This window comes from Aplidium turbinatum, chromosome 7, assembly GCF_918807975.1.
Source record: "Aplidium turbinatum chromosome 7, kaAplTurb1.1, whole genome shotgun sequence".
Taxonomy (NCBI): Eukaryota; Metazoa; Chordata; class Ascidiacea; order Aplousobranchia; family Polyclinidae; genus Aplidium; species Aplidium turbinatum.
Window position 1 is genome coordinate 13,642,144 of NC_137478.1, and position 144,179 is coordinate 13,786,322.

Here is a 144,179-nt window from a genome sequence, read left to right on the forward strand (position 1 = left end):
TTTTTACGTACTAAAAGTGAAAATTATTGAAAAAAAATTGTCTTTTCAAAAAAACTTTTCTAAGACATTTCATACAGTGAAAAATAATTTTTTTTTGCGAAACTGTCTAATTCTGTTTGTTTGAAACTAACGTCATTAAAAATTGTCTAAGATAGTTTTTTTACGTACTAAAAGTGAAAATTATTGAAAAAAAATTGTCTTTTCAAAACAATTTTCTAAGACATTTCATACAGTGAAAAATAATTTTTTTTTTGCAAAACTGTCTAATTCTTTTTGTTTGAAACTAACGTCATTAAAAATTGTCTAAGAAAGTATTTCTACGTACTAAAAGTGAAAATTATTGAAAAAAAAATGTCTTTTTAAAAAAACTTTTCTAAGACATTTCATACAGTGAAAAATAATTTTTTTTTGCGAAACTGTCTAATTCTTTTTGTTTGAAACTAACGTCATTAAAAATTGTCTAAGAAAGTTTATTTACGTACTAAAAGTGAAAATTATTGAAAAAAAATTGTCTTTTCAAAAAAACTTTTCTAAGACCGTTCATACAGTGAAAAATAATTTTTTTTTTGCGAAACTGTCTAATTCTTTTTGTTTGAAACTAACGTCATTAAAAATTGTCTAAGAAAGTTTTTTTACGTACTAAAAGTGAAAATTATTGAAAAAAACTTTCTTTTGAAAAAAAATTTCCAAAAATTTTTCTAAGACATTTCATACAGTGAAAAATAATTTTTTTTTGCGAAACTGTCTAATTCTTTTTGTTTGAAACTAACGTCATTAAAAATTGTCTAAGAAAGTTTTTTTACGTACTAAAAGTGAAAATTATTGAAAAAAATTTTCTTTTCAAAAAAAATTTTTAAAAATTTTTCTAAGACATTTCATACAGTGAAAAATAATTTTTTTTTGCGAAACTGTCTAGTTGTTTTTGTTTGAAACTAACGTCATTAAAAATTGTCTAAGAAAGTTTTTTTACGTACTAAAAGTGAAAATTATTGAAAAAAACTTTCTTTTCAAAAAAAATTTTCAAAAATTTTTCTAAGACATTTCATACGCATATGAAGTCGAGCAACGTGATCAAGTTTAGCATCTTCAAGTTTATTACATTTACATAAGCATAAAATTACGCAACAAATTAAGTATCGAACGTTTTCGACATCACAAGATGTCCTCTTCAGGAATAACATACATACAAATTAACTACATCTGAAAAAAATACAATGGTTAACTAAATCTATTAACAGAAAAAGACATTTCATACAGTGAAAAATAATTTTTTTTTGCGAAACTATCCAATTCTTTTTGTTTGAAACTAACGTCATTAAAAATTGTCTAAGAAAGTTTTTTTACGTACTAAAAGTGAAAATTATTGAAAAAAAGTTGTCTTTTCAAAAAAACTTTTCTAAGACATTTCATACAGTGAAAAATAATTTTTTTTTGCGAAACTGTCTAATTCTTTTTGTTTGAAACTAACGTCATTAAAAATTGTCTAAGAAAGTTTTTTTACGTACTAAAAGTGAAAATTATTGAAAAAAAGTTGTCTTTTCAAAAAAACTTTTCTAAGACATTTCATACAGTGAAAAATAATTTTTTTTTGCGAAACTGTCTAATTCTTTTTGTTTGAAACCAACCTCATTAAAAATTGTCTAAGAAAGTTTTTTTACGTCTTTGCGAAACTGTCTAATTCATTTTGTTTGAAACTAACGTGATTAAAAATTGTCTAAGAAAGTTTTTTTACGTACTAAAAGTGAAAATTATTGAAAAAAAATTGTCTTTTCAAAAAAACTTTTCTAAGACATTTCATACAGTGAAAAATAATTTTTTTTTGCGAAACTGTCTAATTCTTTTTGTTTGAAACTAACGTCATTAAAAATTGTCTAAGAAAATTTTTTTACGTACTAAAAGTGAAAATTATTGAAAAAAAATTGTCTTTTCAAAAAAACTTTTCTAAGACATTTCATACAGTAAAAAATAATTTTTTTTTGCGAAACTGTCTAATTCTTTTTGTTTGAAACTAACGTCATTAAAAATTGTCTAAGAAAGTTTTTTTACGTACTAAAAGTGAAAATTATTGAAAAAAAATTGTCTTTTCAAAAAAACTTTTCTAAGACATTTCATACAGTGAAAAATAATTTTTTTTTTGCGAAACTGTCTAATTCTTTTTGTTTGAAACTAACGTCATTAAAAATTGTCTAAGAAAGTTTTTTTACGTACTAAAAGTGAAAATTATTGAAAAAAATTTTCTTTTCAAAGAATTTATCCAAGACATTTCATACAGTGAAAAATAATTTTTTTTTGCGAAACTGTCTAATTCTTTTTGTTTGAAACTAACGTCATTAAAAATTGTCTAAGAAAGTTTTTTTACGTACTAAAAGTGAAAATTATTGAAAGAAAATTGTCTTTTCAAAAAAATTTTTCTAAGACATTTCATACAGTGAAAAATAATTTTTTTTTGCGAAACTGTCTAATTCTTTTTGTTTGAAACTAACGTCATTAAAAATTGTCTAAGAAAGTTTTTTTACGTACTAAAAGTGAACATTATTGAAAAAAAATTGTCTTTTCAAAAAAATTTTTCTAAGACATTTCATACAGTGAAAAATAATTTTTTTTTGCGAAACTGTCTAATTCTTTTTGTTTGAAACTAACGTCATTAAAAATTGTCTAAGAAAGTTTTTTTACGTACTAAAAGTGGAAATTATTGAAAAAAAATTGTCTTTTCAAAAAAATTTTCTAAGACATTTCATACAGTGAAAAATAATTTTTTTTTTGCGAAACTGTCTAATTCTTTTTGTTTGAAACTAACGTCATTAAAAATTGTCTAAGAAAGTATTTTTACGTACTAAAAGTGAAAATTATTGAAAAAAAATTGTCTTTTCAAAAAAATTTTTCTAAGACATTTCATACAGTGAAAAATAATTTTTTTTTGCGAAACTGTCTAATTCTTTTTGTTTAAAACTAACGTCATTAAAAATTGTCTAAGAAAGTTTTTTTACGTACTAAAAGTGAAAATTATTGAAAAAAAATTGTCTTTTCAAAAATATTTTTCTAAGACATTTCATACAGTGAAAAATAATTTTTTTTTGCGAAACTGTCTAATTCTTTTTGTTTGAAACTAACGTCATTAAAAATTGTCTAAGAAAGTTTTTTTACGTACTAAAAGTGAAAATTATTGAAAAAAAATTGTCTTTTCAAAAAAATTTTTCTAAGACATTTCATACAGTGAAAAATAATTTTTTTTTGCGAAACTGTCTAATTCTTTTTGTTTGAAACTAACGTCATTAAAAATTGTCTAAGAAAGTTTTTTTACGTACTAAAAGTGAAAATTATTGAAAAAAATTTTCTTTTCATTTTCTAAGACATTTCATACAGTGAAAAATAATTTTTTTTTGCGAAACTGTCTAATTCTTTTTGTTTGAAACTAACGTCATTAAAAATTGTCTAAGAAAGTTTTTTTACGTACTAAAAGTGAAAATTATTGAAAAAAAATTGTCTTTTCAAAAGAATTTTTCTAAGACATTTCATACAGTGAAAAATAATTTTTTTTTGCGAAACTGTCTAATTCTTTTTGTTTGAAACTAACGTCATTAAAAATTGTCTAAGAAAGTTTTTTTACGTACTAAAAGTGAAAATTATTGAAAAAAATTTTCTTTTCAAAAAAAATTTTTAAAAATTTTTCTAAGACATTTCATACAGTGAAAAATAATTTTTTTTTGCGAAACTGTCTAGTTCTTTTTGTTTGAAACTAACGTCATTAAACATTGTCTAAGAAAGTTTTTTTACGTACTAAAAGTGAAAATTATTGAAAAAAACTTTCTTTTCAAAAAAAATTTTCAAAAATTTTTCTAAGACATTTCATACAGTGAAAAATAATTTTTTTTTGCGAAACTATCCAATTCTTTTTGTTTGAAACTAACGTCATTAAAAATTGTCTAAGAAAGTTTTTTTACGTACTAAAAGTGAAGATTATTGAAAAAAAATTTTCTTTTTAAAAATATTTTTCTAAGACATTTCATACAGTGAAAAATAATTTTTTTTTGCGAAACTGTCTAGTTCTTTTTGTTTGAAACTAACGTCATTAAAAATTGTCTAAGAAAGTTTTTTTACGTACTAAAAGTGAAAATTATTGAAAAAAAATTGTCTTTTCAAAAATATTTTTCTAAGACATTTCATACAGTGAAAAATAATTTTTTTTTGCGAAACTATCCAATTCTTTTTGTTTGAAACTAACGTCATTAAAAATTGTCTAAGAAAGTTTTTTTACGTACTAAAAGTGAAAATTATTGAAAAAAACTTTCTTTTCAAAAAAAATTTTCAAAAATTTTTCTAAGACATTTCATACAGTGAAAAATAATTTTTTTTGCGAAACTATCCAATTCTTTTTGTTTGAAACTAACGTCATTAAAAATTGTCTAAGAAAGTTTTTTTACGTACTAAAAGTGAAAATTATTGAAAAAAATTTTTCTTTTCAAAAAAAATTTTTAAAAATTTTTCTAAGACATTTCATACAGTGAAAAATAATTTTTTTTTGCGAAATTATCCAATTCTTTTTGTTTGAAACTAACGTCATTAAAAATTGTCTAAGAAAGTTTTTTTACGTACTAAAAGTGAAAATTATTGAAAAAAATATTTCATACAGTGAAAAATAATTTTTTTTTGCGAAACTGTCTAATTCTTTTTGTTTGAAACTAACGTCATTAAAAATTGTCTAAGAAAGTTTTTTTACGTACTAAAAGTGAAAATTATTGAAAGAAAATTGTCTTTTCAAAAACATTTTTCTAAGACATTTCATACAGTGAAAAATAATTTTTTTTTGCGAAACTGTCTAATTCTTTTTGTTTGAAACTAACGTCATTAAAAATTGTCTAAGAAAGTTTTTTTACGTACTAAAAGTGAAAATTATTGAAAAAAAATTGTCTTTTCAAAAATATTTTTCTAAGACATTTCATACAGTGAAAAATAATTTTTTTTTGCGAAACTCATTAAAAATTGTCTAAGAAAGTATTTTTACGTACTAAAAGTGAAAATTATTGAAAAAAAATTGTCTTTTCAAAAAAATTTTTCTAAGACATTTCATACAGTGAAAAATAATTTTTTTTTGCGAAACTGTCTAATTCTTTTTGTTTGAAACTAACGTCATTAAAAATTGTCTAAGAAAGTTTTTTTACGTACTAAAATAGAAAATTATTGAAAAAAAATTGTCTTTTCAAAAATATTTTTCTAAGACATTTCATACAGTGAAAAATAATTTTTTTTTGCGAAACTGTCTAATTCTTTTTGTTTGAAACTAACGTCATTAAAAATTGTCTAAGAAAGTTTTTTTACGTACTAAAAGTGAAAATTATTGAAAAAAAATTGTCTTTTCAAAAAAATTTTTCTAAGACATTTCATACAGTGAAAAATAATTTTTTTTTGCGAAACTGTCTAATTCTTTTTGTTTGAAACTAACGTCATTAAAAATTGTCTAAGAAAGTTTTTTTACGTACTAAAAGTGAAAATTATTGAAAAAAAATTTCTTTTCATTTTCTAAGACATTTCATACAGTGAAAAATAATTTTTTTTTGCGAAACTGTCTAATTCTTTTTGTTTGAAACTAACGTCATTAAAAATTGTCTAAGAAAGTTTTTTTACGTACTAAAAGTGAAAATTATTGAAAAAAAATTGTCTTTTCAAAAGAATTTTTCTAAGACATTTCATACAGTGAAAAATAATTTTTTTTTGCGAAACTGTCTAATTCTTTTTGTTTGAAACTAACGTCATTAAAAATTGTCTAAGAAAGTTTTTTTACGTACTAAAAGTGAAAATTATTGAAAAAAATTTTCTTTTCAAAAAAAATTTTTAAAAATTTTTCTAAGACATTTCATACAGTGAAAAATAATTTTTTTTTGCGAAACTGTCTAGTTCTTTTTGTTTGAAATTAACGTCATTAAACATTGTCTAAGAAAGTTTTTTTACGTACTAAAAGTGAAAATTATTGAAAAAAACTTTCTTTTCAAAAAAAATTTTCAAAAATTTTTCTAAGACATTTCATACAGTGAAAAATAATTTTTTTTTGCGAAACTATCCAATTCTTTTTGTTTGAAACTAACGTCATTAAAAATTGTCTAAGAAAGTTTTTTTACGTACTAAAAGTGAAGATTATTGAAAAAAAATTTTCTTTTTAAAAATATTTTTCTAAGACATTTCATACAGTAAAAAATAATTTTTTTTTGCGAAACTGTCTAGTTCTTTTTGTTTGAAACTAACGTCATTAAAAATTGTCTAAGAAAGTTTTTTTACGTACTAAAAGTGAAAATTATTGAAAAAAAATTGTCTTTTCAAAAATATTTTTCTAAGACATTTCATACAGTGAAAAATAATTTTTTTTTGCGAAACTATCCAATTCTTTTTGTTTGAAACTAACGTCATTAAAAATTGTCTAAGAAAGTTTTTTTACGTACTAAAAGTGAAAATTATTGAAAAAAACTTTCTTTTCAAAAAAAATTTTCAAAAATTTTTCTAAGACATTTCATACAGTGAAAAATAATTGTTTTTTGCGAAACTATCCAATTCTTTTTGTTTGAAACTAACGTCATTAAAAATTGTCTAAGAAAGTTTTTTTACGTACTAAAAGTGAAAATTATTGAAAAAAATTTTCTTTTCAAAAAAAATTTTTAAAATATTTTCTAAGACATTTCATACAGCGAAAAATAATTTTTTTTTGCGAAATTATCCAATTCTTTTTGTTTGAAACTAACGTCATTAAAAATTGTCTAAGAAAGTTTTTTTACGTACTAAAAGTGAAAATTATTGAAAAAAATATTTCATACAGTGAAAAATAATTTTTTTTTGCGAAACTGTCTAATTCTTTTTGTTTGAAACTAACGTCATTAAAAATTGTCTAAGAAAGTTTTTTTACGTACTAAAAGTGAAAATTATTGAAAGAAAATTGTCTTTTCAAAAAAATTTTTCTAAGACATTTCATACAGTGAAAAATAATTTTTTTTTGCGAAACTGTCTAATTCTTTTTGTTTGAAACTAACGTCATTAAAAATTGTCTAAGAAAGTTTTTTTACGTACTAAAAGTGAAAATTATTGAAAAAAATTTTCTTTTAAAAAAAAATTTTCAAAAATTTTTCTAAGACATTTCATACAGTGAAAAATAATTTTTTTTTGCGAAACTGTCTAATTCTTTTTGTTTGAAACTAACGTCATTAAAAATTGTCTAAGAAAGTTTTTTTACGTACTAAAAGTGAAAATTATTGAAAAAAACTTTCTTTTCAAAAAAAATTTTCAAAAATTTTTCTAAGACATTTCATACAGTGAAAAATAATTTTTTTTTGCGAAACTATCCAATTCTTTTTGTTTGAAACTAACGTCATTAAAAATTGTCTAAGAAAGTTTTTTTACGTACTAAAAGTGAAAATTATTGAAAAAAATTTTCTTTTCAAAAAAAATTTTTAAAATATTTTCTAAGACATTTCATACAGCGAAAAATAATTTTTTTTTGCGAAATTATCCAATTCTTTTTGTTTGAAACTAACGTCATTAAAAATTGTCTAAGAAAGTTTTTTTACGTACTAAAAGTGAAAATTATTGAAAAAAATATTTCATACAGTGAAAAATAATTTTTTTTTGCGAAACTGTCTAATTCTTTTTGTTTGAAACTAACGTCATTAAAAATTGTCTAAGAAAGTTTTTTTACGTACTAAAAGTGAAAATTATTGAAAGAAAATTGTCTTTTCAAAAAAATTTTTCTAAGACATTTCATACAGTGAAAAATAATTTTTTTTTGCGAAACTGTCTAATTCTTTTTGTTTGAAACTAACGTCATTAAAAATTGTCTAAGAAAGTTTTTTTACGTACTAAAAGTGAAAATTATTGAAAAAAATTTTCTTTTAAAAAAAAATTTTCAAAAATTTTTCTAAGACATTTCATACAGTGAAAAATAATTTTTTTTTGCGAAACTGTCTAATTCTTTTTGTTTGAAACTAACGTCATTAAAAATTGTCTAAGAAAGTTTTTTTACGTACTAAAAGTGAAAATTATTGAAAAAAATTTTCTTTTCAAAAAAAATTTTTAAAAATTTTTCTAAGACATTTCATACAGTGAAAAATAATTTTTTTTTTGCGAAACTGTCTAGTTCTTTTTGTTTGAAACTAACGTCATTAAAAATTGTCTAAGAAAGTTTTTTTACGTACTAAAAGTAAAAATTATTGAAAAAAAATTGTCTTTTCAAAAAAACTTTTCTAAGACATTTCATACAGTGAAAAATAATTTTTTTTTGCGAAACTGTCTAATTCTGTTTGTTTGAAACTAACGTCATTAAAAATTGTCTAAGATAGTTTTTTTACGTACTAAAAGTGAAAATTATTGAAAAAAAATTGTCTTTTCAAAAAAATTTTTCTAAGACATTTCATACAGTGAAAAATAATTTTTTTTTTGCGAAACTGTCTAATTCTTTTTGTTTGAAACTAACGTCATTAAAAATTGTCTAAGAAAGTTTTTTTACGTACTAAAAGTGAAAATTATTGAAAAAAAATTGTCTTTTCAAAAAAATTTTCTAAGACATTTCATACCGTGAAAAATAGTTTTTTTTTTGCGAAACTGTCTAATTCTTTTTGTTTGAAACTAACGTCATTAAAAATTGTCTAAGAAAATATTTTTACGTACTAAAAGTGAAAATTATTGAAAAAAAATTGTCTTTTCAAAAAAATTTTTCTAAGACATTTCATACAGTGAAAAATAATTTTTTTTTGCGAAACTGTCTAATTCTTTTTGTTTGAAACTAACGTCATTAAAAATTGTCTAAGAAAGTTTTTTTACGTACTAAAAGTGAAAATTATTGAAAAAAAATTGTCTTTTTAAAAATATTTTTCTAAGACATTTCATACAGTGAAAAATAATTTTTTTTTGCGAAACTGTCTAATTCTTTTTGTTTGAAACTAACGTCATTAAAAATTGTCTAAGAAAACTTTTTTACGTACTAAAAGTGAAAATTATTGAAAAAAAATTGTCTTTTCAAAAAAACTTTTCTAAGACATTTCATACAGTGAAAAATAATTTTTTTTTGCGAAACTGTCTAATTCTTTTTGTTTGAAACTAACGTCATTAAAAATTGTCAAAGAAAGTTTTTTTACGTACTAAAAGTGAAAATTATTGAAAAAAAATTGTCTTCAAAAAAATTTTTCTAAGACATTTCATACAGTGAAAAATAATTTTTTTTTGCGAAACTGTCTAATTCTTTTTGTTTGAAACTAACGTCATTAAAAATTGTCTAAGAAAGTTTTTTTACGTACTAAAAGTGAAAATTATTGAAAAAAATTTTCTTTTCAAAAAAAATTTTCAAAAATTTTTCTAAAACATTTCATACAGTGAAAAATAATTTTTTTTGCGAAACTGTCTAATTCGTTTTGTTTGAAACTAACGTCATTAAAAATTGTCTAAGAAAGTTTTTTTACGTACTAAAAGTGAAAATTATTGAAAAAAAATTGTCTTTTCAAAAAAATTTTTCTAAAACATTTCATACAGTGAAAAATAATTTTTTTTTGCGAAACTATCCAATTCTTTTTGTTTGAAACTAACATCATTAAAAATTGTCTAAGAAAGTTTTTTAACGTACTAAGAGTGAAAATTATTGAAAAAAAATTGTCTTTTCAAAAAAACTTTTCTAAGACATTTCATACAGTGAAAAATAATGTTTTTTTGCGAAACTGTCTAATTCTTTTTGTTTGAAACTAACGTCATTAAAAATTGTCTAAGAAAGTTTTTTTACGTACTAAAAGTGAAAATTATTGAAAAAAAATTGTCTTTTCAAAAACATTTTTCTAAGACATTTCATACAGTGAAAAATAATTTTTTTTTGCGAAACTGTCTAATTCTTTTTGTTTGAAACTAACGTCATTAAAAATTGTCTAAGAAAGTTTTTTTACGTACTAAAAGTGAAAGTTATTGAAAAAAATTTTCTTTTCAAAAAAAATTTTCAAAAATTTTTCTAAAACATTTCATACAGTGAAAAATAATTTTTTTTTGCGAAACTGTCTAATTCTTTTTGTTTGAAACTAACGTCATTAAAAATTGTCAAAGAAAGTTTTTTTACGTACTAAAAGTGAAAATTATTGAAAAAAGTTTTCTTCTAAAAAAAAATTTTCAAAAATTTTTCTAAGACATTTCATACAGTGAAAAATAATTTTTTTTTGCGAAACTGTCTAATTCTTTTTGTTTGAAACTAACGTCATTAAAAATTGTCTAAGAAAGTTTTTTTACGTACTAAAAGTGAAAATTATTGAAAAAAAATTGTCTTTTCAAAAAAACTTTTCTAAGACATTTCATACAGTGAAAAATAATTTTTTTTTGCGAAACTGTCTAATTCTTTTTGTTTGAAACTAACGTCATTAAAAATTGTCTAAGAAAGTTTTTTTACGTACTAAAAGTGAAAATTATTGAAAAAAAATTGTCTTTTCAAAAACATTTTTCTAAGACATTTCATACAGTGAAAAATAATTTTTTTTTGCGAAACTGTCTAATTCTTTTTGTTTGAAACTAACGTCATTAAAAATTGTCTAAGAAAGTTTTTTTTCGTACTAAAAGTGAAAATTATTGAAAAAAAATTGTCTTTTCAAAAAAACTTTTCTAAGACATTTCATACAGTGAAAAATAATTTTTTTTTGCGAAACTGTCTAATTCTTTTTGTTTGAAACTAACGTCATTAAAAATTGTCTAAGAAAGTTTTTTTACGTACTAAAAGTGAAAATTATTGAAAAAAAGTTGTCTTTTCAAAAAAACTTTTCTAAGACATTTCATACAGTGAAAAATAATTTTTTTTTGCGAAACTGTCTAATTCTTTTTGTTTGAAACTAACCTCATTAAAAATTGTCTAAGAAAGTTTTTTTACGTACTAAAAGTGAAAATTATTGAAAAAAAATTGTCTTTTCAAAAAAATTTTTCTAAGACATTTCATATTTTGAAAAGTAATTTTTTTTTGCGAAACTGTCTAATTCTTTTTGTTTGAAACTAACGTCATTAAAAATTGTCTAAGAAAGTTTTTTTACGTACTAAAAGTGAAAATTATTGAAAAAAATTTTCTTCTAAAAAAAAATTTTCAAAAATTTTTCTAAGACATTTCATACAGTGAAAAATAATTTTTTTTTGCGAAACTGTCTAATTCTTTTTGTTTGAAACTAACGTCATTAAAAATTGTCTAAGAAAGTTTTTTTACGTACTAAAAGTGAAAATTATTGAAAAAAAATTGTCTTTTCAAAAACATTTTTCTAAGACATTTCATACAGTGAAAAATAATTTTTTTTTGCGAAACTGTCTAATTCTTTTTGTTTGAAACTAACGTCATTAAAAATTGTCTAAGAAAACTTTTTTACGTACTAAAAGTGAAAATTATTGAAAAAAAATTGTCTTTTCAAAAAAACTTTTCTAAGACATTTCATACAGTGAAAAATAATTTTTTTTTGCGAAATTATCCAATTCTTTTTGTTTGAAACTAACGTCATTAAAAATTGTCTAAGAAAGTTTTTTTACGTACTAAAAGTGAAAATTATTGAAAAAAATATTTCATACAGTGAAAAATAATTTTTTTTTGCGAAACTGTCTAATTCTTTTTGTTTGAAACTAACGTCATTAAAAATTGTCTAAGAAAGTTTTTTTACGTACTAAAAGTGAAAATTATTGAAAGAAAATTGTCTTTTCAAAAAAATTTTTCTAAGACATTTCATACAGTGAAAAATAATTTTTTTTTGCGAAACTGTCTAATTCTTTTTGTTTGAAACTAACGTCATTAAAAATTGTCTAAGAAAGTTTTTTTACGTACTAAAAGTGAAAATTATTGAAAGAAAATTGTCTTTTCAAAAAAATTTTTCTAAGACATTTCATACAGTGAAAAATAATTTTTTTTTGCGAAACTGTCTAATTCTTTTTGTGTGAAACTAACGTCATTAAAAATTGTCTAAGAAAGTTTTTTTACGTACTAAAAGTGAAAATTATTGAAAAAAATTTTCTTTTAAAAAAAAATTTTCAAAAATTTTTCTAAGACATTTCATACAGTGAAAAATAATTTTTTTTTGCGAAACTGTCTAATTCTGTTTGTTTGAAACTAACGTCATTAAAAATTGTCTAAGATAGTTTTTTTACGTACTAAAAGTGAAAATTATTGAAAAAAAATTGTCTTTTCAAAAAAATTTTTCTAAGACATTTCATACAGTGAAAAATAATTTTTTTTTTGCGAAACTGTCTAATTCTTTTTGTTTGAAACTAACGTCATTAAAAATTGTCTAAGAAAGTTTTTTTACGTACTAAAAGTGAAAATTATTGAAAAAAAATTGTCTTTTCAAAAAAATTTTCTAAGACATTTCATACCGTGAAAAATAGTTTTTTTTTTGCGAAACTGTCTAATTCTTTTTGTTTGAAACTAACGTCATTAAAAATTGTCTAAGAAAATATTTTTACGTACTAAAAGTGAAAATTATTGAAAAAAAATTGTCTTTTCAAAAAAATTTTTCTAAGACATTTCATACAGTGAAAAATAATTTTTTTTTGCGAAACTGTCTAATTCTTTTTGTTTGAAACTAACGTCATTAAAAATTGTCTAAGAAAGTTTTTTTACGTACTAAAAGTGAAAATTATTGAAAAAAAATTGTCTTTTCAAAAACATTTTTCTAAGACATTTCATACAGTGAAAAATAATTTTTTTTTGCGAAACTGTCTAATTCTTTTTGTTTGAAACTAACGTCATTAAAAATTGTCTAAGAAAGTTTTTTTACGTACTAAAAGTGAAAGTTATTGAAAAAAATTTTCTTTTCAAAAAAAATTTTCAAAAACTTTTCTAAAACATTTCATACAGTGAAAAATAATTTTTTTTTGCGAAACTGTCTAATTCTTTTTGTTTGAAACTAACGTCATTAAAAATTGTCAAAGAAAGTTTTTTTACGTACTAAAAGTGAAAATTATTGAAAAAAAATTGTCTTTTCAAAAAAACTTTTCTAAGACATTTCATACAGTGAAAAATAATTTTTTTTTGCGAAACTGTCTAATTCTTTTTGTTTGAAACTAACCTCATTAAAAATTGTCTAAGAAAGTTTTTTTACGTACTAAAAGTGAAAATTATTGAAAAAAATTTTCTTTTAAAAAAAAATTTTCAAAAATTTTTCTAAGACATTTCATACAGTGAAAAATAATTTTTTTTGCGAAACTGTCTAATTCTTTTTGTTTGAAACTAACGTCATTAAAAATTGTCTAAGAAAGTTTTTTTACGTACTAAAAGTGAAAATTATTGAAAAAAATTTTCTTTTCAAAAAAAATTTTTAAAAATTTTTCTAAGACATTTCATACAGTGAAAAATAAGTTTTTTTTTGCGAAACTGTCTAGTTTTTTTTGTTTGAAACTAACGTCATTAAAAATTGTCTAAGAAAGTTTTTTTACGTACTAAAAGTAAAAATTATTGAAAAAAAATTGTCTTTTCAAAAAAACTTTTCTAAGACATTTCATACAGTGAAAAATAATTTTTTTTTGCGAAACTGTCTAATTCTGTTTGTTTGAAACTAACGTCATTAAAAATTGTCTAAGATAGTTTTTTTACGTACTAAAAGTGAAAATTATTGAAAAAAAATTGTCTTTTCAAAAAAATTTTTCTAAGACATTTCATACAGTGAAAAATAATTTTTTTTTTGCGAAACTGTCTAATTCTTTTTGTTTGAAACTAACGTCATTAAAAATTGTCTAAGAAAGTTTTTTTACGTACTAAAAGTGAAAATTATTGAAAAAAAATTGTCTTTTCAAAAAAATTTTCTAAGACATTTCATACCGTGAAAAATAGTTTTTTTTTTGCGAAACTGTCTAATTCTTTTTGTTTGAAACTAACGTCATTAAAAATTGTCTAAGAAAATATTTTTACGTACTAAAAGTGAAAATTATTGAAAAAAAATTGTCTTTTCAAAAAAATTTTTCTAAGACATTTCATACAGTGAAAAATAATTTTTTTTTGCGAAACTGTCTAATTCTTTTTGTTTGAAACTAACGTCATTAAAAATTGTCTAAGAAAGTTTTTTTACGTACTAAAAGTGAAAATTATTGAAAAAAAATTGTCTTTTCAAAAACATTCTTCTAAGACATTTCATACAGTGAAAAATAATTTTTTTTTGCGAAACTGTCTAATTCTTTTTGTTTGAAACTAACGTCATTAAAAATTGTCTAAGAAAACTTTTTTACGTACTAAAAGTGAAAATTATTGAAAAAAAATTGTCTTTTCAAAAAAACTTTTCTAAGACATTTCATACAGTGAAAAATAATTTTTTTTTGCGAAACTGTCTAATTCTTTTTGTTTGAAACTAACGTCATTAAAAATTGTCAAAGAAAGTTTTTTTACGTACTAAAAGTGAAAATTATTGAAAAAAAATTGTCTTCAAAAAAATTTTTCTAAGACATTTCATACAGTGAAAAATAATTTTTTTTTGCGAAACAGTCTAATTCTTTTTGTTTGAAACTAACGTCATTAAAAATTGTCTAAGAAAGTTTTTTTACGTACTAAAAGTGAAAATTATTGAAAAAAATTTTCTTTTCAAAAAAAATTTTTAAAAATTTTTCTAAGACATTTCATACAGTGAAAAATAATTTTTTTTTGCGAAACTGTCTAGTTCTTTTTGTTTGAAACTAACGTCATTAAAAATTGTCTAAGAAAGTTTTTTTACGTACTAAAAGTGAAAATTATTGAAAAAAAATTGTCTTTTCAAAAAAACTTTTCTAAGACATTTCATACAGTGAAAAATAATTTTTTTTTGCGAAACTGTCTAATTCTGTTTGTTTGAAACTAACGTCATTAAAAATTGTCTAAGATAGTTTTTTTACGTACTAAAAGTGAAAATTATTGAAAAAAAATTGTCTTTTCAAAAAAATTTTTCTAAGACATTTCATACAGTGAAAAATAATTTTTTTTTTGCGAAACTGTCTAATTCTTTTTGTTTGAAACTAACGTCATTAAAAATTGTCTAAGAAAGTTTTTTTACGTACTAAAAGTGAAAATTATTGAAAAAAAATTGTCTTTTCAAAAAAATTTTCTAAGACATTTCATACAGTGAAAAATAGTTTTTTTTTTGCGAAACTGTCTAATTCTTTTTGTTTGAAACTAACGTCATTAAAAATTGTCTAAGAAAATATTTTTACGTACTAAAAGTGAAAATTATTGAAAAAAAATTGTCTTTTCAAAAAAATTTTTCTAAGACATTTCATACAGTGAAAAATAATTTTTTTTTGCGAAACTGTCTAATTCTTTTTGTTTGAAACTAACGTCATTAAAAATTGTCTAAGAAAGTTTTTTTACGTACTAAAAGTGAAAATTATTGAAAAAAAATTGTCTTTTCAAAAACATTTTTCTAAGACATTTCATACAGTGAAAAATAATTTTTTTTTGCGAAACTGTCTAATTCTTTTTGTTTGAAACTAACGTCATTAAAAATTGTCTAAGAAAGTTTTTTTACGTACTAAAAGTGAAAGTTATTGAAAAAAATTTTCTTTTCAAAAAAAATTTTCAAAAATTTTTCTAAAACATTTCATACAGTGAAAAATAATTTTTTTTTGCGAAACTGTCTAATTCTTTTTGTTTGAAACTAACGTCATTAAAAATTGTCAAAGAAAGTTTTTTTACGTACTAAAAGTGAAAATTATTGAAAAAAAATTGTCTTTTCAAAAAAACTTTTCTAAGACATTTCATACAGTGAAAAATAATTTTTTTTTGCGAAACTGTCTAATTCTTTTTGTTTGAAACTAACCTCATTAAAAATTGTCTAAGAAAGTTTTTTTACGTACTAAAAGTGAAAATTATTGAAAAAAATTTTCTTTTAAAAAAAAATTTTCAAAAATTTTTCTAAGACATTTCATACAGTGAAAAATAATTTTTTTTGCGAAACTGTCTAATTCTTTTTGTTTGAAACTAACGTCATTAAAAATTGTCTAAGAAAGTTTTTTTACGTACTAAAAGTGAAAATTATTGAAAAAAATTTTCTTTTCAAAAAAAATTTTTAAAAATTTTTCTAAGACATTTCATACAGTGAAAAATAATTTTTTTTTTGCGAAACTGTCTAATTCTTTTTGTTTGAAACTAACGTCATTAAAAATTGTCTAAGAAAGTTTTTTTACGTACTAAAAGTGAAAATTATTGAAAAAAAATTGTCTTTTCAAAAAAACTTTTCTAAGACATTTCATACAGTGAAAAATAATTTTTTTTTGCGAAACTGTCTAATTCTGTTTGTTTGAAACTAACGTCATTAAAAATTGTCTAAGATAGTTTTTTTACGTACTAAAAGTGAAAATTATTGAAAAAAAATTGTCTTTTCAAAAACATTTTTCTAAGACATTTCATACAGTGAAAAATAATTTTTTTTTTGCGAAACTGTCTAATTCTTTTTGTTTGAAACTAACGTCATTAAAAATTGTCTAAGAAAGTTTTTTTACGTACTAAAAGTGAAAATTATTGAAAAAAAATTGTCTTTTCAAAAAAATTTTCTAAGACATTTCATACCGTGAAAAATAGTTTTTTTTTTGCGAAACTGTCTAATTCTTTTTGTTTGAAACTAACGTCATTAAAAATTGTCTAAGAAAATATTTTTACGTACTAAAAGTGAAAATTATTGAAAAAAAATTGTCTTTTCAAAAAAATTTTTCTAAGACATTTCATACAGTGAAAAATAATTTTTTTTTGCGAAACTGTCTAATTCTTTTTGTTTGAAACTAACGTCATTAAAAATTGTCTAAGAAAGTTTTTTTACGTACTAAAAGTGAAAATTATTGAAAAAAAATTGTCTTTTCAAAAATATTTTTCTAAGACATTTCATACAGTGAAAAATAATTTTTTTTTGCGAAACTGTCTAATTCTTTTTGTTTGAAACTAACGTCATTAAAAATTGTCTAAGAAAACTTTTTTACGTACTAAAAGTGAAAATTATTGAAAAAAAATTGTCTTTTCAAAAAAACTTTTCTAAGACATTTCATACAGTGAAAAATAATTTTTTTTTGCGAAACTGTCTAATTCTTTTTGTTTGAAACTAACGTCATTAAAAATTGTCAAAGAAAGTTTTTTTACGTACTAAAAGTGAAAATTATTGAAAAAAAATTGTCTTCAAAAAAATTTTTCTAAGACATTTCATACAGTGAAAAATAATTTTTTTTTGCGAAACTGTCTAATTCTTTTTGTTTGAAACTAACGTCATTAAAAATTGTCTAAGAAAGTTTTTTTACGTACTAAAAGTGAAAATTATTGAAAAAAATTTTCTTTTCAAAAAAAATTTTCAAAAATTTTTCTAAAACATTTCATACAGTGAAAAATAATTTTTTTTGCGAAACTGTCTAATTCTTTTTGTTTGAAACTAACGTCTATAAAAATTGTCTAAGAAAGTTTTTTTACGTACTAAAAGTGAAAATTATTGAAAAAAAATTGTCTTTTCAAAAAAATTTTTCTAAAACATTTCATACAGTGAAAAATAATTTTTTTTTGCGAAACTATCCAATTCTTTTTGTTTGAAACTAACATCATTAAAAATTGTCTAAGAAAGTTTTTTAACGTACTAAGAGTGAAAATTATTGAAAAAAAATTGTCTTTTCAAAAAAACTTTTCTAAGACATTTCATACAGTGAAAAATAATGTTTTTTTGCGAAACTGTCTAATTCTTTTTGTTTGAAACTAACGTCATTAAAAATTGTCTAAGAAAGTTTTTTTACGTACTAAAAGTGAAAATTATTGAAAAAAAATTGTCTTTTCAAAAAAATTTTTCTAAGACATTTCATACAGTGAAAAATAATTTTTTTTTGCGAAACTGTCTAATTCTTTTTGTTTGAAACTAACGTCATTAAAAATTGTCTAAGAAAGTTTTTTTACGTACTAAAAGTGAAAATTATTGAAAAAAAATTGTCTTTTCAAAAACATTTTTCTAAGACATTTCATACAGTGAAAAATAATTTTTTTTTGCGAAACTGTCTAATTCTTTTTGTTTGAAACTAACGTCATTAAAAATTGTCTAAGAAAGTTTTTTTACGTACTAAAAGTGAAAATTATTGAAAAAAAATTGTCTTTTCAAAAAAACTTTTCTAAGACATTTCATACAGTGAAAAATAATTTTTTTTTGCGAAACTGTCTAATTCTTTTTGTTTGAAACTAACGTCATTAAAAATTGTCTAAGAAAGTTTTTTTACGTACTAAAAGTGAAAATTATTGAAAAAAAGTTGTCTTTTCAAAAAAACTTTTCTAAGACATTTCATACAGTGAAAAATAATTTTTTTTTGCGAAACTGTCTAATTCTTTTTGTTTGAAACTAACCTCATTAAAAATTGTCTAAGAAAGTTTTTTTACGTACTAAAAGTGAAAATTATTGAAAAAAAATTGTCTTTTCAAAAACATTTTTCTAAGACATTTCATATAGTGAAAAGTAATTTTTTTTTGCGAAACTGTCTAATTCTTTTTGTTTGAAACTAACGTCATTAAAAATTGTCTAAGAAAGTTTTTTTACGTACTAAAAGTGAAAATTATTGAAAAAAATTTTCTTCTAAAAAAAAATTTTCAAAAATTTTTCTAAGACATTTCATACAGTGAAAAATAATTTTTTTTTGCGAAACTGTCTAATTCTTTTTGTTTGAAACTAACGTCATTAAAAATTGTCTAAGAAAGTTTTTTTACGTACTAAAAGTGAAAATTATTGAAAAAAAATTGTCTTTTCAAAAACATTTTTCTAAGACATTTCATACAGTGAAAAATAATTTTTTTTTGCGAAACTGTCTAATTCTTTTTGTTTGAAACTAACGTCATTAAAAATTGTCTAAGAAAACTTTTTTACGTACTAAAAGTGAAAATTATTGAAAAAAAATTGTCTTTTCAAAAAAACTTTTCTAAGACATTTCATACAGTGAAAAATAATTTTTTTTTGCGAAATTATCCAATTCTTTTTGTTTGAAACTAACGTCATTAAAAATTGTCTAAGAAAGTTTTTTTACGTACTAAAAGTGAAAATTATTGAAAAAAATATTTCATACAGTGAAAAATAATTTTTTTTTGCGAAACTGTCTAATTCTTTTTGTTTGAAACTAACGTCATTAAAAATTGTCTAAGAAAGTTTTTTTACGTACTAAAAGTGAAAATTATTGAAAGAAAATTGTCTTTTCAAAAAAATTTTTCTAAGACATTTCATACAGTGAAAAATAATTTTTTTTTGCGAAACTGTCTAATTCTTTTTGTTTGAAACTAACGTCATTAAAAATTGTCTAAGAAAGTTTTTTTACGTACTAAAAGTGAAAATTATTGAAAAAAATTTTCTTTTAAAAAAAAATTTTCAAAAATTTTTCTAAGACATTTCATACAGTGAAAAATAATTTTTTTTTGCGAAACTGTCTAATTCTTTTTGTTTGAAACTAACGTCATTAAAAATTGTCTAAGAAAGTTTTTTTACGTACTAAAAGTGAAAATTATTGAAAAAAATTTTCTTTTCAAAAAAAATTTTTAAAAATTTTTCTAAGACATTTCATACAGTGAAAAATAATTTTTTTTTTGCGAAACTGTCTAGTTCTTTTTGTTTGAAACTAACGTCATTAAAAATTGTCTAAGAAAGTTTTTTTACGTACTAAAAGTGAAAATTATTGAAAAAAAATTGTCTTTTCAAAAAAACTTTTCTAAGACATTTCATACAGTGAAAAATAATTTTTTTTTGCGAAACTGTCTAATTCTGTTTGTTTGAAACTAACGTCATTAAAAATTGTCTAAGATAGTTTTTTTACGTACTAAAAGTGAAAATTATTGAAAAAAAATTGTCTTTTCAAAAAAATTTTTCTAAGACATTTCATACAGTGAAAAATAATTTTTTTTTTGCGAAACTGTCTAATTCTTTTTGTTTGAAACTAACGTCAATAAAAATTGTCTAAGAAAGTTTTTTTACGTACTAAAAGTGAAAATTATTGAAAAAAAATTGTCTTTTCAAAAAAATTTTCTAAGACATTTCATACCGTGAAAAATAGTTTTTTTTTTGCGAAACTGTCTAATTCTTTTTGTTTGAAACTAACGTCATTAAAAATTGTCTAAGAAAATATTTTTACGTACTAAAAGTGAAAATTATTGAAAAAAAATTGTCTTTTCAAAAAAATTTTTCTAAGACATTTCATACAGTGAAAAATAATTTTTTTTTGCGAAACTGTCTAATTCTTTTTGTTTGAAACTAACGTCATTAAAAATTGTCTAAGAAAGTTTTTTTACGTACTAAAAGTGAAAATTATTGAAAAAAAATTGTCTTTTCAAAAACATTTTTCTAAGACATTTCATACAGTGAAAAATAATTTTTTTTTGCCAAACTGTCTAATTCTTTTTGTTTGAAACTAACGTCATTAAAAATTGTCTAAGAAAGTTTTTTTACGTACTAAAAGTGAAAGTTATTGAAAAAAATTTTCTTTTCAAAAAAAATTTTCAAAAATTTTTCTAAAACATTTCATACAGTGAAAAATAATTTTTTTTTGCGAAACTGTCTAATTCTTTTTGTTTGAAACTAACGTCATTAAAAATTGTCAAAGAAAGTTTTTTTACGTACTAAAAGTGAAAATTATTGAAAAAAAATTGTCTTTTCAAAAAAACTTTTCTAAGACATTTCATACAGTGAAAAATAATTTTTTTTTGCGAAACTGTCTAATTCTTTTTGTTTGAAACTAACCTCATTAAAAATTGTCTAAGAAAGTTTTTTTACGTACTAAAAGTGAAAATTATTGAAAAAAAGTTGTCTTTTCAAAAAAACTTTTCTAAGACATTTCATACAGTGAAAAATAATGTTTTTTTTGCGAAACTGTCTAATTCTTTTTGTTTGAAACTAACCTCATTAAAAATTGTCTAAGAAAGTTTTTTTACGTACTAAAAGTGAAAATTATTGAAAAAAAATTGTCTTTTCAAAAACATTTTTCTAAGACATTTCATATAGTGAAAAGTAATTTTTTTTTGCGAAACTGTCTAATTCTTTTTGTTTGAAACTAACGTCATTAAAAATTGTCTAAGAAAGTTTTTTTACGTACTAAAAGTGAAAATTATTGAAAAAAATTTTCTTCTAAAAAAAAATTTTCAAAAATTTTTCTAAGACATTTCATACAGTGAAAAATAATTTTTTTTTGCGAAACTGTCTAATTCTTTTTGTTTGAAACTAACGTCATTAAAAATTGTCTAAGAAAGTTTTTTTACGTACTAAAAGTGAAAATTATTGAAAAAAAATTGTCTTTTCAAAAACATTTTTCTAAGACATTTCATACAGTGAAAAATAATTTTTTTTTGCGAAACTGTCTAATTCTTTTTGTTTGAAACTAACGTCATTAAAAATTGTCTAAGAAAACTTTTTTACGTACTAAAAGTGAAAATTATTGAAAAAAAATTGTCTTTTCAAAAAAACTTTTCTAAGACATTTCATACAGTGAAAAATAATTTTTTTTTGCGAAACTGTCTAATTCTTTTTGTTTGAAACTAACGTCATTAAAAATTGTCTAAGAAAGTTTTTTTACGTACTAAAAGTGAAAATTATTGAAAAAAAATTGTCTTTTCAAAAACATTTTTCTAAGACATTTCATACAGTGAAAAATAATTTTTTTTTGCCAAACTGTCTAATTCTTTTTGTTTGAAACTAACGTCATTAAAAATTGTCTAAGAAAGTTTTTTTACGTACTAAAAGTGAAAGTTATTGAAAAAAATTTTCTTTTCAAAAAAAATTTTCAAAAATTTTTCTAAAACATTTCATACAGTGAAAAATAATTTTTTTTTGCGAAACTGTCTAATTCTTTTTGTTTGAAACTAACGTCATTAAAAATTGTCAAAGAAAGTTTTTTTACGTACTAAAAGTGAAAATTATTGAAAAAAAATTGTCTTTTCAAAAAAACTTTTCTAAGACATTTCATACAGTGAAAAATAATTTTTTTTTGCGAAACTGTCTAATTCTTTTTGTTTGAAACTAACCTCATTAAAAATTGTCTAAGAAAGTTTTTTTACGTACTAAAAGTGAAAATTATTGAAAAAAAGTTGTCTTTTCAAAAAAACTTTTCTAAGACATTTCATACAGTGAAAAATAATGTTTTTTTGCGAAACTGTCTAATTCTTTTTGTTTGAAACTAACGTCATTAAAAATTGTCTAAGAAAGTTTTTTTACGTACTAAAAGTGAAAATTATTGAAAAAAAATTGTCTTTTCAAAAACATTTTTCTAAGACATTTCATATAGTGAAAAGTAATTTTTTTTTGCGAAACTGTCTAATTCTTTTTGTTTGAAACTAACGTCATTAAAAATTGTCTAAGAAAGTTTTTTTACGTACTAAAAGTGAAAATTATTGAAAAAAATTTTCTTCTAAAAAAAAATTTTCAAAAATTTTTCTAAGACATTTCATACAGTGAAAAATAATTTTTTTTTGCGAAACTGTCTAATTCTTTTTGTTTGAAACTAACGTCATTAAAAATTGTCTAAGAAAGTTTTTTTACGTACTAAAAGTGAAAATTATTGAAAAAAAATTGTCTTTTCAAAAACATTTTTCTAAGACATTTCATACAGTGAAAAATAATTTTTTTTTGCGAAACTGTCTAATTCTTTTTGTTTGAAACTAACGTCATTAAAAATTGTCTAAGAAAACTTTTTTACGTACTAAAAGTGAAAATTATTGAAAAAAAATTGTCTTTTCAAAAAAACTTTTCTAAGACATTTCATACAGTGAAAAATAATTTTTTTTTGCGAAACTGTCTAATTCTTTTTGTTTGAAACTAACGTCATTAAAAATTGTCTAAGAAAGTTTTTTTACGTACTAAAAGTGAAAATTATTGAAAAAAAATTGTCTTTTCAAAAAAATTTTTCTAAGACATTTCATACAGTGAAAATAATTTTTTTTTGCGAAACTGTCTAATTCTTTTTGTTTGAAACTAACGTCATTAAAAATTGTCTAAGAAAGTTTTTTTACGTACTAAAAGTGAAAATTATTGAAAAAAATTTTCTTTTCAAAGAATTTTTCTAAGACATTTCATACAGTGAAAAATAATTTTTTTTTCGAAACTGTCTAATTCTTTTTGTTTGAAACAAACGTCATTAAAAATTGTCTAAGAAAGTTTTTTTACGTACTAAAAGTGAAAATTATTGAAAAAAATTGTCTTTTAAAAAAAAATTTTCAAAAATTTTTCTAAGACATTTCATACAGTGAAAAATAATTTTTTTTTGCGAAACTGTGTAATTCTTTTTGTTTGAAACTAACGTCATTAAAAATTGTCTAAGAAAGTTTTTTTACGTACTAAAAGTGAAAATTATTGAAAAAAATTTTCTTTTAAAAAAAAATTTTCAAAAATTTTTCTAAGACATTTCATACAGTGAAAAATAATTTTTTTTGCGAAACTGTCTAATTCTTTTTGTTTGAAACTAACGTCATTAAAAATTGTCTAAGAAAGTTTTTTTACGTACTAAAAGTGAAAATTATTGAAAAAAATTTTCTTTTCAAAAAAAATTTTTAAAAATTTTTCTAAGACATTTCATACAGTGAAAAATAATTTTTTTTTTGCGAAACTGTCTAGTTTTTTTTGTTTGAAACTAACGTCATTAAAAATTGTCTAAGAAAGTTTTTTTACGTACTAAAAGTGAAAATTATTGAAAAAAAATTGTCTTTTCAAAAAAACTTTTCTAAGACATTTCATACAGTGAAAAATAATTTTTTTTTGCGAAACTGTCTAATTCTGTTTGTTTGAAACTAACGTCATTAAAAATTGTCTAAGATAGTTTTTTTACGTACTAAAAGTGAAAATTATTGAAAAAAAATTGTCTTTTCAAAAAAATTTTTCTAAGACATTTCATACAGTGAAAAATAATTTTTTTTTTGCGAAACTGTCTAATTCTTTTTGTTTGAAACTAACGTCATTAAAAATTGTCTAAGAAAGTTTTTTTACGTACTAAAAGTGAAAATTATTGAAAAAAAATTGTCTTTTCAAAAAAATTTTCTAAGACATTTCATACCGTGAAAAATAGTTTTTTTTTTGCGAAACTGTCTAATTCTTTTTGTTTGAAACTAACGTCATTAAAAATTGTCTAAGAAAATATTTTTACGTACTAAAAGTGAAAATTATTGAAAAAAAATTGTCTTTTCAAAAAAATTTTTCTAAGACATTTCATACAGTGAAAAATAATTTTTTTTTGCGAAACTGTCTAATTCTTTTTGTTTGAAACTAACGTCATTAAAAATTGTCTAAGAAAGTTTTTTTACGTACTAAAAGTGAAAATTATTGAAAAAAAATTGTCTTTTCAAAAATATTTTTCTAAGACATTTCATACAGTGAAAAATAATTTTTTTTTGCGAAACTGTCTAATTCTTTTTGTTTGAAACCAACGTCATTAAAAATTGTCTAAGAAAACTTTTTTACGTACTAAAAGTGAAAATTATTGAAAAAAAATTGTCTTTTCAAAAAACTTTTCTAAGACATTTCATACAGTGAAAAATAATTTTTTTTTGCGAAACTGTCTAATTCTTTTTGTTTGAAACTAACGTCATTAAAAATTGTCAAAGAAAGTTTTTTTACGTACTAAAAGTGAAAATTATTGAAAAAAAATTGTCTTCAAAAAAATTTTTCTAAGACATTTCATACAGTGAAAAATAATTTTTTTTTGCGAAACTGTCTAATTCTTTTTGTTTGAAACTAACGTCATTAAAAATTGTCTAAGAAAGTTTTTTTACGTACTAAAAGTGAAAATTATTGAAAAAAATTTTCTTTTCAAAAAAAATTTTCAAAAATTTTTCTAAAACATTTCATACAGTGAAAAATAATTTTTTTTGCGAAACTGTCTAATTCTTTTTGTTTGAAACTAACGTCTATAAAAATTGTCTAAGAAAGTTTTTTTACGTACTAAAAGTGAAAATTATTGAAAAAAAATTGTCTTTTCAAAAAAATTTTTCTAAAACATTTCATACAGTGAAAAATAATTTTTTTTTGCGAAACTATCCAATTCTTTTTGTTTGAAACTAACATCATTAAAAATTGTCTAAGAAAGTTTTTTAACGTACTAAGAGTGAAAATTATTGAAAAAAAATTGTCTTTTCAAAAAAACTTTTCTAAGACATTTCATACAGTGAAAAATAATGTTTTTTTGCGAAACTGTCTAATTCTTTTTGTTTGAAACTAACGTCATTAAAAATTGTCTAAGAAAGTTTTTTTACGTACTAAAAGTGAAAATTATTGAAAAAAAATTGTCTTTTCAAAAACATTTTTCTAAGACATTTCATACAGTGAAAAATAATTTTTTTTTGCGAAACTGTCTAATTCTTTTTGTTTGAAACTAACGTCATTAAAAATTGTCTAAGAAAGTTTTTTTACGTACTAAAAGTGAAAATTATTGAAAAAAAATTGTCTTTTCAAAAACATTTTTCTAAGACATTTCATACAGTGAAAAATAATTTTTTTTTGCGAAACTGTCTAATTCTTTTTGTTTGAAACTAACGTCATTAAAAATTGTCTAAGAAAGTTTTTTTACGTACTAAAAGTGAAAATTATTGAAAAAAAATTGTCTTTTCAAAAAAACTTTTCTAAGACATTTCATACAGTGAAAAATAATTTTTTTTTGCGAAACTGTCTAATTCTTTTTGTTTGAAACTAACGTCATTAAAAATTGTCTAAGAAAGTTTTTTTACGTACTAAAAGTGAAAATTATTGAAAAAAAGTTGTCTTTTCAAAAAAACTTTTCTAAGACATTTCATACAGTGAAAAATATTTTTTTTTTGCGAAACTGTCTAATTCTTTTTGTTTGAAACTAACCTCATTAAAAATTGTCTAAGAAAGTTTTTTTACGTACTAAAAGTGAAAATTATTGAAAAAAAATTGTCTTTTCAAAAACATTTTTCTAAGACATTTCATATAGTGAAAAGTAATTTTTTTTTGCGAAACTGTCTAATTCTTTTTGTTTGAAACTAACGTCATTAAAAATTGTCTAAGAAAGTTTTTTTACGTACTAAAAGTGAAAATTATTGAAAAAAATTTTCTTCTAAAAAAAAATTTTCAAAAATTTTTCTAAGACATTTCATACAGTGAAAAATAATTTTTTTTTGCGAAACTGTCTAATTCTTTTTGTTTGAAACTAACGTCATTAAAAATTGTCTAAGAAAGTTTTTTTACGTACTAAAAGTGAAAATTATTGAAAAAAAATTGTCTTTTCAAAAACATTTTTCTAAGACATTTCATACAGTGAAAAATAATTTTTTTTTGCGAAACTGTCTAATTCTTTTTGTTTGAAACTAACGTCATTAAAAATTGTCTAAGAAAACTTTTTTACGTACTAAAAGTGAAAATTATTGAAAAAAAATTGTCTTTTCAAAAAAACTTTTCTAAGACATTTCATACAGTGAAAAATAATTTTTTTTTGCGAAATTATCCAATTCTTTTTGTTTGAAACTAACGTCATTAAAAATTGTCTAAGAAAGTTTTTTTACGTACTAAAAGTGAAAATTATTGAAAAAAATATTTCATACAGTGAAAAATAATTTTTTTTTGCGAAACTGTCTAATTCTTTTTGTTTGAAACTAACGTCATTAAAAATTGTCTAAGAAAGTTTTTTTACGTACTAAAAGTGAAAATTATTGAAAGAAAATTGTCTTTTCAAAAAAATTTTTCTAAGACATTTCATACAGTGAAAAATAATTTTTTTTTGCGAAACTGTCTAATTCTTTTTGTTTGAAACTAACGTCATTAAAAATTGTCTAAGAAAGTTTTTTTACGTACTAAAAGTGAAAATTATTGAAAAAAATTTTCTTTTAAAAAAAAATTTTCAAAAATTTTTCTAAGACATTTCATACAGTGAAAAATAATTTTTTTTTGCGAAACTGTCTAATTCTTTTTGTTTGAAACTAACGTCATTAAAAATTGTCTAAGAAAGTTTTTTTACGTACTAAAAGTGAAAATTATTGAAAAAAATTTTCTTTTCAAAAAAAATTTTTAAAAATTTTTCTAAGACATTTCATACAGTGAAAAATAATTTTTTTTTTGCGAAACTGTCTAGTTCTTTTTGTTTGAAACTAACGTCATTAAAAATTGTCTAAGAAAGTTTTTTTACGTACTAAAAGTGAAAATTATTGAAAAAAAATTGTCTTTTCAAAAAAACTTTTCTAAGACATTTCATACAGTGAAAAATAATTTTTTTTTGCGAAACTGTCTAATTCTGTTTGTTTGAAACTAACGTCATTAAAAATTGTCTAAGATAGTTTTTTTACGTACTAAAAGTGAAAATTATTGAAAAAAAATTGTCTTTTCAAAAAAATTTTTCTAAGACATTTCATACAGTGAAAAATAATTTTTTTTTTGCGAAACTGTCTAATTCTTTTTGTTTGAAACTAACGTCAATAAAAATTGTCTAAGAAAGTTTTTTTACGTACTAAAAGTGAAAATTATTGAAAAAAAATTGTCTTTTCAAAAAAATTTTCTAAGACATTTCATACCGTGAAAAATAGTTTTTTTTTTGCGAAACTGTCTAATTCTTTTTGTTTGAAACTAACGTCATTAAAAATTGTCTAAGAAAATATTTTTACGTACTAAAAGTGAAAATTATTGAAAAAAAATTGTCTTTTCAAAAAAATTTTTCTAAGACATTTCATACAGTGAAAAATAATTTTTTTTTGCGAAACTGTCTAATTCTTTTTGTTTGAAACTAACGTCATTAAAAATTGTCTAAGAAAGTTTTTTTACGTACTAAAAGTGAAAATTATTGGAAAAAAATTGTCTTTTCAAAAACATTTTTCTAAGACATTTCATACAGTGAAAAATAATTTTTTTTTGCCAAACTGTCTAATTCTTTTTGTTTGAAACTAACGTCATTAAAAATTGTCTAAGAAAGTTTTTTTACGTACTAAAAGTGAAAGTTATTGAAAAAAATTTTCTTTTCAAAAAAAATTTTCAAAAATTTTTCTAAAACATTTCATACAGTGAAAAATAATTTTTTTTTGCGAAACTGTCTAATTCTTTTTGTTTGAAACTAACGTCATTAAAAATTGTCAAAGAAAGTTTTTTTACGTACTAAAAGTGAAAATTATTGAAAAAAAATTGTCTTTTCAAAAAAACTTTTCTAAGACATTTCATACAGTGAAAAATAATTTTTTTTTGCGAAACTGTCTAATTCTTTTTGTTTGAAACTAACCTCATTAAAAATTGTCTAAGAAAGTTTTTTTACGTACTAAAAGTGAAAATTATTGAAAAAAAGTTGTCTTTTCAAAAAAACTTTTCTAAGACATTTCATACAGTGAAAAATAATGTTTTTTTGCGAAACTGTCTAATTCTTTTTGTTTGAAACTAACCTCATTAAAAATTGTCTAAGAAAGTTTTTTTACGTACTAAAAGTGAAAATTATTGAAAAAAAATTGTCTTTTCAAAAACATTTTTCTAAGACATTTCATATAGTGAAAAGTAATTTTTTTTTGCGAAACTGTCTAATTCTTTTTGTTTGAAACTAACGTCATTAAAAATTGTCTAAGAAAGTTTTTTTACGTACTAAAAGTGAAAATTATTGAAAAAAATTTTCTTCTAAAAAAAAATTTTCAAAAATTTTTCTAAGACATTTCATACAGTGAAAAATAATTTTTTTTTGCGAAACTGTCTAATTCTTTTTGTTTGAAACTAACGTCATTAAAAATTGTCTAAGAAAGTTTTTTTACGTACTAAAAGTGAAAATTATTGAAAAAAAATTGTCTTTTCAAAAACATTTTTCTAAGACATTTCATACAGTGAAAAATAATTTTTTTTTGCGAAACTGTCTAATTCTTTTTGTTTGAAACTAACGTCATTAAAAATTGTCTAAGAAAACTTTTTTACGTACTAAAAGTGAAAATTATTGAAAAAAAATTGTCTTTTCAAAAAAACTTTTCTAAGACATTTCATACAGTGAAAAATAATTTTTTTTTGCGAAATTATCCAATTCTTTTTGTTTGAAACTAACGTCATTAAAAATTGTCTAAGAAAGTTTTTTTACGTACTAAAAGTGAAAATTATTGAAAAAAATATTTCATACAGTGAAAAATAATTTTTTTTTGCGAAACTGTCTAATTCTTTTTGTTTGAAACTAACGTCATTAAAAATTGTCTAAGAAAGTTTTTTTACGTACTAAAAGTGAAAATTATTGAAAGAAAATTGTCTTTTCAAAAAAATTTTTCTAAGACATTTCATACAGTGAAAAATAATTTTTTTTTGCGAAACTGTCTAATTCTTTTTGTTTGAAACTAACGTCATTAAAAATTGTCTAAGAAAGTTTTTTTACGTACTAAAAGTGAAAATTATTGAAAGAAAATTGTCTTTTCAAAAAAATTTTTCTAAGACATTTCATACAGTGAAAAATAATTTTTTTTTGCGAAACTGTCTAATTCTTTTTGTTTGAAACTAACGTCATTAAAAATTGTCTAAGAAAGTTTTTTTACGTACTAAAAGTGAAAATTATTGAAAAAAATTTTCTTTTAAAAAAAAATTTTCAAAAATTTTTCTAAGACATTTCATACAGTGAAAAATAATTTTTTTTTGCGAAACTGTCTAATTCTTTTTGTTTGAAACTAACGTCATTAAAAATTGTCTAAGAAAGTTTTTTTACGTACTAAAAGTGAAAATTATTGAAAAAAATTTTCTTTTCAAAAAAAATTTTTAAAAATTTTTCTAAGACATTTCATACAGTGAAAAATAATTTTTTTTTTGCGAAACTGTCTAGTTCTTTTTGTTTGAAACTAACGTCATTAAAAATTGTCTAAGAAAGTTTTTTTACGTACTAAAAGTGAAAATTATTGAAAAAAAATTGTCTTTTCAAAAAAACTTTTCTAAGACATTTCATACAGTGAAAAATAATTTTTTTTTGCGAAACTGTCTAATTCTGTTTGTTTGAAACTAACGTCAATAAAAATTGTCTAAGAAAGTTTTTTTACGTACTAAAAGTGAAAATTATTGAAAAAAAATTGTCTTTTCAAAAAAATTTTCTAAGACATTTCATACCGTGAAAAATAGTTTTTTTTTTGCGAAACTGTCTAATTCTTTTTGTTTGAAACTAACGTCATTAAAAATTGTCTAAGAAAATATTTTTACGTACTAAAAGTGAAAATTATTGAAAAAAAATTGTCTTTTCAAAAAAATTTTTCTAAGACATTTCATACAGTGAAAAATAATTTTTTTTTGCGAAACTGTCTAATTCTTTTTGTTTGAAACTAACGTCATTAAAAATTGTCTAAGAAAGTTTTTTTACGTACTAAAAGTGAAAATTATTGAAAAAAAATTGTCTTTTCAAAAACATTTTTCTAAGACATTTCATACAGTGAAAAATAATTTTTTTTTGCCAAACTGTCTAATTCTTTTTGTTTGAAACTAACGTCATTAAAAATTGTCTAAGAAAGTTTTTTTACGTACTAAAAGTGAAAGTTATTGAAAAAAATTTTCTTTTCAAAAAAAATTTTCAAAAATTTTTCTAAAACATTTCATACAGTGAAAAATAATTTTTTTTTGCGAAACTGTCTAATTCTTTTTGTTTGAAACTAACGTCATTAAAAATTGTCAAAGAAAGTTTTTTTACGTACTAAAAGTGAAAATTATTGAAAAAAAATTGTCTTTTCAAAAAAACTTTTCTAAGACATTTCATACAGTGAAAAATAATTTTTTTTTGCGAAACTGTCTAATTCTTTTTGTTTGAAACTAACCTCATTAAAAATTGTCTAAGAAAGTTTTTTTACGTACTAAAAGTGAAAATTATTGAAAAAAAGTTGTCTTTTCAAAAAAACTTTTCTAAGACATTTCATACAGTGAAAAATAATGTTTTTTTGCGAAACTGTCTAATTCTTTTTGTTTGAAACTAACCTCATTAAAAATTGTCTAAGAAAGTTTTTTTACGTACTAAAAGTGAAAATTATTGAAAAAAAATTGTCTTTTCAAAAACATTTTTCTAAGACATTTCATATAGTGAAAAGTAATTTTTTTTTGCGAAACTGTCTAATTCTTTTTGTTTGAAACTAACGTCATTAAAAATTGTCTAAGAAAGTTTTTTTACGTACTAAAAGTGAAAATTATTGAAAAAAATTTTCTTCTAAAACAAAATTTTCAAAAATTTTTCTAAGACATTTCATACAGTGAAAAATAATTTTTTTTTGCGAAACTGTCTAATTCTTTTTGTTTGAAACTAACGTCATTAAAAATTGTCTAAGAAAGTTTTTTTACGTACTAAAAGTGAAAATTATTGAAAAAAAATTGTCTTTTCAAAAACATTTTTCTAAGACATTTCATACAGTGAAAAATAATTTTTTTTTGCGAAACTGTCTAATTCTTTTTGTTTGAAACTAACGTCATTAAAAATTGTCTAAGAAAACTTTTTTACGTACTAAAAGTGAAAATTATTGAAAAAAAATTGTCTTTTCAAAAAAACTTTTCTAAGACATTTCATACAGTGAAAAATAATTTTTTTTTGCGAAACTGTCTAATTCTTTTTGTTTGAAACTAACGTCATTAAAAATTGTCTAAGAAAGTTTTTTTACGTACTAAAAGTGAAAATTATTGAAAAAAAATTGTCTTTTCAAAAAAATTTTTCTAAGACATTTCATACAGTGAAAATAATTTTTTTTTGCGAAACTGTCTAATTCTTTTTGTTTGAAACTAACGTCATTAAAAATTGTCTAAGAAAGTTTTTTTACGTACTAAAAGTGAAAATTATTGAAAAAAATTTTCTTTTCAAAGAATTTTTCTAAGACATTTCATACAGTGAAAAATAATTTTTTTTTCGAAACTGTCTAATTCTTTTTGTTTGAAACAAACGTCATTAAAAATTGTCTAAGAAAGTTTTTTTACGTACTAAAAGTGAAAATTATTGAAAAAAATTGTCTTTTAAAAAAAAATTTTCAAAAATTTTTCTAAGACATTTCATACAGTGAAAAATAATTTTTTTTTGCGAAACTGTGTAATTCTTTTTGTTTGAAACTAACGTCATTAAAAATTGTCTAAGAAAGTTTTTTTACGTACTAAAAGTGAAAATTATTGAAAAAAAATTGTCTTTTCAATAAAACTTTTCTAAGACATTTCATACAGTAAAAAATAATTTTTTTTTGCGAAACTGTCTAATTCTTTTTGTTTGAAACTAACGTCATTAAAAATTGTCTAAGAAAGTTTTTTTACGTACTAAAAGTGAAAGTTATTGAAAAAAAATTGTCTTTTCAAAAAAATTTTTCTAAGACATTTCATACAGTGAAAATAATTTTTTTTTGCGAAACTGTCTAATTCTTTTTGTTTGAAACTAACGTCATTAAAAATTGTCTAAGAAAGTATTTTTACGTACTAAAAGTGAAAATCATTGAAAAAAACTTTCTTTTCAAAGAATTTTTCTAAGACATTTCATACAGTGAAAAATAATTTTTTTTTGCGAAACTGTCTAATTCTTTTTGTTTGAAACTAACGTCATTAAAAATTGTCTAAGAAAGTTTTTTTACGTACTAAATGTGAAAATTATTGAAAAAAATTGTCTTTTAAAAAAAAATTTTCAAAAATTTTTCTAAGACATTTCATACAGTGAAAAATAATTTTTTTTTGCGAAACTATCTAATTCTTTTTGTTTGAAACTAACGTCATTAAAAATTGTCTAAGAAAGTTTTTTTACGTACTAAAAGTGAAAATTATTGAAAAAAATTGTCTTTTCAAAAAAACTTTTCTAAGACATTTCATACAGTGAAAAATAATTTTTTTTTGCGAAACTGTCTAATTCTTTTTGTTTGAAACTAACGTCATTAAAAATTGTCTAAGAAAGTTTTTTTACGTACTAAAAGTGAAAATTATTGAAAAAAATTTTCTTTTCAAAAAAAATTTTTAAAAATTTTTCTAAGACATTTCATACAGTGAAAAATAATTTTTTTTTGCGAAATTATCCAATTCTTTTTGTTTGAAACTAACGTCATTAAAAATTGTCTAAGAAAGTTTTTTTACGTACTAAAAGTGAAAATTATTGAAAAAAATATTTCATACAGTGAAAAATAATTTTTTTTTGCGAAACTGTCTAATTCTTTTTGTTTGAAACTAACGTCATTAAAATATGTCTAAGAAAGTTTTTTTACGTACTAAAAGTGAAAATTATTGAAAGAAAATTGTCTTTTCAAAAAAATTTTTCTAAGACATTTCATACAGTGAAAAATAATTTTTTTTTGCGAAACTGTCTAATTCTTTTTGTTTGAAACTAACGTCATTAAAAATTGTCTAAGAAAGTTTTTTTACGTACTAAAAGTGAAAATTATTGAAAGAAAATTGTCTTTTCAAAAAAAATTTTCTAAGACATTTCATACAGTGAAAAATAATTTTTTTTTGCGAAACTGTCTAATTCTTTTTGTTTGAAACTAACGTCATTAAAAATTGTTTAAGAAAGTTTTTTTACGTACTAAAAGTGAAAATTATTGAAAAAAATTTTCTTTTAAAAAAAAATTTTCAAAAATTTTTCTAAGACATTTCATACAGTGAAAAATAATTTTTTTTGCGAAACTGTCTAATTCTTTTTGTTTGAAACTAACGTCATTAAAAATTGTCTAAGAAAGTTTTTTTACGTACTAAAAGTGAAAATTATTGAAAAAAATTTTCTTTTCAAAAAAAATTTTTTAAAATTTTTCTAAGACCTTTCATACAGTGAAAAATAATTTTTTTTTTGCGAAACTGTCTAGTTCTTTTTGTTTGAAACTAACGTCATTAAAAATTGTCTAAGAAAGTTTTTTTACGTACTAAAAGTGAAAATTATTGAAAAAAAATTGTCTTTTCAAAAAAACTTTTCTAAGACATTTCATACAGTGAAAAATAATTTTTTTTTGCGAAACTGTCTAATTCTGTTTGTTTGAAACTAACGTCATTAAAAATTGTCTAAGATAGTTTTTTTACGTACTAAAAGTGAAAATTATTGAAAAAAAATTGTCTTTTCAAAAAAATTTTTCTAAGACATTTCATACAGTGAAAAATAATTTTTTTTTTGCGAAACTGTCTAATTCTTTTTGTTTGAAACTAACGTCATTAAAAATTGTCTAAGAAAGTTTTTTTACGTACTAAAAGTGAAAATTATTGAAAAAAAATTGTCTTTTCAAAAAAATTTTCTAAGACATTTCATACCGTGAAAAATAGTTTTTTTTTTGCGAAACTGTCTAATTCTTTTTGTTTGAAACTAACGTCATTAAAAATTGTCTAAGAAAATATTTTTACGTACTAAAAGTGAAAATTATTGAAAAAAAATTGTCTTTTCAAAAAAATTTTTCTAAGACATTTCATACAGTGAAAAATAATTTTTTTTTGCGAAACTGTCTAATTCTTTTTGTTTGAAACTAACGTCATTAAAAATTGTCTAAGAAAGTTTTTTTACGTACTAAAAGTGAAAATTATTGAAAAAAAATTGTCTTTTCAAAAATATTTTTCTAAGACATTTCATACAGTGAAAAATAATTTTTTTTTGCGAAACTGTCTAATTCTTTTTGTTTGAAACTAACGTCATTAAAAATTGTCTAAGAAAACTTTTTTACGTACTAAAAGTGAAAATTATTGAAAAAAAATTGTCTTTTCAAAAAAACTTTTCTAAGACATTTCATACAGTGAAAAATAATTTTTTTTTGCGAAACTGTCTAATTCTTTTTGTTTGAAACTAACGTCATTAAAAATTGTCTAAGAAAGTTTTTTTACGTACTAAAAGTGAAAATTATTGAAAAAAAATTGTCTTCAAAAAAATTTTTCTAAGACATTTCATACAGTGAAAAATAATTTTTTTTTGCGAAACTGTCTAATTCTTTTTGTTTGAAACTAACGTCATTAAAAATTGTCTAAGAAAGTTTTTTTACGTACTAAAAGTGAAAATTATTGAAAAAAATTTTCTTTTCAAAAAAAATTTTCAAAAATTTTTCTAAAACATTTCATACAGTGAAAAATAATTTTTTTTGCGAAACTGTCTAATTCTTTTTGTTTGAAACTAACGTCATTAAAAATTGTCTAAGAAAGTTTTTTTACGTACTAAAAGTGAAAATTATTGAAAAAAATTTTCTTCTAAAAAAAAATTTTCAAAAATTTTTCTAAGACATTTCATACAGTGAAAAATAATTTTTTTTTGCGAAACTGTCTAATTCTTTTTGTTTGAAACTAACGTCATTAAAAATTGTCTAAGAAAGTTTTTTTACGTACTAAAAGTGAAAATTATTGAAAAAAAATTGTCTTTTCAAAAACATTTTTCTAAGACATTTCATACAGTGAAAAATAATTTTTTTTTGCGAAACTGTCTAATTCTTTTTGTTTGAAACTAACGTCATTAAAAATTGTCTAAGAAAACTTTTTTACGTACTAAAAGTGAAAATTATTGAAAAAAAATTGTCTTTTCAAAAAAACTTTTCTAAGACATTTCATACAGTGAAAAATAATTTTTTTTTGCGAAATTATCCAATTCTTTTTGTTTGAAACTAACGTCATTAAAAATTGTCTAAGAAAGTTTTTTTACGTACTAAAAGTGAAAATTATTGAAAAAAATATTTCATACAGTGAAAAATAATTTTTTTTTGCGAAACTGTCTAATTCTTTTTGTTTGAAACTAACGTCATTAAAAATTGTCTAAGAAAGTTTTTTTACGTACTAAAAGTGAAAATTATTGAAAGAAAATTGTCTTTTCAAAAAAATTTTTCTAAGACATTTCATACAGTGAAAAATAATTTTTTTTTGCGAAACTGTCTAATTCTTTTTGTTTGAAACTAACGTCATTAAAAATTGTCTAAGAAAGTTTTTTTACGTACTAAAAGTGAAAATTATTGAAAGAAAATTGTCTTTTCAAAAAAATTTTTCTAAGACATTTCATACAGTGAAAAATAATTTTTTTTTGCGAAACTGTCTAATTCTTTTTGTTTGAAACTAACGTCATTAAAAATTGTCTAAGAAAGTTTTTTTACGTACTAAAAGTGAAAATTATTGAAAAAAATTTTCTTTTAAAAAAAAATTTTCAAAAATTTTTCTAAGACATTTCATACAGTGAAAAATAATTGTTTTTTTGCGAAACTGTCTAATTCTTTTTGTTTGAAACTAACGTCATTAAAAATTGTCTAAGAAAGTTTTTTTACGTACTAAAAGTGAAAATTATTGAAAAAAATTTTCTTTTCAAAAAAAATTTTTAAAAATTTTTCTAAGACATTTCATACAGTGAAAAATAATTTTTTTTTTGCGAAACTGTCTAGTTCTTTTTGTTTGAAACTAACGTCATTAAAAATTGTCTAAGAAAGTTTTTTTACGTACTAAAAGTGAAAATTATTGAAAAAAAATTGTCTTTTCAAAAAAACTTTTCTAAGACATTTCATACAGTGAAAAATAATTTTTTTTTGCGAAACTGTCTAATTCTGTTTGTTTGAAACTAACGTCATTAAAAATTGTCTAAGATAGTTTTTTTACGTACTAAAAGTGAAAATTATTGAAAAAAAATTGTCTTTTCAAAAAAATTTTTCTAAGACATTTCATACAGTGAAAAATAATTTTTTTTTTGCGAAACTGTCTAATTCTTTTTGTTTGAAACTAACGTCATTAAAAATTGTCTAAGAAAGTTTTTTTACGTACTAAAAGTGAAAATTATTGAAAAAAAATTGTCTTTTCAAAAAAATTTTCTAAGACATTTCATACCGTGAAAAACAGTTTTTTTTTTGCGAAACTGTCTAATTCTTTTTGTTTGAAACTAACGTCATTAAAAATTGTCTAAGAAAGTTTTTTTACGTACTAAAAGTGAAAATTATTGAAAAAAAATTGTCTTTTCAAAAAAATTTTTCTAAGACATTTCATACAGTGAAAAATAATTTTTTTTTGCGAAACTGTCTAATTCTTTTTGTTTGAAACTAACGTCATTAAAAATTGTCTAAGAAAGTTTTTTTACGTACTAAAAGTGAAAATTATTGAAAAAAAAATTGTCTTTTCAAAAACATTTTTCTAAGACATTTCATACAGTGAAAAATAATTTTTTTTTGCGAAACTGTCTAATTCTTTTTGTTTGAAACTAACGTCATTAAAAATTGTCTAAGAAAGTTTTTTTACGTACTAAAAGTGAAAGTTATTGAAAAAAATTTTCTTTTCAAAAAAAATTTTCAAAAATTTTTCTAAAACATTTCATACAGTGAAAAATAATTTTTTTTTGCGAAACTGTCTAATTCTTTTTGTTTGAAACTAACGTCATTAAAAATTGTCAAAGAAAGTTTTTTTACGTACTAAAAGTGAAAATTATTGAAAAAAAATTGTCTTTTCAAAAAAACTTTTCTAAGACATTTCATACTGTGAAAAATAATTTTTTTTTGCGAAACTGTCTAATTCTTTTTGTTTGAAACTAACCTCATTAAAAATTGTCTAAGAAAGTTTTTTTACGTACTAAAAGTGAAAATTATTGAAAAAAATTTTCTTTTCAAAAAAACTTTTCTAAGACATTTCATACAGTGAAAAATAATGTTTTTTTGCGAAACTGTCTAATTCTTTTTGTTTGATACTAACCTCATTAAAAATTGTCTAAGAAAGTTTTTTTACGTACTAAAAGTGAAAATTATTGAAAAAAAATTGTCTTTTCAAAAACATTTTTCTAAGACATTTCATACAGTGAAAAGTAATTTTTTTTTGCGAAACTGTCTAATTCTTTTTGTTTGAAACTAACGTCATTAAAAATTGTCTAAGAAAGTTTTTTTACGTACTAAAAGTGAAAATTATTGAAAAAAATTTTCTTCTAAAAAAAAATTTTCAAAAATTTTTCTAAGACATTTCATACAGTGAAAAATAATTTTTTTTTGCGAAACTGTCTAATTCTTTTTGTTTGAAACTAACGTCATTAAAAATTGTCTAAGAAAGTTTTTTTACGTACTAAAAGTGAAAATTATTGAAAAAAAATTGTCTTTTCAAAAACATTTTTCTAAGACATTTCATACAGTGAAAAATAATTTTTTTTTGCGAAACTGTCTAATTCTTTTTGTTTGAAACTAACGTCATTAAAAATTGTCTAAGAAAACTTTTTTACGTACTAAAAGTGAAAATTATTGAAAAAAAATTGTCTTTTCAAAAAAACTTTTCTAAGACATTTCATACAGTGAAAAATAATTTTTTTTTGCGAAACTGTCTAATTCTTTTTGTTTGAAACTAACGTCATTAAAAATTGTCTAAGAAAGTTTTTTTACGTACTAAAAGTGAAAATTATTGAAAAAAAATTGTCTTTTCAAAAAATTTTTCTAAGACATTTCATACAGTGAAAATAATTTTTTTTTGCGAAACTGTCTAATTCTTTTTTGTTTGAAACTAACGTCATTAAAAATTGTCTAAGAAAGTTTTTTTACGTACTAAAAGTGAAAATTATTGAAAAAAATTTTCTTTTCAAAGAATTTTTCTAAGACATTTCATACAGTGAAAAATAATTTTTTTTTGCGAAACTGTCTAATTCTTTTTGTTTGAAACAAACGTCATTAAAAATTGTCTAAGAAAGTTTTTTTACGTACTAAAAGTGAAAATTATTGAAAAAAATTGTCTTTTAAAAAAAAATTTTCAAAAATTTTTCTAAGACATTTCATACAGTGAAAAATAATTTTTTTTTGCGAAACTGTCTAATTCTTTTTGTTTGAAACTAACGTCATTAAAAATTGTCTAAGAAAGTTTTTTTACGTACTAAAAGTGAAAATTATTGAAAAAAAATTGTCTTTTCAATAAAACTTTTCTAAGACATTTCATACAGTGAAAAATAATTTTTTTTTGCGAAACTGTCTAATTCTTTTTGTTTGAAACTAACGTCATTAAAAATTGTCTAAGAAAGTTTTTTTACGTACTAAAAGTGAAAGTTATTGAAAAAAAATTGTCTTTTCAAAAAAATTTTTCTAAGACATTTCATACAGTGAAAAATAATTTTTTTTTGCGAAACTGTCTAATTCTTTTTGTTTGAAACTAACGTCATTAAAAATTGTCTAAGAAAGTATTTTTACGTACTAAAAGTGAAAATCATTGAAAAAAACTTTCTTTTCAAAGAATTTTTCTAAGACATTTCATACAGTGAAAAATAATTTTTTTTTGCGAAACTGTCTAATTCTTTTTGTTTGAAACTAACGTCATTAAAAATTGTCTAAGAAAGTTTTTTTACGTACTAAATGTGAAAATTATTGAAAAAAATTTTCTTTTCAAAAAAAAATTTTCAAAAATTTTTCTAAGACATTTCATACAGTGAAAAATAATTTTTTTTTGCGAAACTGTCTAATTCTTTTTGTTTGAAACTAACGTCATTAAAAATTGTCTAAGAAAGTTTTTTTACGTACTAAAAGTGAAAATTATTGAAAAAAATTGTCTTTTCAAAAAAACTTTTCTAAGACATTTCATACAGTGAAAAATAATTTTTTTTTGCGAAACTGTCTAATTCTTTTTGTTTGAAACTAACCTCATTAAAAATTGTCTAAGAAAGTTTTTTTACGTACTAAAAGTGAAAATTATTGAAAAAAAATTGTCTTTTCAAAAAAATTTTTCTAAGACATTTCATACAGTGAAAAATAATTTTTTTTTGCGAAACTGTCTAATTCTTTTTGTTTGAAACTAACGTCATTAAAAACTGTCTAAGAAAGTTTTTTTACGTACTAAAAGTGAAAGTTATTGAAAAAAATTTTCTTTTCAAAAGAAATTTTCAAAAATTTTTCTAAAACATTTCATACAGTGAAAAATAATTTTTTTTTGCGAAGCTGTCTAATTCTTTTTGTTTGAAACTAACGTCATTAAAAATTGTCTAAGAAAGTTTTTTTACGTACTAAAAGTGAAAAATATTGAAAAAAAATTGTCTTTTCAAAAAAATTTTTCTAAGACATTTCATACAGTGAAAAATAATTTTTTTTGCGAAACTGTCTAATTCTTTTTGTTTGAAACTAACGTCATTAAAAATTGTCTAAGAAAGTTTTTTTACGTACTAAAAGTGAAAATTATTGAAAAAAATTTTCTTTTCAAAAAAAATTTTTAAAAATTTTTCTAAGACATTTCATACAGTGAAAAATAATTTTTTTTTGCGAAACTGTCTAGTTCTTTTTGTTTGAAACTAACGTCATTAAAAATTGTCTAAGAAAGTTTTTTTACGTACTAAAAGTGAAAATTATTGAAAAAAACTTTCTTTTCAAAAAAAATTTTCAAAAATTATTCTAAGACATTTCATACAGTGAAAAATAATTTTTTTTTGCGAAACTATCCAATTCTTTTTGTTTGAAACTAACGTCATTAAAAATTGTCTAAGAAAGTTTTTTTACGTACTAAAAGTGAAGATTATTGAAAAAAATTTTTTTTTTTTAAAATATTTTTCTAAGACATTTCATACAGTGAAAAATAATTTTTTTTTGCGAAACTGTCTAATTCTTTTTGTTTGAAACTAACGTCATTAAAAATTGTCTAAGAAAGTTTTTTTACGTACTAAAAGTGAAAATTATTGAAAAAAATTGTCTTTTCAAAAATATTTTTCTAAGACATTTCATACAGTGAAAAATAATTTTTTTTTGCGAAACTGTCTAATTCTTTTTGTTTGAAACTAACGTCAATAAAAATTGTCTAAGAAAACTTTTTTACGTACTAAAAGTGAAAATTATTGAAAAAAAATTGTCTTTTCAAAAACATTTTTCTAAGACATTTCATACAGTGAAAAATAATTTTTTTTTGCGAAACTGTCTAATTCTTTTTGTTTGAAACTAACGTCATTAAAAACTGTCTAAGAAAGTTTTTTTACGTACTAAAAGTGAAAGTTATTGAAAAAAACTTTCTTTTCAAAAGAAATTTTCAAAAATTTTTCTAAAACATTTCATACAGTGAAAAATAATTTTTTTTTGCGAAGCTGTCTAATTCTTTTTGTTTGAAACTAACGTCATTAAAAATTGTCTAAGAAAGTTTTTTTACGTACTAAAAGTGAAAATTATTGAAAAAAAATTGTCTTTTCAAAAAAATTTTTCTAAGACATTTCATACAGTGAAAAATAATTTTTTTTTGCGAAACTGTCTAGTTCTTTTTGTTTGAAACTAACGTCATTAAAAATTGTCTAAGAAAGTTTTTTTACGTACTAAAAGTGAAAATTATTGAAAAAAACTTTCTTTTCAAAAAAAATTTTCAAAAATTTTTCTAAGACATTTCATACAGTGAAAAATAATTTTTTTTTGCGAAACTATCCAATTCTTTTTGTTTGAAACTAACGTCATTAAAAATTGTCTAAGAAAGTTTTTTTACGTACTAAAAGTGAAGATTATTGAAAAAAATTTTTCTTTTTAAAAATATTTTTCTAAGACATTTCATACAGTGAAAAATAATTTTTTTTTGCGAAACTGTCTAATTCTCTTTGTTTGAAACTAACGTCATTAAAAATTGTCTAAGAAAGTTTTTTTACGTACTAAAAGTGAAAATTATTGAAAAAAATTGTCTTTTCAAAAATATTTTTCTAAGACATTTCATACAGTGAAAAATAATTTTTTTTTGCGAAACTGTCTAATTCTTTTTGTTTGAAACTAACGTCAATAAAAATTGTCTAAGAAAACTTTTTTACGTACTAAAAGTGAAAATTATTGAAAAAAAATTGTCTTTTCAAAAAAACTTTTCTAAGACATTTCATACAGTGAAAAATAATTTTTTTTTGCGAAACTGTCTAATTCTTTTTGTTTGAAACTAACTTCATTAAAAATTGTCTAAGAAAGTTTTTTTACGTACTAAAAGTGAAAATTATTGAAAAAAAATTGTCTTTTCAAAAAAATTTTTCTAAGACATTTCATACAGTGAAAAATAATTTTGTTTGCGAAACTGTCTAATTCTTTTTGTTTGAAACTAACGTCATTAAAAATTGTCTAAGAAAGTTTTTTTACGTACTAAAAGTGAAAATTATTGAAAAAAATTTTCTTTTCAAAGAATTTATCCAAGACATTTCATACAGTGAAAAATAATTTTTTTTTGCGAAACTGTCTAATTCTTTTTGTTTGAAACTAACGTCATTAAAAACTGTCTAAGAAAGTTTTTTTACGTACTAAAAGTGAAAGTTATTGAAAAAAATTTTCTTTTCAAAAGAAATTTTTAAAAATTTTTCTAAAACATTTCATACAGTGAAAAATAATTTTTTTTTGCGAAGCTGTCTAATTCTTTTTGTTTGAAACTAACGTCATTAAAAATTGTCTAAGAAAGTTTTTTTACGTACTAAAAGTGAAAATTATTGAAAAAAAATTGTCTTTTCAAAAAAATTTTTCTAAGACATTTCATACAGTGAAAAATAATTTTTTTTTGCGAAACTGTCTAATTCTTTTTGTTTGAAACTAACGTCAATAAAAATTGTCTAAGAAAACTTTTTTACGTACTAAAAGTGAAAATTATTGAAAAAAAATTGTCTTTTCAAAAACATTTTTCTAAGACATTTCATACAGTGAAAAATAATTTTTTTTTGCGAAACTGTCTAATTCTTTTTGTTTGAAACTAACGTCATTAAAAACTGTCTAAGAAAGTTTTTTTACGTACTAAAAGTGAAAGTTATTGAAAAAAACTTTCTTTTCAAAAGAAATTTTCAAAAATTTTTCTAAAACATTTCATACAGTGAAAAATAATTTTTTTTTGCGAAGCTGTCTAATTCTTTTTGTTTGAAACTAACGTCATTAAAAATTGTCTAAGAAAGTTTTTTTACGTACTAAAAGTGAAAATTATTGAAAAAAAATTGTCTTTTCAAAAAAATTTTTCTAAGACATTTCATACAGTGAAAAATAATTTTTTTTTGCGAAACTGTCTAGTTCTTTTTGTTTGAAACTAACGTCATTAAAAATTGTCTAAGAAAGTTTTTTTACGTACTAAAAGTGAAAATTATTGAAAAAAACTTTCTTTTCAAAAAAAATTTTCAAAAATTTTTCTAAGACATTTCATACAGTGAAAAATAATTTTTTTTTGCGAAACTATCCAATTCTTTTTGTTTGAAACTAACGTCATTAAAAATTGTCTAAGAAAGTTTTTTTACGTACTAAAAGTGAAGATTATTGAAAAAAATTTTTCTTTTTAAAAATATTTTTCTAAGACATTTCATACAGTGAAAAATAATTTTTTTTTGCGAAACTGTCTAATTCTCTTTGTTTGAAACTAACGTCATTAAAAATTGTCTAAGAAAGTTTTTTTACGTACTAAAAGTGAAAATTATTGAAAAAAATTGTCTTTTCAAAAATATTTTTCTAAGACATTTCATACAGTGAAAAATAATTTTTTTTTGCGAAACTGTCTAATTCTTTTTGTTTGAAACTAACGTCAATAAAAATTGTCTAAGAAAACTTTTTTACGTACTAAAAGTGAAAATTATTGAAAAAAAATTGTCTTTTCAAAAAAACTTTTCTAAGACATTTCATACAGTGAAAAATAATTTTTTTTTGCGAAACTGTCTAATTCTTTTTGTTTGAAACTAACTTCATTAAAAATTGTCTAAGAAAGTTTTTTTACGTACTAAAAGTGAAAATTATTGAAAAAAAATTGTCTTTTCAAAAAAATTTTTCTAAGACATTTCATACAGTGAAAAATAATTTTGTTTGCGAAACTGTCTAATTCTTTTTGTTTGAAACTAACGTCATTAAAAATTGTCTAAGAAAGTTTTTTTACGTACTAAAAGTGAAAATTATTGAAAAAAATTTTCTTTTCAAAGAATTTATCCAAGACATTTCATACAGTGAAAAATAATTTTTTTTTGCGAAACTGTCTAATTCTTTTTGTTTGAAACTAACGTCATTAAAAACTGTCTAAGAAAGTTTTTTTACGTACTAAAAGTGAAAGTTATTGAAAAAAATTTTCTTTTCAAAAGAAATTTTTAAAAATTTTTCTAAAACATTTCATACAGTGAAAAATAATTTTTTTTTGCGAAGCTGTCTAATTCTTTTTGTTTGAAACTAACGTCATTAAAAATTGTCTAAGAAAGTTTTTTTACGTACTAAAAGTGAAAATTATTGAAAAAAAATTGTCTTTTCAAAAAAATTTTTCTAAGACATTTCATACAGTGAAAAATAATTTTTTTTTGCGAAACTGTCTAATTCTTTTTGTTTGAAACTAACGTCATTGAAAATTGTCTAAGAAAGTTTTTTTACGTACTAAAAGTGGAAATTATTGAAAAAAAATTGTCTTTTCAAAAAAATTTTCTAAGACATTTCATACAGTGAAAAATAATTTTTTTTTTGCGAAACTGTCTAATTCTTTTTGTTTGAAACTAACGTCATTAAAAATTGTCTAAGAAAGTATTTTTACGTACTAAAAGTGAAAATTATTGAAAAAAAATTGTCTTTTCAAAAAAATTTTTCTAAGACATTTCATACAGTGAAAAATAATTTTTTTTTGCGAAACTGTCTAATTCTTTTTGTTTGAAACTAACGTCATTAAAAATTGTCTAAGAAAATTTTTTTACGTACTAAAAGTGAAAATTATTGAAAAAAATTTTCTTTTCATTTTCTAAGACATTTCATACAGTGAAAAATAATTTTTTTTTGCGAAACTGTCTAATTCTTTTTGTTTGAAACTAACGTCATTAAAAATTGTCTAAGAAAGTTTTTTTACGTACTAAAAGTGAAAATTATTGAAAAAAAATTGTCTTTTCAAAAGAATTTTTCTAAGACATTTCATACAGTGAAAAATAATTTTTTTTTGCGAAACTGTCTAATTCTTTTTGTTTGAAACTAACGTCATTAAAAATTGTCTAAGAAAGTTTTTTTACGTACTAAAAGTGAAAATTATTGAAAAAAATTTTCTTTACAAAAAAAATTTTTTAAAATTTTTCTAAGACATTTCATACAGTGAAAAATAATTTTTTTTTGCGAAACTGTCTAGTTCTTTTTGTTTGAAACTAACGTCATTAAAAATTGTCTAAGAAAGTTTTTTTACGTACTAAAAGTGAAAATTATTGAAAAAAACTTTCTTTTCAAAAAAAATTTTCAAAAATTTTTCTAAGACATTTCATACAGTGAAAAATAATTTTTTTTTGCGAAACTATCCAATTCTTTTTGTTTGAAACTAACGTCATTAAAAATTGTCTAAGAAAGTTTTTTTACGTACTAAAAGTGAAGATTATTGAAAAAAAATTTTCTTTTTAAAAATATTTTTCTAAGACATTTCATACAGTGAAAAATAATTTTTTTTTGCGAAACTGTCTAATTCTTTTTGTTTGAAACTAACGTCATTAAAAATTGTCTAAGAAAGTTTTTTTACGTACTAAAAGTGAAAATTATTGAAAAAAAATTGTCTTTTCAAAAAAATTTTTCTAAGACATTTCATACAGTGAAAAATAATTTTTTTTTGCGAAACTGTCTAATTCTTTTTGTTTGAAACTAACGTCATTAAAAATTGTCTAAGAAAGTTTTTTTACGTACTAAAAGTGAAAATTATTGAAAAAAATTTTCCTTTCATTTTCTAAGACATTTCATACAGTGAAAAATAATTTTTTTTTGCGAAACTGTCTAGTTCTTTTTGTTTGAAACTAACGTCATTAAAAATTGTCTAAGAAAGTTTTTTTACGTACTAAAAGTGAAAATTATTGAAAAAAAATTGTCTTTTCAAAAATATTTTTCTAAGACATTTCATACAGTGAAAAATAATTTTTTTTTGCGAAACTATCCAATTCTTTTTGTTTGAAACTAACGTCATTAAAAATTGTCTAAGAAAGTTTTTTTACGTACTAAAAGTGAAAATTATTGAAAAAAACTTTCTTTTCAAAAAAAATTTTCAAAAATTTTTCTAAGACATTTCATACAGTGAAAAATAATTTTTTTGCGAAACTATCCAATTCTTTTTGTTTGAAACTAACGTCATTAAAAATTGTCTAAGAAAGTTTTTTTACGTACTAAAAGTGAAATTTATTGAAAAAAATTTTCTTTTCAAAAAAAATTTTTAAAAATTTTTCTAAGACATTTCATACAGTGAAAAATAATTTTTTTTTGCGAAACTGTCTAGTTCTTTTTGTTTGAAACTAACGTCATTAAAAATTGTCTAAGAAAGTTTTTTTACGTACTAAAAGTGAAAATTATTGAAAAAAACTTTCTTTTCAAAAAAAATTTTCAAAAATTTTTCTAAGACATTTCATACAGTGAAAAATAATTTTTTTTTGCGAAACTATCCAATTCTTTTTGTTTGAAACTAACGTCATTAAAAATTGTCTAAGAAAGTTTTTTTACGTACTAAAAGTGAAGATTATTGAAAAAAAATTTTCTTTTTAAAAATATTTTTCTAAGACATTTCATACAGTGAAAAATAATTTTTTTTTGCGAAACTGTCTAATTCTTTTTGTTTGAAACTAACGTCATTAAAAATTGTCTAAGAAAGTTTTTTTACGTACTAAAAGTGAAAATTATTGAAAAAAATTGTCTTTTCAAAAATATTTTTCTAAGACATTTCATACAGTGAAAAATAATTTTTTTTTGCGAAACTGTCTAATTCTTTTTGTTTGAAACTAACGTCATTAAAAATTGTCTAAGAAAATTTTTTTACGTACTAAAAGTGAAAATTATTGAAAAAAAATTGTCTTTTCAAAAAAACTTTTCTAAGACATTTCATACAGTGAAAAATAATTTTTTTTTGCGAAACTGTCTAATTCTTTTTGTTTGAAACTAACGTCATTAAAAATTGTCTAAGAAAGTTTTTTTACGTATTAAAAGTGAAAATTATTGAAAAAAATTTTCTTTTCAAAAAAAATTTTTAAAAATTTTTCTAAGACATTTCATACAGTGAAAAATAATTTTTTTTTGCGAAACTGTCTAGTTCTTTTTGTTTGAAACTAACGTCATTAAAAAGTTGTCTAAGAAAGTATTTTTTACGTACTAAAAGTGAAAATTATTGAAAAAAACTTTCTTTTCAAAAAAAATTTTCAAAAATTTTTCTAAGACATTTCATACAGTGAAAAATAATTTTTTTTTGCGAAACTATCCAATTCTTTTTGTTTGAAACTAACGTCATTAAAAATTGTCTAAGAAAGTTTTTTTACGTACTAAAAGTGAAGATTATTGAAAAAAAATTTTCTTTTTAAAAATATTTTTCTAAGACATTTCATACAGTGAAAAATAATTTTTTTTTGCGAAACTGTCTAATTCTTTTTGTTTGAAACTAACGTCATTAAAAATTGTCTAAGAAAGTTTTTTTACGTACTAAAAGTGAAAATTATTGAAAAAAATTGTCTTTTCAAAAATATTTTTCTAAGACATTTCATACAGTGAAAAATAATTTTTTTTTGCGAAACTGTCTAATTCTGTTTGTTTGAAACTAACGTCATTAAAAATTGTCTAAGAAAATTTTTTTACGTACTAAAAGTGAAAATTATTGAAAAAAATTTTCTTTTCAAAGAATTTATCCAAGACATTTCATACAGTGAAAAATAAGTTTTTTTTTCGAAACTGTCTAATTCTTTTTGTTTGAAACTAACGTCATTAAAAATTGTCTAAGAAAGTTTTTTTACGTACTAAAAGTGAAAATTATTGAAAGAAAATTGTCTTTTCAAAAAAATTTTTCTAAGACATTTCATACAGTGAAAAATAATTTTTTTTTGCGAAACTGTCTAATTCTTTTTGTTTGAAACTAACGTCATTAAAAATTGTCTAAGATAGTTTTTTTACGTACTAAAAGTGAAAATTATTGAAAAAAAATTGTCTTTTCAAAAAAATTTTTCTAAGACATTTCATACAGTGAAAAATAATTTTTTTTTGCGAAACTGTCTAATTCTTTTTGTTTGAAACTAACGTCATTAAAAATTGTCTAAGAAAGTTTTTTTACGTACTAAAAGTGGAAATTATTGAAAAAAAATTGTCTTTTCAAAAAAATTTTCTAAGACATTTCATACAGTGAAAAATAATTTTTTTTTTGCGAAACTGTCTAATTCTTTTTGTTTGAAACTAACGTCATTAAAAATTGTCTAAGAAAGTTTTTTAACGTACTAAAAGTGAAAATTATTGAAAAAAATTTTCTTTTCATTTTCTAAGACATTTCATACAGTGAAAAATAATTTTTTTATGCGAAACTATCCAATTCTTTTTGTTTGAAACTAACGTCATTAAAAATTGTCTAAGAAAGTTTTTTTACGTACTAAAAGTGAAAATTATTGAAAAAAACTTTCTTTTCAAAAAAAATTTTCAAAAATTTTTCTAAGACATTTCATACAGTGAAAAATAATTTTTTTGCGAAACTATCCAATTCTTTTTGTTTGAAACTAACGTCATTAAAAATTGTCTAAGAAAGTTTTTTTACGTACTAAAAGTGAAAATTATTGAAAAAAATTTTCTTTTCAAAAAAAATTTTTAAAAATTTTTCTAAGACATTTCATACAGTGAAAAATAATTTTTTTTTGCGAAATTATCCAATTCTTTTTGTTTGAAACTAACGTCATTAAAAATTGTCTAAGAAAGTTTTTTTACGTACTAAAAGTGAAGATTATTGAAAAAAAATTTTCTTTTTAAAAATATTTTTCTAAGACATTTCATACAGTGAAAAATAATTTTTTTTTGCGAAACTGTCTAATTCTTTTTGTTTGAAACTAACGTCATTAAAAATTGTCTAAGAAAGTTTTTTTACGTACTAAAAGTGAAAATTATTGAAAAAAATTGTCTTTTCAAAAATATTTTTCTAAGACATTTCATACAGTGAAAAATAATTTTTTTTTGCGAAACTGTCTAATTCTGTTTGTTTGAAACTAACGTCATTAAAAATTGTCTAAGAAAATTTTTTTACGTACTAAAAGTGAAAATTATTGAAAAAAATTTTCTTTTCAAAGAATTTATCCAAGACATTTCATACAGTGAAAAATAATTTTTTTTTGCGAAACTGTCTAATTCTTTTTGTTTGAAACTAACGTCATCAAAAATTGTCTAAGAAAGTTTTTTTACGTACTAAAAGTGAAAATTATTGAAAAAAAATTGTCTTTTCAAAAATATTTTTCTAAGACATTTCATACAGTGAAAAATAATTTTTTTTTGCGAAACTGTCTAATTCTTTTTGTTTGAAACTAACGTCATTAAAAATTGTCTAAGAAAGTTTTTTTACGTACTAAAAGTGAAAATTATTGAAAAAAAATTGTCTTTTCAAAAAAACTTTTCTAAGACATTTCATACAGTGAAAAATAATTTTTTTTTGCGAAACTGTCTAATTCTTTTTGTTTGAAACTAACGTCATTAAAAATTGTCAAAGAAAGTTTTTTTACGTACTAAAAGTGAAAATTATTGAAAAAAAATTGTCTTCAAAAAAATTTTTCTAAGACATTTCATACAGTGAAAAATAATTTTTTTTTGCGAAACTGTCTAATTCTTTTTGTTTGAAACTAACGTCATTAAAAATTGTCTAAGAAAGTTTTTTTACGTACTAAAAGTGAAAATTATTGAAAAAAATTTTCTTTTCAAAAAAAATTTTCAAAAATTTTTCTAAAACATTTCATACAGTGAAAAATAATTTTTTTTTGCGAAACTGTCTAATTCTTTGTGTTTGAAACTAACGTCATTAAAAATTGTCAAAGAAAGTTTTTTTACGTACTAAAAGTGAAAATTATTGAAGAAAACTTTCTTCTAAAAAAAAATTTTCAAAAATTTTTCTAAGACATTTCATACAGTGAAAAATAATTTTTTTTTGCGAAACTGTCTAATTCTTTTTGTTTGAAACTAACGTCATTAAAAATTGTCTAAGAAAGTTTTTTAACGTACTAAAAGTGAAAATTATTGAAAAAAAATTGTCTTTTCAAAAAAACTTTTCTAAGACATTTCATACAGTGAAAAATAATTTTTTTTTACGAAACTGTCTAATTCTTTTTTTTTGAAACTAACGTCATTAAAAATTGTCTAAGAAAGTTTTTTTACGTACTAAAAGTGAAAATTATTGAAAAAAAATTGTCTTTTCAAAAACATTTTTCTAAGACATTTCATACAGTGAAAAATAATTTTTTTTTGCGAAACTGTCTAATTCTTTTTGTTTGAAACTAACGTCATTAAAAATTGTCTAAGAAAACTTTTTTACGTACTAAAAGTGAAAATTATTGAAAAAAAATTGTCTTTTCAAAAAAACTTTTCTAAGACATTTCATACAGTGAAAAATAATTTTTTTTTGCGAAACTGTCTAATTCTTTTTGTTTGAAACTAACGTCATTAAAAATTGTCTAAGAAAGTTTTTTTACGTACTAAAAGTGAAAATTATTGAAAAAAAATTGTCTTTTCAATAAAACTTTTCTAAGACATTTCATACAGTGAAAAATAATTTTTTTTTGCGAAACTGTCTAATTCTTTTTGTTTGAAACTAACGTCATTAAAAATTGTCTAAGAAAGTTTTTTTACGTACTAAAAGTGAAAATTATTGAAAAAAAATTGTCTTTTCAAAAAAATTTTTCTAAGACATTTCATACAGTGAAAAATAATTTTTTTTTGCGAAACTGTCTAATTCTTTTTGTTTGAAACTAACGTCATTAAAAATTGTCTAAGAAAGTTTTTTTACGTACTAAAAGTGAAAATCATTGAAAAAAATTTTCTTTTCAAAGAATTTTTCTAAGACATTTCATACAGTGAAAAATAATTTTTTTTTGCGAAACTGTCTAATTCTTTTTGTTTGAAACTAACGTCATTAAAAATTGTCTAAGAAAGTTTTTTTACGTACTAAATGTGAAAATTATTGAAAAAAATTGTCTTTTAAAAAAAAATTTTCAAAAATTTTTCTAAGACATTTCATACAGTGAAAAATAATTTTTTTTTGCGAAACTGTCTAATTCTTTTTGTTTGAAACTAACGTCATTAAAAATTGTCTAAGAAAGTTTTTTTACGTACTAAAAGTGAAAATTATTGAAAAAAATTTTCTTTTCAAAAAAACTTTTCTAAGACATTTCATACAGTGAAAAATAATTTTTTTTTGCGAAACTGTCTAATTCTTTTTGTTTGAAACTAACGTCATTAAAAATTGTCTAAGAAAGTTTTTTTACGTACTAAAAGTGAAAATTATTGAAAAAAAATTGTCTTTTCAAAAAAATTTTTCTAAGACATTTCATACAGTGAAAAATAATTTTTTTTTGCGAAACTGTCTAATTCTTTTTGTTTGAAACTAACGTCATTAAAAATTGTCTAAGAAAGTTTTTTTACGTACTAAAAGTGAAAATTATTGAAAAAAATTTTCTTTTCAAAAAAAATTTTGAAAAAGTTTTCTAAGACATTTCATACAGTGAAAAATAATTTTTTTTTGCGAAACTGTCTAGTTCTTTTTGTTTGAAACTAACGTCATTAAAAATTGTCTAAGAAAGTTTTTTTACGTACTAAAAGTGAAAATTATTGAAAAAAAATTGTCTTTTCAAAAATATTTTTCTAAGACATTTCATACAGTGAAAAATAATTTTTTTTTGCGAAACTATCCAATTCTTTTTGTTTGAAACTAACGTCATTAAAAATTGTCTAAGAAAGTTTTTTTACGTACTAAAAGTGAAAATTATTGAAAAAAACTTTCTTTTCAAAAAAAATTTTCAAAAATTTTTCTAAGACATTTCATACAGTGAAAAATAATTTTTTTTGCGAAACTATCCAATTCTTTTTGTTTGAAACTAACGTCATTAAAAATTGTCTAAGAAAGTTTTTTTACGTACTAAAAGTGAAAATTATTGAAAAAAATTTTCTTTTCAAAAAAAATTTTTGAAAATTTTTCTAAGACATTTCATACAGTGAAAAATAATTTTTTTTTGCGAAACTGTCTAGATCTTTTTGTTTGAAACTAACGTCATTAAAAATTGTCTAAGAAAGTTTTTTTACGTACTAAAAGTGAAAATTATTGAAAAAAAATTGTCTTTTCAAAAAAATTTTTCTAAGACATTTCATACAGTGAAAAATAATTTTTTTTTGCGAAATTATCCAATTCTTTTTGTTTGAAACTAACGTCATTAAAAATTGTCTAAGACATTTCATACAGTGAAAAATAATTTTTTTTTGCGAAACTGTCTAATTCTTTTTGTTTGAAACTAACGTCATTAAAAATTGTCTAAGAAAGTTTTTTTACGTACTAAAAGTGAAAATTATTGAAAGAAAATTGTCTTTTCAAAAAAATTTTTCTAAGACATTTCATACAGTGAAAAATAATTTTTTTTTGCGAAACTGTCTAATTCTTTTTGTTTGAAACTAACGTCATTAAAAATTGTCTAAGAAAGTTTTTTTACGTACTAAAAGTGAAAATTATTGAAAGAAAATTGTCTTTTCAAAAAAATTTTTCTAAGACATTTCATACAGTGAAAAATAATTTTTTTTTGCGAAACTGTCTAATTCTTTTTGTTTGAAACTAACGTCATTAAAAATTGTCTAAGAAAGTTTTTTTACGTACTAAAAGTGAAAATTATTGAAAAAAATTTTCTTTCAAAAAAAAATTTTCAAAAATTTTTCTAAGACATTTCATACAGTGAAAAATAATTTTTTTTTGCGAAACTGTCTAATTCTTTTTGTTTGAAACTAACGTCATTAAAAATTGTCTAAGAAAGTTTTTTTACGTACTAAAAGTGAAAATTATTGAAAAAAATTTTCTTTTCAAAAAAAATTTTTAAAAATTTTTCTAAGACATTTCATACAGTGAAAAATAATTTTTTTTTTGCGAAACTGTCTAGTTCTTTTTGTTTGAAACTAACGTCATTAAAAATTGTCTAAGAAAGTTTTTTTACGTACTAAAAGTGAAAATTATTGAAAAAAAATTGTCTTTTCAAAAAAACTTTTCTAAGACATTTCATACAGTGAAAAATAATTTTTTTTTGCGAAACTGTCTAATTCTGTTTGTTTGAAACTAACGTCATTAAAAATTGTCTAAGATAGTTTTTTTACGTACTAAAAGTGAAAATTATTGAAAAAAAATTGTCTTTTCAAAAAAATTTTTCTAAGACATTTCATACAGTGAAAAATAATTTTTTTTTGCGAAACTGTCTAATTCTCTTTGTTTGAAACTAACGTCATTAAAAATTGTCTAAGAAAGTTTTTTTACGTACTAAAAGTGAAAATTATTGAAAAAAAATTGTCTTTTCAAAAAAATTTTCTAAGACATTTCATACCGTGAAAAATAATTTTTTTTTTGCGAAACTGTCTAATTCTTTTTGTTTGAAACTAACGTCATTAAAAATTGTCTAAGAAAATATTTTTACGTACTAAAAGTGAAAATTATTGAAAAAAAATTGTCTTTTCAAAAACATTTTTCTAAGACATTTCATACAGTGAAAAATAATTTTTTTTTGCGAAACTGTCTAATTCTTTTTGTTTGAAACTAACGTCATTAAAAATTGTCTAAGAAAGTTTTTTTACGTACTAAAAGTGAAAATTATTGAAAAAAAATTGTCTTTTCAAAAATATTTTTCTAAGACATTTCATACAGTGAAAAATAATTTTTTTTTGCGAAACTGTCTAATTCTTTTTGTTTGAATGTAACGTCATTAAAAATTGTCTAAGAAAGTTTTTTTACGTACTAAAAGTGAAAATTATTGAAAAAAATTTTCTTTTCAAAAAAAATTTTGAAAAATTTTTCTAAGACATTTCATACAGTGAAAAATAATTTTTTTTTGCGAAACTGTCTAGTTCTTTTTGTTTGAAACTAACGTTATTAAAAATTGTCTAAGAAAGTTTTTTTACGTACTAAAAGTGAAAATTATTGAAAAAAAATTGTCTTTTCAAAAATATTTTTCTAAGACATTTCATACAGTGAAAAATAATTTTTTTTTGCGAAACTATCCAATTCTTTTTGTTTGAAACTAACGTCATTAAAAATTGTCTAAGAAAGTTTTTTTACGTACTAAAAGTGAAAATTATTGAAAAAAACTTTCTTTTCAAAAAAAATTTTCAAAAATTTTTCTAAGACATTTCATACAGTGAAAAATAATTTTTTTTGCGAAACTATCCAATTCTTTTTGTTTGAAACTAACGTCATTAAAAATTGTCTAAGAAAGTTTTTTTACGTACTAAAAGTGAAAATTATTGAAAAAAATTTTCTTTTCAAAAAAAATTTTTAAAAATTTTTCTAAGACATTTCATACAGTGAAAAATAATTTTTTTTTGCGAAACTGTCTAGATCTTTTTGTTTGAAACTAACGTCATTAAAAATTGTCTAAGAAAGTTTTTTTACGTACTAAAAGTGAAAATTATTGAAAAAAAATTGTCTTTTCAAAAAAATTTTTCTAAGACATTTCATACAGTGAAAAATAATTTTTTTTTGCGAAATTATCCAATTCTTTTTGTTTGAAACTAACGTCATTAAAAATTGTCTAAGAAAGTTTTTTTACGTACTAAAAGTGAAAATTATTGAAAAAAATATTTCATACAGTGAAAAATAATTTTTTTTTGCGAAACTGTCTAATTCTTTTTGTTTGAAACTAACGTCATTAAAAATTGTCTAAGAAAGTTTTTTTACGTACTAAAAGTGAAAATTATTAAAAGAAAATTGTCTTTTCAAAAAAATTTTTCTAAGACATTTCATACAGTGAAAAATAATTTTTTTTTGCGAAACTGTCTAATTCTTTTTGTTTGAAACTAACGTCATTAAAAATTGTCTAAGAAAGTTTTTTTACGTACTAAAAGTGAAAATTATTGAAAGAAAATTGTCTTTTCAAAAAAATTTTTCTAAGACATTTCATACAGTGAAAAATAATTTTTTTTTGCGAAACTGTCTAATTCTTTTTGTTTGAAACTAACGTCATTAAAAATTGTCTAAGAAAGTTTTTTTACGTACTAAAAGTGAAAATTATTGAAAAAAATTTTCTTTCAAAAAAAAATTTTCAAAAATTTTTCTAAGACATTTCATACAGTGAAAAATAATTTTTTTTTGCGAAACTGTCTAATTCTTTTTGTTTGAAACTAACGTCATTAAAAATTGTCTAAGAAAGTTTTTTTACGTACTAAAAGTGAAAATTATTGAAAAAAATTTTCTTTTCAAAAAAAATTTTTAAAAATTTTTCTAAGACATTTCATACAGTGAAAAATAATTTTTTTTTTGCGAAACTGTCTAGTTCTTTTTGTTTGAAACTAACGTCATTAAAAATTGTCTAAGATAGTTTGTTTACGTACTAAAAGTGAAAATTATTGAAAAAAAATTGTCTTTTCAAAAAAACTTTTCTAAGACATTTCATACAGTGAAAAATAATTTTTTTTTGCGAAACTGTCTAATTCTGTTTGTTTGAAACTAACGTCATTAAAAATTGTCTAAGATAGTTTTTTTACGTACTAAAAGTGAAAATTATTGAAAAAAATTGTCTTTTCAAAAAAATTTTTCTAAGACATTTCATACAGTGAAAAATAATTTTTTTTTGCGAAACTGTCTAATTCTCTTTGTTTGAAACTAACGTCATTAAAAATTGTCTAAGAAAGTTTTTTTACGTACTAAAAGTGAAAATTATTGAAAAAAAATTGTCTTTTCAAAAAAATTTTCTAAGACATTTCATACCGTGAAAAATAATTTTTTTTTTGCGAAACTGTCTAATTCTTTTTGTTTGAAACTAACGTCATTAAAAATTGTCTAAGAAAATATTTTTACGTACTAAAAGTGAAAATTATTGAAAAAAAATTGTCTTTTCAAAAAAATTTTTCTAAGACATTTCATACAGTGAAAAATAAATTTTTTTTGCGAAACTGTCTAATTCTTTTTGTTTGAAACTAACGTCATTAAAAATTGTCTAAGAAAGTTTTTTTACGTACTAAAAGTGAAAATTATTGAAAAAAAATTGTCTTTTCAAAAATATTTTTCTAAGACATTTCATACAGTGAAAAATAATTTTTTTTTGCGAAACTGTCTAATTCTTTTTGTTTGAAACTAACGTCATTAAAAATTGTCTAAGAAAACTTTTTTACGTACTAAAAGTGAAAATTATTGAAAAAAAATTGTCTTTTCAAAAAACCTTTTCAAAGACATTTCATACAGTGAAAAATAATTTTTTTTTGCGAAACTGTCTAATTCTTTTTGTTTGAAACTAACGTCATTAAAAATTGTCAAAGAAAGTTTTTTTACGTACTAAAAGTGAAAATTATTGAAAAAAAATTGTCTTCAAAAAAATTTTTCTAAGACATTTCATACAGTGAAAAATAATTTTTTTTTGCGAAACTGTCTAATTCTTTTTGTTTGAAACTAACGTCATTAAAAATTGTCTAAGAAAGTTTTTTTACGTACTAAAAGTGAAAATTATTGAAAAAAATTTTCTTTTCAAAAAAAATTTTCAAAAATTTTTCTAAAACATTTCATACAGTGAAAAATAATTTTTTTTGCGAAACTGTCTAATTCTTTTTGTTTGAAACTAACGTCATTAAAAATTGTCTAAGAAAGTTTTTTTACGTACTAAACGTGAAAATTATTGAAAAAAAATTGTCTTTTCAAAAAAATTTTTCTAAGACATTTCATACAGTGAAAAATAATTTTTTTTTGCGAAACTATCCAATTCTTTTTGTTTGAAACTAACGTCATTAAAAATTGTCTAAGAAAGTTTTTTTACGTACTAAAAGTGAAAATATTTGAAAAAAAATTGTCTTTTCAAAAACATTTTTCTAAGACATTTCATACAGTGAAAAATAATTTTTTTTTGCGAAACTGTCTAATTCTTTTTGTTTGAAACTAACGTCATTAAAAATTGTCTAAGAAAGTTTTTTTACGTACTAAAAGTGAAAATTATTGAAAAAAACTTTCTTTTCAAAAAAAATTTTCAAAAATTTTTCTAAGACATTTCATACAGTGAAAAATAATTTTTTTTGCGAAACTATCCAATTCTTTTTGTTTGAAACTAACGTCATTAAAAATTGTCTAAGAAAGTTTTTTTACGTACTAAAAGTGAAAATTATTGAAAAAAATTTTCTTTTCAAAAAAAATTTTTAAAAATTTTTCTAAGACATTTCATACAGTGAAAAATAATTTTTTTTTGCGAAACTGTCTAGATCTTTTTGTTTGAAACTAACGTCATTAAAAATTGTCTAAGAAAGTTTTTTTACGTACTAAAAGTGAAAATTATTGAAAAAAAATTGTCTTTTCAAAAAAATTTTTCTAAGACATTTCATACAGTGAAAAATAATTTTTTTTTGCGAAATTATCCAATTCTTTTTGTTTGAAACTAACGTCATTAAAAATTGTCTAAGAAAGTTTTTTTACGTACTAAAAGTGAAAATTATTGAAAAAAATATTTCATACAGTGAAAAATAATTTTTTTTTGCGAAACTGTCTAATTCTTTTTGTTTGAAACTAACGTCATTAAAAATTGTCTAAGAAAGTTTTTTTACGTACTAAAAGTGAAAATTATTGAAAGAAAATTGTCTTTTCAAAAAAATTTTTCTAAGACATTTCATACAGTGAAAAATAATTTTTTTTTGCGAAACTGTCTAATTCTTTTTGTTTGAAACTAACGTCATTAAAAATTGTCTAAGAAAGTTTTTTTACGTACTAAAAGTGAAAATTATTGAAAGAAAATTGTCTTTTCAAAAAAATTTTTCTAAGACATTTCATACAGTGAAAAATAATTTTTTTTTGCGAAACTGTCTAATTCTTTTTGTTTGAAACTAACGTCATTAAAAATTGTCTAAGAAAGTTTTTTTACGTACTAAAAGTGAAAATTATTGAAAAAAATTTTCTTTCAAAAAAAAATTTTCAAAAATTTTTCTAAGACATTTCATACAGTGAAAAATAATTTTTTTTTGCGAAACTGTCTAATTCTTTTTGTTTGAAACTAACGTCATTAAAAATTGTCTAAGAAAGTTTTTTTACGTACTAAAAGTGAAAATTATTGAAAAAAATTTTCTTTTCAAAAAAAATTTTTAAAAATTTTTCTAAGACATTTCATACAGTGAAAAATAATTTTTTTTTTGCGAAACTGTCTAGTTCTTTTTGTTTGAAACTAACGTCATTAAAAATTGTCTAAGATAGTTTTTTTACGTACTAAAAGTGAAAATTATTGAAAAAAAATTGTCTTTTCAAAAAAATTTTTCTAAGACATTTCATACAGTGAAAAATAATTTTTTTTTGCGAAACTGTCTAATTCTTTTTGTTTGAAACTAACGTCATTAAAAATTGTCTAAGAAAACTTTTTTACGTACTAAAAGTGAAAATTATTGAAAAAAAATTGTCTTTTCAAAAAAACTTTTCTAAGACATTTCATACAGTGAAAAATAATTTTTTTTTGCGAAACTGTCTAATTCTTTTTGTTTGAAACTAACGTCATTAAAAATTGTCTAAGAAAGTTTTTTTACGTACTAAAAGTGAAAATTATTGAAAAAAAATTGTCTTTTCAAAAAAATTTTTCTAAGACATTTCATACAGTGAAAAATAATTTTTTTTTGCGAAACTGTCTAATTCTTTTTGTTTGAAACTAACGTCATTAAAATTGTCTAAGAAAGTTTTTTTACGTACTAAAAGTGAAAATTATTGAAAAAAATTTTCTTTTAAAAAAAAATTTTTAAAAATTTTTCTAAGACATTTCATACAGTGAAAAATAATTTTTTTTTGCGAAACTGTCTAGATCTTTTTGTTTGAAACTAACGTCATTAAAAATTGTCTAAGAAAGTTTTTTTACGTACTAAAAGTGAAAATTATTGAAAAAAAATTGTCTTTTCAAAAAAATTTTTCTAAGACATTTCATACAGTGAAAAATAATTTTTTTTTGCGAAATTATCCAATTCTTTTTGTTTGAAACTAACGTCATTAAAAATTGTCTAAGAAAGTTTTTTTACGTACTAAAAGTGAAAATTATTGAAAAAAATATTTCATACAGTGAAAAATAATTTTTTTTTGCGAAACTGTCTAATTCTTTTTGTTTGAAACTAACGTCATTAAAAATTGTCTAAGAAAGTTTTTTTACGTACTAAAAGTGAAAATTATTGAAAGAAAATTGTCTTTTCAAAAAAATTTTTCTAAGACATTTCATACAGTGAAAAATAATTTTTTTTTGCGAAACTGTCTAATTCTTTTTGTTTGAAACTAACGTCATTAAAAATTGTCTAAGAAAGTTTTTTTACGTACTAAAAGTGAAAATTATTGAAAGAAAATTGTCTTTTCAAAAAAATTTTTCTAAGACATTTCATACAGTGAAAAATAATTTTTTTTTGCGAAACTGTCTAATTCTTTTTGTTTGAAACTAACTTCATTAAAAATTGTCTAAGAAAGTTTTTTTACGTACTAAAAGTGAAAATTATTGAAAAAAATTTTCTTTCAAAAAAAAATTTTCAAAATTTTTTCTAAGACATTTCATACAGTGAAAAATAATTTTTTTTTGCGAAACTGTCTAATTCTTTTTGTTTGAAACTAACGTCATTAAAAATTGTCTAAGAAAGTTTTTTTACGTACTAAAAGTGAAAATTATTGAAAAAAATTTTCTTTTCAAAAAAAATTTTTAAAAATTTTTCTAAGACATTTCATACAGTGAAAAATAATTTTTTTTTTGCGAAACTGTCTAGTTCTTTTTGTTTGAAACTAACGTCATTAAAAATTGTCTAAGAAAGTTTTTTTACGTACTAAAAGTGAAAATTATTGAAAAAAAATTGTCTTTTCAAAAAAACTTTTCTAAGACATTTCATACAGTGAAAAATAATTTTTTTTTGCGAAACTGTCTAATTCTGTTTGTTTGAAACTAACGTCATTAAAAATTGTCTAAGATAGTTTTTTTACGTACTAAAAGTGAAAATTATTGAAAAAAAATTGTCTTTTCAAAAAAATTTTTCTAAGACATTTCATACAGTGAAAAATAATTTTTTTTTGCGAAACTGTCTAATTCTTTTTGTTTGAAACTAACGTCATTAAAAATTGTCTAAGAAAGTTTTTTTACGTACTAAAAGTGAAAATTATTGAAAAAAAATTGTCTTTTCAAAAAAATTTTCTAAGACATTTCATACCGTGAAAAATAATTTTTTTTTTGCGAAACTGTCTAATTCTTTTTGTTTGAAACTAACGTCATTAAAAATTGTCTAAGAAAATATTTTTACGTACTAAAAGTGAAAATTATTGAAAAAAAATTGTCTTTTCAAAAAAAATTTTCTAAGACATTTCATACAGTGAAAAATAATTTTTTTTTGCGAAACTGTCTAATTCTTTTTGTTTGAAACTAACGTCATTAAAAATTGTCTAAGAAAGTTTTTTTACGTACTAAAAGTGAAAATTATTGAAAAAAAATTGTCTTTTCAAAAATATTTTTCTAAGACATTTCATACAGTGAAAAATAATTTTTTTTTGCGAAACTGTCTAATTCTTTTTGTTTGAAACTAACGTCATTAAAAATTGTCTAAGAAAACTTTTTTACGTACTAAAAGTGAAAATTATTGAAAAAAATTGTCTTTTCAAAAATATTTTTCTAAGACATTTCATACAGTGAAAAATAATTTTTTTTTGCGAAACTGTCTAATTCTTTTTGTTTGAAACTAACGTCATTAAAAATTGTCAAAGAAAGTTTTTTTACGTACTAAAAGTGAAAATTATTGAAAAAAAATTGTCTTCAAAAAAATTTTTCTAAGACATTTCATACAGTGAAAAATAATTTTTTTTTGCGAAACTGTCTAATTCTTTTTGTTTGAAACTAACGTCATTAAAAATTGTCTAAGAAAGTTTTTTTACGTACTAAAAGTGAAAATTATTGAAAAAAATTTTCTTTTCAAAAAAAATTTTCAAAAATTTTTCTAAAACATTTCATACAGTGAAAAATAATTTTTTTTGCGAAACTGTCTAATTCTTTTTGTTTGAAACTAACGTCATTAAAAATTGTCTAAGAAAGTTTTTTTACGTACTAAAAGTGAAAATTATTGAAAAAAAATTGTCTTTTCAAAAAAATTTTTCTAAGACATTTCATACAGTGAAAAATAATTTTTTTTTGCGAAACTATCCAATTCTTTTTGTTTGAAACTAACGTCATTAAAAATTGTCTAAGAAAGTTTTTTTACGTACTAAAAGTGAAAATAATTGAAAAAAAATTGTCTTTTCAAAAACATTTTTCTAAGACATTTCATACAGTGAAAAATAATTTTTTTTTGCGAAACTGTCTAATTCTTTTTGTTTGAAACTAACGTCATTAAAAATTGTCTAAGAAAACTTTTTTACGTACTAAAAGTGAAAATTATTGAAAAAAAATTGTCTTTTCAAAAAAACTTTTCTAAGACATTTCATACAGTGAAAAATAATTTTTTTTTGCGAAACTGTCTAATTCTTTTTGTTTGAAACTAACGTCATTAAAAATTGTCTAAGAAAGTTTTTTTACGTACTAAAAGTGAAAATTATTGAAAAAAAATTGTCTTTTCAAAAAAATTTTTCTAAGACATTTCATACAGTGAAAAATAATTTTTTTTTGCGAAACTGTCTAATTCTTTTTGTTTGAAACTAACGTCATTAAAAATTGTCTAAGAAAGTTTTTTTACGTACTAAAAGTGAAAATTATTGAAAAAAATTTTCTTTTCAAAGAATTTTTCTAAGACATTTCATACAGTGAAAAATAATTTTTTTTTGCGAAACTGTCTAATTCTTTTTGTTTGAAACTAACGTCATTAAAAATTGTCTAAGAAAGTTTTTTTACGTACTAAAAGTGAAAATTATTGAAAAAAATTGTCTTTTCAAAAAAACTTTTCTAAGACATTTCATACAGTGAAAAGTAATTTTTTTTTGCGAAACTGTCTAATTCTTTTTGTTTGAAACTAACGTCATTAAAAATTGTCTAAGAAAGTTTTTTTACGTACTAAAAGTGAAAGTTATTGAAAAAAATTTTCTTTTCAAAAAAAATTTTCAAAAATTTTTCTAAAACATTTCATACAGTGAAAAATAATTTTTTTTTGCGAAACTGTCTAATTCTTTTTGTTTGAAACTAACGTCATTAAAAATTGTCTAAGAAAGTTTTTTTACGTACTAAAAGTGAAAATTATTGAAAAAAATTGTCTTTTAAAAAAAAATTTTCAAAAATTTTTCTAAGACATTTCATACAGTGAAAAATAATTTTTTTTTGCGAAACTGTCTAATTCTTTTTGTTTGAAACTAACGTCATTAAAAATTGTCTAAGAAAGTTTTTTTACGTACTAAAAGTGAAAATTATTGAAAAAAATTGTCTTTTCAAAAAAACTTTTCTAAGACATTTCATACAGTGAAAAATAACTTTTTTTTGCGAAACTGTCTAATTCTTTTTGTTTGAAACTAACCTCATTAAAAATTGTCTAAGAAAGTTTTTTTACGTACTAAAAGTGAAAATTATTGAAAAAAAATTGTCTTTTCAAAAAAATTTTTCTAAGACATTTCATAGAGTGAAAAATAATTTTTTTTTGCGAAACTGTCTAATTCTTTTTGTTTGAAACTAACATCATTAAAAATTGTCTAAGAAAGTTTTTTTACGTACTAAAAGTGAAAATTATTGAAAAAAAATTGTCTTTTCAACAAAACTTTTCTAAGACATTTCATACAGTGAAAAATAATTTTTTTTTGCGAAACTGTCTAATTCTTTTTGTTTGAAACTAACGTCATTAAAAATTGTCTAAGAAAGTTTTTTTACGTACTAAAAGTGAAAATTATTGAAAAAAAGTTGTCTTTTCAAAAAAACTTTTCTAAGACATTTCATACAGTGAAAAATAATTTTTTTTTGCGAAACTGTCTAATTCTTTTTGTTTGAAACTAACGTCATTAAAAATTGTCTAAGAAAGTTTTTTTACGTACTAAAAGTGAAAATTATTGAAAAAAAGTTGTCTTTTCAAAAAAACTTTTCTAAGACATTTCATACAGTGAAAAATAATGTTTTTTTGCGAAACTGTCTAATTCTTTTTGTTTGAAACTAACGTCATTAAAAATTGTCTAAGAAAGTTTTTTTACGTACTAAAAGTGAAAATTATTGAAAAAAAATTGTCTTTTCAAAAACATTTTTCTAAGACATTTCATATAGTGAAAAGTAATTTTTTTTTGCGAAACTGTCTAATTCTTTTTGTTTGAAACTAACGTCATTAAAAATTGTCTAAGAAAGTTTTTTTACGTACTAAAAGTGAAAGTTATTGAAAAAAATTTTCTTTTCAAAAAAACTTTTCAAAAATTTTTCTAAAACATTTTATACAGTGAAAAATAATTTTTTTTTGCGAAACTGTCTAATTCTTTTTGTTTGAAACTAACGTCATTAAAAATTGTCAAAGAAAGTTTTTTTACGTACTAAAAGTGAAAATTATTGAAAAAAATTTTCTTCTAAAAAAAAATTTTCAAAAATTTTTCTAAGACATTTCATACAGTGAAAAATAATTTTTTTTTGCGAAACTGTCTAATTCTTTTTGTTTGAAACTAACGTCATTAAAAATTGTCTAAGAAAGTTTTTTTACGTACTAAAAGTGAAAATTATTGAAAAAAAATTGTCTTTTCAAAAAAATTTTCTAAGACATTTCATACAGTGAAAAATAATTTTTTTTTGCGAAACTGTCTAATTCTTTTTGTTTGAAACTAACGTCATTAAAAATTGTCTAAGAAAGTTTTTTTACGTACTAAAAGTGAAAATTATTGAAAAAAAATTGTCTTTTCAAAAACATTTTTCTAAGACATTTCATACAGTGAAAAATAATTTTTTTTTGCGAAACTGTCTAATTCTTTTTGTTTGAAACTAACGTCATTAAAAATTGTCTAAGAAAACTTTTTTACGTACTAAAAGTGAAAATTATTGAAAAATAATTGTCTTTTCAAAAAAACTTTTCTAAGACATTTCATACAGTGAAAAATAATTTTTTTTTGCGAAACTGTCTAATTCTTTTTGTTTGAAACTAACGTCATTAAAAATTGTCTAAGAAAGTTTTTTTTACGTACTAAAAGTGAAAATTATTGAAAAAAAATTGTCTTTTCAAAAAAATTTTTCTAAGACATTTCATACAGTGAAAATAATTTTTTTTTGCGAAACTGTCTAATTCTTTTTGTTTGAAACTAACGTCATTAAAAATTGTCTAAGAAAGTTTTTTTACGTACTAAAAGTGAAAATTATTGAAAAAAATTTTCTTTTCAAAGAATTTTTCTAAGACATTTCATACAGTGAAAAATAATTTTTTTTTGCGAAACTGTCTAATTCTTTTTGTTTGAAACTAACGTCATTAAAAATTGTCTAAGAAAGTTTTTTTACGTACTAAAAGTGAAAATTATTGAAAAAAATTTTCTTCTAAAAAAAAATTTTCAAAAATTTTTCTAAGACATTTCATACAGTGAAAAATAATTTTTTTTTTGCGAAACTGTCTAATTCTTTTTGTTTGAAACTAACGTCATTAAAAATTGTCTAAGAAAGTTTTTTTACGTACTAAAAGTGAAAATTATTGAAAAAAAATTGTCTTTTCAAAAAAACTTTTCTAAGACATTTCATACAGTGAAAAATAATTTTTTTTTGCGAAACTGTCTAATTCTTTTTGTTTGAAACTAACGTCATTAAAAATTGTCTAAGAAAGTTTTTTTACGTACTAAAAGTGAAAATTATTGAAAAAAAATTGTCTTTTCAAAAACATTTTTCTAAGACATTTCATACAGTGAAAAATAATTTTTTTTTGCGAAACTGTCTAATTCTTTTTGTTTGAAACTAACGTCATTAAAAATTGTCTAAGAAAACTTTTTTACGTACTAAAAGTGAAAATTATTGAAAAAAAATTGTCTTTTCAAAAAAACTTTTCTAAGACATTTCATACAGTGAAAAATAATTTTTTTTTGCGAAACTGTCTAATTCTTTTTGTTTGAAACTAACGTCATTAAAAATTGTCTAAGAAAGTTTTTTTACGTACTAAAAGTGAAAGTTATTGAAAAAAAATTGTCTTTTCAAAAAAATTTTTCTAAGACATTTCATACAGTGAAAAATAATTTTTTTCTGCGAAACTGTCTAATTCTTTTTGTTTGAAACTAACGTCATTAAAAATTGTCTAAGAAAGTTTTTTTACGTACTAAATGTGAAAATTATTGAAAAAAATTGTCTTTTAAAAAAAAATTTTCAAAAATTTTTCTAAGACATTTCATACAGTGAAAAATAATTTTTTTTTGCGAAACTGTCTAATTCTTTTTGTTTGAAACTAACGTCATTAAAAATTGTCTAAGAAAGTTTTTTTACGTACTAAAAGTGAAAATTATTGAAAAAAATTGTCTTTTCAAAAAAACTTTTCTAAGACATTTCATACAGTGAAAAATAATTTTTTTTTGCGAAACTGTCTAATTCTTTTTGTTTGAAACTAACCTCATTAAAAATTGTCTAAGAAAGTTTTTTTACGTACTAAAAGTGAAAATTATTGAAAAAAAATTGTCTTTTCAAAAAAATTTTTCTAAGACATTTCATACAGTGAAAAATAATTTTTTTTTGCGAAACTGTCTAATTGTTTTTGTTTGAAACTAACGTCATTAAAAATTGTCTAAGAAAGTTTTTTTACGTACTAAAAGTGAAAATTATTGAAAAAAAATTGTCTTTTCAAAAAAACTTTTCTAAGACATTTCATACAGTGAAAAATAATTTTTTTTTTGCGAAACTGTCTAGTTCTTTTTGTTTCAAACTAACGTCATTAAAAATTGTCTAAGAAAGTATTTTTACGTACTAAAAGTGAAAATTATTGAAAAAAAATTGTCTTTTCAAAAAAATTTTTCTAAGACATTTCATACAGTGAAAAATAATTTTTTTTTGCGAAACTGTCTAATTCTTTTTGTTTGAAACTAACGTCATTAAAAATTGTCTAAGAAAGTTTTTTTACGTACTAAAAGTGAAATTTATTGAAAAAAAGTTGTCTTTTCAAAAAAACTTTTCTAGGACATTTCATACAGTGAAAAATAATTTTTTTTTGCGAAACTGTCTAATTCTTTTTGTTTGAAACTAACGTCATTAAAAATTGTCTAAGAAAGTTTTTTTACGTACTAAAAGTGAAAATTATTGAAAAAAAGTTGTCTTTTCAAAAAAACTTTTCTAAGACATTTCATACAGTGAAAAATAATTTTTTTTTGCGAAACTGTCTAATTCTTTTTGTTTGAAACTAACGTCATTAAAAATTGTCTAAGAAAGTTTTTTTACGTACTAAAAGTGAAAATTATTGAAAAAATTTTCATTTCAAAGAATTTTTCTAAGACATTTCATACAGTGAAAAATAATTTTTTTTTGCGAAACTGTCTAATTCTGTTTGTTTGAAACTAACGTCATTAAAAATTGTCTAAGAAAGTTTTTTTACGTACTAAAAGTTAAAATTATTGAAAAAAATTTTCTTTCAAAAAAAAATTTTCAAAAATTTTTCTAAGACATTTCATACAGTGAAAAATAATTTTTTTTTGCGAAACTGTCTAATTCTTTTTGTTTGAAACTAACGTCATTAAAAATTGTCTAAGAAAGTTTTTTTACGTACTAAAAGTGAAAATTATTGAAAAAAATTTTCTTTTCAAAAAAAATTTTTAAAAATTTTTCTAAGACATTTCATACAGTGAAAAATAATTTTTTTTTTGCGAAACTGTCTAATTCTTTTTGTTTCAAACTAACGTCATTAAAAATTGTCTAAGAAAGTATTTTTACGTACTAAAAGTGAAAATTATTGAAAAAAAATTGTCTTTTCAAAAAAATTTTTCTAAGACATTTCATACAGTGAAAAATAATTTTTTTTGCGAAACTGTCTAATTCTTTTTGTTTGAAACTAACGTCATTAAAAATTGTCTAAGAAAGTTTTTTTACGTACTAAAAGTGAAATTTATTGAAAAAAAGTTGTCTTTTCAAAAAAACTTTTCTAGGACATTTCATACAGTGAAAAATAATTTTTTTTTGCGAAACTGTCTAATTCTTTTTGTTTGAAACTAACGTCATTAAAAATTGTCTAAGAAAGTTTTTTTACGTACTAAAAGTGAAAATTATTGAAAAAAAGTTGTCTTTTCAAAAAAACTTTTCTAAGACATTTCATACAGTGAAAAATAATTTTTTTTTGCGAAACTGTCTAATTCTTTTTGTTTGAAACTAACGTCATTAAAAATTGTCTAAGAAAGTTTTTTTACGTACTAAAAGTGAAAATTATTGAAAAAATTTTCTTTTCAAAGAATTTTTCTAAGACATTTCATACAGTGAAAAATAATTTTTTTTTGCGAAACTGTCTAATTCTTTTTGTTTGAAACTAACGTCATTAAAAATTGTCTAAGAAAGTTTTTTTACGTACTAAAAGTGAAAATTATTGAAAAAAATTTTCTTTCAAAAAAAAATTTTCAAAAATTTTTCTAAGACATTTCATACAGTGAAAAATAATTTTTTTTTGCGAAACTGTCTAATTCTTTTTGTTTGAAACTAACGTCATTAAAAATTGTCTAAGAAAGTTTTTTTACGTACTAAAAGTGAAAATTATTGAAAAAAATTTTCTTTTCAAAAAAAATTTTTAAAAATTTTTCTAAGACATTTCATACAGTGAAAAATAATTTTTTTTTTGCGAAACTGTCTAGTTCTTTTTGTTTGAAACTAACGTCATTAAAAATTGTCTAAGAAAGTTTTTTTACGTACTAAAAGTGAAAATTATTGAAAAAAATTTTCTTTCAAAAAAAAATTTTCAAAAATTTTTCTAAGACATTTCATACAGTGAAAAATAATTTTTTTTTGCGAAACTGTCTAATTCTTTTTGTTTGAAACTAACGTCATTAAAAATTGTCTAAGAAAGTTTTTTTACGTACTAAAAGTGAAAATTATTGAAAAAAATTTTCTTTTCAAAAAAAATTTTTAAAAATTTTTCTAAGACATTTCATACAGTGAAAAATAATTTTTTTTTTGCGAAACTGTCTAGTTCTTTTTGTTTGAAACTAACGTCATTAAAAATTGTCTAAGATAGTTTTTTTACGTACTAAAAGTGAAAATTATTGAAAAAAAATTGTCTTTTCAAAAAAACTTTTCTAAGACATTTCATACAGTGAAAAATAATTTTTTTTTGCGAAACTGTCTAATTCTGTTTGTTTGAAACTAACGTCATTAAAAATTGTCTAAGATAGTTTTTTTACGTACTAAAAGTGAAAATTATTGAAAAAAAATTGTCTTTTCAAAAAAATTTTTCTAAGACATTTCATACAGTGAAAAATAATTTTTTTTTGCGAAACTGTCTAATTCTCTTTGTTTGAAACTAACGTCATTAAAAATTGTCTAAGAAAGTTTTTTTACGTACTAAAAGTGAAAATTATTGAAAAAAAATTGTCTTTTCAAAAAAATTTTCTAAGACATTTCATACCGTGAAAAATAATTTTTTTTTTGCGAAACTGTCTAATTCTTTTTGTTTGAAACTAACGTCATTAAAAATTGTCTAAGAAAATATTTTTACGTACTAAAAGTGAAAATTATTGAAAAAAAATTGTCTTTTCAAAAAAATTTTTCTAAGACATTTCATACAGTGAAAAATAAATTTTTTTTGCGAAACTGTCTAATTCTTTTTGTTTGAAACTAACGTCATTAAAAATTGTCTAAGAAAGTTTTTTTACGTACTAAAAGTGAAAATTATTGAAAAAAAATTGTCTTTTCAAAAATATATTTCTAAGACATTTCATACAGTGAAAAATAATTTTTTTTTGCGAAACTGTCTAATTCTTTTTGTTTGAAACTAACGTCATTAAAAATTGTCTAAGAAAACTTTTTTACGTACTAAAAGTGAAAATTATTGAAAAAAAATTGTCTTTTCAAAAAACCTTTTCTAAGACATTTCATACAGTGAAAAATAATTTTTTTTTGCGAAACTGTCTAATTCTTTTTGTTTGAAACTAACGTCATTAAAAATTGTCAAAGAAAGTTTTTTTACGTACTAAAAGTGAAAATTATTGAAAAAAAATTGTCTTCAAAAAAATTTTTCTAAGACATTTCATACAGTGAAAAATAATTTTTTTTTGCGAAACTGTCTAATTCTTTTTGTTTGAAACTAACGTCATTAAAAATTGTCTAAGAAAGTTTTTTTACGTACTAAAAGTGAAAATTATTGAAAAAAATTTTCTTTTCAAAAAAAATTTTCAAAAATTTTTCTAAAACATTTCATACAGTGAAAAATAATTTTTTTTGCGAAACTGTCTAATTCTTTTTGTTTGAAACTAACGTCATTAAAAATTGTCTAAGAAAGTTTTTTTACGTACTAAAAGTGAAAATTATTGAAAAAAAATTGTCTTTTCAAAAAAATTTTTCTAAGACATTTCATACAGTGAAAAATAATTTTTTTTTGCGAAACTATCCAATTCTTTTTGTTTGAAACTAACGTCATTAAAAATTGTCTAAGAAAGTTTTTTTACGTACTAAAAGTGAAAATAATTGAAAAAAAATTGTCTTTTCAAAAACATTTTTCTAAGACATTTCATACAGTGAAAAATAATTTTTTTTTGCGAAACTGTCTAATTCTTTTTGTTTGAAACTAACGTCATTAAAAATTGTCTAAGAAAGTTTTTTTACGTACTAAAAGTGAAAATTATTGAAAAAAACTTTCTTTTCAAAAAAAATTTTCAAAAATTTTTCTAAGACATTTCATACAGTGAAAAATAATTTTTTTTGCGAAACTATCCAAATTTTTTTGGTTGAAACTAACGTCATTAAAAATTGTCTAAGAAAGTTTTTTTACGTACTAAAAGTGAAAATTATTGAAAAAAATTTTCTTTTCAAAAAAAATTTTTAAAAATTTTTCTAAGACATTTCATACAGTGAAAAATAATTTTTTTTTGCGAAACTGTCTAGATCTTTTTGTTTGAAACTAACGTCATTAAAAATTGTCTAAGAAAGTTTTTTTACGTACTAAAAGTGAAAATTATTGAAAAAAAATTGTCTTTTCAAAAAAATTTTTCTATAACATTTCATACAGTGAAAAATGATTTTTTTTTGCGAAATTATCCAATTCTTTTTGTTTGAAACTAACGTCATTAAAAATTGTCTAAGAAAGTTTTTTTACGTACTAAAAGTGAAAATTATTGAAAAAAATATTTCATACAGTGAAAAATAATTTTTTTTTGCGAAACTGTCTAATTCTTTTTGTTTGAAACTAACGTCATTAAAAATTGTCTAAGAAAGTTTTTTTACGTACTAAAAGTGAAAATTATTGAAAGAAAATTGTCTTTTCAAAAAAATTTTTCTAAGACATTTCATACAGTGAAAAATAATTTTTTTTTGCGAAACTGTCTAATTCTTTTTGTTTGAAACTAACGTCATTAAAAATTGTCTAAGAAAGTTTTTTTACGTACTAAAAGTGAAAATTATTGAAAGAAAATTGTCTTTTCAAAAAAATTTTTCTAAGACATTTCATACAGTGAAAAATAATTTTTTTTTGCGAAACTGTCTAATTCTTTTTGTTTGAAACTAACGTCATTAAAAATTGTCTAAGAAAGTTTTTTTACGTACTAAAAGTGAAAATTATTGAAAAAAATTTTCTTTCAAAAAAAAATTTTCAAAAATTTTTCTAAGACATTTCATACAGTGAAAAATAATTTTTTTTTGCGAAACTGTCTAATTCTTTTTGTTTGAAACTAACGTCATTAAAAATTGTCTAAGAAAGTTTTTTTACGTACTAAAAGTGAAAATTATTGAAAAAAATTTTCTTTTCAAAAAAAATTTTTAAAAATTTTTCTAAGACATTTCATACAGTGAAAAATAATTTTTTTTTTGCGAAACTGTCTAGTTCTTTTTGTTTGAAACTAACGTCATTAAAAATTGTCTAAGATAGTTTTTTTACGTACTAAAAGTGAAAATTATTGAAAAAAAATTGTCTTTTCAAAAAAATTTTTCTAAGACATTTCATACAGTGAAAAATAATTTTTTTTTGCGAAACTGTCTAATTCTTTTTGTTTGAAACTAACGTCATTAAAAATTGTCTAAGAAAACTTTTTTACGTACTAAAAGTGAAAATTATTGAAAAAAAATTGTCTTTTCAAAAAAACTTTTCTAAGACATTTCATACAGTGAAAAATAATTTTTTTTTGCGAAACTGTCTAATTCTTTTTGTTTGAAACTAACGTCATTAAAAATTGTCTAAGAAAGTTTTTTTACGTACTAAAAGTGAAAATTATTGAAAAAAAATTGTCTTTTCAAAAAAATTTTTCTAAGACATTTCATACAGTGAAAAATAATTTTTTTTTGCGAAACTGTCTAATTCTTTTTGTTTGAAACTAACGTCATTAAAATTGTCTAAGAAAGTTTTTTTACGTACTAAAAGTGAAAATTATTGAAAAAAATTTTCTTTTCAAAAAAAATTTTTAAAAATTTTTCTAAGACATTTCATACAGTGAAAAATAATTTTTTTTTGCGAAACTGTCTAGATCTTTTTGTTTGAAACTAACGTCATTAAAAATTGTCTAAGAAAGTTTTTTTACGTACTAAAAGTGAAAATTATTGAAAAAAAATTGTCTTTTCAAAACAATTTTTCTAAGACATTTCATACAGTGAAAAATAATTTTTTTTTGCGAAATTATCCAATTCTTTTTGTTTGAAACTAACGTCATTAAAAATTGTCTAAGAAAGTTTTTTTACGTACTAAAAGTGAAAATTATTGAAAAAAATATTTCATACAGTGAAAAATAATTTTTTTTTGCGAAACTGTCTAATTCTTTTTGTTTGAAACTAACGTCATTAAAAATTGTCTAAGAAAGTTTTTTTACGTACTAAAAGTGAAAATTATTGAAAGAAAATTGTCTTTTCAAAAAAATTTTTCTAAGACATTTCATACAGTGAAAAATAATTTTTTTTTGCGAAACTGTCTAATTCTTTTTGTTTGAAACTAACGTCATTAAAAATTGTCTAAGAAAGTTTTTTTACGTACTAAAAGTGAAAATTATTGAAAGAAAATTGTCTTTTCAAAAAAATTTTTCTAAGACATTTCATACAGTGAAAAATAATTTTTTTTTGCGAAACTGTCTAATTCTTTTTGTTTGAAACTAACTTCATTAAAAATTGTCTAAGAAAGTTTTTTTACGTACTAAAAGTGAAAATTATTGAAAAAAATTTTCTTTCAAAAAAAAATTTTCAAAAACTTTTCTAAGACATTTCATACAGTGAAAAATAATTTTTTTTTGCGAAACTGTCTAATTCTTTTTGTTTGAAACTAACGTCATTAAAAATTGTCTAAGAAAGTTTTTTTACGTACTAAAAGTGAAAATTATTGAAAAAAATTTTCTTTTCAAAAAAAATTTTTAAAAATTTTTCTAAGACATTTCATACAGTGAAAAATAATTTTTTTTTTGCGAAACTGTCTAGTTCTTTTTGTTTGAAACTAACGTCATTAAAAATTGTCTAAGAAAGTTTTTTTACGTACTAAAAGTGAAAATTATTGAAAAAAAATTGTCTTTCCAAAAAAATTTTTCTAAGACATTTCATACAGTGAAAAATAATTTTTTTTTGCGAAACTGTCTAATTCTGTTTGTTTGAAACTAACGTCATTAAAAATTGTCTAAGATAGTTTTTTTACGTACTAAAAGTGAAAATTATTGAAAAAAAATTGTCTTTTCAAAAAAATTTTTCTAAGACATTTCATACAGTGAAAAATAATTTTTTTTTGCGAAACTGTCTAATTCTTTTTGTTTGAAACTAACGTCATTAAAAATTGTCTAAGAAAGTTTTTTTACGTACTAAAAGTGAAAATTATTGAAAAAAAATTGTCTTTTCAAAAAAATTTTCTAAGACATTTCATACCGTGAAAAATAATTTTTTTTTTGCGAAACTGTCTAATTCTTTTTGTTTGAAACTAACGTCATTAAAAATTGTCTAAGAAAATATTTTTACGTACTAAAAGTGAAAATTATTGAAAAAAAATTGTCTTTTCAAAAAAATTTTTCTAAGACATTTCATACAGTAAAAAATAATTTTTTTTTGCGAAACTGTCTAATTCTTTTTGTTTGAAACTAACGTCATTAAAAATTGTCTAAGAAAATTTTTTTACGTACTAAAAGTGAAAATTATTGAAAAAAAATTGTCTTTTCAAAAGTATTTTTCTAAGACATTTCATACAGTGAAAAATAATTTTTTTTTGCGAAACTGTCTAATTCTTTTTGTTTGAAACTAACGTCATTAAAAATTGTCTAAGAAAACTTTTTTACGTACTAAAAGTGAAAATTATTGAAAAAAAATTGTCTTTCCAAAAAAACTTTTCTAAGACATTTCATACAGTGAAAAATAATTTTTTTTTGCGAAACTGTCTAATTCTTTTTGTTTGAAACTAACGTCATTAAAAATTGTCAAAGAAAGTTTTTTTACGTACTAAAAGTGAAAATTATTGAAAAAAAATTGTCTTCAAAAAAATTTTTCTAAGACATTTCATACAGTGAAAAATAATTTTTTTTTGCGAAACTGTCTAATTCTTTTTGTTTGAAACTAACGTCATTAAAAATTGTCTAAGAAAGTTTTTTTACGTACTAAAAGTGAAAATTATTGAAAAAAATTTTCTTTTCAAAAAAAATTTTCAAAAATTTTTTTAAAACATTTCATACAGTGAAAAATAATTTTTTTTGCGAAACTGTCTAATTCTTTTTGTTTGAAACTAACGTCATTAAAAATTGTCTAAGAAAGTTTTTTTACGTACTAAAAGTGAAAATTATTGAAAAAAAATTGTCTTTTCAAAAAAATTTTTCTAAGACATTTCATACAGTGAAAAATAATTTTTTTTTGCGAAACTATCCAATTCTTTTTGTTTGAAACTAACGTCATTAAAAATTGTCTAAGAAAGTTTTTTTACGTACTAAAAGTGAAAATTATTGAAAAAAAATTGTCTTTTCAAAAACATTTTTCTAAGACATTTCATACAGTGAAAAATAATTTTTTTTTGCGAAACTGTCTAATTCTTTTTGTTTGAAACTAACGTCATTAAAAATTGTCTAAGAAAACTTTTTTACGTACTAAAAGTGAAAATTATTGAAAAATAATTGTCTTTTCAAAAAAACTTTTCTAAGACATTTCATACAGTGAAAAATAATTTTTTTTTGCGAAACTGTCTAATTCTTTTTGTTTGAAACTAACGTCATTAAAAATTGTCTAAGAAAGTTTTTTTACGTACTAAAAGTGAAAATTATTGAAAAAAAATTGTCTTTTCAAAAAAATTTTTCTAAGACATTTCATACAGTGAAAATAATTTTTTTTTGCGAAACTGTCTAATTCTTTTTGTTTGAAACTAACGTCATTAAAAATTGTCTAAGAAAGTTTTTTTACGTACTAAAAGTGAAAATTATTGAAAAAAATTTTCTTTTCAAAGAATTTTTCTAAGACATTTCATACAGTGAAAAATAATTTTTTTTTGCGAAACTGTCTAATTCTTTTTGTTTGAAACTAACGTCATTAAAAATTGTCTAAGAAAGTTTTTTTACGTACTAAAAGTGAAAATTATTGAAAAAAATTTTCTTCTAAAAAAAAATTTTCAAAAATTTTTCTAAGACATTTCATACAGTGAAAAATAATTTTTTTTTGCGAAACTGTCTAATTCTTTTTGTTTGAAACTAACGTCATTAAAAATTGTCTAAGAAAGTTTTTTTACGTACTAAAAGTGAAAATTATTGAAAAAAAATTGTCTTTTCAATAAAACTTTTCTAAGACATTTCATACAGTGAAAAATAATTTTTTTTTGCGAAACTGTCTAATTCTTTTTGTTTGAAACTAACGTCATTAAAAATTGTCTAAGAAAGTTTTTTTACGTACTAAAAGTGAAAATTATTGAAAAAAAATTGTCTTTTCAAAAACATTTTTCTAAGACATTTCATACAGTGAAAAATAATTTTTTTTTGCGAAACTGTCTAATTCTTTTTGTTTGAAACTAACGTCATTAAAAATTGTCTAAGAAAACTTTTTTACGTACTAAAAGTGAAAATTATTGAAAAAAAATTGTCTTTTCAAAAAAACTTTTCTAAGACATTTCATACAGTGAAAAATAATTTTTTTTTGCGAAACTGTCTAATTCTTTTTGTTTGAAACTAACGTCATTAAAAATTGTCTAAGAAAGTTTTTTTACGTACTAAAAGTGAAAGTTATTGAAAAAAAATTGTCTTTTCAAAAAAATTTTTCTAAGACATTTCATACAGTGAAAAATAATTTTTTTTTGCGAAACTGTCTAATTCTTTTTGTTTGAAACTAACGTCATTAAAAATTGTCTAAGAAAGTTTTTTTACGTACTAAAAGTGAAAATCATTGAAAAAAATTTTCTTTTCAAAGAATTTTTCTAAGACATTTCATACAGTGAAAAATAATTTTTTTTTGCGAAACTGTCTAATTCTTTTTGTTTGAAACTAACGTCATTAAAAATTGTCTAAGAAAGTTTTTTTACGTACTAAATGTGAAAATTATTGAAAAAAATTGTCTTTTAAAAAAAAATTTTCAAAAATTTTTCTAAGACATTTCATACAGTGAAAAATAATTTTTTTTTGCGAAACTGTCTAATTCTTTTTGTTTGAAACTAACGTCATTAAAAATTGTCTAAGAAAGTTTTTTTACGTACTAAAAGTGAAAATTATTGAAAAAAATTGTCCTTTCAAAAAAACTTTTCTAAGACATTTCATACAGTGAAAAATAATTTTTTTTTGCGAAACTGTCTAATTCTTTTTGTTTGAAACTAACCTCATTAAAAATTGTCTAAGAAAGTTTTTTTACGTACTAAAAGTGAAAATTATTGAAAAAAAATTGTCTTTTCAAAAAAATTTTTCTAAGACATTTCATACAGTGAAAAATAATTTTTTTTTGCGAAACTGTCTAATTGTTTTTGTTTGAAACTAACGTCATTAAAAATTGTCTAAGAAAGTTTTTTTACGTACTAAAAGTGAAAATTATTGAAAAAAAATTGTCTTTTCAAAAAAACTTTTCTAAGACATTTCATACAGTGAAAAATAATTTTTTTTTTGCGAAACTGTCTAATTCTTTTTGTTTCAAACTAACGTAATTAAAAATTGTATAAGAAAGTATTTTTACGTACTAAAAGTTAAAATTATTGAAAAAAAATTGTCTTTTCAAAAAAATTTTTCTAAGACATTTCATACAGTGAAAAATAATTTTTTTTTGCGAAACTGTCTAATTCTTTTTGTTTGAAACTAACGTCATTAAAAATTGTCTAAGAAAGTTTTTTTACGTACTAAAAGTGAAATTTATTGAAAAAAAGTTGTCTTTTCAAAAAAACTTTTCTAGGACATTTCATACAGTGAAAAATAATTTTTTTTTGCGAAACTGTCTAATTCTTTTTGTTTGAAACTAACGTCATTAAAAATTGTCTAAGAAAGTTTTTTTACGTACTAAAAGTGAAAATTATTGAAAAAAAGTTGTCTTTTCAAAAAAACTTTTCTAAGACATTTCATACAGTGAAAAATAATTTTTTTTTGCGAAACTGTCTAATTCTTTTTGTTTGAAACTAACGTCATTAAAAATTGTCTAAGAAAGTTTTTTTACGTACTAAAAGTGAAAATTATTGAAAAAATTTTCTTTTCAAAGAATTTTTCTAAGACATTTCATAAAGTGAAAAATAATTTTTTTTTGCGAAACTGTCTAATTCTTTTTGTTTGAAACTAACGTCATTAAAAATTGTCTAAGAAAGTTTTTTTACGTACTAAAAGTGAAAATTATTGAAAAAAATTTTCTTTTAAAAAAAAATTTTCAAAAATTTTTCTAAGACATTTCATACAGTGAAAAATAATTTTTTTTTGCGAAACTGTCTAATTCTTTTTGTTTGAAACTAACGTCATTAAAAATTGTCTAAGAAAGTTTTTTTACGTACTAAAAGTGAAAATTATTGAAAAAAAATTGTCTTTTCAAAAAAACTTTTCTAAGACATTTCATACAGTGAAAAATAATTTTTTTTTTGCGAAACTGTCTAATTCTTTTTGTTTGAAACTAACCTCAATAAAAATTGTCTAAGAAAGTTTTTTTACGTACTAAAATTGAAAATTATTGAAAAAAAATTGTCTTTTCAAAAACATTTTTCTAAGACATTTCATACAGTGAAAAATAATTTTTTTTTGCGAAACTGTCTAATTCTTTTTGTTTGAAACTAACGTCATTAAAAATTGTCTAAGAAAGTTTTTTTACGTACTAAAAGTGAAAATTATTGAAAAAAATTTTCTTTTCAAAGAATTTTTCTAAGACATTTCATACAGTGAAAAATAATTTTTTTTTGCGAAACTGTCTAATTCTTTTTGTTTGAAACTAACGTCATTAAAAATTGTCTAAGAAAGTTTTTTTACGTACTAAAAGTGAAAATTATTGAAAAAAAATTGTCTTTTCAAAAACATTTTTCTAAGACATTTCATATAGTGAAAAGTAATTTTTTTTTGCGAAACTGTCTAATTCTTTTTGTTTGAAACTAACGTCATTAAAAATTGTCTAAGAAAGTTTTTTTACGTACTAAAAGTGAAAGTTATTGAAAAAAATTTTCTTTTCAAAAAAACTTTTCAAAAATTTTTCTAAAACATTTCATACAGTGAAAAATAATTTTTTTTTGCGAAACTGTCTAATTCTTTTTGTTTGAAACTAACGTCATTAAAAATTGTCAAAGAAAGTTTTTTTACGTACTAAAAGTGAAAATTATTGAAAAAAATTTTCTTCTAAAAAAAAATTTTCAAAAATTTTTCTAAGACATTTCATACAGTGAAAAATAATTTTTTTTTGCGAAACTGTCTAATTCTTTTTGTTTGAAACTAACGTCATTAAAAATTGTCTAAGAAAGTTTTTTTACGTACTAAAAGTAAAAATTATTGAAAAAAAATTGTCTTTTCAAAAAAACTTTTCTAAGACATTTCATACAGTGAAAAATAATTTTTTTTTGCGAAACTGTCTAATTCTTTTTGTTTGAAACTAACGTCATTAAAAATTATCTAAGAAAGTTTTTTTACGTACTAAAAGTGAAAATTATTGAAAAAAAATTGTCTTTTCAAAAACATTTTTCTAAGACATTTCATACAGTGAAAAATAATTTTTTTTTGCGAAACTGTCTAATTCTTTTTGTTTGAAACTAACGTCATTAAAAATTGTCTAAGAAAACTTTTTTACGTACTAAAAGTGAAAATTATTGAAAAATAATTGTCTTTTCAAAAAAACTTTTCTAAGACATTTCATACAGTGAAAAATAATTTTTTTTTGCGAAACTGTCTAATTCTTTTTGTTTGAAACTAACGTCATTAAAAATTGTCTAAGAAAGTTTTTTTACGTACTAAAAGTGAAAATTATTGAAAAAAAATTGTCTTTTCAAAAAAATTTTTCTAAGACATTTCATACAGTGAAAATAATTTTTTTTTGCGAAACTGTCTAATTCTTTTTGTTTGAAACTAACGTCATTAAAAATTGTCTAAGAAAGTTTTTTTACGTACTAAAAGTGAAAATTATTGAAAAAAATTTTCATTTCAAAGAATTTTTCTAAGACATTTCATACAATGAAAAATAATTTTTTTTTGCGAAACTGTCTAATTCTTTTTGTTTGAAACTAACGTCATTAAAAATTGTCTAAGAAAGTTTTTTTACGTACTAAAAGTGAAAATTATTGAAAAAAATTTTCTTCTAAAAAAAAATTTTCAAAAATTTTTCTAAGACATTTCATACAGTAAAAAATAATTTTTTTTTGCGAAACTGTCTAATTCTTTTTGTTTGAAACTAACGTCATTAAAAATTGTCTAAGAAAGTTTTTTTACGTACTAAAAGTGAAAATTATTGAAAAAAAATTGTCTTTTCAATAAAACTTTTCTAAGACATTTCATACAGTGAAAAATAATTTTTTTTTGCGAAACTGTCTAATTCTTTTTGTTTGAAACTAACGTCATTAAAAATTGTCTAAGAAAGTTTTTTTACGTACTAAAAGTGAAAATTATTGAAAAAAAATTGTCTTTTCAAAAACATTTTTCTAAGACATTTCATACAGTGAAAAATAATTTTTTTTTGCGAAACTGTCTAATTCTTTTTGTTTGAAACTAACGTCATTAAAAATTGTCTAAGAAAACTTTTTTACGTACTAAAAGTGAAAATTATTGAAAAAAAATTGTCTTTTCAAAAAAACTTTTCTAAGACATTTCATAAAGTGAAAAATAATTTTTTTTTGCGAAACTGTCTAATTCTTTTTGTTTGAAACTAACGTCATTATAAATTGTCTAAGAAAGTTTTTTTACGTATTAAAAGTGAAAGTTATTGAAAAAAAATTGTCTTTTCAAAAAAATTTTTCTAAGACATTTCATACAGTGAAAAATAATTTTTTTTTGCGAAACTGTCTAATTCTTTTTGTTTGAAACTAACGTCATTAAAAATTGTCTAAGAAAGTTTTTTTACGTACTAAAAGTGAAAATCATTGAAAAAAATTTTCTTTTCAAAGAATTTTTCTAAGACATTTCATACAGTGAAAAATAATTTTTTTTTGCGAAACTGTCTAATTCTTTTTGTTTGAAACTAACGTCATTAAAAACTGTCTAAGAAAGTTTTTTTACGTACTAAATGTGAAAATTATTGAAAAAAATTGTCTTTTAAAAAAAAATTTTCAAAAATTTTTCTAAGACATTTCATACAGTGAAAAATAATTTTTTTTTGCGAAACTGTCTAATTCTTTTTGTTTGAAACTAACGTCATTAAAAATTGTCTAAGAAAGTTTTTTTACGTACTAAAAGTGAAAATTATTGAAAGAAAATTGTCTTTTCAAAAAAATTTTTCTAAGACATTTCATACAGTGAAAAATAATTTTTTTTTGCGAAACTGTCTAATTCTTTTTGTTTGAAACTAACGTCATTAAAAATTGTCTAAGAAAGTTTTTTTACGTACTAAAAGTGAAAATTATTGAAAAAAAATTGTCTTTTCAAAAAAATTTTTCTAAGACATTTCATACAGTGAAAAATAATTTTTTTTTGCGAAACTGTCTAATTCTTTTTGTTTGAAACTAACGACATTAAAAATTGTCTAAGAAAGTTTTTTTACGTACTAAAAGTGAAAATTATTGAAAAAAATTTTCTTTTAAAAAAAAATTTTCAAAAATTTTTCTAAGACATTTCATACAGTGAAAAATAATTTTTTTTGCGAAACTGTCTAATTCTTTTTGTTTGAAACTAACGTCATTAAAAATTGTCTAAGAAAGTTTTTTTACGTACTAAAAGTGAAAATTATTGAAAAAAATTTTCTTTTCAAAAAAAATTTTTAAAAATTTTTCTAAGACATTTCATACAGTGAAAAATAATTTTTTTTTTGCGAAACTGTCTAGTTCTTTTTGTTTGAAACTAACGTCATTAAAAATTGTCTAAGAAAGTTTTTTTACGTACTAAAAGTGAAAATTATTGAAAAAAAATTGTCTTTTCAAAAAAACTTTTCTAAGACATTTCATACAGTGAAAAATAATTTTTTTTTGCGAAACTGTCTAATTCTGTTTGTTTGAAACTAACGTCATTAAAAATTGTCTAAGATAGTTTTTTTACGTACTAAAAGTGAAAATTATTGAAAAAAAATTGTCTTTTCAAAAAAATTTTTCTAAGACATTTCATACAGTGAAAAATAATTTTTTTTTGCGAAACTGTCTAATTCTTTTTGTTTGAAACTAACATCATTAAAAATTGTCTAAGAAAGTTTTTTTACGTACTAAAAGTGAAAATTATTGAAAAAAAATTGTCTTTTCAAAAAAATTTTTCTAAGACATTTCATACAGTGAAAAATAATTTTTTTTTGCGAAACTGTCTAATTCTTTTTGTTTGAAACTAACGTCATTAAAAATTGTCTAAGAAAGTTTTTTTACGTACTAAAAGTGAAAATTATTGAAAAAAAATTGTCTTTTCAAAAAAACTTTTCTAAGACATTTCATACAGTGAAAAATAATTTTTTTTTTGCGAAACTGTCTAATTCTTTTTGTTTGAAACTAACGTCATTAAAAATTGTCTAAGAAAGTATTTTTACGTACTAAAAGTGAAAATTATTGAAAAAAAATTGTCTTTTCAAAAAAATTTTTCTAAGACATTTCATACAGTGAAAAATAATTTTTTTTTGCGAAACTGTCTAATTCTTTTTGTTTGAAACTAACGTCATTAAAAATTGTCTAAGAAAGTTTTTTTACGTACTAAAAGTGAAAATTATTGAAAAAAAATTGTCTTTTCAAAAAAACTTTTCTAAGACATTTCATACAGTGAAAAATAATTTTTTTTTTGCGAAACTGTCTAATTCTTTTTGTTTGAAACTAACCTCAATAAAAATTGTCTAAGAAAGTTTTTTTACGTACTAAAAGTGAAAATTATTGAAAAAAAATTGTCTTTTCAAAAACATTTTTCTAAGACATTTCATACAGTGAAAAATAATTTTTTTTTGCGAAACTGTCTAATTCTTTTTGTTTGAAACTAACGTCATTAAAAATTGTCTAAGAAAGTTTTTTTACGAACTAAAAGTGAAAATTATTGAAAAAAATTTTCTTTTCAAAGAATTTTTCTAAGACATTTCATACAGTGAAAAATAATTTTTTTTTGCGAAACTGTCTAATTCTTTTTGTTTGAAACTAACGTCATTAAAAATTGTCTAAGAAAGTTTTTTTACGTACTAAAAGTAAAAATTATTGAAAAAAATTGTCTTTTAAAAAAAATTTTCAAAAATTTTTCTAAGACATTTCATACAGTGAAAAATAATTTTTTTTTGCGAAACTGTCTAATTCTTTTTGTTTGAAACTAACGTCATTAAAAATTGTCTAAGAAAGTTTTTTTACGTACTAAAAGTGAAAATTATTGAAAAAAAATTGTCTTTTCAAAAAAACTTTTCTAAGACATTTCATACAGTGAAAAATAATTTTTTTTTGCGAAACTGTCTAATTCTTTTTGTTTGAAACTAACGTCATTAAAAATTGTCTAAGAAAGTTTTTTTACGTACTAAAAGTGAAAATTATTGAAAAAAAATTGTCTTTTCAAAAACATTTTTCTAAGACATTTCATACAGTGAAAAATAATTTTTTTTTGCGAAACTGTCTAGATCTTTTTGTTTGAAACTAACGTCATTAAAAATTGTCTAAGAAAGTTTTTTTACGTACTAAAAGTGAAAATTATTGAAAAAAAATTGTCTTTTCAAAAAAATTTTTCTAAGACATTTCATACAGTGAAAAATAATTTTTTTTTGCGAAATTATCCAATTCTTTTTGTTTGAAACTAACGTCATTAAAAATTGTCTAAGAAAGTTTTTTTACGTACTAAAAGTGAAAATTATTGAAAAAAATATTTCATACAGTGAAAAATAATTTTTTTTTGCGAAACTGTCTAATTCTTCTTGTTTGAAACTAACGTCATTAAAAATTGTCTAAGAAAGTTTTTTTACGTACTAAAAGTGAAAATTATTGAAAAAAAATTGTCTTTTCAAAAAAATTTTTCTAAGACATTTCATACAGTGAAAAATAATTTTTTTTTGCGAAACTGTCTAATTCTTTTTGTTTGAAACTAACGTCATTAAAAATTGTCTAAGAAAGTTTTTTTACGTACTAAAAGTGAAAATTATTGAAAGAAAATTGTCTTTTCAAAAAAATTTTTCTAAGACATTTCATACAGTGAAAAATAATTTTTTTTTGCGAAACTGTCTAAATCTTTTTGTTTGAAACTAACGTCATTAAAAATTGTCTAAGAAAGTTTTTTTACGTACTAAAAGTGAAAATTATTGAAAAAAATTTTCTTTTAAAAAAAAATTTTCAAAAATTTTTCTAAGACATTTCATACAGTGAAAAATAATTTTTTTTTTGCGAAACTGTCTAGTTCTTTTTGTTTGAAACTAACGTCATTAAAAATTGTCTAAGAAAGTTTTTTTACGTACTAAAAGTGAAAATTATTGAAAAAAATTTTCTTTTCAAAAAAAATTTTTAAAAATTTTTCTAAGACATTTCATACAGTGAAAAATAATTTTTTTTTTGCGAAACTGTCTAGTTCTTTTTGTTTGAAACTAACGTCATTAAAAATTGTCTAAGAAAGTTTTTTTACGTACTAAAAGTGAAAATTATTGAAAAAAAATTGTCTTTTCAAAAAAATTTTTCTAAGACATTTCATACAGTGAAAAATAATTTTTTTTTGCGAAACTGTCTAATTCTGTTTGTTTGAAACTAACGTCATTAAAAATTGTCTAAGAAAGTTTTTTTACGTACTAAAAGTGAAAATTATTGAAAAAAAATTGTCTTTTCAAAAACATTTTTCTAAGACATTTCATATAGTGAAAAGTAATTTTTTTTTGCGAAACTGTCTAATTCTTTTTGTTTGAAACTAACGTCATTAAAAATTGTCTAAGAAAGTTTTTTTACGTACTAAAAGTGAAAGTTATTGAAAAAAATTTTCTTTTCAAAAAAACTTTTCAAAAATTTTTCTAAAACATTTCATACAGTGAAAAATAATTTTTTTTTGCGAAACTGTCTAATTCTTTTTGTTTGAAACTAACGTCATTAAAAATTGTCAAAGAAAGTTTTTTTACGTACTAAAAGTGAAAATTATTGAAAAAAATTTTCTTCTAAAAAAAAATTTTCAAAAATTTTTCTAAGACATTTCATACAGTGAAAAATAATTTTTTTTTGCGAAACTGTCTAATTCTTTTTGTTTGAAACTAACGTCATTAAAAATTGTCTAAGAAAGTTTTTTTACGTACTAAAAGTGAAAATTATTGAAAAAAAATTGTCTTTTCAAAAAAACTTTTCTAAGACATTTCATACAGTGAAAAATAATTTTTTTTTGCGAAACTGTCTAATTCTTTTTGTTTGAAACTAACGTCATTAAAAATTATCTAAGAAAGTTTTTTTACGTACTAAAAGTGAAAATTATTGAAAAAAAATTGTCTTTTCAAAAACATTTTTCTAAGACATTTCATACAGTGAAAAATAATTTTTTTTTGCGAAACTGTCTAATTCTTTTTGTTTGAAACTAACGTCATTAAAAATTGTCTAAGAAAACTTTTTTACGTACTAAAAGTGAAAATTATTGAAAAATAATTGTCTTTTCAAAAAAACTTTTCTAAGACATTTCATACAGTGAAAAATAATTTTTTTTTGCGAAACTGTCTAATTCTTTTTGTTTGAAACTAACGTCATTAAAAATTGTCTAAGAAAGTTTTTTTAAGTACTAAAAGTGAAAATTATTGAAAAAAAATTGTCTTTTCAAAAAAATTTTTCTAAGACATTTCATACAGTGAAAATAATTTTTTTTTGCGAAACTGTCTAATTCTTTTTGTTTGAAACTAACGTCATTAAAAATTGTCTAAGAAAGTTTTTTTACGTACTAAAAGTGAAAATTATTGAAAAAAATTTTCTTTTCAAAGAATTTTTCTAAGACATTTCATACAGTGAAAAATAATTTTTTTTTGCGAAACTGTCTAATTCTTTTTGTTTGAAACTAACGTCATTAAAAATTGTCTAAGAAAGTTTTTTTACGTACTAAAAGTGAAAATTATTGAAAAAAATTTTCTTCTAAAAAAAAATTTTCAAAAATTTTTCTAAGACATTTCATACAGTGAAAAATAATTTTTTTTTGCGAAACTGTCTAATTCTTTTTGTTTGAAACTAACGTCATTAAAAATTGTCTAAGAAAGTTTTTTTACGTACTAAAAGTGAAAATTATTGAAAAAAAATTGTCTTTTCAATAAAACTTTTCTAAGACATTTCATACAGTGAAAAATAATTTTTTTTTGCGAAACTGTCTAATTCTTTTTGTTTGAAACTAACGTCATTAAAAATTGTCTAAGAAAGTTTTTTTACGTACTAAAAGTGAAAATTATTGAAAAAAAATTGTCTTTTCAAAAACATTTTTCTAAGACATTTCATACAGTGAAAAATAATTTTTTTTTGCGAAACTGTCTAATTCTTTTTGTTTGAAACTAACGTCATTAAAAATTGTCTAAGAAAACTTTTTTACGTACTAAAAGTGAAAATTATTGAAAAAAAATTGTCTTTTCAAAAAAACTTTTCTAAGACATTTCATAAAGTGAAAAATAATTTTTTTTTGCGAAACTGTCTAATTCTTTTTGTTTGAAACTAACATCATTAAAAATTGTCTAAGAAAGTTTTTTTACGTACTAAAAGTGAAAGTTATTGAAAAAAAATTGTCTTTTCAAAAAAATTTTTCTAAGACATTTCATACAGTGAAAAATAATTTTTTTTTGCGAAACTGTCTAATTCTTTTTGTTTGAAACTAACGTCATTAAAAATTGTCTAAGAAAGTTTTTTTACGTACTAAAAGTGAAAATCATTGAAAAAAATTTTCTTTTCAAAGAATTTTTCTAAGACATTTCATACAGTGAAAAATAATTTTTTTTTGCGAAACTGTCTAATTCCTTTTGTTTGAAACTAACGTCATTAAAAATTGTCTAAGAAAGTTTTTTTACGTACTAAATGTGAAAATTATTGAAAAAAATTGTCTTTTAAAAAAAAATTTTCAAAAATTTTTCTAAGACATTTCATACAGTGAAAAATAATTTTTTTTTGCGAAACTGTCTAATTCTTTTTGTTTGAAACTAACGTCATTAAAAATTGTCTAAGAAAACTTTTTTACGTACTAAAAGTGAAAATTATTGAAAAAAAATTGTCTTTTCAAAAAAACTTTTCTAAGACATTTCATACAGTGAAAAATAATTTTTTTTTGCGAAACTGTCTAATTCTTTTTGTTTGAAACTAACCTCATTAAAAATTGTCTAAGAAAGTTTTTTTACGTACTAAAAGTGAAAATTATTGAAAAAAAATTGTCTTTTCAAAAAATTTTTCTAAGACATTTCATACAGTGAAAAATAATTTTTTTTTGCGAAACTGTCTAATTCTTTTTGTTTGAAACTAACGTCATTAAAAATTGTCTAAGAAAGTTTTTTTACGTACTAAAAGTGAAAATTATTGAAAAAAAATTGTCTTTTCAAAAAACTTTTCTAAGACATTTCATACAGTGAAAAATAATTTTTTTTTTTGCGAAACTGTCTAATTCTTTTTGTTTGAAACTAACGTCATTAAAAATTGTCTAAGAAAGTATTTTTACGTACTAAAAGTGAAAATTATTGAAAAAAAATTGTCTTTTCAAAAAAATTTTTCTAAGACATTTCATACAGTGAAAAATAATTTTTTTTTGCGAAACAGTCTAATTCTTTTTGTTTGAAACTAACGTCATTAAAAATTGTCTAAGAAAGTTTTTTTACGTACTAAAAGTGAAAATTATTGAAAAAAAAGTTGTCTTTTCAAAAAAACTTTTCTAAGACATTTCATACAGTGAAAAATAATTTTTTTTTGCGAACTGTCTAATTCTTTTTGTTTGAAACTAACGTCATTAAAAATTGTCTTAGAAAAGTTTTTTTACGTACTAAAAGTGAAAATTATTGAAAAAAAGTTGTCTTTTCAAAAAAACTTTTTCTAAGACATTTCATACAGTGAAAAATAATTTTTTTTTGCGAAACTGTCTAATTCTTTTTGTTTGAAACTAACGTCATTAAAAATTGTCTAAGAAAGTTTTTTTACGTACTAAAAGTGAAAATTATTGAAAAAATTTTCTTTTCAAAGAATTTTTCTAAGACATTTCATAAAGTGAAAAATAATTTTTTTTTGCGAAACTGTCTAATTCTTTTTGTTTGAAACTAACGTCATTAAAAATTGTCTAAGAAAGTTTTTTTACGTACTAAAAGTGAAAATTATTGAAAAAAATTTTCTTTTAAAAAAAAATTTTCAAAAATTTTTCTAAGACATTTCATACAGTGAAAAATAATTTTTTTTTGCGAAACTGTCTAATTCTTTTTGTTTGAAACTAACGTCATTAAAAATTGTCTAAGAAAGTTTTTTTACGTACTAAAAGTGAAAATTATTGAAAAAAAATTGTCTTTTCAAAAAAACTTTTCTAAGACATTTCATACAGTGAAAAATAATTTTTTTTTTGCGAAACTGTCTAATTCTTTTGTTTGAAACTAACCTCAATAAAAATTGTCTAAGAAAGTTTTTTTACGTACTAAAAGTGAAAATTATTGAAAAAAAATTGTCTTTTCAAAAACATTTTTCTAAGACATTTCATACAGTGAAAAATAATTTTTTTTTGCGAAACTGTCTAATTCTTTTTGTTTGAAACTAACGTCATTAAAAATTGTCTAAGAAAGTTTTTTTACGAACTAAAAGTGAAAATTATTGAAAAAAATTTTCTTTTCAAAGAATTTTTCTAAGACATTTCATACAGTGAAAAATAATTTTTTTTTGCGAAACTGTCTAATTCTTTTTGTTTGAAACTAACGTCATTAAAAATTGTCTAAGAAAGTTTTTTTACGTACTAAAAGTGAAAATTATTGAAAAAAATTGTCTTTTAAAAAAAATTTTCAAAAATTTTTCTAAGACATTTCATACAGTGAAAAATAATTTTTTTTTGCGAAACTGTCTAATTCTTTTTGTTTGAAACTAACGTCATTAAAAATTGTCTAAGAAAGTTTTTTTACGTACTAAAAGTGAAAATTATTGAAAAAAAATTGTCTTTTCAAAAAAATTTTTCTAAGACATTTCATACAGTGAAAAATAATTTTTTTTTGCGAAACTGTCTAATTCTTTTTGTTTGAAACTAACGTCATTAAAAATTGTCTAAGAAAGTTTTTTTACGTACTAAAAGTGAAAATTATTGAAAAAAAATTGTCTTTTCAAAAACATTTTTCTAAGACATTTCATACAGTGAAAAATAATTTTTTTTTGCGAAACTGTCTAGATCTTTTTGTTTGAAACTAACGTCATTAAAAACTGTCTAAGAAAGTTTTTTTACGTACTAAAAGTGAAAATTATTGAAAAAAAATTGTCTTTTCAAAAAAATTTTTCTAAGACATTTCATACAGTGAAAAATAATTTTTTTTTGCGAAATTATCCAATTCTTTTTGTTTGAAACTAACGTCATTAAAAATTGTCTAAGAAAGTTTTTTTACGTACTAAAAGTGAAAATTATTGAAAAAAATATTTCATACAGTGAAAAATAATTTTTTTTTGCGAAACTGTCTAATTCTTCTTGTTTGAAACTAACGTCATTAAAAATTGTCTAAGAAAGTTTTTTTACGTACTAAAAGTGAAAATTATTGAAAGAAAATTGTCTTTTCAAAAAAATTTTTCTAAGACATTTCATACAGTGAAAAATAATTTTTTTTTGCGAAACTGTCTAATTCTTTTTGTTTGAAATTAACGTCATTAAAAATTGTCTAAGAAAGTTTTTTTACGTACTAAAAGTGAAAATTATTGAAAGAAAATTGTCTTTTCAAAAAAATTTTTCTAAGACATTTCATACAGTGAAAAATAATTTTTTTTTGCGAAACTGTCTAAATCTTTTTGTTTGAAACTAACGTCATTAAAAATTGTCTAAGAAAGTTTTTTTACGTACTAAAAGTGAAAATTATTGAAAAAAATTTTCTTTCAAAAAAAAATTTTCAAAAATTTTTCTAAGACATTTCATACAGTGAAAAATAATTTTTTTTTTGCGAAACTGTCTAGTTCTTTTTGTTTGAAACTAACGTCATTGAAAATTGTCTAAGAAAGTTTTTTTACGTACTAAAAGTGAAAATTATTGAAAAAAATTTTCTTTTCAAAAAAAATTTTTAAAAATTTTTCTAAGACATTTCATACAGTGAAAAATAATTTTTTTTTTGCGAAACTGTCTAGTTCTTTTTGTTTGAAACTAACGTCATTAAAAATTGTCTAAGAAAGTTTTTTTACGTACTAAAAGTGAAAATTATTGAAAAAAAATTGTCTTTTCAAAAAAACTTTTCTAAGACATTTCATACAGTGAAAAATAATTTTTTTTTGCGAAACTGTCTAATTCTGTTTGTTTGAAACTAACGTCATTAAAAATTGTCTAAGAAAGTTTTTTTACGTACTAAAAGTGAAAATTATTGAAAAAAAATTGTCTTTTCAAAAACATTTTTCTAAGACATTTCATACAGTGAAAAATAATTTTTTTTTGCGAAACTGTCTAATTCTTTTTGTTTGAAACTAACGTCATTAAAAATTGTCTAAGAAAGTTTTTTTACGAACTAAAAGTGAAAATTATTGAAAAAAATTTTCTTTTCAAAGAATTTTTCTAAGACATTTCATACAGTGAAAAATAATTTTTTTTTGCGAAACTGTCTAATTCTTTTTGTTTGAAACTAACGTCATTAAAAATTGTCTAAGAAAGTTTTTTTACGTACTAAAAGTGAAAATTATTGAAAAAAATTGTTTTATAAAAAAAATTTTCAAAAATTTTTCTAAGACATTTCATACAGTGAAAAATAATTTTTTTTTTGCGTAACTGTCTAGTTCTTTTTGTTTGAAACTAACGTCATTGAAAATTGTCTAAGAAAGTTTTTTTACGTACTAAAAGTGAAAATTATTGAAAAAAAGTTTCTTTTCAAAAAAAATTTTTAAAAATTTTTCTAAGACATTTCATACAGTGAAAAATAATTTTTTTTTTGCGAAACTGTCTAGTTCTTTTTGTTTGAAACTAACGTCATTAAAAATTGTCTAAGAAAGTTTTTTTACGTACTAAAAGTGAAAATTATTGAAAAAAAATTGTCTTTTCAAAAAAACTTTTCTAAGACATTTCATACAGTGAAAAATAATTTTTTTTTGCGAAACTGTCTAATTCTGTTTGTTTGAAACTAACGTCATTAAAAATTGTCTAAGAAAGTTTTTTTACGAACTAAAAGTGAAAATTATTGAAAAAAATTTTCTTTTCAAAGAATTTTTCTAAGACATTTCATACAGTGAAAAATAATTTTTTTTTGCGAAACTGTCTAATTCTTTTTGTTTGAAACTAACGTCATTAAAAATTGTCTAAGAAAACTTTTTTACGTACTAAAAGTGAAAATTATTGAAAAAAATTGTTTTATAAAAAAAATTTTCAAAAATTTTTCTAAGACAAATCATACAGTGAAAAATAATTTTTTTTTGCGAAACTGTCTAATTCTTTTTGTTTGAAACTAACGTCATTAAAAATTGTCTAAGAAAGTTTTTTTACGTACTAAAAGTGAAAATTATTGAAAAAAAATTGTCTTTTCAAAAAAACTTTTCTAAGACATTTCATACAGTGAAAAATAATTTTTTTTTGCGAAACTGTCTAATTCTTTTTGTTTGAAACTAACGTCATTAAAAATTGTCTAAGAAAGTTTTTTTACGTACTAAAAGTGAAAATTATTGAAAAAAAATTGTCTTTTCAATAAAACTTTTCTAAGACATTTCATACAGTGAAAAATAATTTTTTTTTGCGAAACTGTCTAGATCTTTTTGTTTGAAACTAACGTCATTAAAAACTGTCTAAGAAAGTTTTTTTACGTACTAAAAGTGAAAATTATTGAAAAAAAATTGTCTTTTCAAAAAAATTTTTCTAAGACATTTCATACAGTGAAAAATAATTTTTTTTTGCGAAATTATCCAATTCTTTTTGTTTGAAACTAACGTCATTAAAAATTGTCTAAGAAAGTTTTTTTGCGTACTAAAAGTGAAAATTATTGAAAAAAATATTTCATACAGTGAAAAATAATTTTTTTTTGCGAAACTGTCTAATTCTTCTTGTTTGAAACTAACGTCATTAAAAATTGTCTAAGAAAGTTTTTTTACGTACTAAAAGTGAAAATTATTGAAAGAAAATTGTCTTTTCAAAAAAATTTTTCTAAGACATTTCATACAGTGAAAAATAATTTTTTTTTGCGAAACTGTCTAATTCTTTTTGTTTGAAACTAACGTCATTAAAAATTGTCTAAGAAAGTTTTTTTACGTACTAAAAGTGAAAATTATTGAAAGAAAATTGTCTTTTCAAAAAAAATTTTCTAAGACATTTCATACAGTGAAAAATAATTTTTTTTTGCGAAACTGTCTAAATCTTTTTGTTTGAAACTAACGTCATTAAAAATTGTCTAAGAAAGTTTTTTTACGTACTAAAAGTGAAAATTATTGAAAAAAATTTTCTTTCAAAAAAAAATTTTCAAAAATTTTTCTAAGACATTTCATACAGTGAAAAATAATTTTTTTTTTGCGAAACTGTCTAGTTCTTTTTGTTTGAAACTAACGTCATTGAAAATTGTCTAAGAAAGTTTTTTTACGTACTAAAAGTGAAAATTATTGAAAAAAATTTTCTTTTCAAAAAAAATTTTTAAAAATTTTTCTAAGACATTTCATACAGTGAAAAATAATTTTTTTTTTGCGAAACTGTCTAATTCTTTTTGTTTGAAACTAACGTCATTGAAAATTGTCTAAGAAAGTTTTTTTACGTACTAAAAGTGAAAATTATTGAAAAAAATTTTCTTTTCAAAAAAAATTTTTAAAAATTTTTCTAAGACATTTCATACAGTGAAAAATAATTTTTTTTTGCGAAACTGTCTAATTCTGTTTGTTTGAAACTAACGTCATTAAAAATTGTCTAAGATAGTTTTTTTACGTACTAAAAGTGAAAATTATTGAAAAAAAATTGTCTTTTCAAAAAAATTTTTTTAAGACATTTCATACAGTGAAAAATAATTTTTTTTTGCGAAACTGTCTAATTCTTTTTGTTTGAAACTAACGTCATTAAAAATTGTCTAAGAAAGTTTTTTTACGTACTAAAAGTGAAAATTATTGAAAAAAAATTGTCTTTTCAAAAAAATTTTCTAAGACATTTCATACAGTGAAAAATAATTTTTTTTTTGCGAAACTGTCTAATTCTTTTTGTTTGAAACTAACGTCATTAAAAATTGTCTAAGAAAATATTTTTACGTACTAAAAGTGAAAATTATTGAAAAAAAATTGTCTTTTCAAAAAAATTTTTCTAAGACATTTCATACAGTGAAAAATAATTTTTTTTTGCGAAACTGTCTAATTCTTTTTGTTTAAAACTAACGTCATTAAAAATTGTCTAAGAAAGTTTTTTTACGTACTAAAAGTGAAAATTATTGAAAAAAAATTGTCTTTTCAAAAATATTTTTCTAAGACATTTCATACAGTGAAAAATAATTTTTTTTTGCGAAACTGTCTAATTCTTTTTGTTTGAAACTAACGTCATTAAAAATTGTCTAAGAAAACTTTTTTACGTACTAAAAGTGAAAATTATTGAAAAAAAATTGTCTTTTCAAAAAAACTTTTCTAAGACATTTCATACAGTGAAAAATAATTTTTTTTTGCGAAATTGTCTAATTCTTTTTGTTTGAAACTAACGTCATTAAAAATTGTCAAAGAAAGTTTTTTTACGTACTAAAAGTGAAAATTATTGAAAAAAAATTGTCTTCAAAAAAATTTTTCTAAGACATTTCATACAGTGAAAAATAATTTTTTTTTGCGAAACTGTCTAATTCTTTTTGTTTGAAACTAACGTCATTAAAAATTGTCTAAGAAAGTTTTTTTACGTACTAAAAGTGAAAATTATTGAAAAAAATTTTCTTTTCAAAAAAAATTTTCAAAAATTTTTCTAAAACATTTCATACAGTGAAAAATAATTTTTTTTGCGAAACTGTCTAATTCTTTTTGTTTGAAACTAACGTCATTAAAAATTGTCTAAGAAAGTTTTTTTACGTACTAAAAGTGAAAATTATTGAAAAAAAATTGTCTTTTCAAAAAAACTTTTCTAAGACATTTCATACAGTGAAAAATAATTTTTTTTTGCGAAACTGTCTAATTCTGTTTGTTTGAATCTAACGTCATTAAAAATTGTCTAAGATAGTTTTTTTACGTACTAAAAGTGAAAATTATTGAAAAAAAATTGTCTTTTCAAAAAAATTTTTCTAAGACATTTCATACAGTGAAAAATAATTTTTTTTTGCGAAACTGTCTAATTCTTTTTGTTTGAAACTAACGTCATTAAAAATTGTCTAAGAAAGTTTTTTTACGTACTAAAAGTGAAAATTATTGAAAAAAAATTGTCTTTTCAAAAAAACTTTTTTCTAAGACATTTCATACAGTGAAAAATAATTTTTTTTTTGCGAAACTGTCTAATTCTTTTTGTTTGAAACTAACGTCATTAAAAATTGTCTAAGAAAATATTTTTACGTACTAAAAGTGAAAATTATTGAAAAAAAATTGTCTTTTCAAAAAAATTTTTCTAAGACATTTCATACAGTGAAAAATAATTTTTTTTTGCGAAACTGTCTAATTCTTTTTGTTTGAAACTAACGTCATTAAAAATTGTCTAAGAAAGTTTTTTTACGTACTAAAAGTGAAAATTATTGAAAAAAAATTGTCTTTTCAAAAATATTTTTCTAAGACATTTCATACAGTGAAAAATAATTTTTTTTTGCGAAACTGTCTAATTCTTTTTGTTTGAAACTAACGTCATTAAAAATTGTCTAAGAAAACTTTTTACGTACTAAAAGTGAAAATTATTGAAAAAAAATTGTCTTTTCAAAAAAACTTTTCTAAGACATTTCATACAGTGAAAAATAATTTTTTTTTGCGAAACTGTCTAATTCTTTTTGTTTGAAACTAACGTCATTAAAAATTGTCAAAGAAAGTTTTTTTACGTACTAAAAGTGAAAATTATTGAAAAAAAATTGTCTTCAAAAAAATTTTTCTAAGACATTTCATACAGTGAAAAATAATTTTTTTTTGCGAAACTGTCTAATTCTTTTTGTTTGAAACTAACGTCATTAAAAATCGTCTAAGAAAGTTTTTTTACGTACTAAAAGTGAAAATTATTGAAAAAAATTTTCTTTTCAAAAAAAATTTTCAAAAATTTTTCTAAAACATTTCATACAGTGAAAAATAATTTTTTTTGCGAAATTGTCTAATTCTTTTTGTTTGAAACTAACGTCATTAAAAATTGTCTAAGAAAGTTTTTTTACGTACTAAAAGTGAAAATTATTGAAAAAAAATTGTCTTTTCAAAACAATTTTTCTAAGACATTTCATACAGTGAAAATTAATTTTTTTTTGCGAAACTATCCAATTCTTTTTGTTTGAAACTAACGTCATTAAAAATTGTCTAAGAAAGTTTTTTTACGTACTAAAAGTGAAAATAATTGAAAAAAAATTGTCTTTTCAAAAACATTTTTCTAAGACATTTCATACAGTGAAAAATAATTTTTTTTTGCGAAACTGTCTAATTCTTTTTGTTTGAAACTAACGTCATTAAAAATTGTCTAAGAAAACTTTTTTACGTACTAAAAGTGAAAATTATTGAAAAAAAATTGTCTTTTCAAAAAAACTTTTCTAAGACATTTCATACAGTGAAAAATAATTTTTTTTTGCGAAACTGTCTAATTCTTTTTGTTTGAAACTAACGTCATTAAAAATTGTCTAAGAAAGTTTTTTTACGTACTAAAAGTGAAAATTATTGAAAAAAAATTGTCTTTTCAAAAAAATTTTTCTAAGACATTTCATACAGTGAAAAATAATTTTTTTTTGCGAAACTGTCTAATTCTTTTTGTTTGAAACTAACGTCATTAAAAATTGTCTAAGAAAGTTTTTTTACGTACTAAAAGTGAAAATTATTGAAAAAAATTTTCTTTTCAAAGAATTTTTCTAAGACATTTCATACAGTGAAAAATAATTTTTTTTTGCGAAACTGTCTAATTCTTTTTGTTTGAAACTAACGTCATTAAAAATTGTCTAAGAAAGTTTTTTTACGTACTAAAAGTGAAAATTATTGAAAAAAATTGTCTTTTCAAAAAAACTTTTCTAAGACATTTCATACCGTGAAAAGTAATTTTTTTTTGCGAAACTGTCTAATTCTTTTTGTTTGAAACTAACGTCATTAAAAATTGTCTAAGAAAGTTTTTTTACGTACTAAAAGTGAAAGTTATTGAAAAAAATTTTCTTCTAGAAAAAAATTTTCAAAAATTTTTCTAAAACATTTCATACAGTGAAAAATAATTTTTTTTTGCGAAACTGTCTAATTCTTTTTGTTTGAAACTAACGTCATTAAAAATTGTCTAAGAAAGTTTTTTTACGTACTAAAAGTGAAAATTATTGAAAAAAAATTGTCTTTTCAAAAAAACTTTTCTAAGACATTTCATACAGTGAAAAATAACTTTTTTTTGCGAAACTGTCTAATTCTTTTTGTTTGAAACTAACCTCATTAAAAATTGTCTAAGAAAGTTTTTTTACGTACTAAAAGTGAAAATTATTGAAAAAAAATTGTCTTTTCAAAAAAATTTTTCTAAGACATTTCTTAGAGTGAAAAATAATTTTTTTTTGCGAAACTGTCTAATTCTTTTTGTTTGAAACTAACATCATTAAAAATTGTCTAAGAAAGTTTTTTTACGTACTAAAAGTGAAAATTATTGAAAAAAAATTGTCTTTTCAACAAAACTTTTCTAAGACATTTCATACAGTGAAAAATAATTTTTTTTTGCGAAACTGTCTAATTCTTTTTGTTTGAAACTAACGTCATTAAAAATTGTCTAAGAAAGTTTTTTTACGTACTAAAAGTGAAAATTATTGAAAAAAAGTTGTCTTTTCAAAAAAACTTTTCTAAGACATTTCATACAGTGAAAAATAATTTTTTTTTGCGAAACTGTCTAATTCTTTTTGTTTGAAACTAACGTCATTAAAAATTGTCTAAGAAAGTTTTTTTACGTACTAAAAGTGAAAATTATTGAAAAAAAGTTGTCTTTTCAAAAAAACTTTTCTAAGACATTTCATACAGTGAAAAATAATGTTTTTTTGCGAAACTGTCTAATTCTTTTTGTTTGAAACTAACCTCATTAAAAATTGTCTAAGAAAGTTTTTTTACGTACTAAAAGTGAAAATTATTGAAAAAAAATTGTCTTTTCAAAAACATTTTTCTAAGACATTTCATATAGTGAAAAGTAATTTTTTTTTGCGAAACTGTCTAATTCTTTTTGTTTGAAACTACCGTCATTAAAAATTGTCTAAGAAAGTTTTTTTACGTACTAAAAGTGAAAGTTATTGAAAAAAATTTTCTTTTCAAAAAAACTTTTCAAAAATTTTTCTAAAACATTTCATACAGTGAAAAACAATTTTTTTTTGCGAAACTGTCTAATTCTTTTTGTTTGAAACTAACGTCATTAAAAATTGTCAAAGAAAGTTTTTTTACGTACTAAAAGTGAAAATTATTGAAAAAAATTTTCTTCTAAAAAAAAATTTTCAAAAATTTTTTTAAGACATTTCATACAGTGAAAAATAATTTTTTTTTGCGAAACTGTCTAATTCTTTTTGTTTGAAACTAACGTCATTAAAAATTGTCTAAGAAAGTTTTTTTACGTACTAAAAGTGAAAATTATTGAAAAAAAATTGTCTTTTCAAAAAAACTTTTCTAAGACATTTCATACAGTGAAAAATAATTTTTTTTTGCGAAACTGTCTAATTCTTTTTGTTTGAAACTAACGTCATTAAAAATTGTCTAAGAAAGTTTTTTTACGTACTAAAAGTGAAAATTATTGAAAAAAAATTGTCTTTTCAAAAACATTTTTCTAAGACATTTCATACAGTGAAAAATAATTTTTTTTTGCGAAACTGTCTAATTCTTTTTGTTTGAAACTAATGTCATTAAAAATTGTCTAAGAAAACTTTTTTAAGTACTAAAAGTGAAAATTATTGAAAAATAATTGTCTTTTCAAAAAAACTTTTCTAAGACATTTCATACAGTGAAAAATAATTTTTTTTTGCGAAACTGTCTAATTCTTTTTGTTTGAAACTAACGTCATTAAAAATTGTCTAAGAAAGTTTTTTTACGTACTAAAAGTGAAAATTATTGAAAAAAAATTGTCTTTTCAAAAAAATTTTTCTAAGACATTTCATACAGTGAAATTAATTTTTTTTTGCGAAACTGTCTAATTCTTTTTGTTTGAAACTAACGTCATTAAAAATTGTCTAAGAAAGTTTTTTTACGTACTAAAAGTGAAAATTATTGAAAAAAATTTTCTTTTCAAAGAATTTTTCTAAGACATTTCATACAGTGAAAAATAATTTTTTTTTGCGAAACTGTCTAATTTTTTTTGTTTGAAACTAACGTCATTAAAAATTGTCTAAGAAAGTTTTTTTACGTACTAAAAGTGAAAATTATTGAAAAAAATTTTCTTCTACAAAAAAATTTTCAAAAATTTTTCTAAGACATTTCATACAGTGAAAAATAATTTTTTTTTGCGAAACTGTCTAATTCTTTTTGTTTGAAACTAACGTCATTAAAAATTGTCTAAGAAAGTTTTTTTACGTACTAAAAGTGAAAATTATTGAAAAAAAATTGTCTTTTCAATAAAACTTTTCTAAGACATTTCATACAGTGAAAAATAATTTTTTTTTGCGAAACTGTCTAATTCTTTTTGTTTGAAACTAACGTCATTAAAAATTGTCTAAGAAAGTTTTTTTACGTACTAAAAGTGAAAACTATTGAAAAAAAATTGTCTTTTCAAAAACATTTTTCTAAGACATTTCATACAGTGAAAAATAATTTTTTTTTGCGAAACTGTCTAATTCTTTTTGTTTGAAACTAACGTCATTAAAAATTGTCTAAGAAAACTTTTTTACGTACTAAAAGTGAAAATTATTGAAAAAAAATTGTCTTTTCAAAAAAACTTTTCTAAGACATTTCATACAGTGAAAAATAATTTTTTTTTGCGAAACTGTCTAATTCTTTTTGTTTGAAACTAACGTCATTAAAAATTGTCTAAGAAAGTTTTTTTACGTACTAAAAGTGAAAGTTATTGAAAAAAAATTGTCTTTTCAAAAAAATTTTTCTAAGACATTTCATACAGTGTGAAAAATGATTTTTTTTTTGCGAAACTGTCTAATTCTTTTTGTTTGAAACTAACGTCATTAAAAATTGTCTAAGAAAGTTTTTTTACGTACTAAAAGTGAAAATTATTGAAAAAAATTTTCTTTTAAAAAAAAATTTTCAAAAATTTTTCTAAGACATTTCATACAGTGAAAAATAATTTTTTTTTGCGAAACTGTCTAATTCTTTTTGTTTGAAACTAACGTCATTAAAAATTGTCTAAGAAAGTTTTTTTACGTACTAAAAGTGAAAATTATTGAAAAAAAATTGTCTTTTCAAAAAAACTTTTCTAAGACATTTCATACAGTGAAAAATAATTTTTTTTTTGCGAAACTGTCTAATTCTTTTTGTTTGAAACTAACCTCAATAAAAATTGTCTAAGAAAGTTTTTTTACGTACTAAAAGTGAAAATTATTGAAAAAAAATTGTCTTTTCAAAAACATTTTTCTAAGACATTTCATACAGTGAAAAATAATTTTTTTTTGCGAAACTGTCTAATTCTTTTTGTTTGAAACTAACGTCATTAAAAATTGTCTAAGAAAGTTTTTTTACGTACTAAAAGTGAAAGTTATTGAAAAAAAAATTGTCTTTTCAAAAAAATTTTTCTAAGACATTTCATACAGTGAAAAATAATTTTTTTTTGCGAAACTGTCTAATTCTTTTTGTTTGAAACTAACGTCATTAAAAATTGTCTAAGAAAGTTTTTTTACGTACTAAAAGTGAAAATTATTGAAAAAAATTGTCTTTTAAAAAAAATTTTCAAAAATTTTTCTAAGACATTTCATACAGTGAAAAATAATTTTTTTTTGCGAAACTGTCTAATTCTTTTTGTTTGAAACTAACGTCATTAAAAATTGTCTAAGAAAGTTTTTTTACGTACTAAAAGTGAAAATTATTGAAAAAAAATTGTCTTTTCAAAAAAACTTTTCTAAGACATTTCATACAGTGAAAAATAATTTTTTTTGCGAAACTGTCTAATTCTTTTTGTTTGAAACTAACGTCATTAAAAATTGTCTAAGAAAGTTTTTTTACGTACTAAAAGTGAAAATTATTGAAAAAAAATTGTCTTTTCAAAAACATTTTTCTAAAACATTTCATACAGTGAAAAATAATTTTTTTTGCGAAACTGTCTAATTCTTTTTGTTTGAAACTAACGTCATTAAAAATTGTCTAAGAAAACTTTTTTACGTACTAAAAGTGAAAATTATTGAAAAAAAATTGTCTTTTCAAAAAAACTTTTCTAAGACATTTCATACAGTGAAAAATAATTTTTTTTTGCGAAACTGTCTAATTCTTTTTGTTTGAAACTAACGTCATTAAAAATTGTCTAAGAAAGTTTTTTTACGTACTAAAAGTGAAAATTATTGAAAAAAAGTTGTCTTTTCAACAAAACTTTTCTAAGACATTTCATACAGTGAAAAATAATTTTTTTTTGCGAAACTGTCTAATTCTTTTTGTTTGAAACTAACGTCATTAAAAATTGTCTAAGAAAGTTTTTTTACGTACTAAAAGTGAAAATTATTGAAAAAAATTTTCTTTTCAAAAATATTTTTCTAAGACATTTCATACAGTGAAAAATGATTTTTTTTTTGCGAAACTGTCTAATTCTTTTTGTTTGAAACTAACGTCATTAAAAATTGTCTAAGAAAGTTTTTTTACGTACTAAAAGTGAAAATTATTGAAAAAAATTTTCTTTTAAAAAAAAATTTTCAAAAATTTTTCTAAGACATTTCATACAGTGAAAAATAATTTTTTTTTGCGAAACTGTCTAATTCTTTTTGTTTGAAACTAACGTCATTAAAAATTGTCTAAGAAAGTTTTTTTACGTACTAAAAGTGAAAATTATTGAAAAAAAATTGTCTTTTCAAAAAAACTTTTCTAAGACATTTCATACAGTGAAAAATAATTTTTTTTTTGCGAAACTGTCTAATTCTTTTTGTTTGAAACTAACCTCAATAAAAATTGTCTAAGAAAGTTTTTTTACGTACTAAAAGTGAAAATTATTGAAAAAAAATTGTCTTTTCAAAAACATTTTTCTAAGACATTTCATACAGTGAAAAATAATTTTTTTTTGCGAAACTGTCTAATTCTTTTTGTTTGAAACTAACGTCATTAAAAATTGTCTAAGAAAGTTTTTTTACGTACTAAAAGTGAAAGTTATTGAAAAAAAATTGTCTTTTCAAAAAAATTTTTCTAAGACATTTCATACAGTGAAAAATAATTTTTTTTTGCGAAACTGTCTAATTCTTTTTGTTTGAAACTAACGTCATTAAAAATTGTCTAAGAAAGTTTTTTTACGTACTAAAAGTGAAAATCATTGAAAAAAATTTTCTTTTCAAAGAACTTTTCTAAGACATTTCATACAGTAAAAAATAATTTTTTTTTGCGAAACTGTCTAATTCTTTTTGTTTGAAACTAACGTCATTAAAAATTGTCTAAGAAAGTTTTTTTACGTACTAAAAGTGAAAATTATTGAAAAAAAATTGTCTTTTCAAAAAAACTTTTCTAAGACATTTCATACAGTGAAAAATAATTTTTTTTTTGCGAAACTGTCTAATTCTTTTTGTTTGAAACTAACCTCAATAAAAATTGTCTAAGAAAGTTTTTTTACGTACTAAAAGTGAAAATTATTGAAAAAAAATTGTCTTTTCAAAAACATTTTTCTAAGACATTTCATACAGTGAAAAATAATTTTTTTTTGCGAAACTGTCTAATTCTTTTTGTTTGAAACTAACGTCATTAAAAATTGTCTAAGAAAGTTTTTTTACGTACTAAAAGTGAAAATTATTGAAAAAAATTTTCTTTTCAAAGAATTTTTCTAAGACATTTCATTCAGTGAAAAATAATTTTTTTTTTGCGAAACTGTCTAATTCTTTTTGTTTGAAACTAACGTCATTAAAAATTGTCTAAGAAAGTTTTTTTACGTACTAAAAGTGAAAATTATTGAAAAAAAATTGTCTTTTCAAAAAAACTTTTCTAAGACATTTCATACAGTGAAAAATAATTTTTTTTTGCGAAACTGTCTAATTCTTTTTGTTTGAAACTAACGTCATTAAAAATTGTCTAAGAAAGTTTTTTTACGTACTAAAAGTGAAAATTATTGAAAAAAAATTGTCTTTTCAAAAACATTTTTCTAAGACATTTCATACAGTGAAAAATAATTTTTTTTTGCGAAACTGTCTAATTCTTTTTGTTTGAAACTAACGTCATTAAAAATTGTCTAAGAAAACTTTTTTACGTACTAAAAGTGAAAATTATTGAAAAAAAATTGTCTTTTCAAAAAAACTTTTCTAAGACATTTTATACAGTGAAAAATAATTTTTTTTTGCGAAACTGTCTAATTCTTTTTGTTTGAAACTAACGTCATTAAAAATTGTCTAAGAAAGTTTTTTTACGTACTAAAAGTGAAAATTATTGAAAAAAATTTTCTTTTAAAAAAAAATTTTCTAAGACATTTCATACAGTGAAAAATAATTTTTTTTTGCGAAACTGTCTAATTCTTTTTGTTTGAAACTAACGTCATTAAAAATTGTCTAAGAAAGTTTTTTTACGTACTAAAAGTGAAAATTATTGAAAAAAATTTTCTTTTCAAAGAATTTTTCTAAGACATTTCATACAGTGAAAAATGATTTTTTTTTGCGAAACTGTCTAATTCTTTTTGTTTGAAACTAACGTCATTAAAAATTGTCTAAGAAAGTTGTTTTACGTACTAAAAGTGAAAATTATTGAAAAAAATTGTCTTTTAAAAAAAATTTTCAAAAACTTTTCTAAGACATTTCATACAGTGAAAAATAATTTTTTTTTGCGAAACTGTCTAATTCTTTTTGTTTGAAACTAACGTCATTAAAAATTGTCTAAGAAAGTTTTTTTACGTACTAAAAGTGAAAATTATTGAAAAAAAATTGTCTTTTCAAAAAAACTTTTCTAAGACATTTCATACAGTGAAAAATAATTTTTTTTTGCGAAATTATCCAATTCTTTTTGTTTGAAACTAACGTCATTAAAAATTGTCTAAGAAAGTTTTTTTACGTACTAAAAGTGAAAATTATTGAAAAAAATATTTCATACAGTGAAAAATAATTTTTTTTTGCGAAACTGTCTAATTCTTTTTGTTTGAAACTAACGTCATTAAAAATTGTCTAAGAAAGTTTTTTTACGTACTAAAAGTGAAAATTATTGAAAAAAATTTTCTTTTAAAAAAAAATTTTCAAAAATTTTTCTAAGACATTTCATACAGTGAAAAATAATTTTTTTTTGCGAAACTGTCTAATTCTTTTTGTTTGAAACTAACGTCATTAAAAATTGTCTAAGAAAGTTTTTTTACGTACTAAAAGTGAAAATTATTGAAAAAAATTTTTTTTTCAAAAAGAATTTTTAAAAATTTTTCTAAGACATTTCATACAGTGAAAAATAGTTTTTTTTTTACGAAACTGTCTAGTTCTTTTTGTTTGAAACTAACGTCATTAAAAATTGTCTAAGAAAGTTTTTTTACGTACTAAAAGTGAAAATTATTGAAAAAAAATTGTCTTTTCAAAAAAACTTTTCTAAGACATTTCATACAGTGAAAAATAATTTTTTTTTGCGAAACTGTCTAATTCTTTTTGTTTGAAACTAACGTCATTAAAAATTGTCTAAGATAGTTTTTTTACGTACCAAAAGTGAAAATTATTGAAAAAAAATTGTCTTTTCAAAAAAGTTTTTCTAAGACATTTCATACAGTGAAAAATAATTTTTTTTTGCGAAACTGTCTAATTCTTTTTGTTTGAAACTAACGTCATTAAAAATTGTCTAAGAAAGTTTTTTTACGTACTAAAAGTGAAAATTATTGAAAAAAAATTGTCTTTTCAAAAAAATTTTCTAAGACATTTCATACCGTGAAAAATAATTTTTTTTTTTGCGAAACTGTCTAATTCTTTTTGTTTGAAACTAACGTCATTAAAAATTGTCTAAGAAAGTATTTTTACGTACTAAAAGTGAAAATTATTGAAAAAAAATTGTCTTTTCAAAAAAATTTTTCTAAGACATTTCATACAATGAAAAATAATTTTTTTTTGCGAAACTGTCTAATTCTTTTTGTTTGAAACTAACGTCATTAAAAATTGTCTAAGAAAGTTTTTTTACGTACTAAAAGTGAAAATTATTGAAAAAAAATTGTCTTTTCAAAATAATTTTTCTAAGACATTTCATACAGTGAAAAATAATTTTTTTTTGCGAAACTGTCTAATTCTTTTTGTTTGAAACTAACGTCATTAAAAATTGTCTAAGAAAATTTTTTTACGTACTAAAAGTGAAAATTATTGAAAAAAAGTTGTCTTTTCAAAAAAACTTTTCTAAGACATTTCATACAGTGAAAAATAATGTTTTTTTGCGAAACTGTCTAATTCTTTTTGTTTGAAACTAACCTCACTAAAAATTGTCTAAGAAAGTTTTTTTACGTACTAAAAGTGAAAATTATTGAAAAAAAATTGTCTTTTCAAAAACATTTTTCTAAGACATTTCATATAGTGAAAAGTAATTTTTTTTTGCGAAACTGTCTAATTCTTTTTGTTTGAAACTAACGTCATTAAAAATTGTCTAAGAAAGTTTTTTTACGTACTAAAAGTGAAAGTTATTGAAAAAAATTTTCTTTTCAAAAAAACTTTTCAAAAATTTTTCTAAAACATTTCATACAGTGAAAAATAATTTTTTTTTGCGAAACTGTCTAATTCTTTTTGTTTGAAACTAACGTCATTAAAAATTGTCAAAGAAAGTTTTTTTACGTACTAAAAGTGAAAATTATTGAAAAAAATTTTCTTTTCAAAAAAAATTTTCAAAAATTTTTCTAAGACATTTCATACAGTGAAAAATAATTTTTTTTTGCGAAACTGTCTAATTCTTTTTGTTTGAAACTAACGTCATTAAAAATTGTCTAAGAAAGTTTTTTTACGTACTAAAAGTGAAAATTATTGAAAAAAAATTGTCTTTTCAAAAAAACTTTTCTAAGACATTTCATACAGTGAAAAATAATTTTTTTTTGCGAAACTGTCTAATTCTTTTTGTTTGAAACTAACGTCATTAAAAATTGTCTAAGAAAGTTTTTTTACGTACTAAAAGTGAAAATTATTGAAAAAAAATTGTCTTTTCAAAAACATTTTTCTAAGACATTTCATACAGTGAAAAATAATTTTTTTTTGCGAAACTGTCTAATTCTTTTTGTTTGAAACTAACGTCATTAAAAATTGTCTAAGAAAACTTTTTTACGTACTAAAAGTGAAAATTATTGAAAAAAAATTGTCTTTTCAAAAAAACTTTTCTAAGACATTTCATACAGTGAAAAATAATTTTTTTTTGCGAAACTGTCTAATTCTTTTTGTTTGAAACTAACGTCATTAAAAATTGTCTAAGAAAGTTTTTTTACGTACTAAAAGTGAAAATTATTGAAAAAAAATTGTCTTTTCAAAAAAATTTTTCTAAGACATTTCATACAGTGAAAATAACTTTTTTTTGCGAAACTGTCTAATTCTTTTTGTTTGAAACTAACGTCATTAAAAATTGTCTAAGAAAGTTTTTTTACGTACTAAAAGTGAAAATTATTGAAAAAAATTTTCTTTTCAAAGAATTTTTCTAAGACATTTCATACAGTGAAAAATAATTTTTTTTTGCGAAACTGTCTAATTCTTTTTGTTTGAAACTAACGTCATTAAAAATTGTCTAAGAAAGTTTTTTTACGTACTAAAAGTGAAAATTATTGAAAAAAATTTTCTTCTAAAAAAAAATTTTCAAAAATTTTTCTAAGACATTTCATACAGTGAAAAATAATTTTTTTTTGCGAAACTGTCTAATTCTTTTTGTTTGAAACTAACGTCATTAAAAATTGTCTAAGAAAGTTTTTTTACGTACTAAAAGTGAAAATTATTGAAAAAAATTTTTTTTTCAAAAAGAATTTTTAAAAATTTTTCTAAGACATTTCATACAGTGAAAAATAGTTTTTTTTTTACGAAACTGTCTAGTTCTTTTTGTTTGAAACTAACGTCATTAAAAATTGTCTAAGAAAGTTTTTTTACGTACTAAAAGTGAAAATTATTGAAAAAAAATTGTCTTTTCAAAAAAACTTTTCTAAGACATTTCATACAGTGAAAAATAATTTTTTTTTGCGAAACTGTCTAATTCTTTTTGTTTGAAACTAACGTCATTAAAAATTGTCTAAGATAGTTTTTTTACGTACCAAAAGTGAAAATTATTGAAAAAAAATTGTCTTTTCAAAAAAATTTTTCTAAGACATTTCATACAGTGAAAAATAATTTTTTTTTGCGAAACTGTCTAATTCTTTTTGTTTGAAACTAACGTCATTAAAAATTGTCTAAGAAAGTTTTTTTACGTACTAAAAGTGAAAATTATTGAAAAAAAATTGTCTTTTCAAAAAAATTTTCTAAGACATTTCATACCGTGAAAAATAATTTTTTTTTTTGCGAAACTGTCTAATTCTTTTTGTTTGAAACTAACGTCATTAAAAATTGTCTAAGAAAGTATTTTTACGTACTAAAAGTGAAAATTATTGAAAAAAAATTGTCTTTTCAAAAAAATTTTTCTAAGACATTTCATACAATGAAAAATAATTTTTTTTTGCGAAACTGTCTAATTCTTTTTGTTTGAAACTAACGTCATTAAAAATTGTCTAAGAAAGTTTTTTTACGTACTAAAAGTGAAAATTATTGAAAAAAAATTGTCTTTTCAAAATAATTTTTCTAAGACATTTCATACAGTGAAAAATAATTTTTTTTTGCGAAACTGTCTAATTCTTTTTGTTTGAAACTAACGTCATTAAAAATTGTCTAAGAAAATTTTTTTACGTACTAAAAGTGAAAATTATTGAAAAAAAGTTGTCTTTTCAAAAAAACTTTTCTAAGACATTTCATACAGTGAAAAATAATGTTTTTTTGCGAAACTGTCTAATTCTTTTTGTTTGAAACTAACCTCACTAAAAATTGTCTAAGAAAGTTTTTTTACGTACTAAAAGTGAAAATTATTGAAAAAAAATTGTCTTTTCAAAAACATTTTTCTAAGACATTTCATATAGTGAAAAGTAATTTTTTTTTGCGAAACTGTCTAATTCTTTTTGTTTGAAACTAACGTCATTAAAAATTGTCTAAGAAAGTTTTTTTACGTACTAAAAGTGAAAGTTATTGAAAAAAATTTTCTTTTCAAAAAAACTTTTCAAAAATTTTTCTAAAACATTTCATACAGTGAAAAATAATTTTTTTTTGCGAAACTGTCTAATTCTTTTTGTTTGAAACTAACGTCATTAAAAATTGTCAAAGAAAGTTTTTTTACGTACTAAAAGTGAAAATTATTGAAAAAAATTTTCTTTTCAAAAAAAATTTTCAAAAATTCTTCTAAGACATTTCATACAGTGAAAAATAATTTTTTTTTGCGAAACTGTCTAATTCTTTTTGTTTGAAACTAACGTCATTAAAAATTGTCTAAGAAAGTTTTTTTACGTACTAAAAGTGAAAATTATTGAAAAAAAATTGTCTTTTCAAAAAAACTTTTCTAAGACATTTCATACAGTGAAAAATAATTTTTTTTTGCGAAACTGTCTAATTCTTTTTGTTTGAAACTAACGTCATTAAAAATTGTCTAAGAAAGTTTTTTTACGTACTAAAAGTGAAAATTATTGAAAAAAAATTGTCTTTTCAAAAACATTTTTCTAAGACATTTCATACAGTGAAAAATAATTTTTTTTTGCGAAACTGTCTAATTCTTTTTGTTTGAAACTAACGTCATTAAAAATTGTCTAAGAAAACTTTTTTACGTACTAAAAGTGAAAATTATTGAAAAAAAATTGTCTTTTCAAAAAAACTTTTCTAAGACATTTCATACAGTGAAAAATAATTTTTTTTTGCGAAACTGTCTAATTCTTTTTGTTTGAAACTAACGTCATTAAAAATTGTCTAAGAAAGTTTTTTTACGTACTAAAAGTGAAAATTATTGAAAAAAAATTGTCTTTTCAAAAAAATTTTTCTAAGACATTTCATACAGTGAAAATAACTTTTTTTTGCGAAACTGTCTAATTCTTTTTGTTTGAAACTAACGTCATTAAAAATTGTCTAAGAAAGTTTTTTTACGTACTAAAAGTGAAAATTATTGAAAAAAATTTTCTTTTCAAAGAATTTTTCTAAGACATTTCATACAGTGAAAAATAATTTTTTTTTGCGAAACTGTCTAATTCTTTTTGTTTGAAACTAACGTCATTAAAAATTGTCTAAGAAAGTTTTTTTACGTACTAAAAGTGAAAATTATTGAAAAAAATTTTCTTCTAAAAAAAAATTTTCAAAAATTTTTCTAAGACATTTCATACAGTGAAAAATAATTTTTTTTTGCGAAACTGTCTAATTCTTTTTGTTTGAAACTAACGTCATTAAAAATTGTCTAAGAAAACTTTTTTACGTACTAAAAGTGAAAGTTATTGAAAAAAAATTGTCTTTTCAAAAAAATTTTTCTAAGACATTTCATACAGTGAAAAATAATTTTTTTTTGCGAAACTGTCTAATTCTTTTTGTTTGAAACTAACGTCATTAAAAATTGTCTAAGAAAGTTTTTTTACGTACTAAAAGTGAAAATTATTGAAAAAAAATTGTCTTTTCAAAAAAATTTTTCTAAGACATTTCATACAGTGAAAAATAATTTTTTTTTGCGAAACTGTCTAATTCTTTTTGTTTGAAACTAACGTCATTAAAAATTGTCTAAGAAAGTTTTTTTACGTACTAAAAGTGAAAATTATTGAAAAAAATTGTCTTTTAAAAAAAATTTTCAAAAATTTTTCTAAGACATTTCATACAGTGAAAAATAATTTTTTTTTGCGAAACTGTCTAATTCTTTTTGTTTGAAACTAACGTCATTAAAAATTGTCTAAGAAAGTTTTTTTACGTACTAAAAGTGAAAATTATTGAAAAAAAAATGTCTTTTCAAAAAAACTTTTCTAAGACATTTCATACAGTGAAAAATAATTTTTTTTTGCGAAACTGTCTAATTCTTTTTGTTTGAAACTAACGTCATTAAAAATTGTCTAAGAAAGTTTTTTTACGTACTAAAAGTGAAAATTATTGAAAAAAAATTTTCTTTTCAAAAACATTTTTCTAAAACATTTCATACAGTGAAAAATAATTTTTTTTTGCGAAACTGTCTAATTCTTTTTGTTTGAAACTAACGTCATTAAAAATTGTCTAAGAAAACTTTTTTACGTACTAAAAGTGAAAATTATTGAAAAAAAATTGTCTTTTCAAAAAAACTTTTCTAAGACATTTCATACAGTGAAAAATAATTTTTTTTTGCGAAACTGTCTAATTCTTTTTGTTTGAAACTAACGTCATTAAAAATTGTCTAAGAAAGTTTTTTTACGTACTAAAAGTGAAAATTATTGAAAAAAAGTTGTCTTTTCAACAAAACTTTTCTAAGACATTTCATACAGTGAAAAATAATTTTTTTTTGCGAAACTGTCTAATTCTTTTTGTTTGAAACTAACGTCATTAAAAATTGTCTAAGAAAGTTTTTTTACGTACTAAAAGTGAAAATTATTGAAAAAAATTTTCTTTTCAAAAATATTTTTCTAAGACATTTCATACAGTGAAAAATGATTTTTTTTTTGCGAAACTGTCTAATTCTTTTTGTTTGAAACTAACGTCATCAAAAATTGTCTAAGAAAGTTTTTTTACGTACTAAAAGTGAAAATTATTGAAAAAAATTTTCTTTTAAAAAAAAATTTTCAAAAATTTTTCTAAGACATTTCATACAGTGAAAAATAATTTTTTTTTGCGAAACTGTCTAATTCTTTTTGTTTGAAACTAACGTCATTAAAAATTGTCTAAGAAAGTTTTTTTACGTACTAAAAGTGAAAATCATTGAAAAAAATTTTCTTTTCAAAGAATTTTTCTAAGACATTTCATACAGTGAAAAATAATTTTTTTTTGCGAAACTGTCTAATTCTTTTTGTTTGAAACTAACGTCATTAAAAATTGTCTAAGAAAGTTTTTTTACGTACTAAATGTGAAAATTATTGAAAAAAATTGTCTTTTAAAAAAAAATTTTCAAAAATTTTTCCAAGACATTTCATACAGTGAAAAATAATTTTTTTTTGCGAAACTGTCTAATTCTTTTTGTTTGAAACTAACGTCATTAAAAATTGTCTAAGAAAGTTTTTTTACGTACTAAAAGTGAAAATTATTGAAAAAAAATTTTCTTTTCAAAAAAATTTTTCTAAGACATTTCATACAGTGAAAAATAATTTTTTTTTGCGAAACTGTCTAATTCTTTTTGTTTGAAACTAACGTCATTAAAAATTGTCTAAGAAAGTTTTTTTACGTACTAAAAGTGAAAATTATTGAAAAAAAATTGTCTTTTCAAAAAAACTCTTCTAAGACATTTCATACAGTGAAAAATAATTTTTTTTTTGCGAAACTGTCTAATTCTTTTTGTTTCAAACTAACGTCATTAAAAATTGTCTAAGAAAGTATTTTTACGTACTAAAAGTGAAAATTATTGAAAAAAAATTGTCTTTTCAAAAAAATTTTTCTAAGACATTTCATACAGTGAAAAATAATTTTTTTTTGCGAAACTGTCTAATTCTTTTTGTTTGAAACTAACGTCATTAAAAATTGTCTAAGAAAGTTTTTTTACGTACTAAAAGTGAAAATCATTGAAAAAAAGTTGTCTTTTCAAAAAAACTTTTCTAAGACATTTCATACAGTGAAAAATAATTTTTTTTTGCGAAACTGTCTAATTCTTTTTGTTTGAAACTAACGTCATTAAAAATTGTCTAAGAAAGTTTTTTTACGTACTAAAAGTGAAAATTATTGAAAAAAAGTTGTCTTTTCAAAAAAACTTTTCTAAGACATTTCATACAGTGAAAAATAATTTTTTTTTGCGAAACTGTCTAATTCTTTTTGTTTGAAACTAACGTCATTAAAAATTGTCTAAGAAAGTTTTTTTACGTACTAAAAGTGAAAATTATTGAAAAAAATTGTCTTTTAAAAAAAATTTTCAAAAATTTTTCTAAGACATTTCATACAGTGAAAAATAATTTTTTTTTGCGAAACTGTCTAATTCTTTTTGTTTGAAACTAACGTCATTAAAAATTGTCTAAGAAAGTTTTTTTACGTACTAAAAGTGAAAATTATTGAAAAAAAATTGTCTTTTCAAAAAAACTTTTCTAAGACATTTCATACAGTGAAAAATAATTTTTTTTTGCGAAACTGTCTAATTCTTTTTGTTTGAAACTAACGTCATTAAAAATTGTCTAAGAAAGTTTTTTTACGTACTAAAAGTGAAAATTATTGAAAAAAAATTTTCTTTTCAAAAACATTTTTCTAAAACATTTCATACAGTGAAAAATAATTTTTTTTTGCGAAACTGTCTAATTCTTTTTGTTTGAAACTAACGTCATTAAAAATTGTCTAAGAAAACTTTTTTACGTACTAAAAGTGAAAATTATTGAAAAAAAATTGTCTTTTCAAAAAAACTTTTCTAAGACATTTCATACAGTGAAAAATAATTTTTTTTTGCGAAACTGTCTAATTCTTTTTGTTTGAAACTAACGTCATTAAAAATTGTCTAAGAAAGTTTTTTTACGTACTAAAAGTGAAAATTATTGAAAAAAAGTTGTCTTTTCAACAAAACTTTTCTAAGACATTTCATACAGTGAAAAATAATTTTTTTTTGCGAAACTGTCTAATTCTTTTTGTTTGAAACTAACGTCATTAAAAATTGTCTAAGAAAGTTTTTTTACGTACTAAAAGTGAAAATTATTGAAAAAAATTTTCTTTTCAAAAATATTTTTCTAAGACATTTCATACAGTGAAAAATGATTTTTTTTTTGCGAAACTGTCTAATTCTTTTTGTTTGAAACTAACGTCATCAAAAATTGTCTAAGAAAGTTTTTTTACGTACTAAAAGTGAAAATTATTGAAAAAAATTTTCTTTTAAAAAAAAATTTTCAAAAATTTTTCTAAGACATTTCATACAGTGAAAAATAATTTTTTTTTGCGAAACTGTCTAATTCTTTTTGTTTGAAACTAACGTCATTAAAAATTGTCTAAGAAAGTTTTTTTACGTACTAAAAGTAAAAATTATTGAAAAAAAATTGTCTTTTCAAAAAAACTTTTCTAAGACATTTCATACAGTGAAAAATAATTTTTTTTTTGCGAAACTGTCTAATTCTTTTTGTTTGAAACTAACGTCAATAAAAATTGTCTAAGAAAGTTTTTTTACGTACTAAAAGTGAAAATTATTGAAAAAAAATTGTCTTTTCAAAAACATTTTTCTAAGACATTTCATACAGTGAAAAATAATTTTTTTTTGCGAAACTGTCTAATTCTTTTTGTTTGAAACTAACGTCATTAAAAATTGTCTAAGAAAGTTTTTTTACGTACTAAAAGTGAAAGTTATTGAAAAAAAATTGTCTTTTCAAAAAAATTTTTCTAAGACATTTCATACAGTGAAAAATAATTTTTTTTTGCGAAACTGTCTAATTCTTTTTGTTTGAAACTAACGTCATTAAAAATTGTCTAAGAAAGTTTTTTTACGTACTAAAAGTGAAAATCATTGAAAAAAATTTTCTTTTCAAAGAATTTTTCTAAGACATTTCATACAGTGAAAAATAATTTTTTTTTGCGAAACTGTCTAATTCTTTTTGTTTGAAACTAACGTCATTAAAAATTGTCTAAGAAAGTTTTTTTACGTACTAAATGTGAAAATTATTGAAAAAAATTGTCTTTTAAAAAAAAATTTTCAAAAATTTTTCCAAGACATTTCATACAGTGAAAAATAATTTTTTTTTGCGAAACTGTCTAATTCTTTTTGTTTGAAACTAACGTCATTAAAAATTGTCTAAGAAAGTTTTTTTACGTACTAAAAGTGAAAATTATTGAAAAAAATTGTCTTTTCAAAAAAACTTTTCTAAGACATTTCATACAGTGAAAAATAATTTTTTTTTGCGAAACTGTCTAATTCTTTTTGTTTGAAACTAACCTCATTAAAAATTGTCTAAGAAAGTTTTTTTACGTACTAAAAGTGAAAATTATTGAAAAAAAATTGTCTTTTCAAAAAAATTTTTCTAAGACATTTCATACAGTGAAAAATAATTTTTTTTTGCGAAACTGTCTAATTCTTTTTGTTTGAAACTAACGTCATTAAAAATTGTCTAAGAAAGTTTTTTTACGTACTAAAAGTGAAAATTATTGAAAAAAAATTGTCTTTTCAAAAAAACTTTTCTAAGACATTTCATACAGTGAAAAATAAGTTTTTTTTTTGCGAAACTGTCTAATTCTTTTTGTTTCAAACTAACGTCATTAAAAATTGTCTAAGAAAGTATTTTTACGTACTAAAAGTGAAAATTATTGAAAAAAAATTGTCTTTTCAAAAAAATTTTTCTAAGACATTTCATACAGTGAAAAATAATTTTTTTTTGCGAAACTGTCTAATTCTTTTTGTTTGAAACTAACGTCATTAAAAATTGTCTAAGAAAGTTTTTTTACGTACTAAAAGTGAAAATCATTGAAAAAAAGTTGTCTTTTCAAAAAAACTTTTCTAAGACATTTCATACAGTGAAAAATATTTTTTTTTTGCGAAACTGTCTAATTCTTTTTGTTTGAAACTAACGTCATTAAAAATTGTCTAAGAAAGTTTTTTTACGTACTAAAAGTGAAAATTATTGAAAAAAAGTTGTCTTTTCAAAAAAACTTTTCTAAGACATTTCATACAGTGAAAAATAATTTTTTTTTGCGAAACTGTCTAATTCTTTTTGTTTGAAACTAACGTCATTAAAAATTGTCTAAGAAAGTTTTTTTACGTACTAAAAGTGAAAATTATTGAAAAAATTTTCTTTTCAAAGAATTTTTCTAAGACATTTCATACAGTGAAAAATAATTTTTTTTTGCGAAACTGTCTAATTCTTTTTGTTTGAAACTAACGTCATTAAAAATTGTCTAAGAAAGTTTTTTTACGTACTAAAAGTGAAAATTATTGAAAAAAATTTTCTTTTAAAAAAAAATTTTCAAAAATTTTTCTAAGACATTTCATACAGTGAAAAATAATTTTTTTTTACGAAACTGTCTAATTCTTTTTGTTTGAAACTAACGTCATTAAAAATTGTCTAAGAAAGTTTTTTTACGTACTAAAAGTGAAAATTATTGAAAAAAAATTGTCTTTTCAAAAAAACATTTCTAAGACATTTCATACAGTGAAAAATAATTTTTTTTTTGCGAAACTGTCTAATTCTTTTTGTTTCAAACTAACGTCATTAAAAATTGTCTAAGAAAGTATTTTTACGTACTAAAAGTGAAAATTATTGAAAAAAAATTGTCTTTTCAAAAAAATTTTTCTAAGACATTTCATACAGTGAAAAATAATTTTTTTTTGCGAAACTGTCTAATTCTTTTTGTTTGAAACTAACGTCATTAAAAATTGTCTAAGAAAGTTTTTTTACGTACTAAAAGTGAAAATCATTGAAAAAAAGTTGTCTTTTCAAAAAAACTTTTTTAAGACATTTCATACAGTGAAAAATAATTTTTTTTTGCGAAACTGTCTAATTCTTTTTGTTTGAAACTAACGTCATTAAAAATTGTCTAAGAAAGTTTTTTTACGTACTAAAAGTGAAAATTATTGAAAAAAAGTTGTCTTTTCAAAAAAACTTTTCTAAGACATTTCATACAGTGAAAAATAATTTTTTTTTGCGAAACTGTCTAATTCTTTTTGTTTGAAACTAACGTCATTAAAAATTGTCTAAGAAAGTTTTTTTACGTACTAAAAGTGAAAATTATTGAAAAAATTTTCTTTTCAAAGAATTTTTCTAAGACATTTCATAAAGTGAAAAATAATTTTTTTTTGCGAAACTGTCTAATTCTTTTTGTTTGAAACTAACGTCATTAAAAATTGTCTAAGAAAGTTTTTTTACGTACTAAAAGTGAAAATTATTGAAAAAAATTTTCTTTTAAAAAAAAATTTTCAAAAATTTTTCTAAGACATTTCATACAGTGAAAAATAATTTTTTTTTACGAAACTGTCTAATTCTTTTTGTTTGAAACTAACGTCATTAAAAATTGTCTAAGAAAGTTTTTTTACGTACTAAAAGTGAAAATTATTGAAAAAAAATTGTCTTTTCAAAAAAACTTTTCTAAGACATTTCATACAGTGAAAAATAATTTTTTTTTTGCGAAACTGTCTAATTCTTTTTGTTTGAAACTAACGTCATTAAAAATTGTCTAAGAAAGTATTTTTACGTACTAAAAGTGAAAATTATTGAAAAAAATTTTCTTTTCAAAGAATTTTTCTAAGACATTTCATACAGTGAAAAATAATTTTTTTTTGCGAAACTGTCTAATTCTTTTTGTTTGAAACTAACGTCATTAAAAATTGTCTAAGAAAGTTTTTTTACGTACTAAAAGTGAAAATTATTGAAAAAAATTGTCTTTTAAAAAAAATTTTCAAAAATTTTTCTAAGACATTTCATACAGTGAAAAATAATTTTTTTTTGCGAAACTGTCTAATTCTTTTTGTTTGAAACTAACGTCATTAAAAATTGTCTAAGAAAGTTTTTTTACGTACTAAAAGTGAAAATTATTGAAAAAAAATTGTCTTTTAAAAAAAACTTTTCTAAGACATTTCATACAGTGAAAAATAATTTTTTTTTGCGAAACTGTCTAATTCTTTTTGTTTGAAACTAACGTCATTAAAAATTGTCTAAGAAAGTTTTTTTACGTACTAAAAGTGAAAATTATTGAAAAAAAATTGTCTTTTCAAAAACATTTTTCTAAGACATTTCATACAGTGAAAAATAATTTTTTTTTGCGAAGCTGTCTAGTTTCTTTTGTTTGAAACTAACGTCATTAAAAATTGTCTAAGAAAACTTTTTTACGTACTAAAAGTGAAAATTATTGAAAAAAAGTTGTCTTTTCAAAAAAACTTTTCTAAGACATTTCATACAGTGAAAAATAATTTTTTTTTGCGAAACTGTCTAATTCTTTTTGTTTGAAACTAACGTCGTTAAAAATTGTCTAAGAAAGTTTTTTTACGTACTAAAAGTGAAAATTATTGAAAAAAAGTTGTCTTTTCAAAAAAATTTTTCTAAGACATTTCATACAGTGAAAAATAATTTTTTTTTGCGAAACTGTCTAATTCTTTTTGTTTGAAACTAACGTCATTAAAAATTGTCTAAGAAAGTTTTTTTACGTACTAAAAGTGAAAATTATTGAAAAAAATTTTCTTTTCAAAGAATTTTTCTAAGACATTTCATACAGTGAAAAATGATTTTTTTTTTGCGAAACTGTGTAATTCTTTTTGTTTGAAACTAACGTCATTAAAAACTGTCTAAGAAAGTTTTTTTACGTACTAAAAGTGAAAATTATTGAAAAAAATTTTCTTTTAAAAAAAATTTTCTAAGACATTTCATACAGTGAAAAATAATTTTTTTTTGCGAAACTGTCTAATTCTTTTTGTTTGAAACTAACGTCATTAAAAATTGTCTAAGAAAGTTTTTTTACGTACTAAAAGTGAAAATTATTGAAAAAAAATTGTCTTTTCAAAAACATTTTTCTAAGACATTTCATACAGTGAAAAATAATTTTTTTTTGCGAAACTGTCTAATTCTTTTTGTTTGAAACTAACGTCATTAAAAATTGTCTAAGAAAACTTTTTTACGTACTAAAAGTGAAAATTATTGAAAAAAAATTGTTTTTTCAAAAAAACTTTTCTAAGACATTTCATACAGTGAAAAATAATTTTTTTTTGCGAAACTGTCTAATTCTTTTTGTTTGAAACTAACGTCATTAAAAATTGTCTAAGAAAGTTTTTTTACGTACTAAAAGTGAAAATTATTGAAAAAAAGTTGTCTTTTCAAAAAAATTTTTCTAAGACATTTCATACAGTGAAAAATAATTTTTTTTTGCGAAACTGTCTAATTCTTTTTGTTTGAAACTAACGTCATTAAAAATTGTCTAAGAAAGTTTTTTTACGTACTAAAAGTGAAAATTATTGAAAAAAATTTTCTTTTCAAAGAATTTTTCTAAGACATTTCATACAGTGAAAAATGATTTTTTTTTTGCGAAACTGTCTAATTCTTTTTGTTTGAAACTAACGTCATTAAAAATTGTCTAAGAAAGTTTTTTTACGTACTAAAAGTGAAAATTATTGAAAAAAATTTTCTTTTAAAAAAAAATTTTCAAAAATTTTTCTAAGACATTTCATACAGTGAAAAATAATTTTTTTTTGCGAAACTGTCTAATTCTTTTTGTTTGAAACTAACGTCATTAAAAATTGTCTAAGAAAGTTTTTTTACGTACTAAAAGTGAAAATTATTGAAAAAAAATTGTCTTTTCAAAAAAACTTTTCTAAGACATTTCATACAGTGAAAAATAATTTTTTTTTTGCGAAACTGTCTAATTCTTTTTGTTTGAAACTAACCTCAATAAAAATTGTCTAAGAAAGTTTTTTTACGTACTAAAAGTGAAAATTATTGAAAAAAAATTGTCTTTTCAAAAAAATTTTTCTAAGACATTTCATACAGTGAAAAATGATTTTTTTTTTGCGAAACTGTCTAATTCTTTTTGTTTGAAACTAACGTCATTAAAAATTGTCTAAGAAAGTATTTTTACGTACTAAAAGTGAAAATTATTGAAAAAAATTTTCTTTTAAAAAAAAATTTTCAAAAATTTTTCTAAGACATTTCATACAGTGAAAAATAATTTTTTTTTGCGAAACTGTCTAATTCTTTTTGTTTGAAACTAACGTCATTAAAAATTGTCTAAGAAAGTATTTTTACGTACTAAAAGTGAAAATTATTGAAAAAAAATTGTCTTTTCAAAAAAATTTTTCTAAGACATTTCATACAGTGAAAAATAATTTTTTTTTGCGAAACTGTCTAATTCTTTTTGTTTGAAACTAACGTCATTAAAAATTGTCTAAGAAAGTTTTTTTACGTACTAAAAGTGAAAATTATTGAAAAAAAGTTGTCTTTTCAAAAAAATTTTTCTAAGACATTTCATACAGTGAAAAATAATTCTTTTTTGCGAAACTGTCTAATTCTTTTTGTTTGAAACTAACGTCATTAAAAATTGTCTAAGAAAGTATTTTTACGTACTAAAAGTGAAAATTATTGAAAAAAAATTGTCTTTTCAAAAAAATTTTTCTAAGACATTTTATACAGTGAATAATAATTTTTTTTTGCGAAACTGTCTAATTCTTTTTGTTTGAAACTAACGTCATTAAAAATTGTCTAAGAAAGTTTTTTTACGCACTAAAAGTAAAAATTATTGAAAAAATATTGTCTTTTCAAAAAAATTTTTCTAAGACATTTCATACAGTGAAAAATAATTTCTTTTTGCAAAACTATCCAATTCTTTTTGTTTGAAACTAACGTCATTAAAAATTGTCTAAGAAAGTTTTATTACGTACTAAAAGTGAAAATTATAGAAAAAAATTTTCTTTTCAAAAAAAACTTTCAAAAATTTTTCTAAGACATTTCATACAGTGAAAAATAATTTTTTTTTGCGAAACTATCCAATTCTTTTTGTTTGAAACTAACGTCATTAAAAATTGTCTAAGAAAGTTTTTTTACGTACTAAAAGTGAAAATTATTGAAAAAAATTTTCTTTTCAAAAAAAAATTTCAAAAACTTTTCTAAGACACATCATAAAGTGAAAAATAATTTTTTTTTGCGAAACTGTCTAATTCTTTTTGTTTGAAACTAACGTCATTAAAAATTGTCTAAGAAAGTTTTTTTACGTACTAAGAGTGAAAATTATTGAAAAAAAATTGTCTTTTCAAAAAAACTTTTCTAAGACATTTCATACAGTGAAAAATAATTTTTTTTTTGCGAAACTGTCTAATTCTTTTTGTTTGAAACTAACGTCATTAAAAATTGTCTAAGAAAGTATTTTTACGTACTAAAAGTGAAAATTATTGAAAAAAAATTGTCTTTTCAAAAACATTTTTCTAAGACATTTCATACAGTGAAAAATAATTTTTTTTTGCGAAACTGTCTAATTCTTTTTGTTTGAAACTAACGTCATTAAAAATTGTCTAAGAAAGTTTTTTTACGCTCTAAAAGTGAAAATTATTGAAAAAAAATTTGTCTTTTCAAAAAAAATTTTCAAAAATTTTTCTAAGACATTTCATACAGTGAAAAATAATTTTTTTTTTGCGAAACTATCCAATTCTTTTTGTTTGAAACTAACGTCATTAAAAATTGTCTAAGAAAGTTTTTTTACGTACTAAAAGTGAAAATTATTGAAAAAAATTTTCTTTTAAAAAAAAATTTTCAAAAATTTTTCTAAAACATTTCATACAGTGAAAAATAATTTTTTTTTGCGAAACTGTCTAATTCTTTTTGTTTGAAACTAACGTCATTAAAAATTGTCTAAGAAAGTTTTTTTACGTACTAAAAGTGAAAATTATTGAAAAAAATATTCTTTTCAAAGAATTTTTCTAAGACATTTCATACAGTGAAAAATAATTTTTTTTTGCGAAACTGTCTAATTCTTTTTGTTTGAAACTAACGTCATTAAAAATTGTCTAAGAAAGTTTTTTTACGTACTAAAAGTGAAAATTATTGAAAAAAAGTTGTCTTTTCAAAAACAATTTTCTAAGACATTTCATACAGTGAAAAATAATTTTTTTTTGCGAAACTGTCTAATTCTTTTTGTTTGAAACTAACGTCATTAAAAATTGTCTAAGAAAACTTTTTTACGTACTAAAAGTGAAAATTATTGAAAAAAAGTTGTCTTTTCAAAAAAATTTTTCTAAGACATTTCATACAGTGAAAAATAATTTTTTTTTGCGAAACTGTCTAATTCTTTTTGTTTGAAACTAACGTCATTAAAAATTGTCTAAGAAAGTTTTTTTACGTACTAAGAGTGAAAATTATTGAAAAAAAATTGTCTTTTCAAAAAAACTTTTCTAAGACATTTCATACAGTGAAAAATAATTTTTTTTTTGCGAAACTGTCTAATTCTTTTTGTTTGAAACTAACGTCATTAAAAATTGTCTAAGAAAGTATTTTTACGTACTAAAAGTGAAAATTATTGAAAAAAAATTGTCTTTTCAAAAAAATTTTTCTAAGACATTTCATACAGTGAAAAATAATTTTTTTTTGCGAAACTGTCTAATTCTTTTTGTTTGAAACTAACGTCATTAAAAATTGTCTAAGAAAGTTTTTTTACGCACTAAAAGTGAAAATTATTGAAAAAAAATTTGTCTTTTCAAAAAAATTTTTCTAAGACATTTCATACAGTGCAAAATAATTTTTTTTTGCGAATCTATCCAATTCTTTTGTTTGAAACTAACGTCATTAAAAATTGTCTAAGAAAGTTTTATTACGTACTAAAAGTGAAAATTATTGAAAAAAATTTTCTTTTCAAAAAAAATTTTCAAAAATTGTTCTAAGACATTTCATACAGTGAAAAATAATTTTTTTTTGCGAAACTATCCAATTCTTTTTGTTTGAAACTAACGTCATTAAAAATTGTCTAAGAAAGTTTTTTTACGTACTAAAAGTGAAAATTATTGAAAAAAACTTTCTTTTCAAAAAAAAATTTCAAAAATTTTTCTAAGACACATCATACAGTGAAAAATAATTTTTTTTTTGCGAAACTGTCTAGTTCTTTTTGTTTGAAACTAACGTCATTAAAAATTGTCTAAGAAAGTTTTTTTACGTACTAAGAGTGAAAATTATTGAAAAAAAATTGTCTTTTCAAAAAAACTTTTCTAAGACATTTCATACAGTGAAAAATAATTTTTTTTTGCGAAACTGTCTAATTCTTTTTGTTTGAAACTAACGTCATTAAAAATTGTCTAAGAAAGTTTTTTTACGTACTAAAAGTGAAAATTATTGTAAAAAAATTGTCTTTTCAAAAACATTTTTCTAAGACATTTCATACAGTGAAAAATAATTTTTTTTTGCGAAACTGTCTAATTCTTTTTGTTTGAAACTAACGTCATTAAAAATTGTCTAAGAAAGTTTTTTTACGTATTAAAAGTGAAAATTATTGAAAAAAATTTTCTTTTCAAAAAAAATTTTCAAAAGTTTTTCTAAAACATTTCATACAGTGAAAAATAATTTTTTTTTGCGAAACTATCCAATTCTTTTTGTTTGAAACTAACGTCATTAAAAATTGTCTAAGAAAGTTTTTTTACGTACTAAGAGTGAAAATTATTGAAAAAAAATTGTCTTTTCAAAAAAACTTTTCTAAGACATTTCATACAGTGAAAAATAATTTTTTTTTGCGAAACTGTCTAATTCTTTTTGTTTGAAACTAACGTCATTAAAATTGTCTAAGAAAGTTTTTTTACGTACTAAAAGTGAAAATTATTGAAAAAAATTTGTCTTTTCAAAAAACATTTTTCTAAGACATTTCATACAGTGAAAAATAATTTTTTTTTGCGAAACTGTCTAATTCTTTTTGTTTGAAACTAACGTCATTAAAAATTGTCTAAGAAAGTTTTTTTACGTACTAAAAGTGAAAATTATTGAAAAAAAATTGTCTTTTCAAAAAAAATTTTCAAAAATTTTTCTAAGACATTTCATACAGTGAAAAATAATTTTTTTTTTGCGGAACTATCCAATTCTTTTTGTTTGAAACTAACGTCATTAAAAATTGTCTAAGAAAGTTTTTTTACGTACTAAAAGTGAAAATTATTGAAAAAAATTGTCTTTTAAAAAAAATTTTCAAAAATTTTTCTAAGACATTTCATACAGTGAAAAATAATTTTTTTTTGCGAAACTGTCTAATTCTTTTTGTTTGAAACTAACGTCATTAAAAATTGTCTAAGAAAGTTTTTTTACGTACTAAAAGTGAAAATTATTGAAAAAAAATTGTCTTTTCAAAAAAACTTTTCTAAGACATTTCATACAGTGAAAAATAATTTTTTTTTGCGAAACTGTCTAATTCTTTTTGTTTGAAACTAACGTCATTAAAAATTGTCTAAGAAAGTATTTTTACGTACTAAAAGTGAAAATTATTGAAAAAAAATTGTCTTTTCAAAAAAATTTTTCTAAGACATTTCATACAGTGAAAAATAATTTTTTTTTGCGAAACTGTCTAATTCTTTTTGTTTGAAACTAACGTCATTAAAATTGTCTAAGAAAGTTTTTTTACGTACTAAAAGTGAAAATTATTGAAAAAAATTTGTCTTTTCAAAAAACATTTTTCTAAGACATTTCATACAGTGAAAAATAATTTTTTTTTGCGAAACTGTCTAATTCTTTTTGTTTGAAACTAACGTCATTAAAAATTGTCTAAGAAAGTTTTTTTACGTACTAAAAGTGAAAATTATTGAAAAAAAATTGTCTTTTCAAAAAAAATTTTCAAAAATTTTTCTAAGACATTTCATACAGTGAAAAATAATTTTTTTTTTGCGAAACTATCCAATTCTTTTTGTTTGAAACTAACGTCATTAAAAATTGTCTAAGAAAGTTTTTTTACGTACTAAAAGTGAAAATTATTGAAAAAAATTGTCTTTTAAAAAAAATTTTCAAAAATTTTTCTAAGACATTTCATACAGTGAAAAATAATTTTTTTTTGCGAAACTGTCTAATTCTTTTTGTTTGAAACTAACGTCATTAAAAATTGTCTAAGAAAGTTTTTTTACGTACTAAAAGTGAAAATTATTGAAAAAAAATTGTCTTTTCAAAAAAACTTTTCTAAGACATTTCATACAGTGAAAAATAATTTTTTTTTGCGAAACTGTCTAATTCTTTTTGTTTGAAACTAACGTCATTAAAAATTGTCTAAGAAAGTATTTTTACGTACTAAAAGTGAAAATTATTGAAAAAAAATTGTCTTTTCAAAAAAATTTTTCTAAGACATTTCATACAGTGAAAAATAATTTTTTTTTGCGAAACTGTCTAATTCTTTTTGTTTGAAACTAACGTCATTAAAAATTGTCTAAGAAAGTTTTTTTACGTACTAAAAGTGAAAATTATTGAAAAAAAGTTGTCTTTTCAAAAAAACTTTTCTAAGACATTTCATACAGTGAAAAATAATTTTTTTTTGCGAAACTGTCTAATTCTTTTTGTTTGAAACTAACCTCATTAAAAATTGTCTAAGAAAGTTTTTTTACGTACTAAAAGTGCATGGCGCCCTCTAGTAGAGGCCAGGTCATCGCGCGTACTTCAAACGTGACTGACGGCCTATTCTTAACTTAATCAGTTGTGAGGAAGATGTTTCATCTATAGTCTATACTTTATACTAAGGTTCTAGTTTTAATGAACTTATTTTTTATATTTTCCTTAACTTGTTCACTAACTATGCATCTTTGCCAGAAAGTAGAAGTTTAGTTACAAACTTTATGAAAAGCTGAAGCAGTTACAGTTATGCAGCTTAGTTTAACAAAATTAGGTATAAGCTACAATGTTTTTGTTTCAAGGAGCTTTTATCTGTTCATGAAGTCATTGGTTACACAGAAAATTCACAACAAACTGCCATTACCAATCTATGTTTTCTTTAATAATAAGTTTCTGTCTAATTTAAACTGTCTAATTCTTTTTGTTTGAAACTAACGTCATTAAAAATTGTCTAAGAAAGTTTTTTTACGCACTAAAAGTGAAAATTATTGAAAAAAAATTGTCTTTTCAAAAAAAATTTTCAAAAATTTTTCTAAGACATTTCATACAGTGAAAAATAATTTTTTTTTTGCGAAACTATCCAATTCTTTTTGTTTGAAACTAACGTCATTAAAAATTGTCTAAGAAAGTTTTTTTACGTACTAAAAGTGAAAATTATTGAAAAAAATTGTCTTTTAAAAAAAATTTTCAAAAATTTTTCTAAGACATTTCATACAGTGAAAAATAATTTTTTTTTGCGAAACTGTCTAATTCTTTTTGTTTGAAACTAACGTCATTAAAAATTGTCTAAGAAAGTTTTTTTACGTACTAAAAGTGAAAATTATTGAAAAAAAATTGTCTTTTCAAAAAAACTTTTCTAAGACATTTCATACAGTGAAAAATAATTTTTTTTTGCGAAACTGTCTAATTCTTTTTGTTTGAAACTAACGTCATTAAAAATTGTCTAAGAAAGTATTTTTACGTACTAAAAGTGAAAATTATTGAAAAAAAATTGTCTTTTCAAAAAAATTTTTCTAAGACATTTCATACGGTGAAAAATAATTTTTTTTTGCGAAACTGTCTAATTCTTTTTGTTTGAAACTAACGTCATTAAAAATTGTCTAAGAAAGTTTTTTTACGTACTAAAAGTGAAAATTATTGAAAAAAAGTTGTCTTTTCAAAAAAACTTTTCTAAGACATTTCATACAGTGAAAAATAATTTTTTTTTGCGAAACTGTCTAATTCTTTTTGTTTGAAACTAACCTCATTAAAAATTGTCTAAGAAAGTTTTTTTACGTACTAAAAGTGCATGGCGCCCTCTAGTAGAGGCCAGGTCATCGCGCGTACTTCAAACGTGACTGACGGCCTATTCTTAACTTAATCAGTTGTGAGGAAGATGTTTCATCTATAGTCTATACTTTATACTAAGGTTCTAGTTTTAATGAACTTATTTTTTATATTTTCCTTAACTTGTTCACTAACTATGCATCTTTGCCAGAAAGTAGAAGTTTAGTTACAAACTTTATGAAAAGCTGAAGCAGTTACAGTTATGCAGCTTAGTTTAACAAAATTAGGTATAAGCTACAATGTTTTTGTTTCAAGGAGCTTTTATCTGTTCATGAAGTCATTGGTTACACAGAAAATTCACAACAAACTGCCATTACCAATCTATGTTTTCTTTAATAATAAGTTTCTGCCCAGTTTCCTTGTAGCATGTTGTGGGTAAAGTAGGCAGAAAATTGTATTTCTTCCAGGTTTATTAAAGTTAGCAAATAGAGTAGGCCTATTTAATAAATCTCCATTTATATGTTCAGTTGTATGCAATGTTACTCACTACTGGTAAGTTAGTTTAACAGCTTCAGTCAAGTTTGAATGTTGATACTAAATGTTTACCTGTACTTTATATTACAAATCTTCATGTAGGCTACCGAATTTTTTTGCTTGCCAGCAACATGTCTTCTGTCCACTCACCATTTTCTTATAGATAACATATCAATATTCACAAAAAAGTATTTCACTGATATTACATTTATTTTTTTAAATACCAGTACCAAAGCTAATCTTTGTAGAATGTAATGTTATTAATTTGTGTGGATTACCGTATACTTACTGTATAGAGTTCTAACAAATCTTAACTAACTTAAATAGTAACTTTCAATAGGCTATACTGGTAGTACAACAATTTTTAATAGATTGACTGCCCAGTTTCAACAACTGTTTAGTTTTGTAGCATCTTCATTTAATACATGCATGATGGGGGATCTTTATTTGTTATGCTTTCATTTATTTCTCGAGATGTTTTGATTTTTGCAATACATACATCTTGAGAATTCATGATCTGCATGTCAGTAGAAAGTAGTTAACATGCATGGTTTGATATTATTTAGATTTATTAATCTGATTAATTTGCATGAAAGATAATTCCTCTGTTTTAAAAAATGCCTTTAAAGTGTTGCGTACCAAACTGCAATTCAAATTATAAGTCTACTGGGATTGTTGTGTCCATATATAAGTTACCACAGGATGAGGAAGACAGAAAGAAATGGATAGCCATGATACCGCGTTCAAATTTAGTAGTAACGAAACACACAGCGATTTGTCGCAAACATTGGCCAGATGATTGCAAGATGGTTGCTTGTCGTGGAAAACTGCGCCCCAGTGAACCCCCAAGTGTCTTTCCCAATATTCCAAGAAGCTGTTTGTCCTCACCTCCTCCCAAATGCAGAAAAACAATACAATCTTCTGTCAGTGTTCGAAGTGTTTTGCCAGATGAGATCGCAGAGTTTGAAAAGGCTGATATGCTTACATTGAATGAGGTTGAGAAGAAGTTACATGATTCAGAATTATTTGTGTACAGTGATGATGAAAGTAAAATTATTCAGTCAAAAAAAATGACGCAAGGTGTACCACATTTCATAATCAAAATAAAAAGTGATTTAACCTATGAATCATTTCACTGTGGATCCTCATGTACAGTTAACACACTTTCAGCAAACAGAGTCACTTCTTGCAATCGTTGGTCTACTCTTCATGAAATTATTCGATTTTTAAAACATAAAGAGCAAAACCACAAAACCCAAATCATTTTTGAGCAACTGAGTGCCATGGGAAAAGAGAAAGTTGGGGAAGCTATTTATTCACCAGATTCAGTCACTAGAGCATTTGAATATTTCGCATTGTCAAGATCATTATACAACCGATTTCGTGCAGATTACAAGCTCCCGAGTGTTAGTACACTGAAACGTATTACTTCGAAAGTGGATAACATAACTGATTTGGCTTTCTTAAAAAATGTTTTAGATGGTTTACCTGCGCGTCAACGTAACTGTGTTTTGTTGTGGGATGAAGTATATATTAAATCTATGATCACATACCATGGTGGCACACTATTCGGCAAAGCTGCAGATCATCCAGAATGCTTAGCAAAAACTGTTTTGGGGATGATGGTAAAGTGCTTGTTTGGTGGTCCGGAGTTCCTGGCAAAAGTTCTACCAGTGAGTAATTTGACATCAGATTTTTTAATCAGTCAAAGTGAACCTATTTTGCAATGTATCAATCAGTCTGGTGGAAACATTTTAGCAATTATTGCAGATGGGCATCAAACCAACCAAAAATGTTTTAGGAAACTTAACACGGTTAAGGGGAAACCATGGCTCAAAGATGAAGGAACATTTTTGCTGTATGATTATGTTCATGTTATGAAATGTATTCGAAATAACTGGCTCACTGAAAAGTGTGGCGAGCTGGAATTTGAATTTGATGGTAAGCGTCAGGTTGCAAAGTGGAGTGATCTAAAGCGGTTACATGAAATGGAAACAAATCATCAACTGAAGCTTTCGAAGTTAACAAATGTGGCTGTTTCTCCAAAACCAATTGAGAGGCAAAAGGTGTCAACCTGTCTGAAGGTGTTTTGTGATGAAACTGTCGCCGCTTTACAAACTCATCCGAAACTGAAACATCTTCCTGTTGCAGGTACAGCAAATTTTATCAAAATTTTCATTAAATTATGGAAGATTCTTAATGTCAGAAGACTTGGTACTGATGTGAGATGTAACGATCCAACTAGGGCAGTGATTCGGTCACCCGATGACCCAAGGCTACAGTTTTTGCTAGATGTTGCAAGCATGGCAGAAAAAATGAAGAAAACTGGCTCAGTCAGAATTCGTCAGTTAACGGCAGATACTGCCAACTTCTTGTATCATATATGCCATGGTTTTGTAGATCTAGCAAATTATTTACTTTCATGTGGAAATGATTTTGTAATCTTTGGCTGGTTTACAACAGACCCATTAGAAAAGTGCTTCAGTAAACTTCGACAAGGGTCTGGAGGTACCTATTTCATTACTGCTCAGTCAGTTTTGGAAAAGGTAAGAATTCAACATGCGAAGCTCTCACTGCAGTTAGATTTAAAGTTTGATGTTGCCGAAGGTCATGCTTGTGCCGCTTGTAATCGTGATCTTGTAGAAAGTGAGCTTGAAATTTTGGATAGCTTATGTGCTTTGGAAGGGAAAGTTTCAGAAGAGGTTTTAATTGCAATGGTTTATATTGCTGGGTATGTTGAGTTGAAGAATGGATGTGCTATTGCAGAAGACACATACTTCTATTATGAAAGATTTGGTTCTTATGTTGATAAATTAAATCGAGGTGGTCTGACACGTCCTAAGGATAGTGTTGTACAGTGGTGTGTATTTTGTTACATCTTTTTTACAAGTGTTGTTGGCGAAATGTGTCGAAAATTTATTTCCTGTAACTTTCTATCCATATCTGAACGACATTGCTTTTTCATGACATTGTCGCACATTGGCTAATGTATATTTAAAGAACTATGCCCTGTTGCAGTCTCCCAGATGCTCAAAAGAAAGTGCATTGAAAGTGCTAAAACTTTCGTAGAATATAGTCTATACATGCTGATAGCTAAAGGCATAATCTTTCTTTGAATCTTTATTTAGCTGATCTGATGTGATAAAAATGCCTGGTAGTTTATTTGTATATTTTTCCAGGTAAGCTTTTACTTTCCATGCAACTTTTAATGTTTTTAAACAACATTTCTACTGTATTTATTTAGTAAGTATTTTCTACTTCGTTATATGGCTGCATTTATCAGTAGTAATCATTCACCATCTACAATTAACCACTTCTATAGTTCTATTGTAGTAAATCACAATATAATTGTGACTCATTTGACTTTCTCTTCTACTCGTTCATTTTGTAAAATTACAGCTTTATATTTTGTTTAACCTTATTGTTTTTGCATTTTAGGCAGTCACTCTAGGGCTAGGCAGACTGGCTTCATTGATTAATTTATTGACTGTTGATATTTGAAGAGTTGAGCTTAAAGTTTTGAAGTATAGCTCTGTCTGTCAGATGAATATGAAAACAGAATTTCACCATTTATAAGTGACTATATGGCAGAAGAACATCGCACTATCAATGGTATGAACTACAGAGACCAACGCTGATCCTGATCAACCAACACCAGGTGCCTCTCCCTCCATCAACTGATGACTCAGAGATAACCATACAATATCAGATTCAGAGGGTGAACACTGACTCATTTTGATGTGGCCAGAACTGCTTACACGCTTATTGCTTTGTGTATATGTCTATTGTCTAAACTCAAAACTATTCTTGGATAAAATTACCAGCAGGCATATTTTTGTTTACTAGTTTCTACTGCTCTAATCTCACTGTATTTTCTGATTGTATAGGAGAGTTGGATGTAATATCTGTCTAGAAGGCCAACACATAAGATCTTTTGCAGCGCGATCTAACGAACGATATAGTTTGAGCAACGTCCGGCTCACCTGCATTATCCTGTGAAGGCATGACTCAATTGAAAACTATTGATCAGCATGATTTTGTGTGAATTGCTATTAATGTTGTATGGAAATTAGTTGCAGATATGTATGATGCTCAGTACTTTATTTCTACCATGTTTAAGCTTTTCTGTGCTTTTAAACTGTTAATGGTTTTATATTTTATGCATCCAGTAGGCTACTTGAATTTTTTGAATTACAGTACGTACTGTTTAAAGTCAATAGGGGAAATGCAGAAAACTGATTCGTAGAAATTGTGGTCTATCAACATTATGCAGCGATTCCACTGTCATTTGCTTACCTAAACTACTAAAACTGCTGTTATTACTAAATGCTATTTGTAATACAGTAAAACATATGATATGATGATCAAGTTATATCCATGTGATACTGTTTGTATATTAATTACAATAATTAATAAATTTTGACGAAACATCACCTAACTATTAATAACGTTCCAGGAAAGTGACAAAATCGTGTTTTTTTACATAAAGCATATCGGCCGTCAGTCAGATCTCGTGCGTGCACGATGCGCTGGCCTCTATTATAGCTCGCCGTGTAAAAGTGAAAATTATTGAAAAAAAATTGTCTTTTCAAAAAAATTTTTCTAAGACATTTCATACAGTGAAAAATAATTTTTTTTTGCGAAACTGTCTAATTCCTTTTGTTTGAAACTAACCTCATTAAAAATTGTCTAAGAAAGTTTTTTTACGTACTAAAAGTGAAAATTATTGAAAAAAAATTGTCTTTTCAAAAAAACTTTTCTAAGACATTTCATACAGTGAAAAATAATTTTTTTTTTGCGAAACTGTCTAATTCTTTTTGTTTGAAACTAACGTCATTAAAAATTGTCTAAGAAAGTATTTTTACGTACTAAAAGTGAAAATTATTGAAAAAAAATTGTCTTTTCAAAAAAACTTTTCTAAGACATTTCATACAGTGAAAAATAATTTTTTTTTTGCGAAACTGTCTAATTCTTTTTGTTTGAAACTAACGTCATTAAAAATTGTCTAAGAAAGTATTTTTACGTACTAAAAGTGAAAATTATTGAAAAAAAATTGTCTTTTCAAAAAAATTTTTCTAAGACATTTCATACAGTGAAAAATATTTTTTTTTTGCGAAACTGTCTAATTCTTTTTGTTTGAAACTAACGTCATTAAAAATTGTCTAAGAAAGTTTTTTTACGCACTAAAAGTGAAAATTATTGAAAAAAAATTGTCTTTTCAAAAAAATTTTTCTAAGACATTTCATACAGTGAAAAATAATTTTTTTTTGCGAAACTATCCAATTCTTTTTGTTTGAAACTAACGTCATTAAAAATTGTCTAAGAAAGTTTTATTACGTACTAAAAGTGAAAATTATTGAAAAAAATTTTCTTTTCAAAAAAAATTTTCAAAAATTTTTCTAAGACATTTCATACAGTGAAAAATAATTTTTTTTTGCGAAACTATCCAATTCTCTTTGTTTGAAACTAACGTCATTAAAAATTGTCTAAGAAAGTTTTTTTACGTACTAAAAGTGAAAATTATTGAAAACAAGTTGTCTTTTCAAAAAAACTTTTCTAAGACATTTCATACAGTAAAAAATAATTTTTTTTTTGCGAAACTGTCTAATTCTTTTTGTTTGAAACTAACCTCATTAAAAATTGTCTAAGAAAGTTTTTTTACGTACTAAAAGTGAAAATTATTGAAAAAAAATTGTCTTTTCAAAAAAACTTTTCTAAGACATTTCATACAGTAAAAAATAATTTTTTTTTGCGAAACTGTCTAATTCTTTTTGTTTGAAACTAACGTCATTAAAAATTGTCTAAGAAAGTTTTTTTACGTACTAAAAGTGAAAATTATTGAAAAAAAGTTGTCTTTTTAAAAAAACTTTTCTAAGACATTTCATACAGTGAAAAATAATGTTTTTTTGCGAAACTGTCTAATTCTTTTTGTTTGAAACTAACCTCATTAAAAATTGTCTAAGAAAGTTTTTTTACGTACTAAAAGTGAAAATTATTGAAAAAAAATTGTCTTTTCAAAAACATTTTTCTAAGACATTTCATACAGTGAAAAGTAATTTTTTTTTGCGAAACTGTCTAATTCTTTTTGTTTGAAACTAACGTCATTAAAAATTGTCTAAGAAAGTTTTTTTACGTACTAAAAGTGAAAGTTATTGAAAAAAATTTTCTTTTCAAAAACATTTTTCTAAGACATTTCATACAGTGAAAAATAATTTTTTTTTTGCGAAACTGTCTAATTCTTTTTGTTTGAAACTAACCTCATTAAAAATTGTCTAAGAAAGTTTTTTTACGTACTAAAAGTGAAAATTATTGAAAAAAATTTTCTTTTCAAAAAAAATTTTCAAAAATTTTTCTAAGACATTTCATACAGTGAAAAATAATTTTTTTTTGCGAAACTATCCAATTCTTTTTGTTTGAAACTAACGTCATTAAAAATTGTCTAAGAAAGTTTTATTACGTACTAAAAGTGAAAATTATTGAAAAAAATTTTCTTTTCAAAAAAAATTTTCAAAAATTTTTCTAAGACATTTCATACAGTGAAAAATAATTTTTTTTTGCGAAACTATCCAATTCTCTTTGTTTGAAACTAACGTCATTAAAAATTGTCTAAGAAAGTTTTTTTACGTACTAAAAGTGAAAATTATTGAAAACAAGTTGTCTTTTCAAAAAAACTTTTCTAAGACATTTCATACAGTAAAAAATAATTTTTTTTTTGCGAAACTGTCTAATTCTTTTTGTTTGAAACTAACCTCATTAAAAATTGTCTAAGAAAGTTTTTTTACGTACTAAAAGTGAAAATTATTGAAAAAAAATTGTCTTTTCAAAAAAACTTTTCTAAGACATTTCATACAGTAAAAAATAATTTTTTTTTGCGAAACTGTCTAATTCTTTTTGTTTGAAACTAACGTCATTAAAAATTGTCTAAGAAAGTTTTTTTACGTACTAAAAGTGAAAATTATTGAAAAAAAGTTGTCTTTTTAAAAAAACTTTTCTAAGACATTTCATACAGTGAAAAATAATGTTTTTTTGCGAAACTGTCTAATTCTTTTTGTTTGAAACTAACCTCATTAAAAATTGTCTAAGAAAGTTTTTTTACGTACTAAAAGTGAAAATTATTGAAAAAAAATTGTCTTTTCAAAAACATTTTTCTAAGACATTTCATACAGTGAAAAGTAATTTTTTTTTGCGAAACTGTCTAATTCTTTTTGTTTGAAACTAACGTCATTAAAAATTGTCTAAGAAAGTTTTTTTACGTACTAAAAGTGAAAGTTATTGAAAAAAATTTTCTTTTCAAAAACATTTTTCTAAGACATTTCATACAGTGAAAAATAATTTTTTTTTTGCGAAACTGTCTAATTCTTTTTGTTTGAAACTAACCTCATTAAAAATTGTCTAAGAAAGTTTTTTTACGTACTAAAAGTGAAAATTATTGAAAAAAAATTGTCTTTTCAAAAAAACTTTTCTAAGACATTTCATACAGTGAAAAATAATTTTTTTTTGCGAAACTGTCTAATTCTTTTTGTTTGAAACTAACGTCATTAAAAATTGTCTAAGAAAGTTTTTTTACGTACTAAAAGTGAAAATTATTGAAAAAAAGTTGTCTTTTCAAAAAAACTTTTCTAAGACATTTCATACAGTGAAAAATAATGTTTTTTTGCGAAACTGTCTAATTCTTTTTGTTTGAAACTAACCTCATTAAAAATTGTCTAAGAAAGTTTTTTTACGTACTAAAAGTGAAAATTATTGAAAAAAAATTGTCTTTTCAAAAACATTTTTCTAAGACATTTCATACAGTGAAAAATAATTTTTTTTTGCGAAACTGTCTAATTCTTTTTGTTTGAAACTAACGTCATTAAAAATTGTCTAAGAAAGTTTTTTTACGTACTAAAAGTGAAAGTTATTGAAAAAAATTTTCTTTTCAAAAACATTTTTCTAAGACATTTCATACAGTGAAAAATAATTTTTTTTTTGCGAAACTGTCTAATTCTTTTTGTTTGAAACTAACCTCATTAAAAATTGTCTAAGAAAGTTTTTTTACGTACTAAAAGTGAAAATTATTGAAAAAAAATTGTCTTTTCAAAAAAACTTTTCTAAGACATTTCATACAGTGAAAAATAATTTTTTTTTGCGAAACTGTCTAATTCTTTTTGTTTGAAACTAACGTCATTAAAAATTGTCTAAGAAAGTTTTTTTACGTACTAAAAGTGAAAATTATTGAAAAAAAGTTGTCTTTTCAAAAAAACTTTTCTAAGACATTTCATACAGTGAAAAATAATGTTTTTTTGCGAAACTGTCTAATTCTTTTTGTTTGAAACTAACCTCATTAAAAATTGTCTAAGAAAGTTTTTTTACGTACTAAAAGTGAAAATTATTGAAAAAAAATTGTCTTTTCAAAAATATTTTTCTAAGACATTTCATACAGTGAAAAATAATTTTTTTTTGCGAAACTGTCTAATTCTTTTTGTTTGAAACTAACGTCATTAAAAATTGTCTAAGAAAGTTTTTTTACGTACTAAAAGTGAAAATTATTGAAAACAAGTTGTCTTTTCAAAAAAACTTTTCTAAGACATTTCATACAGTAAAAAATAATTTTTTTTTTGCGAAACTGTCTAATTCTTTTTGTTTGAAACTAACGTCATTAAAAATTGTCAAAGAAAGTTTTTTTACGTACTAAAAGTGAAAATTATTGAAAAAAAATTGTCTTTTCAAAAAAACTTTTCTAAGACATTTCATACAGTAAAAAATAATTTTTTTTTGCGAAACTGTCTAATTCTTTTTGTTTGAAACTAACGTCATTAAAAATTGTCTAAGAAAGTTTTTTTACGTACTAAAAGTGAAAATTATTGAAAAAAAGTTGTCTTTTTAAAAAAACTTTTCTAAGACATTTCATACAGTGAAAAATAATGTTTTTTTGCGAAACTGTCTAATTCTTTTTGTTTGAAACTAACCTCATTAAAAATTGTCTAAGAAAGTTTTTTTACGTACTAAAAGTGAAAATTATTGAAAAAAAATTGTCTTTTCAAAAACATTTTTCTAAGACATTTCATACAGTGAAAAGTAATTTTTTTTTGCGAAACTGTCTAATTCTTTTTGTTTGAAACTAACGTCATTAAAAATTGTCTAAGAAAGTTTTTTTACGTACTAAAAGTGAAAGTTATTGAAAAAAATTTTCTTTTCAAAAACATTTTTCTAAGACATTTCATACAGTGAAAAATAATTTTTTTTTTGCGAAACTGTCTAATTCTTTTTGTTTGAAACTAACCTCATTAAAAATTGTCTAAGAAAGTTTTTTTACGTACTAAAAGTGAAAATTATTGAAAAAAAATTGTCTTTTCAAAAAAACTTTTCTAAGACATTTCATACAGTGAAAAATAATTTTTTTTTGCGAAACTGTCTAATTCTTTTTGTTTGAAACTAACGTCATTAAAAATTGTCTAAGAAAGTTTTTTTATGTACTAAAAGTGAAAATTATTGAAAAAAAGTTGTCTTTTCAAAAAAACTTTTCTAAGACATTTCATACAGTGAAAAATAATGTTTTTTTGCGAAACTGTCTAATTCTTTTTGTTTGAAACTAACCTCATTAAAAATTGTCTAAGAAAGTTTTTTTACGTACTAAAAGTGAAAATTATTGAAAAAAAATTGTCTTTTCAAAAACATTTTTCTAAGACATTTCATACAGTGAAAAATAATTTTTTTTTGCGAAACTGTCTAATTCTTTTTGTTTGAAACTAACGTCATTAAAAATTGTCTAAGAAAGTTTTTTTACGTACTAAAAGTGAAAGTTATTGAAAAAAATTTTCTTTTCAAAAAAAATTTTCAAAAATTTTTCTAAAACATTTCATAAAGTGAAAAATAATTTTTTTTTGCGAAACTGTCTAATTCTTTTTGTTTGAAACTAACGTCATTAAAAATTGTCAAAGAAAGTTTTTTTACGTACTAAAAGTGAAAATTATTGAAAAAAAATTGTCTTTTCAAAAACATTTTTCTAAGACATTTCATACAGTGAAAAATAATTTTTTTTTGCGAAACTGTCTAATTCTTTTTGTTTGAAACTAACGTCATTAAAAATTGTCTAAGAAAACTTTTTTACGTACTAAAAGTGAAAATTATTGAAAAAAAATTGTCTTTTCAAAAAAACTTTTCTAAGACATTTCATACAGTGAAAAATAATTTTTTTTTGCGAAACTGTCTAATTCTTTTTGTTTGAAACTAACGTCATTAAAAATTGTCTAAGAAAGTTTTATTACGTACTAAAAGTGAAAATTATTGAAAAAAAATTGTCTTTTCAAAAAAACTTTTCTAAGACATTTCATACAGTGAAAAATAATTTTTTTTGCGAAACTATCCAATTCTCTTTGTTTGAAACTAACGTCATTAAAAATTGTCTAAGAAAGTTTTTTTACGTACTAAAAGTGAAAATTATTGAAAACAAGTTGTCTTTTCAAAAAAACTTTTCTAAGACATTTCATACAGTGAAAAATAATTTTTTTTTTGCGAAACTGTCTAATTCTTTTTGTTTGAAACTAACCTCATTAAAAATTGTCTAAGAAAGTTTTTTTACGTACTAAAAGTGAAAATTATTGAAAAAAAATTGTCTTTTCAAAAAAACTTTTCTAAGACATTTCATACAGTGAAAAATAATTTTTTTTTTGCAAAACTGTCTAATTCTTTTTGTTTGAAACTAACGTCATTAAAAATTGTCTAAGAAAGTTTTTTTACGTACTAAAAGTGAAAATTATTGAAAAAAAGTTGTCTTTTCAAAAAAACTTTTCTAAGACATTTCATACAGTGAAAAATAATTTTTTTTTGCGAAACTGTCTAATTCTTTTTGTTTGAAACTAACGTCATTAAAAATTGTCTAAGAAAACTTTTTTACGTACTAAAAGTGAAAATTATTGAAAAAAAATTGTCTTTTCAAAAACATTTTTCTAAGACATTTCATACAGTGAAAAATAATTTTTTTTTGCGAAACTGTCTAATTCTTTTTGTTTGAAACTAACGTCATTAAAAATTGTCTAAGAAAGTTTTTTTACGTACTAAAAGTGAAAGTTATTGAAAAAAATTTTTTTTCAAAAAAAATTTTCAAAAATTTTTCTAAAACATTTCATAAAATGAAAAATAATTTTTTTTTGCGAAACTGTCTAATTCTTTTTGTTTGAAACTAACGTCATTAAAAATTGTCAAAGAAAGTTTTTTTACGTACTAAAAGTGAAAATTATTGAAAAAAATTTTCTTCTAAAAAAAAATTTTCAAAAATTTTTCTAAGACATTTCATACAGTGAAAAATAATTTTTTTTTACGAAACTGTCTAATTCTTTTTGTTTGAAACTAACGTCATTAAAAATTGTCTAAGAAAGTTTTTTTACGTACTAAAAGTGAAAATTATTGAAAAAAAATTGTCTTTTCAAAAACATTTTTCTAAGACATTTCATACAGTGAAAAATAATTTTTTTTTGCGAAACTGTCTAATTCTTTTTGTTTGAAACTAACGTCATTAAAAATTGTCTAAGAAAGTTTTTTTACGTACTAAAAGTGAAAGTTATTGAAAAAAATTTTCTTTTCAAAAAAAATTTTCAAAAATTTTTCTAAAACATTTCATAAAGTGAAAAATAATTTTTTTTTGCGAAACTGTCTAATTCTTTTTGTTTGAAACTAACGTCACTAAAAATTGTCAAAGAAAGTTTTTTTACGTACTAAAAGTGAAAATTATTGAAAAAAATTTTCTTCTAAAAGAAAATTTTCAAAAATTTTCTAAGACATTTCATACAGTGAAAAATAATTTTTTTTTACGAAACTGTCTAATTCTTTTTGTTTGAAACTAACGTCATTACAAATTGTCTAAGAAAGTTTTTTTACGTACTAAAAGTGAAAATTATTGAAAAAAAATTGTCTTTTCAAAAAAACTTTTCTAAGACATTTCATACAGTGAAAAATAATTTTTTTTTGCGAAACTGTCTAATTCTTTTTGTTTGAAACTAACGTCATTAAAAATTGTCTAAGAAAGTTTTTTTACGTACTAAAAGTGAAAATTATTGAAAAAAATTTTCTTTTCAAAGAATTTTTCTAAGACATTTCATACAGTGAAAAATAATTTTTTTTTTGCGAAACTGTCTAATTCTTTTTGTTTGAAACTAACGTCATTAAAAATTGTCTAAGAAAGTTTTTTTACGTACTAAAAGTGAAAATTATTGAAAAAAATTGTCTTTTAAAAAAAAATTTTCAAAAATTTTTCTAAGACATTTCATACAGTGAAAAATAATTTTTTTTTTGCGAAACTGTCTAATTCTTTTTGTTTGAAACTAACGTCATTAAAAATTGTCTAAGAAAGTTTTTTTACGTACTAAAAGTGAAAATTATTGAAAAAAATTGTCTTTTCAAAAAAACTTTTCTAAGACATCTCATACAGTGAAAAATAATTTTTTTTTGCGAAACTGTCTAATTCTTTTTGTTTGAAACTAACGTCATTAAAAATTGTCTAAGAAAGTTTTTTTACGTACTAAAAGTGAAAATTATTGAAAAAAAATTGTCTTTTCAAAAAAATTTTTCTAAGACATTTCATACAGTGAAAAATAATTTTTTTTTGCGAAACTGTCTAATTCTTTTTGTTTGAAACTAACGTCATTAAAAATTGTCTAAGAAAGTTTTTTTACGTACTAAAAGTGAAAATTATTGAAAAAAAATTGTCTTTTCAACAAAACTTTCTAAGACATTTCATACAGTGAAAAATAATTTTTTTTCGCGAAACTGTCTAATTCTTTTTGTTTGAAACTAACGTCATTAAAAATTGTCTAAGAAAGTTTTTTTACGTACTAAAAGTGAAAATTATTGAAAAAAAGTTGTCTTTTCAAAAAAACTTTTCTAAGACATTTCATACAGTGAAAAATAATTTTTTTTTGCGAAACTGTCTAATTCTTTTTGTTTGAAACTAACCTCATTAAAAATTGTCTAAGAAAGTTTTTTTACGTACTAAAAGTGAAAATTATTGAAAACAAATTGTCTTTTCAAAAAAACTTTTCTAAGACATTTCATACAGTGAAAAATAATTTTTTTTTGCGAAACTGTCTAATTCTTTTTGTTTGAAACTAACGTCATTAAAAATTGTCTAAGAAAGTTTTTTTACGTACTAAAAGTGAAAATTATTGAAAAAAAGTTGTCTTTTCAAAAAAACTTTTCTAAGACATTTCATACAGTGAAAAATAATTTTTTTTTGCGAAACTGTCTAATTCTTTTTGTTTGAAACTAACCTCATTAAAAATTGTCTAAGAAAGTTTTTTTACGTACTAAAAGTGAAAATTATTGAAAAAAAATTGTCTTTTCAAAAAAATTTTTCTAAGACATTTCATACAGTGAAAAATCATTTTTTTTTGCGAAACTGTCTAATTCTTTTTGTTTGAAACTAACGTCATTAAAAATTGTCTAAGAAAGTTTTTTTACGTACTAAAAGTGAAAATTATTGAAAAAAATTTTCTTTTCAAAGAATTTTTCTAAGACATTTCATACAGTGAAAAATAATTTTTTTTTGCGAAACTGTCTAATTCTTTTTGTTTGAAACTAACGTCATTAAAAATTGTCTAAGAAAGTTTTTTTACGTACTAAAAGTGAAAATTATTGAAAAAAATTGTCTTTTAAAAAAAAATTTTCAAAAATTTTTCTAAGACATTTCATACAGTGAAAAATAATTTTTTTTTGCGAAACTGTCTAATTCTTTTTGTTTGAAACTAACGTCATTAAAAATTGTCTAAGAAAGTTTTTTTACGTACTAAAAGTGAAAATTATTGAAAAAAATTGTCTTTTCAAAAAAACTTTTCTAAGACATCTCATACAGTGAAAAATAATTTTTTTTTGCGAAACTGTCTAATTCTTTTTGTTTGAAACTAACCTCATTAAAAATTGTCTAAGAAAGTTTTTTTACGTACTAAAAGTGAAAATTATTGAAAAAAAATTGTCTTTTCAACAAAACTTTTCTAAGACATTTCATACAGTGAAAAATAATTTTTTTTTGCGAAACTGTCTAATTCTTTTTGTTTGAAACTAACGTCATTAAAAATTGTCTAAGAAAGTTTTTTTACGTACTAAAAGTGAAAATTATTGAAAAAAAGTTGTCTTTAAAAAAAACTTTTCTAAGACATTTCATACAGTGAAAAATAATTTTATTTTGCGAAACTGTCTAATTCTTTTTGTTTGAAACTAACCTCATTAAAAATTGTCTAAGAAAGTTTTTTTACGTACTAAAAGTGAAAATTATTGAAAAAAAATTGTCTTTTCAAAAAAACTTTTCTAAGACATTTCATACAGTGAAAAATAATTTTTTTTTGCGAACCTGTCTAATTCTTTTTGTTTGAAACTAACGTCATTAAAAATTGTCTAAGAAATTTTTTTACGTACTAAAAGTGAAAATTATTGAAAAAAAGTTGTCTTTTCAAAAAAACTTTTCTAAGACATTTCATACAGTGAAAAATAATTTTTTTTTGCGAAACTGTCTAATTCTTTTTGTTTGAAACTAACGTCATTAAAAATTGTCTAAGAAAGTTTTTTTACGTACTAAAAGTGAAAATTATTGAAAAAAAATTGTCTTTTCAAAAAAACTTTTCTAAGACATTTCATACAGTGAAAAATAATTTTTTTTTGCGAAACTGTCTAATTCTTTTTGTTTGAAACTAACGTCATTAAAAATTGGCTAAGAAAGTATTTTTACGTACTAAAAGTGAAAATTATTGAAAAAAAATTGTCTTTTCAAAAAGATTTTTCTAAGACATTTCATACAGTGAAAAATAATTTTTTTTTGCGAAACTGTCTAATTCTTTTTGTTTGAAACTAACGTCATTAAAAATTGTCTAAGAAAGTTTTTTTACGCACTAAAAGTGAAAATTATTGAAAAAAAATTGTCTTTTCAAAAACATTTTTCTAAGACATTTCATACAGTGAAAAATAATTTTTTTTTGCGAAACTATCCAATTCTTTTTGTTTGAAACTAACGTCATTAAAAATTGTCTAAGAAAGTTTTATTACGTACTAAAAGTGAAAATTATTGAAAAAAATTTTCTTTTCAAAAAAAATTTTCAAAAATTCTTCTAAGACATTTCATACAGTGAAAAATAATTTTTTTTTGCGAAACTATCCAATTCTTTTTGTTTGAAACTAACGTCATTAAAAATTGTCTAAGAAAGTTTTTTTACGTACTAAAAGTGAAAATTATTGAAAAAAAATTTTCTTTTCAAAAAAAAATTTCAAAAATTTTTCTAAGACACATCATACAGTGAAAAATAATTTTTTTTTTGCGAAACTGTCTAATTCTTTTTGTTTGAAACTAACGTCATTAAAAATTGTCTAAGAAAGTTTTTTTACGTACTAAAAGTGAAAATTATTGAAAAAAAATTGTCTTTTCAAAAAAATTTTTCTAAGACTTTTCATACAGTGAAAAATAATTTTTTTTTGCGAAACTATCCAATTCTTTTTGTTTGAAACTAACATCATTAAAAATTGTCTAAGAAAGTTTTTTTACGTACTAAGTGTGAAAATTATTGAAAAAAAATTGTCTTTTCAAAAAAACTTTTCTAAGACATTTCATACAGTGAAAAATAATTTTTTTTTGCGAAACTATCCAATTCTTTTTGTTTGAAACTAACGTCATTAAAAATTGTCTAAGAAAGTTTTATTACGTACTAAAAGTGAAAATTATTGAAAAAAACTTTCTTTTCAAAAAAAATTTTCTAAAATTTTTCTAAAACATTTCATACAGTGAAAAATAATTTTTTTTTGCGAAACTATCCAATTCTTTTTGTTTGAAACTAACGTCATTAAAAATTGTCTAAGAAAGTATTTTTACGTACTAAAAGTGAAAATTATTGAAAAAAATTTTCTTTTTAAAAAAAAATTTCAAAAATTTTTCTAAGACACATCATACAGTGAAAAATAATTTTTTTTTGCGAAACTGTCTAATTCTTTTTGTTTGAAACTAACGTCATTAAAAATTGTCTAAGAAAGTTTTTTTACGTACTAACAGTGAAAATTATTGAAAAAAAATTGTCTTTTCAAAAAAACTTTTCTAAGACATTTCATACAGTGAAAAATAATTTTTTTTTGCGAATCTGTCTAATTCTTTTTGTTTGAAACTAACGTCATTAAAAATTGTCTAAGCAAGTTTTTTTACGTACTAAAAGTGAAAATTATTGAAAAAAAATTGTCTTTTCAAAAACATTTTTCTAAGACATTTCATACAGTGAAAAATAATTTTTTTTGCGAAACTGTCTAATTCTTTTTGTTTGAAACTAACGTCATTAAAAATTGTCTAAGAAAGTTTTTTTACGTACTAAAAGTGAAAATTATTGAAAAAAATTTTCTTTTCAAAAAAAATTTTCAAAAATTTTCTAAAACATTTCATAGAGTGAAAAATAATTTTTTTTTGCGAAACTATCCAATTCTTTTTGTTTGAAACTAACGTCATTAAAAATTGTCTAAGAAAGTTTTTTTACGTACTAAGAGTGAAAATTATTGAAAAAAAATTGTCTTTTCAAAAAAATTTTCTAAGACATTTCATACAGTGAAAAATAATTTTTTTTTGCGAAACTGTCTAATTCTTTTTGTTTGAAACTAACGTCATTAAAATTGTCTAAGAAAGATTTTTTACGTACTAAAAGTGAAAATTATTGAAAAAAAATTGTCTTTTCAAAAACATTTTTCTAAGACATTTCATACAGTGAAAAATAATTTTTTTTTGCGAAACTGTCTAATTCTTTTTGTTTGAAACTAACGTCATTAAAAATTGTCTAAGAAAGATTTTTTACGTACTAAAAGTGAAAATTATTGAAAAAAATTTTCTTTTCAAAAAAAATTTTCAAAAATTTTTCTAAAACATTTCATACACTGAAAAATAATTTTTTTTTGCGAAACTGTCTAATTCTTTTTGTTTGAAACTAACGTCATTAAAAATTGTCTAAGAAAGTTTTTTTACGTACTAAAAGTGAAAATTATTGAAAAAAAATTGTCTTTTCAAAAAAATTTTTCTAAGACATTTCATACAGTGAAAAATAATTTTTTTTTGCGAAACTGTCTAATTCTTTTTGTTTGAAACTAACGTCATTAAAAATTGTCTAAGAAAGTTTTTTTACGTACTAAAAGTGAAAATTATTGAAAAAAATTTTCTTTTCAAAGAATTTTTCTAAGACATTTCATACAGTGAAAAATAATTTTTTTTTGCGAAACTATCCAATTCTTTTTGTTTGAAACTAACGTCATTAAAAATTGTCTAAGAAAGTTTTTTTACGTACTAAAAGTGGAAACTATTGAAAAAAACTTTCTTTTAAAAAAAAATTTTCAAAAGTTTTTCTAAGACATTTTATAGAGTGAAAAATAATTTTTTTTTGCGAAACTGTCTAATTCTTTTTGTTTGAAACTAACCTCATTAAAAATTGTCTAAGAAAGTTTTTTTACGCACTAAAAGTGAAAATTATTGAAAAAAAGTTGTCTTTTCAAAAAAACTTTTCTAAGACATTTCATACAGTGAAAAAAAATTTTTTTTTGCGAAACTGTCTAATTCTTTTTGTTTGAAACTAACGTCATTAAAAATTGTCTAAGAAAGTTTTATTACGTACTAAAAGTGAAAATTATTGAAAAAAAATTTTCTTTTTAAAAAAATTTTTCTAAGACATTTCATACAGTGAAAAATAATTCTTTTTTGCGAAACTGTCTAATTCTTTTTGTTTGAAACTAACGTCATTAAAAATTGTCTAAGAAAGTTTTTTTACGCACTAAAAGTAAAAATTATTGAAAAAAAATTGTCTTTTCAAAAAAATTTTTCTAAGACATTTCATACAGTGAAAAATAATTTCTTTTTGCAAAACTATCCAATTCTTTTTGTTTGAAACTAACGTCATTAAAAATTGTCTAAGAAAGTTTTATTACGTACTAAAAGTGAAAATTATAGAAAAAATTTTCTTTTCAAAAAAAACTTTTAAAAATTTTTCTAAGACATTTCATACAGTGAAAAATAATTTTTTTTTGCGAAACTATCCAATTCTTTTTGTTTGAAACTAACGTCATTAAAAATTGTCTAAGAAAGTTTTTTTACGTACTAAAAGTGAATACTATTGAAAAAAATTGTCTTTTCAAAAAAAAATTTCAAAAACTTTTCTAAGACACATCATAAAGTGAAAAATAATTTTTTTTTGCGAAACTGTCTAATTCTTTTTGTTTGAAACTAACGTCATTAAAAATTGTCTAAGAAAGTTTTTTTACGTACTAACAGTGAAAATTATTGAAAAAAAATTGTCTTTTCAAAAAAACTTTTCTAAGACATTTCATACAGTGAAAAATAATTTTTTTTTGCGAATCTGTCTAATTCTTTTTGTTTGAAACTAACGTCATTAAAAATTGTCTAAGCAAGTTTTTTTACGTACTAAAAGTGAAAATTATTGAAAAAAAATTGTCTTTTCAAAAACATTTTTCTAAGACATTTCATACAGTGAAAAATAATTTTTTTTGCGAAACTGTCTAATTCTTTTTGTTTGAAACTAACGTCATTAAAAATTGTCTAAGAAAGTTTTTTTACGTACTAAAAGTGAAAATTATTGAAAAAAATTTTCTTTTCAAAAAAAATTTTCAAAAATTTTCTAAAACATTTCATAGAGTGAAAAATAATTTTTTTTTGCGAAACTATCCAATTCTTTTTGTTTGAAACTAACGTCATTAAAAATTGTCTAAGAAAGTTTTTTTACGTACTAAGAGTGAAAATTATTGAAAAAAAATTGTCTTTTCAAAAAAATTTTCTAAGACATTTCATACAGTGAAAAATAATTTTTTTTTGCGAAACTGTCTAATTCTTTTTGTTTGAAACTAACGTCATTAAAATTGTCTAAGAAAGATTTTTTACGTACTAAAAGTGAAAATTATTGAAAAAAAATTGTCTTTTCAAAAACATTTTTCTAAGACATTTCATACAGTGAAAAATAATTTTTTTTGCGAAACTGTCTAATTCTTTTTGTTTGAAACTAACGTCATTAAAAATTGTCTAAGAAAGATTTTTTACGTACTAAAAGTGAAAATTATTGAAAAAAATTTTCTTTTCAAAAAAAATTTTCAAAAATTTTTCTAAAACATTTCATACACTGAAAAATAATTTTTTTTTGCGAAACTGTCTAATTCTTTTTGTTTGAAACTAACGTCATTAAAAATTGTCTAAGAAAGTTTTTTTACGTACTAAAAGTGAAAATTATTGAAAAAAAATTGTCTTTTCAAAAAAATTTTTCTAAGACATTTCATACAGTGAAAAATAATTTTTTTTTGCGAAACTGTCTAATTCTTTTTGTTTGAAACTAACGTCATTAAAAATTGTCTAAGAAAGTTTTTTTACGTACTAAAAGTGAAAATTATTGAAAAAAATTTTCTTTTCAAAAAAACTTTTCTAAGACATTTCATACAGTGAAAAATAATTTTTTTTTGCGAAACTGTCTAATTCTTTTTGTTTGAAACTAACGTCATTAAAATTGTCTAAGAAAGATTTTTTACGTACTAAAAGTGAAAATTATTGAAAAAAAATTGTCTTTTCAAAAACATTTTTCTAAGACATTTCATACAGTGAAAAATAATTTTTTTTTGCGAAACTGTCTAATTCTTTTTGTTTGAAACTAACGTCATTAAAAATTGTCTAAGAAAGATTTTTTACGTACTAAAAGTGAAAATTATTGAAAAAAATTTTCTTTTCAAAAAAAATTTTCAAAAATTTTTCTAAAACATTTCATACACTGAAAAATAATTTTTTTTTGCGAAACTGTCTAATTCTTTTTGTTTGAAACTAACGTCATTAAAAATTGTCTAAGAAAGTTTTTTTACGTACTAAAAGTGAAAATTATTGAAAAAAAATTGTCTTTTCAAAAAAATTTTTCTAAGACATTTCATACAGTGAAAAATAATTTTTTTTTGCGAAACTGTCTAATTCTTTTTGTTTGAAACTAACGTCATTAAAAATTGTCTAAGAAAATTTTTTTACGTACTAAAAGTGAAAATTATTGAAAAAAATTTTCTTTTCAAAGAATTTTTCTAAGACATTTCATACAGTGAAAAATAATTTTTTTTTGCGAAACTATCCAATTCTTTTTGTTTGAAACTAACGTCATTAAAAATTGTCTAAGAAAGTTTTTTTACGTACTAAAAGTGGAAATTATTGAAAAAAACTTTCTTTTAAAAAAAAATTTTCAAAAGTTTTTCTAAGACATTTTATAGAGTGAAAAATAATTTTTTTTTGCGAAACTGTCTAATTCTTTTTGTTTGAAACTAACCTCATTAAAAATTGTCTAAGAAAGTTTTTTTACGCACTAAAAGTGAAAATTATTGAAAAAAAGTTGTCTTTTCAAAAAAACTTTTCTAAGACATTTCATACAGTGAAAAATAATTTTTTTTTGCGAAACTGTCTAATTCTTTTTGTTTGAAACTAACGTCATTAAAAATTGTCTAAGAAAGTTTTTTTACGTACTAAAAGTGAAAATTATTGAAAAAAAATTTTCTTTTCAAAAAAATTTTTCTAAGACATTTCATACAGTGAAAAATAATTCTTTTTTGCGAAACTGTCTAATTCTTTTTGTTTGAAACTAACGTCATTAAAAATTGTCTAAGAAAGTATTTTTACGTACTAAAAGTGAAAATTATTGAAAAAAAATTGTCTTTTCAAAAAAATTTTTCTAAGACATTTCATACAGTGAATAATAATTTTTTTTTGCGAAACTGTCTAATTCTTTTTGTTTGAAACTAACGTCATTAAAAATTGTCTAAGAAAGTTTTTTTACGCACTAAAAGTAAAAATTATTGAAAAAAAATTGTCTTTTAAAAAAAATTTTTCTAAGACATTTCATACAGTGAAAAATAATTTCTTTTTGCAAAACTATCCAATTCTTTTTGTTTGAAACTAACGTCATTAAAAATTGTCTAAGAAAGTTTTTTTACGTACTAAAAGTGAAAATTATTGAAAAAAAATTGTCTTTTCAAAAAAACTTTTCTAAGACATTTCATACAGTG